The following is a 144,179-nucleotide window of genomic DNA, read 5'->3' as shown; positions in this document are numbered from 1 at the left end:
TGAAAAATTTCTTAGGACTTCCACTTATTTATTGGTGAATCGATTGCAAGCAGCTTATATATTTATAGACTACTGCACAGCTCCACTCCAAGTGGAATAATGGCTGTCTGAAATAGCAATCTGTGCAAGAAACTAATCCACGACTTCAATATTGATTTTGAGCGGTAAGTTGCTTTGAATTATTAGAGCCTGCCAAACGGCCATGTATCAGTCAATTATTATATTCGCTGTTGAGATGTTGAGAGAATGGAGACGTTCACTTGTTATTGTTAATCCGTCGAACAAACATAGTTTCTGAAGATCTGTTACTCCTTACTCATTCAAGTAATGATTGAATAGTATGGGTAAACTTAATACTCTTACATCAATTCTTCATTCAATTAATTTTAATAATGGAAAATATTGGTTTTCCATCTGGAGTTCATTCACTCGAGCTATGATCAGAGGGTGATTCTGGAGTCCGATAACTGGAATAAAAAACGAGCTGAACGGAATTTAAACTGCGGGAAAAGTGAATTATGGAAAGATTCATCGTCGAATGAAGAGGTGATTGTTGTGATGTAGTTTATTTTTTTTTTTGTTTATGTAGTTTGTTTCAACAGTATATGAATACTATTTAATAAATACTACAAGCAGTATTATAGATAGCATAAAAATGTATTATAAAACGGCAACCTCAGCCTAGAAATACCTTAATTCTTTTTAAACATACAGCAGACATCAGATCACTGTCTTAGGCGAGGAATAATGCAACAACTAGAACAAGACTCAATTCTCAAACTTGATTGTGTTCAGTATTTAAGCAATTTGAAGAGTTGGGGACAACCTGGTTCTAATAAAAGGGTCATTTTGTTTTCAACCTCCGATTGGCCATAAATAAAATACGAATAAGTTTTATGCAATAATTTTTCACTAGAAGTTACTCACACGAATACTAAACATAATTGTCGTGAAGGTAGAGGCGATTTTAATTCCAGTGGACCATCCTACCAGAACCCTCTTCACAAAATGCTGCCGCCAAATGAGTTTGAGTGGGCTATGAAGTTGTTTTGAAGCACCTTGTAAGTTTGTAAGCTCTGCCCTCAAAGTCATGTCTTGTGTTTGGGGGAGGAAAGTAAGAGTTACCAGTACAGTATGAGTATGTATATTAGGTTTGTATTGTGCGTGATCGGGATAAGTACCCCACCGATCACAGGGTGGTTGGTAGGGATGACAAGTTGTTCAGCTCTGTGAAAATCACCCCCTTCCACTTGTCTTGTCTCATTATCATGTTGTTTATATATATCTATAAATAGTCTAAATAATGATTAGAACTTATTTTGTGTGATGAAAAAGAGTTCAGAAAGTCTAGTTTGCAAATAATTCTTGACTCAAGAGCTAATAGGTGATCGGTAGTTCAATTCAAATATTCTCCCAGTGAGAGTTTAATCGATTTCCATGGTTTAGCAAATAATATCTGCAGATAAAATTTCCAGATTTTGGAGCACAGAGATTTCAATTTTTGAGCTTAGCAGAGAGAAAATTATTGAACAATCATAGTATAGCTTCCTGTTGTTTTCTTTCTCACTTCAAAGTGGTGAGAGCACTCGAATGATTCATTCAAATTCCAGCATCGTTGAAGTTTATCGACTTGCTGGTAATTGGATTGAAAAGCTGCAGCTGCACTCCGATCAATTATAGATGGAAATTGTGCTCCAATGTAATGGATATCAGTCAGTCGCGTAGTCATTTTTCAAAATACACAACACGCTAATTCAACTGAGTTCACGTGAGCGAGTCGAAAATATTGGAGGGTGCTAGGATCACAATGCTCTCTATGTGGGAAAGCGGGGGAAGTGAGAGCTTGTTACATTCTGAAATTGAGCAACAGATGAAAAAGTAAAAGCGAGAAATATCATGCAGCTCGCATGAATGGTTATTTTATTGATACATACGATATGTAGGTGAGTGGGTTTTCTAGGTCAGAAATCCTAATTTAATGTTTTCATTCACTTCACAGATTTGATACCAAGAATTTGTTACTTGTGTTACAGTCATAACTTCCATGGAACTGTGAACCAAAATGGAGATGTCATTGTCTACATGATACATATGTCAATTTCCTATCGAAAGGAGTGTAACTCCATTTCCAGATTCCAATGGGAGTGACAGTTCATTCTCCATATCAAAATCAACAAGCTTTCAGCACATTGTGCTTAATCGCGTCATCTTAAATGAGCAGAATGAAACGTTCCAGCTTTGGAACTTTGTGAACGATTATTAGTTTAGAACACAAACTGCTATGGAAAATAAAGTTGAAGAATGAAACAGAATAGTCCATCTCATTAAACAATTAGTTGTATAATTTAAACTATTAAAAATTAATTGATAGTTGAAATTCAATGTGCACGTTAAAGTTGGAGGAAGGGACAAAAACAAGTCGCTCTATACCACTTCCAACTGAGTTTCAGGCTATCAAATATGAAAGAGAACGGAATCTAATAAAAGAGGCCTGTCTTTGAGAAAATGATGTAATATCAACTTCTTAATCACATTTATAGGCAGCACCAGTGATGGTCGAAATAGAGTATTCTATATAAAGATTATTCTTATTTCTTAACCGGAATAGTTCAAGAGAGGATGCAGAGTATTGGAATGCTAGCAGCTGTCGAACTAGGAATTTGTCATTTTTGAAGTTATCGAAAGCTTCTTGATCATCAGTAATCGTCACTTCAGAGTTTATGAAATTGTGGATGCTGAAATAGAATGGTTCATAGGAGTCAAGTTCGCAGATCTGTGTAACATTGCATCTCACTCCTTTCAAACTAGATCATACTTCGCCTTCTGTATTATGATCATTAGAGTTGAACTACGTGTTGGAACCATGCCATTAAAACTTTGAATCAGTGGTAGAGACCTGGAAAAGTTGAAGATTCGTAGCGTATCACTACTTGGCATAGAGACCAGTACCGTGCAATTTGGTTAGCTTTGTTCATTTGGCACATACGTAACCTACAGTCTACATTATACATATAGTTATTGTTGATCATTCCAAGTTGGGATATACACGACTTTGCGAAACAGAACTATTCCATTTCTCCATGATTACTAACAAGGTCCAATCCAGGGCCTAAAAGAGCCATGAACAGCGATGATTTCGAGATTGAAATTAAGGTAATCTACTGTGATTACCTGAATTTTAACCACGAAAACATTAAGGTAAGGAAAATAAAGGTAATCACTCTAATTCTCTTTTCTCTCACAGGGAACAACCTAACATCTTGATATACCCTTCTTAATAATCTAATAATAAATTGAATTTCGTAGTCTATAAGGTGAATTTTAGTATGAATAAATCATCAAATTGATGAAACTAACTTCAAATGTTATTTTCAAGATGAGATGTCATTTAAAAGATACACGAGTGTATAATGTTGGGTTTCGGCCACTTACAAATTCAAACTCAGGTCACTGAATGATCGAGAGTGATCATGAAGCGCTTTTAAACGTTTGCTGTGTGCACACAGCAATAGACTGACGTATGCAGGCATACGGAGAAAAAATGCAAAGTCTGCATGCAGACGTTAGCAGACATAAAAATTATGTGAACAAAAGTCTGTGTGCGTTGCAGCATTCGAATACCTATGGAAGATATTTTCTTCCGTCCGTCTGTTGGTGACTATTGCGGTCGCCTTTAGGGCACAAAAAAAAAAACGATCAGTTCAATGTTTAGCTATATCGATACTTGCACTTCCATCATTGCCAGCTAATTAGTGGCGTCGATCGAAACCGAAAGCCAAACAGCGACGATTCGTTCTGGTTGCATCTCTATAAGGAGCTTCAGTTACAAGCTTCATATCGGCTCATTTTTGAAATCTCTCTCTCCATTTCCATTATATGGAAATCTTTTTTCCACATTTCTTCGATTTTCTGGATATATATTCAAGGCAGTCTTTGGGATAAACTTGATTCATGTAACTTCAACTTTGTTTATTTTCTTCTCCAAACTTGGTGAGACCAAACAAATTTTTCTTTTCTCGGAATTCCTATTCAAGAAACGCAAACAAAATAGTTGCCGAACATAATATTTCAAACGGCGTGACTCTTTAATCTATCAAATGAAGACGTCTGAGGCGGAGCCATTAGTTAGGAGTGAGGAGAAGGCTGTCCTGATGACGCCGTAATTGGAGGCTGATAGACTTTCAACTCAGGGCTCTCATTTTCTCAGCGTATCAACAAACTATAGCAGCCTCAGCTTCCCAGCTACAACGTGATTTATTAAAAACTGATTTCTCAAGATTATTCATGGAAGAGTGATGGTTCAATGTCATCTGGAAATTCTCAAGAATTAATCAGCTTCAATATTTTTGAGCAACGTTCACAAATTTTCCTTCGTTAAGGAGTGACGAAGGCTAAGAATAATTCGTTCACGCCTGTAGAGTTTTCATTGCCTACTTCTCAGGAATGTAAATGAGGAGAATGAAAAGGTGATTTTCTCCCAAATGTCTTCTCTAAAACCCATATAGAAGCATATTATATAATATAACCCACTAGCCGTCAGGCTCGCTTCGCACGCCATATCCGTCTAGCCAGGGGGCTCCGCCCCCTGGACCCCCGACTGGATCGTCCAAGAATGAGATCAGCAGGCTCGCTTCGCTCGCCTGCATTTTTCATTTAAGCATTTTTATCATATGTTAGGACAATCCAGTCGGGGGTCCAGACTAAACGTCTGGCTAAACGGATATGGCGAGCGAAGCGAGCCTGACGGCTAGAAATATAATATTCCCAGGATTGAAGTAGCAGTGCCCAATCAATTTTTCCGCGATAAATGCATTTGAATCTTCAATTTGGTGCCAACCTAACAAAGTCAACTCAACTTAATGCCAATCTGACAAAATTATTAATTTAGTTGCCAGTTAACAACTGTTTCGAAGAGGTACTCTATCTAGATTGTAGTTCTATAGTAACATATGATATGGAAATTTCAATTATAATTAAGAGATTTGGAGAAGAAGAATATACATGCTAAAAGACGAACTTCAAACCCTTAAAAACAACCCTTAGAGTTAAAATATTGCCAAAAGATTTCTTAGTGCGCCTCTAAAGGGCCAACTGAACATACCTACCAAATTTGAACGTTTTTGGTCCGGTAGATTTTTAGTTATGCGAGTGAGTGAGTGAGTGAGTGAGTCAGTCAGTCAGTCAGTGAGTGAGTGCCATTTCGCTTTTATCTATATAGATTCTCTCATATCCACGATAAATATACTTCAATGTAAATGGGGAGAATGAAAAGGTGAGTTTCTCCCAAATGTCTTCTCTAAAACCCATATAGAAGCATATTATATAACCCATTCTCCCATATCCACGATAATTATATTTCAATGCAAGAATGTACTTTATGATTAGTGCATGAAGTACATTATCTATGGAACTGAACATGAATTTATACTATAAAGATTGTAACGCCATATTAGGGTGTACATATGCCCAGCTGGCGGTAATCGGTAGAGCAAATTAGATTAAAGAATTTTTACGTTCACTCCTGCTGAAATAAAAATACCACAGTGTTCTTACCAGCTCTTCAAGGAGCTTATATAAAATTTTGCTATCGATCGCTGCAAACTGCTGCCGTTTTATCAATCTGCAGTTCTTACAGCTGCTCTGGATGACTCCGCAATTATAGATGCTGAAGATAAATATAAGGATTCTAAATATTGTGCAAGACAATACAGCATCGACACCAATCCAACTCGCTACCATCTGACAAAGGGGTCAGCAATGTGAGATAATACCGAGTGGGAACAAAGGCGACACTCGATCACAAATCCTTATAAATTCTATTAATTTATAGTACTGCTTGAACTTAATACTATGACCCTGTGTTTCAGTCAATTCAATTTCGGTAATGATGATAAACAATTTAAATATATCTTGAGAACGTAATATTCCTGAAGATTTGATAATCAATGCTGTATACCGCTGATATATCCAACACATTCGGTGAAGAATGTAGTTGTTCGATAATTTCATTAATATGTCAATAATGAAAAAAATGTGCTAATACTAGAGATGGGTCATGCATGAAGATAGGATTAAAAATTATAGGTACACCATTCAACAAATAAAATAATATATTATACAGAGATTCAACGAGCAACAATAAAACATGAAACAGTAAATATAAAAACAATATGAGAATATATGCAAGAAAAATATCACAGTAGTAGCTCACTAAAATTTTATTATGCTTACTAGCATCAAATAATAAATCTTGTATTTTCACTATCAGCATATAATATATATATATGGGCTCAATCTATCAACTTGCTTTCGCTTGTCGAATAAAATTTCTAATTCTATATTCCAACAATATCAAATATTAAATATTCTTAAATTTCAGGGTTTAATTTCGGCTTTCAGTGGAACTTAGATAAAATATATTATCTTTGAAACTTTGATCTTTTTTGTAATTGCTTTTATGTAATACTGATATTAAAAATAATAATATGAGCATATATAACGAATTAAATGTCTATGGATAATAATTCTGTGTCTACTTAAATCTTTAATTCTCATTAGAGTTCTTCAGAGGACTTCCCCTTATCTTTAATTAAATGCGCAAGTAAATATGAACCAAGCTAGATTCTCGAATATAACCTTCGACGAGCTAGCTTCATTATATTCATAAATTCGTAGCACTGAGGGCCCCTAGAAGAAATTTACAACTCACGTGCGAAGATTTTTTCCAAATTTAAAGATGTGGCATGGATTTCGCCTCGTGTGTCCTGTGTCTTATTTCTGGTTGGCTGATGTCGTCTTTTCCAGTACGGGAATAATTAATTTAATAACTCTTGTCATACAACGACTTTACTGAGTTAAGAAATTTACTTTGATTATAGTTCGAAATTTAAACTTTGGTATAATTTACTTCAAAATAAGAAGGGTTCAGTCTGTGGATCTCAATTTTTGTTGTAAGAAGTGAGTGTGTTGAGTAAGGGAGGGAGACTTGAATAACACTATGATTCTTATGAAACAAATTGTTTGATATGAAATTGCTGTATTCCAAGATAAGCTTATTCCAAATATCAGTCTGCGTTCAACAATTATTTCATACATTCACTCAAGTACATGGATCCATAAGTACGGGCCTTTTTCTCCATAAAAAAGTACAGAGATTACAAAGGATATTTCCTATTCCCAATGAGCGTAAATTTTCTACCGGAATAATAAGTTCAAAACAGTCTAACAGTGTGGAAGTCTCCGACAAAATTATTTCCATCATTATCGACTAAAAAAGCTAGTACGGTTCCTTTGATTTAAACGATTCGTGAACTTCTTCATGGAATGATGTAATATACATCAAAGAAGCATTCCAATGTTCGAATCATTGATGTGCCACCTAGCCAGCTGGTTTACCAGGAAAATTACACGCTGAGGTCAGAAACCCACATAAATCACATTTCAATATTGTTTTGGTTGAGAACAGTAACAACAGGAAGCAACTCGTTTACTTCCTGCCCTTGAAATTATTCATTACAAGTCATTTCTCAGCGAGGAATGAATCCAACTCATGTGGTTTAAAGTCGCCAAATGAGAACTTTAATGAGTCGTTTTACACGGTAAACGCCACTCTGTGGACATGCCTCGTTCCTGATAATAGTGATGAGGACAAGCTGTAATGATTGATATTCACATTGATATTCATATTGTCATCAATAATTTGTTTTTTACTATTATATATTGTTCATCTTTTATAATAAGGATACTAAGTTCTCCATGTCCATGGAAGATATTGATAGAATATATCACTATTTTATTGATAATACTCATGTACAGAAATACATTCCCACTATACAAGTATACTGTACTGAGTTGAAATTGAAGCATAAAAAATTACTTTCTAGGATATGTAATTATGTGATGTTCAGGATAAGCGTCCTTTTGTAGGTATTAAAAGGCAAATGAAATCTAATCGAGCGTTAAAATTGAATTTAATTGTAAATTTAATTGAAATGAGAAGATAGTCGCCTGCATTACAGAGGTGCCAAATTGAGGTGGAAATTATTCAGGTGGAATGAGTTATTGTGTACGATTATACTGTTTCCTGTACGATTACTATTCATGCTGTGAATTATAAATAATCATTTCTATTTTATTTCCTTAAATATAATTCATGGAGATGATAGATTGTCATAGAATTGTATCCGCCTTTCAGAGGAAATTCCAATGAAAGAAATATATGAACGGTAAACTTTTACATGAGTTGACACATCAATTTCCGGCCAGACCAAAAAAAAATTATCAGTGGCACAGAATTATTGTGGAATCCGGCCTGAGAGCCGTCAAAAGGTGTTGGCGTAAATGGCACGACACACAATGGACTTGCAGGAAGTAAGATGGCGGAAGAATGAAGGCGCTAACCCTATAAAAGAAAAACTTCGCTGTCTACCGGAATAGAGGTGAACGCATTCTTAATATTTCTCTCTTGATAACTACCATTGGGTGAATTTTTAATGTGGAATGAAAACGAAAAACTACAATATTGAACATAGATTCGAGCCATAGGAGACGTATCCAATTGGATACGAATCCAGATGAATTCAATTAGATACATCTCCTATGGCTTGAATCTATGTTCAATATTCTTGTTTTTCGTTTTAATAATATCACTGCATAGTACAATCTCTCAAAGTACGCATGCCAATGATGAAAAATTTCCAATAAACCCATTAATCTCCTAAAAATAAACTTACAAAGTCATCTAGCAATTTCGAGATGAGATATTATCGAATACCTCTCTTTCTCCGCACAAGCTTCGCTCGCCAGATGCGGTTTTAATGAACGTTTGCAAAGTTTGCTTTATACTCTCCGTGCAGCCACTCGCTGATCAAGACACAATTCAAATTATAGGGAACAGAAGATGGAAGTTTGCTCATCTTGCAGCAAAGCAAAGCTCTTTAACGACTTTCAGAATATTCTCTTCATTATTCGTGATTCGATTGCAAGGCTGATTTTATCACACGAATGTGGTAATTCAAAAAGCTTACAACATTAACTTCCACTTCAAATATCAACAACTACATACGTTTGCACAATAATGTGAATATCAGATTCAATCCATTGGGCCCTATTATAAAATGGCCTCAACTCTCAAGTTGAGACAATGAAGTGACATTTGAACTGGAGATTGGAATTGATAGCTCATGGACCCAAATCACAGCCTTGATAAACAGATTTCACTGTCTTTTTTTGCATTTATAATCTTGTTTGTTTGTTTAACATTCACTCCTAATTTTTTGTTGCTTGTTCTTGCCAACTATAATTTATTGCTTTCCAATTAATTGTAAATCATTATATAAGTTATTATAAAATTGAATTTAACTAATGAATCTATTAAATTATCTAATCAAAATTATAATAGAAATGTTGGGAAGAGACTTCTCACTTGAAAGACAAGGTATTATCCTGATTTCGTTATTGGGTAGAATAGGTACTGCAAGAAGATGTATTGTTCAACCGAGTGATTAATAATCTTGCAGTGAAGGAAATGGATAGGTTTGGAGCTTTAGTGAGTTTTTCTTGTCATGGCTTGTTCAATAGGGAGAATAATGAGAGGAAATGAAATAGAAGTAGAAGAGAAAGAGTGAAAAAGGTGAGATGGATCCCGTAATGACCGAAAAGAAAGAATGTGTGGAAATAGAAGTTGCCAAATGTGGAATGGAAGAACAACAGCCTTTTGTTTGAAGCTTCTGCAAAATTCTCAATCCTTAGTTCAGCACCTGTTCTGCCACTCCATCAAAATTATAAAGCATTGAAACTCTATTCTGTACTTGACCTCACTGTAAATTACATATCTACTATCGTCCAGCTCTTGAACATCTGAAGATACATTACAATAATATTATTATTGAGATAATATGAATCCTTACTATCCTCATGATTCCTCATGATTCTAGCAGCTTTACAAACTAATTCGCATATATTACTTTCAAATAATAGAAAGACAGTTCCATTTCACATCATCAATCATCAGATTAACTGTTTCGACTTTTTTTTCAAAAATTGAGGTAGTATGATTTTTAACATAAAAATTCCTTTCGAGCACTTCTGAGAAAAAATCACTTACCGTTTCCAACACCATGCATTCAAACAAGAGTATTGAGTGAGAGCTCTTCATACCGATTAATGAGGTCAATGTGCATGCGAGTAGTAAATAACTAATTCTATAATTCCAAGTTTTTACCCTACCACTCCTATTATACTAACTCATGGAGTGATGGAGTAATAATTTTTTCAATCCTCATTGTTGAAGCTTGTGTTATGAGCACGATTTATCGATGTATTTTTACAAATTGGTACTGAATTAATCCAATTTGATATTATTATAATGAATTAAATAATTTATTATTCTCAACGAATCCTCAACCCTGCTACGGTGATTGCATTTCAAACTGGCTTAATCGCTTTCAATTTTAATGGCAGTATGCGGTCAATTCATTACACATTCTGATTCCGTCTCTATCAATGTGAAATTGATTGAATCGAGATGGAAAATGAATCATGACATTTAATCCGTGGCATCATAACTCATTAAGCTACAAATCGACTTTGATTCAAGCATGACGTCACTACTTGAATGTTACAAAAGTGGATTGGTTAGTTAATTTTTTTTGTATAACAATGTCAAAAAAAATTTTTTTTTGTTCTGAATCTCTTTCATACTTAGCTCAAATGGAGTGAAATCAGTGAAGAAGTGAAGAAGTTATATTATTGATGCTTCAAAGGTTTTCGCCAAGGAAACTTGATATCAATGAAAAAACAATAGCGATCAATAGAGTGAAGGAGCCAATAACTTTGCAGGACGAAACGCTCAAGAGTTGATAACTTTCAGGGAATAGCTGTCGCTGCCATGCACTATCAACTTTTATTCTGTGAAAACATTATCAAGTTTTGTGCTGTGTCTGTACAATATCAGGCGTGTCAAAAGTTTCATTCTACCTTTACAACTCCACTTCATTCGGATATTCTCAGTTTATCAACTGCATTACATGAAACAAATTGAATTACTAAAGCTAGGTTGAAAAAAAACAAACAAGAAACTTATTGTTCACTATGCCATTGGAAACTACAAAGATAATACGTTCCACAATCGTACAGTATCTTGAGATAATTTTTTTCTTCTACAATGCTCTTCTCTAGAAGTTCATACTTCACACAGCTAGTATGAATCAAGTGTGGTTCCAATATCTAAGTTTAGGTTGAACTATGTTCACTGATCTCCAGACAATATATGAATTTCGGCCTATTTCCCTCATTCAATTCGGTTCATGGTTGGCTATGTCAGGTATTCGTTATTGTTGTCTCCAAAGCTCTAACTACATCAATTCTTCCACAATAGCTTTACATGTAATTGATTCATGTCAAGCTTTACAAATTGATATCTTCAAGTTGATAGAACCTTCCGAAATGATCACGCTAACAAACTTCACTTCTTCAATGCAAGTTCAATGTGAATCAATAATAACCCTATTATAATTCGCAAATGAGTTTCAAGAATTAATATGAATTGCAAGATCAGCCTTTTCCAACTTCTTGATAGAGTTTCCATAGAGAGAAACATAGCGAGGAGCCAAAATTTCTGGTTTGATTGTACCAAGGAGCTAGATTTTAATATTTTTCAAGTGGAATAGATTCCACATTCATGAATGCATTTCTTCGATTGAACTGTGTAAAAAAGTAGTTGAAATAGTTATTCCAGGTTGTATTAATCTCAATACATTCAACACCCAGTAGTTGAAAAGTTGCATATTCTAGCTAGTAGTGATTTGTGATTGTGATGAGTTGAAGAGTGAGTTGGAGTTGGAGGTTTCTTGAGGAAAAACAGCAGAACACCAGGGAATGAATTGTTGAAAGTGATCAAGTACTAGCCGATCCATTGTCCAAGACTGTATCACAGTTTTTCTAATTTATCGCCTGTGAACAACCTGGTCTCCTTGATAATTCATTGGAGTAGAGAACATTGGTTGGACTGTATTCGTTAGCCTGCATCGTACCCATACCAACTGGGCTCTCTCAAAAGCTCCTGTAATCCAATGGACTTGATAACATTCCCATCCAATTTATTTCCTGTCCAATCCTGGCTTTTTCTCTACAAGTATGATCGTGACAAAACACAGTAATGTGCGCACTCACTATCAGATCACTTCCATTTCAATCGATAGAATGTCGATCAATTTCAGTCTATATGAAGAATTTGGAAACAGATGAATTTATTATTGAATGTCATTATGAATGAAGAAGTAGAATGTATTTAAATATATAAGGGATTTGAAAACAGTCCATCATTGTTATTGCCAAATGTAAATGGAGTAGTATCCGATGCTATACAATTACAGTATCTTATACTGTTGATACAGTATAACTGTTTATACTGTTAATCAGATTGTTATCTTTTTCTGAGAGTGGTGTAGTGTGATGAAGAATGTGAGAAGAACATTTTCGTCAGAAATGCAAAGAAATTGAGTCAATCTGCAAATCGTTCAATGTGAGCCAGACCAGAGCTTCCAGGAAGCTCTGTCTATTGTACAAAGGACACATGTGCTCATTTACAGCCTGATGAATGTTCAGTGTGAACAAGAGGATTACCATGTTTTTAGTAAGACAAGTCGTTATCCTTACTGGGAACGAGGTTACAAATCACGCCGGCGATTCCTCAAAACCCCTTTTCCAGGACATACGAAAAAGGTTTTTGGCTGCTCATCAATGAGTAGTCTGTGAAAATGTAAGCAGCTTAGAGAAGTTGATATTCTTTATCTGAACATCCGATGTCAACATTTCTTTTCTTCCAAATAAATTTAACAAGCGGCCACATACTCTCATAGAGTATTATATCTCTTAAAAACAAAGAATGTTACACTCTCATCCAGTAGTATACATTCTACTTTCAATTAATTCATTATTAATATATAATTTTATAACCTCAGGAGGTTCATGAAAATGATAAATCAGGGGGGTTCACTTCCATAAAATATGGAACGATGTTCTTAAACAAGCATTTACATTCATCTTTGAGATAAAATTATGTGGCTCTAGGGAATATGAATCAATCCATCATCAAATTAGTATCATAATTCAGTGAAAAAACCTTCTCACAAATCCTTCATATTTTTTGCTTTTTGCAGAAGCTTTATGCTTTTCAAGAGTTGAGAGCTCGTGGATAAAATATTCTGACTGAATCACTGAATCAGATATCCAACCTGATTACACTTAATATATTTTTAAAATATGGGAAAAATAGTTTTCGCAGTTCTGGAGATGCAAATAATGCAGTTGAGTATTCAGAAGTACAATACAAAGATAGTATACAGTACAATGAAGCTGCACAATTCGCTAAAAGCGTTATTTTCAGGTTTATTCTGTGCCCTATCCTCCCTTTGCCGTGCACTATTTAGCTTAGCACTTAGCTCTTAACAGGATGCGAGTGAGTGCACAATGTGAAGCATAGACAGCGTTTCCCCATAGAAATGCCATTTGCATCTATTTATCTGTGCATCTCATTACACTTGACTGTATTCGAAACATATTCTCACTTTCCATCAATTCCAGTGAATAATCCTGTTCTTGAAATGACCGTTGAGGTTCAGGATTGAACAGATAAGACGGAAAAATTGAACAACTGTAGGTCTAATAGAAAAGTTATTCAACTTTATAGTAACAGAATACCAATCATAAAATTGATTCTCAAATAATCTTTTTCATTGCTGATCTTCTTTGCTGATAAATAATTCTTATTCTACTTCAGTTGAATTAATACTTCAATGGTGTTCTCATTGATATTTTGTTAAGAAAACTTATTCATGAGCTTCTTTCCAGACTCGAGATTGGCTATTTCGACGATTACCACTAGTAGTTCTACGAACAGTGGACCTCGCTCATGAATACAACTTTCAATCTAATGAGAAGGGCCAGTACAGTGAGTATAGTATTTTGTGAAGATTTAGCCATGTCATCAATTATTTTCTCCATTGAAAGTGCTAGAGACACTGTTTGCAGGGACACCGGACTTATCAAAGAGGTACCTTTATATCGTCTCCATATTTACAGTATAAACATATATTACAACTTTTTCAATAATTAATTATGAGACATCGGTCAACTGACGGGAAAATGAAATAATAATTATGCAGTAGGCAATTTAGATGATGAATTGTCTCACAGACGATGGTGAGATGGAAAATGATTCTAAATAAGATGAGGTTGTTGGTGACAATGACATTAGGTTGCTAATGATGTTTTTCATGAAAAGTGGATTCAATGTTATGGCTTGTTATGCCTATGCAGAATGTTAATGCTCACGAATCGGTTTCCGATCTCATACCTAGAGAAAAACAAAAGACTTGACACTGTAGAGCGACACAAAAATGCACAATAAATGCATACAATACAATAATTATTGTACCTGATAACTGAAAATTCACTTAAAAAATAACTAAAATAATAACTGATAGTTGTGAATAAAAGAAAATGGAGATTAAAGAAATGTTTATGATGTTAAATATTGTCTACAACTGGAATAGTTGTTGATTTATTAGTTGATTAATTTTATGATTATAAAAATTGTCCACAACTAAAATAGTTGAGTTATCTGTAACATAGATAATAATAGTTATTTATGTATTGATATTAAAGATTTTTTTGTAATAATTTATCCAATTAATTTGATGAATCAATTTAATTATTTTATATAGTAATAATAATAATTTTATAATGAAATATTATAATCAGAATAAGATAAAACAATATTAGTATCGTCTGCAAGAAAAATCTGGTCGGAACGAGATTTGAACCTGGGACCCACAGTGCACTCAACTACGCTCTAATCGTCTTGGACACCATGCTCTTATAACAGAGGATGCGAAAAAGTAGGAACATGAATTGCTGTATTTTCAAAGTAACTTTTGAGGTTAGTTCATGGTTTTTTAAATATTACAAAAAAAACCGGAGGTCTTACCAAAAATCGTTACACATACGTTTCTGCGCCTTGTTTCAAAGAATTTGCATACCAAATTTCATCCAAATCGGACAATAACTGCGATACAAACAAACAAACAGACAAAAACCGATCGAGTCGAAACTAAGACCTCAGCTTCGCTTCGGTCAATTAGAATGAATACCTCATTCTAATATTTCTGTGCTTGGAAATGCTTTGAAATTCAGCGATCAAGTGAGAAGGAAATATTCACTCAAGACTAACAATTTGAGGTAGAACAATGCCTTTTTCGATTTGAAACTTGAAAGAACATTCAAGATAATATTAATTTTTCAGAGAGTGATTTTTCAGCATATAAAATGTGGAATGATTCATACAGAATGTGTGTTTCAATTTTATGAGGCATGTATATTTTACACTACGGTACTCATTTATAATAAAAGATCTCATTTTCCAATGTTTTCTATTAAATTTTGGGTACCACTTACAGTGGTTCTATTCTCCTTATAGGAAAAGCTATGATGTGAAGAAGATACAATGATGTCAAAGATAATATTAATATGGACTAATAGAGTATAGCTTCTACAGTGGGCACAAAAAAAAATTGAATTATTGTTAAGTGTTAACATTGTGATTCTGAAACTGGCAAAAGTATTGTGACATCTTGTTCTCGTGCAAATCAGTCTAACGATCAATGGAAATGTAACATGCTCTTATTATACAGGAGAATATTTTTTCCCACTCTACTGAAAAACAATAAAACCGACTGTATTTGTGAAACATGACAATACAGAAATTTGTTCGTATTCAAACACATTCACAGAAAGGTGAGACAGATGACCTTATCTTTCCAAACTTATTCATTCGCAGGGGCCTACATATTGTACAGAAACGGTTCAATAGCTTCCAGTCAGCAAAATCCATTCACGTTGTCCTTGGGATTTGATCCAGTCCTACATTTGCAAACTGCTCACTCAAATAATAAATTTCCTTTTGAGCGATGTTAGGATATTACACATTTATGAACTTTCAAGGAAGGAAGTCCATTATAAGGATTTCTATACTAATCACCTATCAAATTTAGCATCCTGAATCCTTATTATGATTTTAAAAGATCTAAAAAATCCACTCTCAGAAATATGCAGTCTAAGAAATTCACCAGAGGAAAGTGGACCCATAATGATGATTGAGATTATGTTACGGTATACAGGTTGATAAGTTACGGGTAGTAAAGTAACAAGTAACGTATACATGTATTCATTTATGGGAATATGGCAGTTGACATTGATATCTTCTCAGTTCATTTCAGAAAAATGGGGAATAAGAGAGCCATGTCACTCTTGGAGGTAAATAAGAATGAAAAGTTTAAGTAATATTCACATATATCTGAAGAATGAAACTGGACAATTCTGTGAAAGATGAAGAGATGTCAGACAAAATACGAGTTTCAATCGTGGAGAGCATGATTGGGCTACTTTAAAATACTCTTTCAGCTATGTGAGTACTCTGTGAGCACTCGAGAAACTTCAGTGTGGAATCAACAGATTAAATTGGTCTACTATTTCACTTATGACAGCCACGTTGCCTGTTCTTGACAGTTAATTAGAAAATAAGTCTCTCTGGAGAAAAGACTCTACGAAACATCACGAAGTTTCGTTTCCTGAGTGGATTTTCGCTATAAAATTACCGCGTTTCCAAAAGGGAACCGTTTATTGATAAGTCACGTGATACGATCATCAATAAATTGCATTATTCTTCTGCATTATGGCAACAGCCGTCGTTATTGTAATAATGTGTATAAGTTGAAACCAGTAACGAAAATTTGCTCATTATTCTGAGGTGAGAGTGCTCATAAAAAGTTCTGATCAAACGTAAAACGTGATCCTGAAAGCTATAAACGTGAATAATGAGAATTCATAAATAATTTATTATCACTTTAGCGTCTGCTATAAGCATCGCGATCCCCCCCCCCCCCCCAACAACAGTGGATGGGTGTGACATTTCCATCAAAAGCACTCTATAAGTTTTGAAAGGCTTGTCTAACAAAAAGACAGCTTTTCTTTTATTCTTATGTGGAGGATGACCACTAAATATTCTCTACCTTTTTGGTTTATCAAGTTGCCTGGACGGAAGCTTGGGATTTTTCCAAAATAAATCTCATTCTTCATGAATTCAATCATATTCAAGTTAACATCTGATATTTATCTTACTATTGCGCATCATTACCATTTTCCAAACAAAAGATTTCAAGAGCTCCTCTCTCATCGTTCTGATAACTCATTGTCAATGACTTTTCATATTACATACAACTCATGTGAATATTTTATATCCAGATGTATCCTCTGCTATGTTTAATCAACGCTATGATGTAGGAATAGAGGGTAAGGCTCAGGTCACACACACATCGATTTTCGGATTTATGAATTTTTGCCGTCCTTATGAATTCTACTAGATTGAATGGAACTATGCAAATACATGATCATTGCCCGAAGCGAAGCTGAGGTGTTAGTTTCGACTCAGTCGGCTTTTGTCTGTTTGTTTGTACCGCAGTTACAGTCGCAGTATTTGGATGAAATTTGGTATGCAAGTTCTTTGAAACAAGTCGCAGAAACGTATGTGTAACGATTTTTGGTAAGACCTCTGTTTTTTCCTTTCCTTGCCCTACTACCATAGGTAAGGAAAGTATTGCTTTCCAAAAAAATTAAGGTACCCCAATTTCAAGTTTTCTATACGTTTCAAGGTCCCCTGAGTCCGAAAACATGATTTTTGGGTGTTGGTGTGTGTGTGTGTGTGTGTGTGTATGTGTGTGTGGGTGTGTGTGTGTGTGTGTGTGTGTGGTGTGTGTGTGTGTGTGTGTGTGTGTGTATGTGTATGTGTGTGAACTCCATTCCTAATTAACCGATTGACTTGAAATTTTAAACTTAAGGTCCTTATACCATGAGGACCCGACAATAAGAAATTCAATAAAATTCGATTCGAGATGGCGGAAAAAATGGCGGATAATTACTAAAAAACCATGTTTTTCACGATTTTCTCAAAAACGACTCTGACGATTCTCTTTAAATTGATACCATGGATAGCTATTTATAAGCCCTATCAACTGACATCAGTCTCATTTCTGGGAAAATTGCAGGAGCTGCGTAATATTCTCGAGAAAAATGGCGGATAATTACTAAAAAATTATGTTTTTCACGGTTTTCTCGAAAACGGCTCTAACGATTTTCTTCAAATTTATACCATGGTTAGCTATTTATAAGCCCTATCAACTGACATGAGTCTCATTTCTGGGAAAATTGCAGGAGCTGCGTAATATTTTCGAGAAAAATGGCGGATAATTACTAAAAAACTATGTTTTTCACGGTTTTCTCGAAAACGGCTTCAACGATTTTCTTCAAATTTATACCATGGATAGCTATTTATAAGCCCTATCAACCGACATGAGTCTCATTTCTAGGAAAATTGCAGGAGCTGAGAAATATTCTCGAGAAAAATGGGGGATAATTACTGAAAAACCGTGTTTTTCACGATTTTCTCAAAAATTACTCGACTGATTTATTTCAAATTCATACTCTGTATAGTTATTTATCAGCTCCATCAACTGGCATGAGTCTCCTTTCTGGGAGACTAATGGGGGGTTCACCCCATCCTTGAGAAATGCTTCTCCTGTTAACTCCTTCTCGTGCATGAGGTAGGTAGGTAGAGCAGTTTATAAAAATAACACATAGTCGAGATACTTCATCTGTAGAACAGCTGTTTTGACGACTTATAAAAAATCATCGGATTTCACAATTTACACAAAGGAAAAACTACTCTGAAAACAATTATATACACACATATACAGTAGTCTGATCGTAGTTTCAAATAATTATGTTGCCGCCAATCGTCATTATGTTATTTCTCTGAATTATTGTCGTTTAAGAATGAGGCTCCCAGTTCAATGAGCAAGGAAAGTTGTGTGAGTGTACCACACCAGATTTTTTTGTAATATTTTAAAAAACCGTAGACTAACCCCAAAAGTTACTTTTTCGTATCTTTGAAGATACAGCAATTCATGTTCCTACTTTTTCGCATCTATTGTTACCAGGCCATGGTGTCCGAGTCGGTTAGAGTGGTGTTCCTCACACTGTGGGACCCAGGCTCAAATCTCGTCCCGACTAGATTTTTTTTGCAGACGATACTAATTGTTTTATCTTATTCTAATAATATATCATTATAAAATTATTATTATTATTATAATTGTATAGAATAATTAAATTCATCTTATTATTATTAAATTGTTCTATCAAATTAATTGGAAAAATTATTTTTAAAAATTCTTTAATATCAATACATAAATAACTATTATTGTCTCTGTTACAGCTGACTCAACTATTTTAGTTGTGGACAATATTCAACATCATAAACATTTCTTCAATCTCCAACTTCTTTTATTCATAACTATCAGTTATTATTTTAGTTATTTTTTAACTGAATTTTCAATTTATCAGGTACAATACTTATTCTATTGTATGCAATTTTTGCGTCGCTCTACAGTGTCAAGTCTTTCGTTTTCATTTTGGTATGAGATTGGAAACCGATTTGAGCATCAACATTCTGCATATGCATAACAAGCCATAACATTGAATCCACTTTCCATGAAAAACATCATTAGCAACCTCCTGTCATTGTCACCAACAAACCCATCTTATTTAGAATTATTTTCCGTCTCACCATCGTCTAAATATTGCCTTCTGCATATTCCATTTTCCGTCAGTTGACCGATTTCTTATTATTAATTATTAGAAAAGTTGTAATATATGTTCATATTGTGAATATGGAGACGATATAAAGGCACCTCCTTGATAAGTCCGGTGTCCCTGTAAACAGAGTCTCTAGCACTTTCAATGGAGAAAATAATAGATGACATGGCTGAATCCTCACAATATACTGTACTTACTGCACTGGCCCTTCTCATTAGATTGAAAGTTGTATTCATGAGCGAGGTCTACTGTTCGCAGAACTACTTGTAATATTATGTTTGTCAAGTTATGTTTAATCAATAACCGTTACACACACATCGATTTTTGAACGTACATTTTTTGCCACCCTTATAAGTTATATCAAATTAAACATAACTTGACAAACAGATGATGTGGTCATGTGTTTGCCAAATTCCGTTTTGGTAGATTTCATGATGCCAGAAAAAAATCGAACGTCCAAAAATCGAAGTGTGTGTAACTGGTGCACATGCGAAGTTTCCTGTCTGAAAGCGGTCAGACTGCTGACAAATTGGCAACTGCGCTTCCACCCATTACTCTATTAATCACTGTAATTGGTTCATCTCCCTCCATTTTAATAGTCATGTGAATTTCATTCAGATTGAGTCTGCTCTCAGAAGTGTACTAGGTGTACTACAAACATGTGAAACCTGTGCTCCGAATGATCAACTTTATTGTTTCAAGATCATCTACTAAATCAAATCACATTAGACTCGACACATTCACGCTGTGCAGAGTGAGTTATCATGGATTGGTTTGTTTAAGCAACTCAGTATTTTCATTGTTTCTCGCGATAATGCCATCTCCTGCTTCAACTAGGTTAGAAGCATCACTTTTATTTGTTCATGACACAATGACGGTGCGCCCTTGAATGAGAATAGTGACTACAGACATTGTGAATTGAAGGCTCGTATAGCTACATTTCCCGAACAAAAGACTTGAAGGATGAATTCCTCGTGAGAGCAGTTTATTTAACGATGCTTGAAATAGTAGTAAACAGTAGTTTATGATCGCGTTCTTCAAGTATTGCTCCGTGCACGAACATCTACTTCCTCTTTTTTGATGTTGGAGCTCAGAAACGGTTATTCAAGAATTCAAACTCCGTGAGAGATATATTAAGATAGGAAATGATGGCAATCGACATCGTGAGATCGATTGGTCAACTATCAATGGAAAATTGTTCAACCCAATCTCGAAATAATAGGAACTTGGCCAAGTGGGCTTTGCAGCCAATTTTGATCGAAAGATGGAAAATTGAGTAAACGAGAAACGATGAGACCCAGTATGTGACCTATTAATGACTCAATCTCTGACCGGAAACTGCAATTTTGAAAGCACGGACGACAGCCTCTTTAAAAGATAACAAGATTATGCCTCATACAGTGGACAGATGGATTATTGCGCCGATTAACCTTTAATAGGGGTGCCTGAGAGAAATCGAGGAAATAAGCTTAATTCTACGATTCAATGACTAAGCTTCTTGTCATGCAAAATGACAGGACGGGCTGAGAGCAAGATTTCAAGCGATTCGTATGCAACTCGGAGGGATATTTTCTACCAAATAGTACTAGTACATATTCCAGCTTATCAGTTTCATGTTCAATCAAGTATTATATGTTCCAGTTTTTATTTGGAGCTTTATTTCAGTAGTATATTATGCTGTGATAATCAATCAAGAGATTTAAGAGAATTAAGCGCTTCTTTAGGTTTTGTTGCAATTATAATAGGCTACTCTTTTCATTCCATCTAATCACTCAACAAATTTCAAAAATACCATAGTATTCTCCAACAAACTATTTAGTCTTCATAGCTGAGTGATGAGGAATCGCGTTGAATCACCTATTATTGTTCTAAAATTTCCAGCCAAATACATCAAGATCGTACATTAATGAAACAATAATTCTGATAATAATTATTGAACTTTAGGTTTTGTGTGAGTCGAAATTTGGAATGGTATTGGGAGAAATCTGTGAAAAATCAAAAGTTATTGACTAATATTGTATGAATCGAACAAGACTAAAGGCACTTAGGCATTCATTTTCGAACAAATCTGAAAAAGTTCTTCAAAGAACAGTATTATTGTTAAATTAAATATATACTATCATTTATTTCAGGACAGACTCCTATAAAAATAGTATTTATGCAGCTCTTGAATAAACTTCACAACATGTTCTGTTACACTGCATTGCAGATGTTTCCAGAACCAATATTATAAAGAATTCAGGATGAAAAGCCAGTTGAATATAATAATATAATAACTTGAAGCAATACTCATATTTTCAATTTCTTTCATAAGATGGATATTACATACAACTTTTTCCATGAAAGCATTGTACTTTTTACTTCCCTTGCCCTACTACCTACCGTAGGTAAGGAAAGTATTGCTTTCCAAAAAAATTAAGGTACCACAATTTCAAGTTTTCTTGACGTTTCAAGGCCCCCTGAGACCAAAAACATGATCTGTGTGTGTGTGTGTGTGTGTGTGTGTGTGTTGTGTGTGTGTGTGTGTGTGTGTGTGTGTTGTGTGTGTGTGTGTGTGTGTGTGTGTGTTGTGTGTGTGTGTGTGGTGTGTGTGTGTGTGTGGTGTGTGTGTGTGTGTGGTGTGTGTGTGTGTTGTGTGTGTGTGTGTGTGTGGTGTGTGTGTGTGTGTGTGTGTGTATGTGTGTATGTCTGTGATAACTCCATTCCTAATAAACCGATTGACTTGAAATTTTAAATTTATGGTCCTTATACCATGAGGACCCGACAATAAGAAATTGAATAAAATTCAATTCAAGATGCGCTCCGTAATATACTTGAGAAAAATGGCGGATAATGACTAAAAAACCATGTTTTTCACGGGTTTCTCGAAAATGGCTACAACGATTTTCTTCAAATTTATACCATGAATAGCTTTATATGTTTCATCTGTAGAACATCTGTTTTGACGACTTTTAAAAAAATCATCGAATTTCACAATTTACTCAAAGGAAAAAGTACTCTGAAAACAATAATTTTATTATATATACACATTATATACAGTAGTCTGATCGTAGTTGCTAATACGTTGCCGCCAATCGTCATTATGTTATTCCCCTAAATTATTCGAGTTCAATAATGAGGCTTACAGTACAATGAGCAAGGAAAGTTGTGTGAGTGTACCACACCAGATTTTTTATACTTCCAATGATAAAAATTAGGATTCATTCTTCCATTTGTTCTAAAGTCATATTCTCTTTTAATGTTGTAGAAAACAAATCAAGTTCTTGGATTGTATAAGAAACTTTAATGATAAGAATTTGTGAAATTCCATTAGAAATGTTAGTTTTATTCTTGCGGCCGACCGGTTGCTTGGTGCTCTATCTGACTTTTCTGTCCATTTCTCAACTAAATTATTGACAATATCGACCAATTCCATCGAATTGTAAATTTATTTCTTAGGTCGACTACAGCATTATTTTGAAGAGATTTGAAGTAACCATTCCAGGTACAATACAATTTCAAGTGAAAATCAGAATACGGCAAGTTTTTGGCAAAAACAGGGAGGAAACCAATGAAATCGAGAAATTGCAATTTCATCAAATTCTACTATCGGAGAATGTGTGGTGCTGATTTTTCCACGAATGACTTGTTTCTTGGAACAAGGAGGGAGGCAGAGCCATCCAATCAAGCGAATGTTTGCTCAAGGCCCTGTAGCTGATGAACGGAAAAACATACGAATCAAACTCCAAGCAAAGCGTATCTGGGGCCACCCTTCCGACTCCAATCTACTTTCTGATGGACAGTATTTTTCCAACTACGATGTGTTATGAAAATTTCCTGATAAACTTCTATGATAACATTCCTTTCAATTACAGGTATCGAACATAACTTGTTCCATACGATCTTCATCATGGTATTTTTCTCATAATTCAAGATTCATTATATTTTTTTGAATCTCAAAATTATACGCAAGTAACTTATATCAACTCGATAGCTAAGCTATCTAAGTCTTCACTGAATAGTTCCAGTGGTGATTATTAACAAAGCACTTGAGCCTGCACCAAGAAAATCTATTTTCAATTGTCACCGAGCGTTCTTCACCAAAGTAATTATAAAGGTGCGTACAGATATACGCGCCGCGAACATGATCAATTCACTTTTAATCAGCTGATTATCTGTATTTCTACAGAAACGGTAAGATACAGATATAAAGAGCTTGGCATCTGCTGATTAAAAGTGAATTGCTCATGTTCGCGGCGCGTAAATCTGTACGCACCTTAATGAGTGAATTAATTTTGATTTTGATTCACTATAATGAGTGAATGAGTGAATTGAGTAACTTGACTCGTAAATATCTTTAACAGTTGAATATATAATATCTGCAACTGGGATGCCTACCTTTTAAGGAATAGCTAACACCTCGCTCCCAAATAAGGCGATATTTTGTAAATATTTGCAATATTTTGTAATCAATTTCTAATCCAGGAATGAACCTCTTCTGTGCATAGTCCTTATTGAAGGTCAACTTTCTTATTTATTATAATACCCCACTTAAAACATACTACTTGGACTGGTGAGCCACTTTGTTTGTTACTAAAGTGTATTGCATACATAGATCATGTAGAATTCTTGTTGTAAAAGTAGAAATTATATTCCAAAACGATTATTTATAATTTGTTCTTTCTAATCATCGATACACTGAGAACAAAACTTGAAATCAAATGAGTTTCTGTTTTCCCATCATCACTGAATAGCTATTTGTTTATTCGTTTTTTATTTGTTGCATAGAACGAATATACAGTGCAATAAATATCAAGATTGTATTATCCTAAATATTAATCAAAATTCATGAGGCATGGCCGTAGCTGTTAACCAATCTCTTTATAAGGTATCAAAATCAAATCAAATCGTTTATTACACAAAAAATATATACAGTACAACGAAAAGGAAATTGACAACTTTGTGCTACACGTCGGCAAAAGAAAACTTGTACGCCGACGTGGAGTCTTAATATATCTTATTCACTTGTACATTAATATTAATATATAAAATAATCATAAAATATTATAATATGAGCTTACAATAATAATTAACATTCAACCAACTTAATATTCCATTCTAAGAAATAACAATAATTAAAGATATACATAAAGCTGAATTTTAAATTCATACAACATTAATCAATATCAAACCAAATCATTAATTGAATAAAAATAATTTTCTTTCACCCAGGTATGGAGTTCTTTTATTTTAGGCTTCTTTATCAACCATCCTCTTGGAACTCTATTATAGAGCTTATTTCTCAAATATGAAATACTTCTACGAGATTGGGTGCTGTCAACTCTTTCAATAATGATTAAGTTTTGAGCGACTTGTCTAGTAACTCATTGAAAATTTTGCATATTTTTTAATTCAATCAATTCGAGCACATGTTTCAGTGTATATGAAATGAAGCTTATCGAATTCCAACTATATACTCCATATCAATCGATTGAATCTTTTCCAGTTGCTCTAAACTCTATGGTGTGTCAGACATGAATATGTTATTTGTTGGGAAAGCTCTTCTCAGTAGAGATATAGCCATGTTGAAATGGAAAAACACTGATTCCATTTTTCTCTTATGCAATAAGTCGAGTGAAGGATGCTGCATTCTGATAAACAGATGCTGGTTTCCCAAAGATGGGGTTCTGTAACATTCAAGCGGCGGCGGAAGAAGATTTAACGCTTTTCGCAACTGAGGAACAGGATTTATGCGTTATAGGGGCTGTACTGGCAACTGTTATAAGGAATTTGTAAGTCCTCAACTCTCCAACACTGAAAAATGTATTGCAGTAGAGCTGCTAGGATTAGATGTCAGGATTAGATGCTCATGTAATCTAATCTATGCAAATCACAAAATCGATCGTGATATTATAAAATTTGAATTAAGTATATCGAACTTTGAGCTTCTGCTCCCCCTTACAGCAAACTTTAAATTGTTCATAATATTTGCAGGATGGTAATCTTTCAAGCCATGGGAATCCATCAATTTCCAATAACTAATCAGAATTCAATTTAATCAAACGAGTACTCTCAAACATATTTGTTAGTCATCTCTAATGTCACTGGTTAATGTATAATGGTTCCGAAGCTACAATGTTCTCCAACTTCCAACTGTCAAAATTATCATCACTCCAGTAAATGGTTTGATAAAGCCAACCCTCACGATTGCAACAATGAATATGCTCATATAAATTAATATCATAATATGATATATTATTCTATTTCAGTCATTTTTGACGACTGGGGATCGCAATTTGTAACATAGCTTCAATTACAGAAACATTTGTTTTAATAAGATAGTTCTGAAAAATATAGAGGAGAAATGTACAGTTCGAGTGCACGACAGCATGATATGTTCTCTGAGTACAAAAATAAGAATTAAAATGTGTATTATTGAAAAATCAATCGAATTTCATTTGGATACTTATCTTGAGTATAAAATAGATTAGAGAATGAATGAATATATTCCTTTGATGGTTGAAGAATATTATCATAGTTACCTTTTTTAAAAAACTTTTCAATATAAAATAGTAAATAAATATCAGTGACATTTGGCAAAACTATGCCTTCTACAATATTATTTTTCAACTAACAAATCAAATGACCCTGAAGAAATATGTTATTAAAAATATTTCTTCGAATACAATCGTTAATAAATATTGTGAAACTCCATAGGTGAAACACGTGACTGAATTTGTTGGCATTCTAAGGGAGAAGCGTCAGATAAAGTTCTTTAAGACACAAAGTAGCAGGAGCAGTAAAGAAAATCTTCACTGTAATCTATTAGAAAAGTTTTCGATTGCATTAAAAGTTGTTGTAACGAGTGAGCGTCTGTTGCGGACGGCTAACTTGAATCTACAGAGTTTAAATTTATTGTTCAAGATTTATGGATTTTCGATATTGGTTGAGCAAGTGATTGACTTTCGAGAAACTCATTTAATAGGAGATGTAAATTCACCATCCTATATTCTAATCCATGATACAGTGACAGTGCTATAATTCGCTTAGTGGTGAAATTCCAAAATTCAGCATTATTTTCTAATCTTCTGGAAACATCAATTTTATGAAATATACTTAGTTGTTTGTCCAACTGATCATTTTGAAACATCCATCAATGTCGATTTCAGGAGAACTAGGATAAGCAGAATACAGGATATCTAGGAAAACTTACAACTATTTTAGAAAAGGATAAGGTAGCATGAATATGTGATTCAAATGAATACGTGTATGTTATGATGATATGTTTTGAGGGAAAGGGAGGTGGATAATGGAAACATTTTATTTATGCCATGATTTCATTCTTTCCAGTCAAAATTTTCACATTGGAATATTTGCTCATCAGGTAGAGCTTATGCATTACGAATAAATGGAGCTTGTCTTCAGATTCCTGCTTTTGTCATTAGCTTTGAATGGTTCACTCTTACATCTCGGGTGACAAAAGATACCCTTGTCATCTAGATGCAATCACATAGATATAAGCTACGTTGAATAATGCATCCCAGCCTGACTACTCTATTATCTTGTTATCACTAGTAATATGGGCAATTTCCCATTTTTAAATATAATTCTTATAGAAATCCTATTTTATTATGAAACTTTATATTACTTATGAAATGTTTTGGCTGCCATATTCAATCATTATACCTATCAATCATATACTACTCTATCTAATTGTAGAATTTCATCAAATTCATGAAAAACAATGTCTATCTTGCTTTTTTGCTCATTTCGCCAGTACCATAATTATTCATGTATATTCGAATGGACAATGACACTTAAAGGATGGTATTATTAATTATTAATGGAAAATTAACACTTATTTTTTACAATGATGACAACCAGATTTATATGAAAGCAAATTCTAAATGCTGCAGTTTATCGACATTAGAGTAGCAGAATTTGATAAGAGAAGCGAGAATTATCTTTCGAAAGAGTGCTTCATTCAAAATCCATCATTATTGTCAATGAACTTTTCCCCTCGTTAGTCGTCCAACACAGTGCAGAGTGATCACAGATTTCTAGTATGAATAATGAGGAGATCAACTGCCTCATCTCCAGCGCTCAAGTTTGTCAATACTTCACACAAATCCACTTTCAAACAAGACTTTGGAGTTCTTACAGAAACAATACATTATTCTCGACTCGGCAAGCAGCATTCCATACATCAAGCGAAGTAAGCAGCTGCAGAGTGGAATATCCTTTTACTTAGTCTGTTGTGACTGAATGATAGAATAGGTCGTAGCTTGCTATGAACTTCGAAAGTTTTCTACAAGTCTACAACTCTCATCAAGGCTTTTGACCCTTTCTCAGCCTTTAAACTTGAATTTATATTTTTGGCAGCATCTAAACTGCTTAAAGAAACTGAGTTGCATAAAAGATAGGATCAGTAATTCTAATCCCAAAGGGATGGCTTAGTATGTACTGATGTAGTAGCATCCTGACTTTTACCATCATGCCTTCTTACTCCTTCTCCTGCTCAAAATTACTTTTTCTTAAACACAAATGAATTTCATTCATTTGAGTTAAATACACACCTTATACTGTAAAAGTGATAATATGAGTCTGATGAATAAATATAAACTTCTCAATAATTGTATTTATCTATTATACAGGGAGTGCGTTTATTAAGGAAGTATAGATTGAATTCTACTGAAATACACAATAATTTGTTTTATAATCTTCAATCTTCTTCTAAAATGGTATATTGATGTCGATTCGATAAATGCTACTGGATTTTGAATGAATCAATCATTTTTTCCAAACATATTATTCCTATACCCAACGGGATAGGCCGATGCTCTGATTCTGATTTTCACCATCATGTAGTTTTTATACTGTAACAATATAATTTGGGTATTCCCCAAAAACTATTATTGAAAGAAATTTATAGGTCTCAGCACAAGAAGCTGGAAATTGTTATCACCAGTTACGGTGTCAATGGTTTAGGGATTAGATAATAACAGCTCTCAAGGCTATGATTATTAACAGCCAAATGAAAATAAAAGTCTGGTTGCAATTATTTAATAATATAATAACTATAATATTTGAGGTTAGGTTCTTTGACATTAGCTAGTCGTTGACCTAAGTAATCGGTCGAGCCGTATATTTGAGAATTAGCCAGACACCTTGCGGCAAATTAATTGCGTCTAAGCAGCATTCACTAAGGCTAGGATCAGAGGGTTTACTAAGCAAAGCATGCCAAATAAATGTAACCAAAAAACGATTAAGAAAGCACAAAAATATTTATTATATCAATGAGCATGAACAAAAATATAAAAAACAAAACAAAAAGATGAAGGAAATGGGATTTAGTTCTATTAAGTGCAATAATACATGTTACAGTCTTGGGATGTACCAATCACAATGCAGTATTTGACCGGAGCTGAAAATGATTTAATTCAAAATATTCACGCGGTATTTATAAAAATCATAAAATTTGTAATTGTTATAGAATGTACAGAAATATGTAATAAATGTAAATAAGAGTTTAAGACTAAAATATTCACTCGATGATGTTTTAATGATGTTTTGTTATGTAATGATGTTTTGTTATGGACTATTTGACAGTACTAAATTGCGTCATTGTGGAGTATTTAAAATCCGCCAATGGGAGAGGATATTGGAGTTTTATGTTAATTGAAAAGACGGAAGTATCATTGAGAAAGAATAGGGGAAGACCCACAGCCCACTTGCTTGCCAGAGGTCACCAGGGACACCCACCAATTATGAGAACACTGAATCCCTTTTTATACATTAAATAATTTTTGTTAAAGTTCAAGTTTGATTCATGTAATTAAAAAAAAAATATCATGAGACTCAGTGATGTTGCAGTATGACACACGTTGTTAAATTTAAATATTCCCAGTGGAGAGGACTACAGCAGCCCACCAGAAAAGGTTAACGACACTGAGACAAATCCAGACCACCATCGATAATTATTGTGAAAAATCGACACATGAGTTCAATAATTATAGAAGAGGGCCCTCAGTGCTACAAATAAATCACAATTGAATAAAGCTAGCTCGTCGAAGGTTTATTAAAAGATCAAACTTAATATTGAAATGTGTGCAAATATTCAAAATGTAAAAGGAGTCTTATCAAGAACAATTTATGAGAATTTGATATTTAAGTATGCACAGATGAAATATTTATTGATTTTTGATATAATATATTATATGCTCACTTTTTTATCTTTTTTATCAGTAATTTATAAGAATTTTTAACAAGATTATGAATCTTCCTGTTCATAAGATAAATTGATTTATCTGAATTCCACCAGAGGTCGAACCCAAGCCCTGAGATATTTTAATATTTTTATTTCTCATATTGTTGGAAGCAAGATTAATAAATTTTATTCGACAAGCAACAGCAAGTCGACAACTGAGCTATAGAAGTAGAAAGAATATTATGCTGATCAAAGAAGCACATGATTTATTAATTGATGCTATTGAGTGAAGTAAAATCTTTTTGTGAGCTATCTGTGATATTTTTTACTATATATATTCTGTCATATTATTTTTATACTTATCATTCTATCTTTCATTATTGCTTGTTGATATTTTGATGTATTTATATATTTTATTTGTTGATTGGTGTATCCTTCGTTTATGATCCTACTTTCATGCATGACCAATCTTGTTATAATCTATCTCATTTCTATTATTGACAAAATATTTAAAATATCAGCCAACTATATTCTTCACTGAATAAGTTGGATAAATCGGTGATATACAGCATTGATTATTAAATCTTTAGAGATATTACATTCTCAAGATTTACTTGAATTATTCAGAATCATCGCATCCGATTTGGAAGAACACAAGGGTCATAGTATTAAGTTGCAGCAGCACTATAAATTAATAGAATATATAAGGTATTCTGATAGAGTATCGCCTTTGATTCCGCTCGGTATCATCTCACACTGCTGACCCCTTTGTCAGATGGTGGCGAGTGGCATTGGTGTCGATACCATATTGTCTAGTACAAAAATCAGAACCCTTATATCTATCTACCTCTTCTGCATATATTTGTGGAGTCGACCAGATCAGCTATGAGAACTGTAAATTGTTAAAGCAGCCGACTTTTGCAGCCGTTGAAAGCAGAGAATTATTTGAGCTCCTTGAAGAGCTGGTAAGAAATCTCCATGTGGTATTTCTCTTTCAGGAGTCATAAAATAATAATATTATTCAAAAATCTTTTGCTCTACCGACTGCTACCTGCAGGGCATATGCGACGCCAAAAATAACGTCACAATACTCACTCGAAATGCTCGAACTTCCTCCTTCCAAAGTACTAACTGAGTCCCATTTATTTAAGTTAAGAGTCTTTCAACCTCTCAGTACAAATTTGATTTGCTTGAATATTCTTCACTTTGTGTTCTGGAAGTCTTCTAGTATTAACTAATTATTATTCCGTATAGTCTGAATATTACTTAATTGTGAGCCTCTAGCTACTAGGTGCGGTACTAAATGATTAACAATCTCAGAGTTAGCAATAAGCCAAGAGTTCACTTGAATATAATAATAATAACAACTTCATCAGAATTTTATTCATGAGCCCACTTGTACGCGTATGTCTTTGGAAAAGAGAATGACAAACAAAATCTTCTATATCTCTCCCTTCTCCCTCCACTTCAAGAGGAAACATCTTCATCGATCATCATAAATTGGCCAACGGAATCATGAATCTTTCAGGAGATTTGCTCGGAAGTGGGCTATAATCTCTGCCAACGGATGCGGATTGTTCTCCAAGAAAATCACAACAACAAAAGAATGGAAAAGTATTTTTTAGGAGACTATGAAGTGAAGGATTCGAGCGTTTCAAAGGGTTTATTGTTGGAGACGACGATCTATTGGATATCATTGCCATAGTTTATTCTATCAGCTTCTGATCTTCTGTAGATGTATACATCTTTCAATATGGTGAGACTCGTGGAAATCTTCAAAGAGTGCACGAATCCCAATAGAATAGTCGAGATCTATCAATATGTGAACTCCATGTTGTAATCTTCATAATAGACACCGTTAAATTATTACACAGAAATTCAAAATCCTCAAGCTGGCTCACTAATATCAAATCAGATACACTTGGTATGTAAATACAGATTGCACTTGAACAGATGAAAATTTGGAGTGATGTAGCTTTTTCAATACTTTCATAATAATGGATTATCGCTCTTGCGTAGAACTAATTCATCTAAAAATCATATTATAATATCCAATCCATTAGAAAACACATTCCAATGTTCTCAACCTGAGAAAGAGAAAAACTGATTACTTACACTTCAATGACTATAAAGAATATTTGTATAAGATCTCCTCATCCCATAAATCCATAGGTTTATCTTTAATCACATAAATCCATCCACAAATCCCCAGAAGAATGATTTATAGGTAATTCTCTTATGAATGGATTGTCATAGCGTATATTGGTTATTGGGTTGTTAATACGCCACAAAGGGAAGGAGAAGGTTATTGTGTTTCTCGAATTCTAGGTTTCAGGTTTGTGAATGTGTAAAGTTTATTTTCTGATAGGATCATCGAGAGTCTCCACAATAAAAGAGTGGTTCACGCAACAAGTCACTCGTTTAATGACTGACAGTGCAGAACTGAAATTTGTCTCAGTCGAAATTTGCCAGACATTTCGATTTACCGTCAATCTCCCCTCTTTATCTGATGAAGTGAACTTTTCCGTCATCACGTCGACTTTATGGCTCGGAATAATACCTTTTCCAATATGCCAAACTTCTAACGATTCTCTCTTATTGGCAGTCTGCGATGAGTACTCCGATTCAACTTGAGCGTGATTTCCATTCTGGCGAATAAATCTGGAGAAGAGAAAATACCATTTGGTATTATAGGTTACGCAGAGGCAGAGGCGATTCACCTAAGTGAATTTGCGAAAACAATGCACACCAACTAATTTCCTGGGATTTTCATGGAAGGATGTGCACACTCACGGTATTCTGTTTCTAAATGTCAATTGTTCGTTTAGAGAATCTCCGCTTATCAATTAATACTCACGTGGATTCAATCATCAGGAGTAGTAATTATTCCAAAATTGGAAAATTGCGAGAGGCAATAATATATTTCTAAAGAACAACAACATTATAACTCAAGTTGATGCCTTTATGTACATTCAAATAATATCTTCCTTACAATTGGCTCTTGAAGATATTAGACCTCAGTCGTAGTTGGCTGGAAGATATAAGGTGCGTACAGACTCAAGTGCTTGGATTCCGCGTTTTTACAACTGATCATATCGGTATCTTACGTTTTCTGCACAAATACAGGTATAATAACTAGGTTTAACTTATTTCGGACTATGTGTTATCTAAATTTGGGAGAGGAATAGCACAAGGTTACCTTATTTTTCCTCTCCCTATCATTTTTTACTTTCCTTGCCCTATTACCATAGGTAAGGAAGTATTGCTTTCCGAAAAAATTGATGTATCCCAATTTCTAAATTTCTATACGATTCAAGGTCCCCTGAGTCCAAAAAAGTGGTTTTTGGGTATTGGTCTGTATGTGTGTGTGTGTGTGTGTGTGTGTGTGTGTGTGTGTGTGTGTGTGTGTGTTGTGTGTGTGTGTGTGTGTGTGTGTGTGTGGTGTGGTGTGTGTGTGTGTGTGTGTGTGGTGTGTGTGTGTGTGTTGTGTGTGTGTGTGTGTGGTGTGTGTGTGTGTGTGTGTGTGTGTGTGTGTGTGTGAGTGTATGAGTGTATGTGCGTCTGTGTACACGATATCTCATCTCCCAATTAACGGAATGACTTGAAATTTGAAACTTAAGGTCCTTACAATATAAGGATCCGACACGAACAATCTCGACCAAATGCAATTCAAGAAGGCGGCTGAAATGGCGAAAATGTTGTCAAAAACAGGGTTTTTCGCGATTTTCTCAAAAACGGCTCCAACGATTCCGATTATATTTATACCAAAAATGGTAATTGATAAGCTCTATCAACTGCCACAAGTCTCATATCTGTAAAAATTTCAGGAGCTCTGCCCCATCTATGCAAAGTTCGATTTTAGATTCCCAATTATCAGGCTTCAGATGAAATTAAAACAAAAAAAAAATTGAGTGGAAAAGATTGAACATGAAAATCTCTACAATTGATAATTAGTAACATTTTCACCTAAAATTGAAAATAAGCACGAAATTCGAGAAAATGTTATTATTTCAATTGCAAACTGTTGACAACTGTTGATTCTATCAAATGATTCACTATGAAGAGATAGCAGACCTCGTATGTCTCCAGCGTTATTATCCTGTCACCAGCTGGCTCAGATCTTTGTTTATAAGACAGTAGACTTGAGATGCGCGTGCACACTAGCGTCAGGTGATCAATTTTCATAACGGCAAGGAAAGTTGTGTGAGTGTGCCACACCAGATTTTTGATAATGTACTCCTTGTATGAATGAATAAAGAATGAATCAATAAATAAGCATGATATCAGCTGATGTAAAGTAAAATGCGCTTGTTCGTGCCACATGAGGCTGTACGGTTTACGTAGGCTAACTATTGCTTCTATATCCTATTATATTAAGGGAGCAATTTCTGTATTTATATATCTGGTTATTTTTATATCTGGCTTTCTGTATATCTGTTATTCATGTTTTACGGATCTCGAAAACGTCTCTAACGATTTTCACGAAATTTGCAACATAGTAGGTTTATGATATAAAGATTCGATTGCACTAGGTCTCATTATTTGGAAAACTCGCTGAACGACATTAAAAGGATAATTCATCCTTGGAAAACAGATGATAATTTCGTCGTCTCTCGATTACAGAAGATGCTTGTGCCTATGTGGGAGAGAGACAGAATTATTTCCAGCTGTGTAAAAATAATCAATCAGCGAGAAATTTTATCTAGCTAGTAGTACGGGCGCAAATGTTATGATGAATAAGTCATTTTTGAGTAACAGCCATGGAAGATCTCTCAATTTCTTAGTCAGGTCTAGCATAATAAGGATCGTGATGATGATAAGTCGAAATCACAGGCAAACACCTCGGAAACAAGATGGCCGCCAAAATTTCCAGGGTTTTGCTATATCGCTTGTATTTCAATGACCGTTCAAGATATTCAACCGTTTTTTCAGAAAATTTTTTTTTTTAAATCTTTCTATACAATTTTTGTTCTATAAAATGTTCCTCTAAAACGCATATTTTATTAGTTATAACCTTTTTTTCTAAATTTGTTCAAATTTCATTCCATTATAACTTTTTTTGTGCGGGATATAGGGAAGAATTTTATGAAAATTAGAGCGTTTTTTCATCTTTGAAACGATATATCTTCTTGCGCTGTACGTCAAAAAATGAGTTCTCCAGCTCCCTCCAAAGAAAACCCTGCATGATTTCTGGTGCGTTTTTCCATATGCATGAGGTAAGAAGCTAGAACTATAAAATCGATATCTCTCACAATAACTGAATAACAAGCAATATAAAAATTTCTGTCAATAATGACCGCCATCTTGTATTTTTCAATGACATATAATATTTTTTTGTTTCCATCATCAATATTCTTATTCGTCTTGTTGTAACGAAGAGATTGAGACCATTTGCAAGTCTCTATCTTAAAGTAGTCATGAAAAAATTGATTTTATAGTTCTAGCTTCCTATAAGAATCGATGCCTATTCAGAAACAAGCATAAAAGACTAAACACTATTCTTCTCTGAAGTTTGGAGAGTAATTCTTTCATTGATTTTTTTCCTTCACTGTGAAGACATTCAGTTTAAGTTTCTTCTTCCACTTCTCTATTTAGTGAGATTTTCTTCGAATGGATAAGCTCTTCATCAAGCATGTTGATCTAGCACACATGTGCTAGCTAAGCATATTTATAACAATATTGATCTATCTATAATGAGTAGGGTATTAGTTATAGTATTCTTAAGACTCGAAGAGTGGGTTAAGATTTCAATAACGAACTTTCAACTCTTTCAAAAAGGTTATTGATAAATAAATTTGTTTTTCCAAATTATTCAAATTAGTAAAGAATCTAGGGTTTACTTTAAATTTTGACAATAACCATAAAGAGCGTTTTATAATGCTATATGAATAAAAATTGTTATTAAGAGCAATATAAAAAGTTTTCGAAGATTAAAAACAGATTCCCCTTCTTCATTCATTGTTTCTCTTTGTACAGATCTTTGAAACGCAATCGACTATGGTGAATGCGTTCTAAAAAGCTTCAGTGCCAATCAAAGGAAACAGATTCTTCCTCTGGAATTCATCTCCCGATATAAATTATTATGAGTTATTAAATTTTCCAATTTGATCAAATTGTATTTTTTTACTTTTTGCTGCGTTATCGATGAGCGATTCCTTTGATGGTAATGTTTTCTGTCAGTTGAAAGATTATCGAATCAATAGCATGATTGGATCAATATTATCTGCTCAAAGAAATGTCATGATTGAAAAGAACTACTTATTGAAAGTGAATGATAACAGAAATCTTCTTTTCCTCATTGTACTAGAACTCCATCAATTTATTAATTAAAGTATGCCTGATTGAATTATTGAGCCTTTTTCAATCTCGATACATTTCCCTTGTGGAAAATGGTGAGAGTCTTTAGAAGCTTTTATCGGGCAAATCTCTTCGTATATCAATTCATTTTTTTCTAATCATCATTCATGATCCATAAAATAAAGTGTGCTGATCCATTAATAATCAATCTGTACGGATGACAGTTTATTGAACGAGCGTTTGCGAGTAACACTTTTGACTCACTCAAGGCCAAAGGCGTTGTCCGTCTGTTTGTATGTTCTACGATAACTTTAGAAAGAACTGATCAATCAGCTTAAAATTTTGAAAACGTATTCTTTGATTGTTCGTATCCAGTGATCATAGATAGCGAATAATGTGAATACGTACCTATAGCTCTTATACCCAAACCCAGTATGAAACTTATTACACTAATACACTAATACATCACTAATATCGATTATTTTCAGTTCCAGTAGTGCCAATGTCCTATCTCAAAGCAATAAAAAGTTATGTAATTAATGCTACCATATTTATTTTCAAACATGGTCTAGCGTTGAACGTAAGACATTCAGTTGTGATTTATCACTATCAGCACATTAGTTTTAGAGTGTAACAAGTTTATTCCTAGTCACAAACTAATTTTATTCAGTGTCTTGCTGTCTGATTGTAGGTGGGCTATGGTTTCCCACATTCTACCTCGGGTATTCTCAGACGTGACAGGAGTCTGCTTCAAAGGAAGCTGAGTGATGTAGGTCTTGATGATTACAAGGAAAGGACAAGAGACGTCTGTAATGACTCATGGCCAGCATGGTGACCGAGGTGGGTGACGTGGCGGAAACATCTGCTGCGAAATTACGCTCAAGTCCCGGATGCTGGGAGTAAAGTAAAGGCCAGAAGGTACAGTCAAGCTGAGTCTCTCAACAATGGAGAAGACCAATAATTGCATTCGCCCTAAACGGTGGCTGATAAATGCCCTAACTGAGTTTTCTCTCCCCGCAAGTCTCCTGAGGAATAGCTTTCTTCGAAAATTCACCGCTTCACTGTACAACTAGTCCGAGCGGAACTTCAACGTTCCACGCTCCTTATTCAGTGAGTCAATATCATAAATTCTCTATTAGATTGTGGTTAATCGATCGTGTTCCATTCTCAACAACAAAAGCTCAAATACCAACAACGTCCATACATACTTAAAAGGAAATCACATGCCATAGGAAAACACGTCATTATATGCATTAAGAAAAATAATATATTACAGACGGCAGTAATTGAATTTTTCATGGAACAGAGAAGTCATAAGTGAAACAATAAAATACTTATTCATCCTGATAGTAAAGCTTCTTCAATGGTTCATGTCTCATTGTTTACTATACAACAAAATATTGAGTGTTTGTGTCTGTATTGAATCCTTGGGAGGATTGAATGAAAGATAGAAATGGGGTCTGTACAACTCGTAGAAGCACCCTGCCATTTTACTGTTAGAATTTCATCAACTACGATTGTTTCATTATCTTGAAAGCAAACTGTTATTGTGAGATTAACAATTGATGGTATCTGTTTATCTTGGACGAATGTTTTACACTGTTGCAATCACAAAGGTCCATAACCTTATTCACAGCTGGCTATGCGTCAGCTTATGAGTTTCGGGGATGAGATATCTTGATTTTCCACAGACGCACTTTTTTATCATCCACAGACGAAGAAAGTCTCAGCTGTTTTTCGAAGGATGAATCAGCCTCCTAATGTCGCTCAGCGAGTTTTCCCAGGGATGAGACCTAGTGCAATCGAATTTTTATATCATAAACCTACTATGTTCCAAATTTAGTGAAAATCGTTAAAGCCGTTCTCGAGATCCGTTGAATATGAATAAACATATAAATATAAATAACAAAATATATACAGAAATACAGAAATTGCTCGCTCAACATAATAGGATAAATATGACTGATACGAGATGGTATGATGAAATTTTTCCTATCATCTAATAAAAAATTTCATCTCCCAAATGTAACTGTCTACCTAGGTAGTCTTAAATGAACCGACAAACTTCAACTTTATCTAGCTCCTCGAATAACCCAGAAACATCAACAAACCCCAAGTTATTGTGGAATAACAGCGTATGATGACAGATATGATACTAACTGAATATAGCGATGAAAGATGACATCTCCAGCGAATTTTCTCTTCCAATGTTGCATCTCTCCTGCGATTCCATACCGGTAATGGGCCATTAGAGCCAAGAAGTTTCAAGTTTTAAGTCGTTACCTTCGAACTTGTGTCACTTTTACAGCTCCGTCCAACGAAAGTAGAAAACATCCTTTGGAGCACGTATTTCATTCGAAGAGGTTATAACTCAATAATTGGTTTAGGCTCCTGATTGGGTTTTATTTTTCGTAGCTAGAGAATTATGTTCTTTCAACTCCATTATCTAGAAATCATAATATAGATGGCAATTGAATTCTCACATCGACCTAATTGATCATTAAAAACAGGCGATGAACGGAATTCTTTCTTGTTTTATACATAATTCTGAATTACTTTTGCTCAGCGTTTTCAATGGCAGACTCTTTATTATTTTTCAAGTGCATGTTTCGATAGTATCATTAATATTATCTCATGAATATGAGATTTAATGGTATTTGAGGCTTTTATTTTGACACTCATTAACATAGATATATGAAGAGCAACTATGAGATCCAGAACCTCTCTCAGTTTTTTCGGAACCCACCTAAAACAATATTCAACATCAATAAATAATTCATTACCCACGTACATAACCCAAGTCTAGTCATCATAATGTTTTATGTCAAAAAATACAACTCTGTTTTTGAGTTAGAGAATCTATTCTCTTTTTCGAGTTATTGGTCAAATATTTCTTTATTCTATGATAGTCTAGTTTCAAAGATAATCTATTTACCTTTTTCAGTAAACGTTGGAGGTTTGATAAGACAAGAAGATTATGACGTTTTAGCGCCAGAAAATAATTCAAAACTGTTAAAACTATAAATCAATTCGTCGAATAGAAAAACGAAGGTTCAATTGTAGCGTCTATTTTAGCAACCGGAATATTATATTGAATGTAGTCAATTATCTTCTCATTACAATTAGCCTGTATATTATGATGACAAATCCAAGACCGTTAGAGACATCTCCTTGAATCTCCAGGCGAAGTAAAAATCATTCATACATTTGGAAAAGGCAATACGTACAAGGCAATATTATAGGCGATAGATTTATATACGACAATAAGTTCCAAGCAATAAGATCTGGACCATGAATAAATTATTCAAGGGATTGAAAATAAGACCTCTGATTATGAAGTATACATATCGAATCTGTTTGCTATTTCTGTTTGGAGACTAAATAATGTAGCATTATTTATAATTTCTTTCTGCAGACCAAATAAAAGCCTAAAAATCGATCATAGACAAAAAGCATTTGATGCAGTTAACAACGGTCTCTGTTCCACCGTAGGGCTTCTCTACTTCAATATTAACTGTCTTGTTGTGCTTTTTTGAACACAGTCCTATAATATCCTCCCTCAGAATATACTTTAGTCACTGTGCGATACAGTACGCTTAGAGAATCAGAGACTTGTGAACTAGTGGTACGGTCATTAATAATTATATTACCTTCGTTTATTTCTATGTCTCATGTAACCTCTATGAATAAGCTTCCTGATTAATCTTCGATCAAATCTTGGGACAATTTATTGTGATAATTGATGTTACGATAAGCTACAGCTCTATCGTTCGATAATTATTCGAAGAGAAATTGTGAAAATAAAATTCTACAACTGTAATGTTACATTCCATCCAGCTCATCATGTATTCATGGTCTCTCTGAGATTATATTGTAATAAAGAATGCAATAGCTATAGTAATATTCCTTTATGCCAACATTGAACAACAATAAGACGAACATCGAACAAGTGGAATACAAGAATATTTTCATTGATGTCGTATACAAAGCTGCTCAATTACTACCTGTAACTTTTACTATTTGATACTTATTCCAGTGGGATGCAAGTCCACTTGGAGAATATCGCATAATGGATCAGGAAGATCATGAAGTATCTGAAAAAATGTTATTGATTCACAGTGTTTTATTTTTGTTTCAACCCAAATTATTGAAGAAACGTCCCCACATCAGTCAATCACCCATAAAAAAATCTGGTGTGGTACACTCACACAACTTTCCTTGCTCATTGAACTGTGAGCCTCATTCTTAAACGAGAATAATTTAGAGGAATAACATAGTGACGATTGGCGACAACATACAGTATTTGAAACTACGATCAGACTACTGTATATGTGTATATATAATTGTTTTCAGAGTACTTTTTCCTTTGTGTAAATTGTGAAATCCGATGATTTTTTTAAAAGTCGTCAAAACAGCTGTTCTACAGATGAAATATCTCGACTATGTGCTCTTTTTATAGACTGCTCTACCTACCTACCTCATGCACGAGAAGGAGGTTACAAAGTCCATTTCTCAAGGATGGGATGGACCCCCATTAGTTTCCCAGGAGTGAGACTCATGCCAGTTGATAGAGCTGATAAATAACTATACAGAGTATGAATTTGAGATAAATCAGTCTAGTCATTTTTAAGAAAATCGTGAAAAACATGGTTTTTTAGTAATTATCCGCCATTTTTCTCAAGAATAAATATTTACGCAGCTCCTGCAATTTTCCCAGAAATGAGACTTATGTCAGTTGATAGGGCTTATAAGTAGCTATCCATGGTATAAATTTGAAGAAAATCGTTAGAGTCGTTTTTGAGAAAACCGTGAAAAACATGGTTTTTTAGTAATTATCCACCATTTTTCCGCCATCTAGGATTGAATGTTATTGAATTTCTTATTGTCGGGTCCTCATGGTATAAGGAGCTCAAGTATAAAATTCCAAGTCAATCGGTTAATTAGGAATGGAGTTATCGTGTTCACAGACTTACACACATACACACATACACACACACAGACCAACATCGAAAAATCATGTTTTTGGACTCAGGGGACCTAGAAACGTATAGAAAACTTGAAATTGGTGTTCCTTAATTTTTTTTGGAAAGCAATACTTTCCTTACCTATGGTAGTAGGGCAAGGAAAGTAAAAATCATGACGAGGGTTTCATCGTGGGATAAATAATTTATTTTATAATAAATTCGCATCGCTCGCCTTATCCATCTAGCCAGGAGGCTCCGCCTGGCTAAATAGACCAATAATTGAACTAGCAGGCTCGCTTCTCTCGCCAGCATTTTTTATTTGAGCTTGCTTTCCTCCGTCAAAAAGTTGAAAGAGATTTTCAGGCTCGATACAATCACCGGCTGATTTGGATATTAAGTAGCGGAGGTTTGTAAAAATCTTTATTTTTATCAGACCGAATTGACATTATAAGTTCAGTATTATACGAGTAATTATTGTACATATACCAGTCCAGTTCTTTGGAATTTGACATAAAAATTATGTACAAACATTGAACTCAAAAAGTATTCATATCTTTTTAAGTTCCAATTCACTTGAGATATCTGGAAAAACGAAATGGAAACTCGATGAAAAACTGCAGAGAAAAAAAAACCTATAATATAACTAGAAAAATAATATAACTTTCCACAGTAAATAGGAAGCCATTCAGTGCAATTGATTTTTTTCCACTCGCAATGTTCCTAGAGTAATCATTTCAATCCCCAAAAGGAAACCAATTCCATTTTTGAACATGTTGAGCTGAATCCCCAGTGCATGCAAACTTGAATTGTTGAACTGGTGATGAAAGATCTGTTACATTCTTTTTGTACCTTTTCACGTTAACCTCTGCCACCCTGATTGACTGCATAGTATGACGAAAATGCAATTTTATTCAAAAATCAATAAAAAATGTATAATTAATATTTCACCAGTAAGCTACTAATGTTTCAAGTGATATATCAGTACTGTAATCAGATCGTCTCCAACCCAAAAGTGTATTTTTCCAAAATAATCTAACTCCATGTTTCAAAATTGATGTATACGGTATGGTTATCCTGACGTTTCTGCACATGTTCCAAGTACCAGCTTTAACGCATAGAACAAAACTCATCTACTAATTCTTTAAGGTGATTTTCTATGACAACTCGCTTTTCCATAGACTTCAAATTGACAGATAACATTTAATACGCATTGTCGCATTCCATATAGCTCTGTACCCTTTGATCACCAATGCTTTATTATAGTATTTCTAGGCAAAATAGGCCAGATATTATTAGTACAATCTTCAAATGCCAATATGTAGCCTCAGATCAATCATGATAAACAATTTGGATTTACCATTCATAGAAGCTCTATAAGAGAGAAAATAATATAGATTAATAATTTCATTTGCTTCATAGGCCTATACGATACATGTATAATCTTCAATTCAAGAGCCCTACATCCATTGACAATTAGAGAATTCAATTTGATCTATTATTGGAATAGATTTCCACTAATTTAATTGCATTATTTTCCATCTTCTCATGCTGTCTAATATGATTTTCCATCTTCTTAAATTCAAAAAAATCTATTATAGGTGAGCATTGCGGAGACTAGTTCCCAGATCAAATGGCCAAAGAATACAGTATACTGGAAATAGTCTATGCAACTGCAGTTGCATTGAGTTTAATCCACTAATGGATTAGGCCAGTATACTTCATCCCAAATGAAAAACTACTTTACATCGTCAACAAGTGGTAACTCATTCAAGAACACTTCAAGTAACAATAACATTATCGACCGGTTCCTCTTTCAAAGAGTTTGTTCTCTTCTACTGAATACTTCCACAACTCTATCTAGAGTTCACTTCATTATGCCGAAGTTAGTATATGATAATAATGTGATTGTTTGATACAATTTTTTTTCTCAAAAAACATGGGATGCTTCTTTCAATAAACTTACAGATGAATACATTATGTAATTGACGAGAGTACTAGAAGATTACTAATCCCTCTTACAGGCGAAAAATTATCCAAGCGGGATGGTCTATTGATTTCACAATATTTTTATCTGTGTAATTTTCATAATTATTATCATGTTAATTAAATTGGATTCGGTTGAATTCAATTCTCCCTTTCAACTTACGAAGTAACAAAATTGGTTCTTAGGATATAAAAATTGAAGATTTAGTACATTTTTAGAGTATAGTTTGTTTGTATAGCTGAAAGCTGGAAAAGTTTCTAGGATAAAAGAATTGAAGATTTAGTACATTTTCAGAGTATCAGTTTATGAGTTTAGCTGAAAACTGGAAAACGCATACAAGTTTGAGAAGTTTTTGGAAGTGAAAGGAAAACTACACGGGTCTCAATTCTATGCAGCATAATGGAGAAAAGCCGTAAAGTAAGCGTCATGCTGGTGAGGAGTGGCACACTGACCTTTTTCGGTGACAGCACGGGATGCACTGAACTGCTGTCCACGACTAGGCGCCACTCGCTGCCAGCGACGCGCGTGCGTCAGTGTGTCGTTGTCACCTAGGTGGAGGCGTCTTGCCTCTTGCCTCTTGCCTCTTGCCTCTTGCCTTACCTTGCGCCTACTCTTGAGCGTCTCAACTTTGCAGGTGGCAACTCCCCCTCTCCACTCTGAGGTAGACTCGCCAATCTCATCTAGCAGCAAGCAGCCGATTATTGAATAGACGGACAAAGGAAATGGGCGCCAATAGTTCACCCTCAACTCGTATAAATTGTGCCACTGAAGAAAAACGAGAGCCAGAGAGCGAACGCCCTTCCATTAGGTGCTCCCAACAAATTACAAGAAATACTTTTTCAATATTGCGGCGATTCTGCACTGAATACAAATGTGTCCCCCTATTATTCTGTGGACTCTTGAAGTTGAAGGAGAAAAGTTTGTAAGTTATCATTTTTTACGCTGCGAACAAAAAATCATCACTTTATCTAGTTTACAATATTGTTCAATAGTTTCAAACTCTTCCAATGAAGAAAAGTCACTTGTATTTTTGTGAAGCATCGTGAAACAAATTTCTTAGCTCTATTTTTGACAAGTGATCAATCTCAGCAAAATAAAGTGATTCATCCCTCTGTGAGATTTAAACAATAATATCATTTTCCCAGGACTATCAACACCAAAAGAGACCTATTTCGATAATTATCTTCCATTTTTTTCCTGATTGTTCGATGTCCAACCACAATAATTCCATGTATTGTTTGACAAAAAATTCGTTGCACTCCGAAAAGTTAATTGAACTTTTAATGTGCTCAACAATGATCTTCTTTAAAAGTAATTTTTTAAGTGATTAATCAATAGATTCATTTTCATGGAAAAAGCATAATTATATTTTTGAATTCTCGATAATAAAATCCGTGAAACAAAGTGACATGACCGAATGTACTGCAGTATACTTAGCTATATTAGAGGAAAATTGTTCGCAAAAGTGTTTTGTTGATGATTGGTGAAAAGTGACAGGGTTTTCTGAAGGGAAGCAATAATTGAATTATAAGATAACAATTTTGCTATCATGGGTAACAATATTATATAATGTTCAATTTTAGAGTATAACCAGGAAGTCAATGATGAACATATTCTTATCCTTGAGTGTAGGATTCACCTCAACCCAATCTCAGTAGTCAAGCTGAGGGTTCTCAAAATGATTTGTGAAGCTCTAATATTACATTAAAAATTTGAAACATCGGAAAAGCAACTTGTTATGCACTTCTTTTTGAGTGGTAAGTGTGTTTATCAAAATATCTTATTGAGAGATTGATTTCCATACATTTTAGTGAAGGCTACAAAACTTTGCATTCCTACATTTTATACAAAGCCTACATGTTTCAAACATGATGGGCGGTGAGCATTCTTTCTTAATTCCAATATTGTACACATGGCAATTCAGATTGAAAAATATACAGGAGAATATTTTTCAAAAATAAAAATTCAATCATGATCGTTCTCAAATAGATGTGCGACATTCAATAAATTCACTTTTCCCTTGAAACAATGTTCATTTGTTTGAAAAAACAATAAGTGAAATCCTATCATTATCATCATGAAAGGCCGTTCTATGCAGATTGTACAAAGAAGAAGTTGGAAATTGTAAGCAATAGTGAATGTGTGTGAAGAACTCGAGAGAGCAGTTACTGAACGTAGAGGCCGAATTCGAGTTTCTGCCATCCAAGGAGATAGCTTAGAAGGCAGAATAGGTGAAGTGTTTTTTCTCCGATTAATAATGCATGCACTGAAAGCTTGTGCTTGTTGAACATTTGAAATGAAGTGTGTTGTCAAGTACGCGATTCCCAGTATAGTAAGAAAATTCATTTACATCTTGAATTGAATCCAAGGTCTATTCAAAATGGCTTATTCGTTCCATCCGCTTAATATACTAAACCTAAAAATGAGAAACTTTAGACAAACTCACGATGAAGCAATAAAATAAAATTTGAGTTTGAATGGATCTCCAGGAGACTCTTGAATGAACTATAAAGTGTTTCACATTCATATAAAGCTGACTATTGCTTTAAGAATATGGCTGCCTGAATTATTGTTTTCTGACGAAGCGATTCTCTTGATCCTGATTATTTTTCAGAAAGCAGACCTCGGACACTATTCATCATTATTATTAGTAGGTTGGATGGATATGACATAAGTTATAAGTTAGGCATTTTACACAATTACCATGTACTTTATATCATAGGAGAGCTCAATCGGGGAACTTTCTATTATGTTGGGGAGAAACATTGAAAAACAACAGCTACGACTGGATATTTCAGAGATTTGTTCGTTTTTTTTAATTCTGAAATAAGTTTATAACAAAATATCATATAGTCAAAGTTTTAGATTCTTATTGACTTAATCAGTTGACGATGCATTATGTATTAAAGTCAATAAATCATTCACTATCTAAATATTCATTCAATATTATGGATGTCATAAATTTGATTCACTTCAGCAAAGCTATTTTGATATTGTTCTGACATACAGAGTTGGTGGAAAGTATGGAAACAGCTTGATATTTAACAAGGATGGTTTGACAATATGTTTCATTGAGGATCCTATTTGAATGGAACATATTATCCTAGTAGCAGAAATATTAAGCTGTTCCCATACTTTTCTCCGACTCTGTATAAGACACGTCCATGGTTAAATCTCAACAGGCGTTTGTACAACCGGGCCTCACTCTATGGAATAATAATTGGACGAGCGTAGTAAATTTTCAATCATGACTAGTGTGAGGTCCACATTAGAAATATGTTAGTGAAGAAAGATGGAAGAACAGAGTTTCCGATTCTCTGCCTTGTCACTGCCGTCCATAGAGGATACCGGTATATCTCATATTCATTTTTGTACAAAATAAAATTACTATATTTCATTTGTCTAGGAAAAAAATTTTTTAATGATTACATAATTTTTTTCTAATCGAGATTGAATATTTTGCCATTAGATTATATTTCTACATTGTTAAGAAATAGAACTGACAACGTTGCAAAACTAAATAAGAATAGTGATATCTGCTTTGCCAAATGATAGACAAAAAGATAGCAACACCAATGTAAATCAAATAATGCCATTATAACGTGGACCTCACTATTTTCATAGCCTTAATTCGTTGCGCATTTGTGGGTTTGTTATGGTGAGTTATCACCTCAGACCATCTATATTTAAGGTTATCAAATAGACTGCCTGTCCTCCAAGCGCTGACACACATGATTTCAGCTGACTGCTGTTTTAAGAGTAATCACACAGGCTGTCTGTTCATTGTCTTTCTGGTTGTATGATAACAACTGTGTTTATATTTCATAACTGTATCTGATTTTCCCCTTGAATATAGATACCTTGATTCATGAAACGCATAACTAATAACCGTTTCCAACTTTAATAGAAAACTCTCCAGATCACTACCTATTTTTAATTCAATCCAACTTTTGTTCACCACTGAAAAGCATTTCCATCATATTGTATAATCATTTTCCACAATCATACTTGATAAGTTCTTAAAAATGAATACTGACATGCAAACCGATTCGTCAATGAATGTTATTATTGACAAGTGTCCTTTACTTTTGTTTCTCATTCAAGTTGATTTGAAACTCAAAGATCTACTCTCTAAAACTAATTGCACCGCTTACAAGGTGAAAAAATTGTATGAAAGAATTACTGAGGAGGTAAGATATTGTTTTCATTTTATCAAGCTATCTTATTGAGATATAAACTTGGAATGAAAAATAATCACATTGCATGTTTTATTTTGTGTAATTCTCAAATACTTTGTACTGTTCGGTTGTTGTGGAGCTTAGTTTGATATGATTCAATTTTTATACTCCACTGAAAGAGAGATAAGTTTGAATGTATTAAATAAAATGTAGTTTCTATCAATATTCAATAATAATTTATGAAATCTTGAAAATAGCAAATGAAAGTAGCTTGGCATTGAAACCTTGGTCTGATACACGGAATAATGTCATTGCATTTGTGAGACCACTCTTAATCGTCGAATGGTATCGCATTAGCCGAATAATTGATTCATGTACAAGTTTTTTTAAATTATTCTCAATTTTTAGCCAAGTATTATTAATCACGTTAAGATTAAGAATACCCTTGAGAAATGAGATCATCAAGCGATATCTATGAACTTCACCATGATTCATTGAGAAATTCGAGTTAACTTAGGATTCATAATTCTAAGGCCAAATTGCACAAAAGCCTGTTAAATTTCAATCATGATCAGATTTCACAAGAACCAAACAAAGAATGTTTTTCTGAGAAGGAGGCTTCTCTGATTGGCTGACATGGTATTTGATCGGGACTAAAAGTTAACAGACTTTTGTGCAGCTGGGTGCACACTTCAAACATCAGATCATTTATTTTGTGCATCGAGTATTATGTGATCAATTCATTTCCATAATTCAGTTGCTGAGATTATTATCGTAAGGGGTGACATATATAATATTTTTGTTTCAGCTCGATGAAATTGATAAATCGTATCTAACTATCCACGAAACAAATGTTATGAGAAACTTGCAGGATTTGAACTCTGTATGTAAAGAGGATACCAAGGATATCGTTAAAGTTATTTCAGGCTACTACTCGAGTATGAGTGAGCAAGCTATGTCAACAATCTCCTGCGCCGGAAATTTGTCTCAGCAAACAAAGTATTTCACAGACTTGTTGACAAGTTTCCTTGCATTGAGCTCCAGCTTTCAGAAGCAGTCCTGGTTCAGTGACGTATTTTTAGAATCAGCTTGGAAATGGGAGCCGATCAGTTTTTGTTCTGAAGGAAGTCAAGGAAGAAATGCGGTAAGCATCAATAAATTTGACAGAGTAGATTATAATTTGAAATGAATAGTTATTTGTTTATCTATAGTGGAAGGTACTGTTTTTTCTCCCTGAGGGAAAAGTTTGAAACCCGAGGCGAAGCCGAGGGCAACAATTTCCTGAGAGAGAAAAAGCATTTTTCACTCGTGATATACACAACATTTTTCCTCCACCTACATTTTTATAAAAACTGCAGATGAAAAAAAATTTTAAAAACGTACTTGACCAAACAATGTGTTACAACATAATCTAAAAAGTAAACAGAAACAGCTGGCTTGTAGTCACAGTAGTTCTCCGCCGACAGCGCTATGCGCTATTGTCGGCAAAAGTTGTAACAACAATAGCCGCCACAACTACAGCTATGTTGAAGTTCCCGTTTCAAATTTGATTAGTTAATGAGGAATATTCGTTGGCTGGTATTTTGAATAACATTGAATAAAAAAATTTATACATTTTTTTAGTATAGTGATATAAAGTTTGTAATAATTTTAGCATACAAACATAAATTTCATAAATTGATCAAATGTCTAGTTGAGGTATTGAATTTAGTTGGTTTGATGACTACTCTATATGCTTCCTCATCTGAGCTTAGACCTTCAAACCTATTTCAAATATACGTTTTCAAAATAGATATGCTTCCCATGTTATTGAATAGAGTTACTTCTCCTCCCTAGGGAGTTTTTCTGTTTTTTAATACCGAGAGCGAAAAAGTGACACTTTAGTATTATTTTCCAGGGAGTAAAGTAAGTACTTTAGACAGTAGGTGAAGGAAAAAAATATTTTGTCATAGTTCGAAAAGGCACATTGATAAATTCTTTCCTTTTGGTGAGATTCAAGATTCAAAGTCTGTAGAAATGAAAGAGTTGCCAATTTTCTTATGCCCTCTATAGTAGACAGCTGTGATTCAAGTAATATTCTGCATGAAATGAGACTTGGTCCTCCATCCGAAGAAATAACAGTATTGCCAAATTGTTTAGAATTGCGACTCTCTCAAGTTTTCTAATTTAACCAAAAATCGTTTAGAATATCATCCACGAAATTGTAGTAGTACTAAGAAAGTTTCAGGGTTGATTTTTTAAATTGAAAACATTGCAAGAATATTTTTTTCTTTTGAGTACCATAATAACTCCTCTCAGTATTATTATAGGATGTCATAATAGGTAAGAATTATATGTAAAATAACGGGTAAAATGTCTAATGCATATTTTGTCTCCGTTCTATTGGTGTCTAGATCATTTTTACTCGATCAATATAGGTACTATTTTATTTTTATGGCGTATTCGTCCACTTTATTCTTTTATTTCTTCTTCCCTGTCTGTTGATGATTAACTCTATATTTTGAATTTTTTCTGACCCAACAGATTTCAACAGAAAGCTATATTACACCGATAAACCAATATGAAAACTACGATGAAAGCAATAGCAGTTGTAGTGCCAGTGACCAAATAGGAACTCATCAAAGAGTCTCCTTGGACTGGTTTGATAGCAGGAACACATTTTCGAGCGAACATATTGCAGAGGTGGATTGGAAGCATCATATTGACAAGTTAAAGAGAACCTCACAGTCATTGGACATCCTTGAAATGAAGTTCTTCGTCTTAAGAAGCAGGGATATACATTTTCTGCAAACACTGTCAGGTTTTGAAGAGAATGATTTGTAAATGGAACATTGTTTGATAAATCTTGTTATGTAATCTTCATATCGATGAAGAAAACGACTGTTTAAGATATATATTTCATATAATTGTCCAGTCACCAGTACTTTTTGCCATTAAAAAAAAAGATCTGAGCACGATGACTTTTTCATGCAATGATTCTAGATTATTGGATAACTTGGATACAAGAAGTTGACCTTTTAGCCCAGGAGCTTTCTCAGACAGAAAATTAAATCATCAGACAGTAATTGTCCCTCGCGTCTTTTTTTGGGATGAAATTAATCAGAGCTCTCTAACTTCATCGAGTGCTGAGTTACAATATTTTAGAAACGTGTCAAGATTTTGTAAAAATAGATGTTCAGAGGAATTAACGTTTCAATCGACAATATATTCTTACGGTTTTTACTTCTAAATAAATATATATATATATATATATATATATATATATATTTATATATAATTTATAATCTATCTGGGCGTTAATTTGTGTTCTAAAACCCTACATCAGACCGTTCTCAAAGTAAGTAGACTCTGTCTACTAACGTTGGACCGTTCTATCTCAGATAGAGATAGATTTTGATCCTAATCACACCCTATAACATTGTTCCTTATGTTTCCAAAAACCTCCCAACTTTCAGACGTAGCCATCATCACTAGCGTAACGAACCCACACTTAACTCCGGTATTTCCTAGTGGGGAAGCGCAAAAGGGCACCTCGAATTTGGGAGGAACTCCAAAGTTTTAGTAAAGAGATTGATAGACTTACTTCTTAGAGTGAATGATTATATATTTGATGTGATACTATAGTTACAGAATACATATCAACATTTTGTTGATAACAAACAAAGTGTTTTAAAACACTTATAGCTTTTGATACAATGATCGGATTTCGTCGTTTTATAGCTAATTCCTTCTCAGCTTGTGAAGGTGGCTCAAAATCATTTATCATGGACAAATTCAGTTGGAGAATGGGAAATTCATTCTTGAGTGTACTCTAAACCATATTTCCATATACCAAAAAATGGTCAATCTTTATAATATTCAAAGCTGTGAATCTGGGTAAGCTGTCTTAAATTGTTAAACAAAATCTCATATTCCATTTCCAGTGAATTATAAATAAATATATTCACAAATTTAGACTCGTTCGTTTCAAAAACTTAAGAAAATGTAAATATTTTCCACATTTTCACGGTCTCGGCATTTTTCGATGAAGTCACCTGAGCTTGTGGAGCATGAAATTCTCTACAATTTGAGAACAAACGTAAGCTACTATAATGTGACAGTCTCTATTTAGAGGCTGTTGAATAACAGTAGAATCATGGAAGAATTGAACAAATTAAATTCGTTTCTCTATTTTTTGACTGCAACTTCTCGAAATTGTAATCTAATAGAAAAGTTTATTGGAGTGAAAAGAAGAGAAAATCCTCTAAAACCTTGAATTCCTCTACAACTAGATTTCGAATTTTTCATATAGAGTGTCATACCCAGAATTAATTCCCCAAACGGCACTTTTCCACTACCTCGTGACTGGACTACAGTGTAGCCTACTCTAAGTTAAAACGGTTTCCTCCAAACGGTTGGAGGTCTGTTTAGCAAATTGCCTACACAGCGCCGTAGAAACATCACTCCAGTTAGTCCACTATTTCAATTATATTGTACTAAAAATAAAATTGAATGAAATTGCTACGGTATTCATTTGTTAACAACAGAATGTTGATATTATTATTCTGTAACTATTGTATTATATCAAAGATCTGATCCTTAGAAAAGAGTAATTGTATAATATATGGACTAATATTCGTTTTATTATGCTAGTTATGATTATTAGTTTACCCAAGCTCAAGCAAATGACTGCAGCGCCTTCCAGTATTTTCATGGTTATTTTATTGCCTTATGGAATGTATTTCAGTGATTTTGGAGAGACATGGAGGTTAGAATAAGATACATAAATACAAATAAGTCATATTATGCTATTAACTCGATCTATTTGGAAAAATGCAACAATTTCAACTGCACTAATGGTGCGAACCTATTACTTTCTTTCATTCTAAAGTATGAATCAGAAACGCAGAAATGAAGAATCAGGTATGTGAGAGTGCTCTCAACAAATTGAAGTAAGAGAAGGCTGCTTTCAGACACTGTAATGATGGAGAAAAACAGGTGTATTAGTTAAATTTCCATCGTTTTATAGTGTGTGTGCATTATGTCGCACACATATAAACATGTCTGTAAGAAGTGGGGTTTTCATATTCGGTATTCGAATACTGCATGTTAGCATCAGTATTAATGTATAAAAGCATAATATGTAAAGTCATTAAATGTGCACAGGTGTTCGATAATGTAAGCAAGCCGTTTTGACAAGAGCGATGGGTGTTCCTTCTTGAACAGTATTATTCCAGCATGTAACGCCTCTAGATTTTATCCTGTTGGGTTATCTCAAGCAGGTAATACTTATTTTGATGTGCGCGACATAATGAACACTCTGTATATAATTTTCCATATACCAATTGAGATTTACAGTAACACCTAATGAAAATATATAGAGGAGAATATTATGTGGAATAAGACTATTAAAAAAATTGTGATACTAAATAGTACTTTTCCAACTACGTATTGAACGTTTGATTATGATTCAAGGTTATGATAATGGAAGCTATTGAAGGGACTTGTTTCTACATCTTGATACATTAATTGTCAAACATCAATTTCATAATTCGCCGGAAATAAGACATTGCCGGCTGGGCTCGTCTAGTAGTAGGGACCGTTACAAACTTAGGTATGCTAGCTCCGCCTGGCTCGTAGGTACAAATCCCGCCGATAGCATGAACATTATAATCATCTCATCAACTCACTAACGCACTTTCCATTACCCAAGCACAAGCGAAACGCTTATAAGGGCATCATCAGCAATAAGAAAAAAATCTATGTATTCGGAATTTAGTTTTTCATTCCGCAGGTATTTGGTATTTTAAATTTATCTATAAATTCATCAATTGAACAGTTGTTAGTAGTGATTGCAGTTTTTCATTATTTGTATTCTTGTTTGATTGATCAAATACATGAATTTTATGAATATTAATTTATGTGTAATAAGGAGCAACAATAGTAGTATATAACTACGCTATACTAGTATATTTAACTTTGCGCTATTTTCAGAACCATCTCATTATCTGTCTTACCGTGATGAAAGAAGCGAGAGTGACTGGGATTATCTTTCCAGCCAGAATCGTGAATGGCTTATTCATTCTCAAGTGGACAATGTTCATTGAGTTCTTGAAAGACTTTGTCTCATTGTACCATTCGCAAAAGTAGACAGATCGATGAAGATCTTGAGTCTAAAACCAATTTTAAAGGTTGCTTTGATGATTTTTCTTAATATAAGTAATTCAATATCAAACATCAAATTTATTAACCAATATTTGATATCAAATTGTGGAAATATTTACAATATTTGATAATGTTTCACCGTAGGCTATAATTATCGTCTGTTTCACGATAAATGTGGGAGTCATTTTCATGTTTTATAGAAAACTGTAACGTCAAGAAGTAACAAGGCATTTCGAATTCATATCAATCACTTAGATACTAGCCTCTTCATTTTCCTAGAAAATGATTCCACCACTCATTATGAAATTTATAACATACACATTCAACCAATTTATGAATATGATACAAACCTTTTTAAATCTCAAAAAATATTCGATATACTGAAGTACATCATAGTTGTTCTGAGTTTCAAGTGGGAAATTCAATTATCCTATAATATTGAGTGAGCAATTTCTGTATATCTGTTTATATTTTTATATCTGGTTATTTTTATATATGGTTACTTATGTTCGACGGATCTCGAAAACGGCTTTAACGATTTTAACGAAATTCTGAACATATAGTAGGTTTATGATATAGAAATTCGATTGCACTAGGTCTCATCCCTGGAAAAACTCGCCGAAGGACATGAAAAGGATAATTCATCCTTGGAGAAACAGATGATAATTTCGTCGTCTGTCGATAACATAAGATGCGTGTGCCTGTATGAGAGATCAGCTGTGTAATGAATTAGCTTACCGTATCTCGCGAAAAATCTTGAAATTTTAATTGACTCTATAGGAATTTAATTTGATGATTCCTATGTTGAAATTGATTAAATGGAACTAAATGAATGATGAATTAATTTTAATGTTGGAATGACAAAATTTAATTTTTGATAAATATGAAAATAAAACTGTTACAAGTGATAAACAAACTATGCTGGTTGAAAACATCACAGGTGGCGGTGGCAATCATATGATCAAAATAATCTGGTTTGTTGACATGAGATGGTATATCATAATATTCAAAGTTAATCTTTTATTTTACAGTTCTAAGTGATTAGCGTGTGTTATTTTGTTATTCAATTTGGTTTGTGAACAGTCTAAATTAGAACTTTTATGTTTTCAAATATTTGAACTGAAAATTTGACCTGAATTCAAGTGTATGAAACATAACCTACTTTTTTGGAATATTTATAGTGTATAAATCAAAATTCGGGGAAGAAACAGTTTTTGGCTGTGCCTGTTAAGCTGCGTTTACAGCGGAGTTAATAACACGAGTTATTAACAAAAAGTTATTAACTTGACTGAATCGTCAAAAATTTATCTTGACAAAAGTTAATAACAACTCATGTTTCTAACAGAAAATTCCTTATTGTTATTAACAAGAGCTTGTTATCAATATAATTGACTTCCATATGATTTCATTTAACGAGACTATTCATATATGATATAACAGCTGGAATAAAAAGCAAAAAATTGTCTTTAAATTTGAATTGAAACATGTGTGTGATCATTAAAATAATGATCTCCATCTGATCTTATGTAAATAAATTATAATGCGTTTACACCAGAGTTTAAACAAATTTTTACTTTCCTCGCCATATTACCATAGGTAAGGAAAGTATTGCTTTCCGAAAAAAATTAAGGTACCCCAATTTCTAAATTTCTATACGTTTCAAGGTCCCCTGAGTCCAAAAAAGTGGTTTTTGGGTATTGGTCTGTATGTGTGTGAGTGTGTGTGTGTATGAGTGTATGTGCGTCTGTGTACACGATATCTCATCTCCCAGTTAACGGAATGACTTGAAATTTGGAACTTAAAGCTGCGTACACATACTCGTGCTTCCAACCCGCACCGAGCACGCTCCTCCCTCGTACCGTCCACGTACCACCATCGCACAGCAATCGCTCCGCCTCCGCTCTCTACTCGCACCGATCATGAACGTTACGGAAGATGGTAGATCTTCTCGCGTTCCCCGGTCGAACCATTGTTCTCGCCGGTCGATCATCAATCGCTCTGCTGGAGTGACGTTCGGTCTTGGAGCGGAACGAAAGTCTGTACGCACCTTAAGGTCCTTACGATATAAGTATCCGACACGAAAAATTTCGATCTGATGCAATTCAAAATTGCGGCTAAAATGGCGAAAATGTTGTCAAAAACAGGGTTTTTTGCAATTTTCACGAAAACGGATCCAACGATTTTGATCAAATTCATACCTAAAATAGTCATCGATAAGCTCTATCAACTGCCACAAGTCCCATATCTCTAAAAATTCCAGGAGCTCGCCCCATCAATGCAGATAGATTCCCAATTATCAGGCTTCAGATACAATTGAAACGAAAAAAATCAAGTGGAGTAGATTGAGCATGAAAATCTCTACAATTAATGTTCAGTAACATTTTCACCTAAAATTGAAAATAAGCTTTAAATTCGAGAAAATGTGATTATTCAATTGCAAATTATTGTTGATTCTATTAAATCATTCACTATGAAGAGATAGCAGACCTCATGTGTGTCTCCAGCGTTATTGCCCTGTCACCAGCTGGCTCAAATCTTTGAATAGTATACTTGAGATGCGCGGGAACACTAGCGTCAGGTGATCAATTTTCATAACGGCAAGGAAAGTTGGGTGAGTGCGCCACACCAGATTTTTAACATAAGTAACATTTTCTTTTGGCTGCTAGTTTTGTTATCAACAAAAGTTAATAGCTTTGTCACGTGTTTTGTCTGCAGCTGTAGTTATTAGGGAACAGCTGTAGTTGTAGGATAGGGATGCTTGGCGAGGGGGTTGCGGGGAAGATAGTAACCTGTTATTAACAAAAGTTACCCACTCTCGATGGATAGCATAAATCTTGTTAATAACAAGGAATTTTCTGTTGAAAACACGAGTTATCAACTTTTTTCAAGAGAATTTTTTGTCGATTCAGTCAAATTAACAACTTTTTATTAATAACTCATGTTATCAACTCCGGTGTAAACGCAACTCAACATGATTTTATTAACTTTTGTTAAAACATCAGTTGATAACAAAAATGTCAAAAACTTTTGTTATTAACTCCGGTGTTAACGCAGCTTTAGTCCTTCCCCAATCATTTCAAAGATTTGAGCTCTGTTTATATAAATAAATAAATAACGAGCAAAGCTCGGTGCCCCGATATTTGTTCTATTCACTGAACATCAACTTTATCAGTCATGTAGGCTCAAATACTTAATATTAAGGACTTGATTTATTTTAGAAATTTATGAATATAATTTTTTATGAATAGTATTGCAGTAATTTCATAACATGAGAAGAACTATGAGTGTGACACGAGATTTCAAAAAGATTTTGAAAGTAATCCTACCTTTGAAACCAAACGTTGTCCAAAAAAGAAGTACACAAATTCGTGAACAATGAGCGCTGCCAACATACAAATATTTTTCATCAGACTAACAAATGATGTGGTTGAGTAGATCTGAAACACGATTTTTGGAATTAAACTACTTTTTGAAAAATCACCAAGAATCAATGATATCTTACCACACAAAAAATTCACACATCATTTCTGCCATACTGTGTTACACAGCTTTTTGATACTCATAGAAGGTTTGAGATACCAATTGACGATGGATTCTCTGAACAGTTTCACTTTAGAATAAGTAGATTACTTGGGAAGCTTCAACAAATTGTTGACAACTTTGAGTGAAAAGTGTTTTTCCAGTCATGAGAAATTCCATTAACAGCAATTCACAATTTTTCAGAAGAAACTTCACCTCAAAAACAGGATTCACTTCCGTGATTGATAATGTTTTTCGAACTGTTTAATTTCATAGAACTCACTCCAGTTCCAAAATATTAATTAAAATCATTACAATCATTCATAGTAGAAATAATATTATCTATTAGTGGTTCTAAACTGTAAACTATGAATATAATTACGTATGTGATATCCTTACCTGATAAATCTGAAAACTGCAAAGACATAACATGAATTCACATGTCACGAACATGTCGAGAACAATGAAACTCAGTATTGATTGAACATCGTTCATTAAGCTGAAAATGGATTTCTATTAGCAGAGAGTTTCTACACAGAAGAGTATTGAGGCAATTACTGTATTTCAATACGCTTTGATGTTGATATATTGATACGGTAATGATAATAACATAACATTCAGCTAAAATGTATGGAAAAATCTTCATTTAATAAACTTCAGTTTTGGAAAAAATCAGATCCTGCAAGGTTCTCGAAGCGGAAAATATTGTGAATCGCTCAAAGACCATACCCTCACCGAGACAATATTCAAAATTACAGTGAGTTACATCTAAATAATCGATCAGCTAATACAAAATTGATGAACTTCGGAACAATCACTAAGCATAGTAGTTGAAAGGCTATCATTAAGAACTCAAGCCGTTATGCTCTCACAGAACTTCCATATTCTTTTTTAATTGCTGTCAATTTCTTTGATACTTTTGACAGTTCAAATAATAAAGTAGTGTGTTCCCAATGGAATCTATAGAGATTTTGTGCTCAAAAAATGCCTCCAATAATGAAAAAAGGAAATCTGCTTAAACCTATTTTTCTATTTCTATTTGATAATTGGGAAACGGTTAACACTCATCCATTGACCGAGTCATAAAATAATATGTAACTTAATACAATTCAAACTTGAAAGATTATAAGAAAAAATGTTGAAGTCAGAAGAGCCATCCTCGAATAATTTGTAGCAATCTCATTTCTAACAAGGGACGGATTTGAATAGATATCAAATATAGTAAGATTTGATCTAGTAAGATTTGATAACAGACATTGAAAAGTAACAAAAAATTCATTATTGAATTGACTCTAAATGTTTGAGAAATATCTCCAGGATTCCAAGAAATAAATTCCAGTGAACTATAATTAATGCGATTCCGCCCTGTAATTTGATTTTTCTGTTGCAATAACTTTTCGAATCTTCTAAGGCAAAAGAAATTTGAAGAATCTATTATCATTTAAAATGAGTTAAGTTCGAGTTTTTTTTTCGAAATTTCAATTACATTTCGAAAACGTAAAATCCTCAACATTTTTTCGAGAGACGATCGAAACAAGACAAACCTTATTATATAAGTATGATGATCAACTACTTTCTTCACAATATTTTTGCTGTACGTATCTCTACACTCCAAGCTGGTTACTAGGCTCCAATCGCTCAGAGAAAATTCGGAATCTTCACTGTTCATTATTTTTTGAGTTATAGAGTCACTCATGTTTTCCATAATGAGACCAAATATATCAATTTCGTAACATAAAATATGAACAAATCCGACAGCTAAAATGATACTTGATATGTTAATCAATCCCTCAATCACGACAACAATCGTTTCGAACGTGAAAGCATAGTAGTAGTAGAGCATTGAAGCTGAGCGAAAAGGAAGGACAATATCGAAATACATTGTTTTCGTCTCTGAGAATGGCAAGTAACACTTTGAACTTATGAAATACGTTACATGAACGGAAAACACAGTGATTGTAACAAGTTTTATAAGAATAAGAGCCACACACTGTGATTCGTATTTCAGGTCACTTTCTACACCATTTATCTCAAGCTCAAAGTTTTTGAATTTGCTTTTAACTGCTGACAATAATCGGTTAATCCTTTTCACAAAATATATCATGGAAAGGTATGCGTTTAAACTATGTATCATTAGAATCAGGTTCATCAGGCTATCAGTCATCGATTGAATGTCTTGAAAATTCTCATTCAAAGCTAGAATCATGCCAATACTTGCAACCAAGAATGAGCCTATGTAGGGAATTATGACGAAATAGTTGAGCCTGTGATCCTCCCAACTTTTCCAAAGACCAGTTACAAGCATTGAAACTCCTGCTATTCTGTAGTACGCACAATATGGTGTTTCTCTGTCACTTTTCCCTCCCAACCCGAAAATTCTTGAAATTATTCCATTCATTGCTCCACTTCAAATAATGGAGACAGACAAAACTGACGTTAGCACAGAAGAATGAGAGTGTCACTACGAGATTGTGATTCTATTGCTCATCCACGTATGAATTGACCAATGTTTGACCAATCAGTTTATTTTTTGCTCCAACTCTTGACACATCAGTTTATTTGATGTTAATATGCTCGATCATAAGTTCAATTGTTTTCAGTTATAGAAGTGATCCTCCTCATTTATTTTCATTATATTCTTCTTATATCCTTATTTATAATCCAGAATAGAATTTGATGACAGTCTTTTTTTCCAAGTTTGTGTCTTTCATTATGATTATATCTTTATGGATGTATTTATTATTCAGCTAACGTGAATCCAAACCAAAGATGGCACTTATTGAAGATGGCGCTCATTGCTGATGAATGGGAGATCAAACGAGGATCAATTTCCCATCATTATTTTTTCAAGTAGATGCGATGATACTCATTTCAATAACATTGATGTGCATTAGGAATGGAAATTAGGTCGTAGAATTGATCGTTTCAATGATGTTGCCTTTGATTATTGCTTTTCCTAGAAAATCTATTTCTTTAGAATGTATCAATCCATTGACATACATTAGTGCGGCCGCTTTTTCTACATCTTCAGAGAAATACCAACATTCAACATTTTGTAATAGATATCCACGTTGATGTTGCCAGATCACGTGATCTTACAGATGTAAGGATCAACCATACTTGAACGAGACGGAATTCATTGAATCAGCTCATAGATCTACAATCGGTTCCTGTTATTAGTTGATAAAAGCAAACAAAGCCTGCATTACCAAAAACGGTCTTAACAATCGTTCATAAATAGGGCCTCAGGTATGTGAGGATACATTGGCACAAAATTAAATAGAACAAAAACGATGGAATAATGTGAAAAAAATATTTGAAAAATGTTCTATAGGACTTAGTCGTTCCAATAAATTAACTATAGACCTGGGAATAAGGTTGAAGTATAGTAATGGATATCAGACTTCTTTGCAAATATTGAAAGCTTATCTCAAATAAAAACTTTTTTCATTAGAAACAAGAATGATGTTTGAGATGCTCTTGTTTGAGATGATGTTGTGATCTGATCAATCATCGTTTTTCAATGAGGAGCAGGACTCAAATTACAACGCAAGATTGAGAATTTATATCTTGATAGACTTGAATATTAGAAAAAGAAGAGTTCAAGAAAAAATATTTTTTTAAATTCAACACTTTACTGATAGATATTACTACCAATTGATTGAGAAGAATATGTTTTCGGAATTGTAAATTATGCATGACTAAACACATAGGAAGTCCGTAAAAAAATACAAAAATACGCCCAGAGGGATTTTGAATTATACATCTAAATGGTAACAATCCGAAGGTATTGTTGATCAAAAACTAAAATGCATCAAAATTGATTTTTTTCTTCAAATTTCACTCATTTTTGAGAAATCATAACTTAGTACTCATTGAAGATAGAGAGTTCCGATTGATCTCATTTTATCAGAATTTCATATTCTAGAAAAAGGCAAAGAGCAAATTTTTCTTTCCGATCACGAGATTTGGCAGAAATAGCTGAAAACTGGAAAATGAGCCGAAAATACGAGGTTTTTGGGCCACCCTGTATCTAGCACAAGGAAATTTTGCATGAAGAAATTGGTTCTGGACTTCTCTCAAGTACCCAAAGAATATATATTTAAAAAATCAGAACTACAATATAAATTGCATGCACCAATGTATATAGTGACAGGACTAATATAAAAAGCTGGTGTGGCGCACTCACACAACTTTCCTTGCCGTTATGAAAATTGATCAACTGACGCTAGTGTTCACGCGCATCTCAAGTCTACTATTTTAAGATCTGAGCCAGCTTGTGACAAGACAATAGCGCTGCAGACACACGAAGTCTGCTATCTCTTCATAGTGAATGATTCAATAGAATCAACAGTTGCCAACAGTTGGCAATTGAATTATCTTATTTTCTCGAATCTCGAGCTTATTTTCAATTTTAGGTGGAAATGTTACTAAACATTAATAATTGTAGAGATTTCTATGCTTCTCCACTTGAAAATTTTGGTTTTTAATCGTATCTGAAGCCTGATAATTCAAAATCTGAATCTAAAATCAAACTTTGCATAGATGGGGCGGGCGGTGCTCCTGAATTTTTTGCAGATATGGGACTTGTGGCAGTTGATAGAGCTTATCAATGACTTGTTCAAGTAGTATGAATTTGATCAAAATCGTTGGGGCGGTTTTCGAGAAAATCGATAAAAACCCTGTTTTTGACAAGATTTTCTTCATTTTAGCCGCCATCTTGAATTGCATTTGATCGATATTGTTCGTGTCGGATCCTTATAGTGTAAGGACATCAAGTTCCAAATTTCAAGTCATTCCGTCAATTGAGAGATGAGATATCGTAAATAAATTGGGGCCCCATCTACGATTCATAAGCGATATAAATTCTAGAGAAAATTAATGGTCATGACCAGATTGCAATCAGGGAAAATTCAACGTTAATTTGCATCATAATAATCATAATTACATTAAATTAATTTATAATCTGTTTATCGATCAAGCTATTCCAAAGCAGAACTCACAACCCTGTAATTATCATTTTATCATAATATTATTTTCTTTTGATTTATAAATATTTATTAAATTGTGAATGGTACATGTCTGGTATTGTTAAACCAGAACACGTTATACTGATCACCACTATTCACTTGAAAATCATAATTTACTATCTGCTTATCTTGAAAATTGTCGCAAATCCTGTGTTTTCATAATATATTGAAATAACTGAGCATATCTTCCAGTTCGTTTCCTTTCTAAAAACCTTAATATCGTCTTTGACACGTTATAATTGGTATTTTAGTAGACCTCATAAATGGTCTGTGAAACAAGTCAAGAAATTAATTGAGTGGAAGGTTGTAGATGGTTGCTGATGTATCAGTTGATTGCTGCGAAATTAATTAATATAGTTTTTTCTTACATTCACTCTTACATTGGTTGCTGTCGGTAGCCTAGCTCATAATTTCCAGACTAAATTAAACAGTGTATGCGGCATTTTGCAGGATTTAAGTCAATGTAACCCAACACTGATAGGATTAGATTCTGTACTCGAACCTCTTTTCAGAAATTATATTTAATTAATAAAATACTCATTATTAATTCTGATAGCGGTGAGAGACACAATCATACATGGATTTGTGATCTATATCTTTGTTCAGGTTGCATTGGCTCTTTATCAGAACAATAAACAGGTAATAGTTTTAAGATTGCTTTATTTAAGCTCATTACATTTGGAATATTCCAATCCCAAATCTGGGATAACCTACAAATTTCTCGGTCCATATAAATAAATTCTCAGTTCTGATATCACACAGAGGGGCATATATTTATGTACCCATAAAAGTGAGAACTTTCATACATTTATCCATTTTTTGTGTGGTCCATGCCCTCCTTGGATCATATATATATATATATATATATATATAACAGAAGACACTTTAAAGTTTTTAATATAAATTAAATTGAATGCAGTCTAAATTAAATTACTGCAGTCTTCTCGGTTGAGAAAGGAGACACAGTCTCCGAAAATCTCCCCATTTCCAATGTAAGTTTTTAAGTGATTTCAATCTATTTATATCGTGTCTCCTGTTTTAATTATATATATATATATATATATATATAATATATATATATATATATTATATATATATATATATATATATATATAATATGAAATTTATTATATTCTGCCTCAAAAAATCTATCTATTTCACTGTTATCCTAATAATCATGTAAATCTGAAAATCAGATTCATAGGAATGAGCATGAGCAGTAGTGAAAAACTGAAATTTGTATTTTTAATAAAGTGAGGTAAGAAATGGAGTAGCATGTAACTGAAGTAGTGATAATGAGCAAGAAAGTCGTAAGGTCGAGAGACTGGAGAAGGTATCCCAGCACTCAAAAATCATTTTGTGGACTTTATTTATATATATATATATATAGATTATTATTACTATTTATTTCAAAAAATTTATATATATATATATATATATATATATATATAAATTAAAACAGGAGACACGATATAAATAGATTGAAAACACTTAAAAACTTTGCTATCATAAAAATTCTTTGAAATAAATAGTAATAATAATCTATATATATATATATAGATTATTATTACTATTTTTTTCAAAAAAATTTTATGATAGCAAAGTTTTTAAGTGTTTTCAATCTATTTATATCGTGTCTACTGTTTTAATTTATATATATATAAAATTTTTTTGAAATAAATAGTAATAATAATCTATATATATATATATTATATATATATATATATATATATATATATATATAAAGTCCACAAAATGATTTTTGAGTGCTGGGATACCTTCTCCAGTCTCTCGACCTTACGACTTTCTTGCTCATTATCACTACTTCAGTTACATGCTACTCCATTTCTTACCTCACTTTATTAAAAATACAAATTTCAGATTTTCACTACTGCGCATGCTCATTCCTATGAATCTGATTTTCAGATTTACATGATTATTAGGATAACAGTGAAATAGATAGATTTTTTGAGGCAGAATATAATAAATTTCATGAATTACTTCAAATAGATCTTACTCCACTATTGTTTATTGTATCTAACTTACAATAATTCATATTCTACAAGAAATCCTTAGATTCTCCTCATTGAAACTATAGGTACATGACTTCCAACAATAGAAAATTGAAGAAAAGTAGAACTACCAGGCATGTTAGACGATTCCAATCTCAACTAATCACTGCTAAACTAGTTCATCTAGTTAGGATTAATTATTAGTTTTTCCAACTCAATAGAACAAACTGTCAAAAGTCACACTCATTCACGTAAAGCTTGTTTAGTGTGACCATTTATGGTAACTTCAAGATTAAATGAGTTGATAATGATAATAATTTGAGTTGATAGATGATAATTTCCATTATTACCTGATTAGATAGCGATGTTGGTTGACAATTTTACTGATTACTTGCTTTTCCTCATAGGATACCTCATCGATTTCCAGCTTGTCTCCTCCCAATTCACTCGAATGACGATTTTCACTGACATTTGGCTTTTCAAAGTAAGAAATATTCTCAAGAGTGATACCAAATATTTCAATTTCTACGCACAAAATATTAAGAAAGCCAACGTTTAGGGTTATACTGGACAGATTCACACAGCCTTCCACAATGTAAATCAAAATCTCAAAGATAAATGCATAATAGTAGTAAAATTCTGAATCCAACGGACGATAAGGTAGAACTACATCGAAGAATAGCGATTTATTTGGTGAATTTGGTAGATAACTCTTGGAACTGATGAAGTGACTGACATGAACCGAGCATACTACTCCAATAACAACTTTCATGAAAAATATTGTGCTTGTTTGGCAAGAAGCTCTCATGTGGTCTACTGGCCGCTTCAAATTTCTTTCAAACATAAGAAATTTTTCTTCAACAGCCGTCAAATTTCTATTAATCTTATTCAAGTTATAGACCATTGTTAAGTAGGCATTTAGAGTGTGAATCAATAGAATGAGATAAAGCATTGTTTCTGAGCTTCGAGTGAAATTGGTTCTTGTTTCATAGATTGCGCACAGTATGCCAACGTTGCCAGCTACCATTAGTAATATGAAGGGCACTACAATAAAGTAGTTCAACTCACGTTTGGTACCACTCTTCCAAAGTCCTATTATTTGCATTGTCATCGTTGCTATCTTGAAATAAGTCTCATAGGGATTTTCTATTTCACCTTTTTTCCTCAAACCAAAACAGCGCAACATGGGGCCAAACATTTCTTTCTTAATATGGTATATCACACGATAACGAGTAGGTAGCCTACAACCTCCACTCACATCAACTAAGCTCAAACAAAGTCACATCACTATCACATCAAATTCTAGTTCTGTAATAATTACAACATTCATGCACAACTTTGAGATCTTATGATGATGACGTGATTTATCAGTAATTACAACCAAATTACTGTAATTTCCCCTTTTAATTACACTATCTGCTCTATGCTAATGACATGCAGTTATGAATAAATTACATTGAACTTTTCTTGATTGTCTCTTTAAGCGAATCTTCCATTCAATGCAAGTTTAAAATGTACAGTGATTATTATGAAAATCATTGAGTTGCTTCTTCAGCAGTTAACCCTTGAATCTGTGTATTTAAAATAACCAGAATCTTCGAGTAGAAGTTTGAGAATAAATGAGTGGGGGCTTCTCAATTACGGATAAGAACAAAATAGTGTATGAAGAGGTGTGTATCTTACTGATAATGCAAACACATGACATATCCAACTTATAAATCCCATTTCTTCTACAATTTTTTTTCAATGTTTTCACCTGCATCACCTCTGTTCATATTCACCAGCTTTGTTTCATTTTAATTGTGAATCAAACAATTTTTCTATTTAAATTATTCAATATTTTGACTCCTAAAGATGAGCAATCATGAAAAAAAGATTAACCAATGACAAAAACCATCAAGAACCTGAGGGTTGAGGTCAGCGGAAGTTCAATAATATTTCATTTAACCTTCTGCTCAAGTAATGCTGGTGAGCTGTGATACTGGTAGTCTCTTCTCTGCAATATATATTTTGCCTGAATGAAGCTAATCTGAAAAATAGTTATTTTACCACTCCAGAATCAGCCTTATTTGTGATTTCTTTTAATTACTGAATTTGGTGGGAATTATAAGGACCTCCTATATACTACCTATATAGGAAGTATATAAGAAGTCCTGGCATTATCAATGAATGTTATATTCTAGGTATAAATAAAAAATATAAACCTCAGTACCCTTTTAAATTAGATTGTCACAGCATGTTGCAGACATTAGAGCCATTTTAAATTTATAGGCTATTTATATTAAAAGTAGCCCTAAAGAAAAAAGACAATATTCTAGGTACTTTTGGTATTTTTATATTATTCGCCATATGAATCGGAATACGAATCGGATGAACACGTTGAGTCGTCGGTCCCGGCTGCCTAAAAAGCAGTTGTTAGGTGATTTCAGAGGTCAACGTTTAGGTAGTTCTTCAGATCTTCCCGTGACAATGCTGCTCTGCCAAAGTGTTGCCATCTGAACTCGACAAGTATGGGACATTTTCCAATGAAATGCGTGACATCCTCCTCCTCCTTCCTATTGCACAATGAGCAGAGTCTGTTCCCGTTGAATGAATACTTATTGAGTCGGATCAATTCATTTCTTGCTTTGAAGAACCACTTGATGAATTGAAAGCTGGAATTTTGAGAAATGTAATCATTCCAGTGATTGAGCTCTCGGCGAATGGTGTACCGCTGGCTCATGGCGACCCGCTGCATCTGTTGATCTCGCAGCTCAATCGTCTGGTCGATGTTCAAACTACCTGCTGCTATCCCCTCCCATGGAATGCCAAATAAGTCATCCAGCATCCTCCAGTCATCATACAGAAATAGCCTTCTTCGAATCATCAATTTCAATAGCATACATGGATATCTTCCTTCATGCAGATTCAAACATCGCTTTACAAACTGACGGTGTAGCCTTATTGTATGCAGGAAGATTGGACAGACTCCGGTCTCCAGAAGCAAAGCCTGATTCGGGGTGTATGATGGGAGACAAAATACCTTCTTAAGGAAGAAACGCTGGATACTTTCAACCACATCATAGATTCTTCCTCCCCACACCTGTGCTGCGTAAGAAATTACAGACCTTCCCACTGCATCGAAAATTTGTAGCTTTGATTTGAATGGTATCCCATCATTAAGGAGGATATCATTGAAGTGATTCATAGCCATCTTTGCTGAGAGTGATTTTTCTCTAAAATGCTCTGTTAATGATAGCTTTGTGGACAATCTTACTCCCAGATACTTATACGAGTTAACAACCTATATTGGCCTCTCCTCAAAACACCACTTTTCAAGCCTCCCCTGCCTTCCACCGTTTCTGAAGATGACGATTTTGGACTTATCCAGGTTAATCAGCAAGTTCCACTTTCTACAATAATCCTCCAGTACTCTAATCATTCTGGTCATACTCAGTTTATCGGATGCCAACAAGACAACATCATCAGCATAGGCAAGAATTTTAATGCACACGTTATTCAGTCTTATTCCCCCTTCCATATCGTCCTCTATGTCATTGAGGAAGAGGGAGAACAGAATTGGGCTGAGTAAACAGCCTTGCTTGACACCTGTCTTTGTGAAGAATCTATCAGACAGACCTTCAGAGCTCCATACCCTGGCTGATGTGTTGCTGTATATCTTCTGGATAATCTTTAACATCTTTGTTGATAAACCTATTTCTGATAGTTTGGAAAATAGCGCATGCCTGTCCACTCTATCAAATGCAGCCGAAAAATCGACAAAAAAGGCATAGACTTTCTGCCTTTTAACTGCTAGGTGCATTTTAATAATGGCCATCAAACTGAAGATATTGTCCACCGTTGAGTAGTTCTGTCTGAAACCTGCCTGGAACTCGTTGAGGATGTTGTGATGATGGATCCACGTCTTCAGCCTCTCCAAGATGAGACCAGTAAACAGTTTTGCTCAAGTATTACCAAACGATATTCCTCTATAATTGGAAGCATCCTCTGGATCACCTTTCTTGAAGATTGGAAACACAATCGAAGTATGAAAGTCCTGTGGAACGACATGAGAAACGTTGTAGATGCTATTGAAGACCTCCAACAATCTGTTCATGAATACTGTTGGAGCATTCTTGTAAAATTCGTACGGAATTCTGTCTTCGCCTGGGGCTTTGCCATCCTTTACGTGAAGAATCACCTTATCTAGTTCCTCCTTTCGAAACGGTGCATCTAGAAAGTCATCACGCACATAGGGTTCAGGATACAACACTCTATCAGCCAGTACTATTGGATTCAACAAAACCTTGAAATGCTGCACCCAGTCTTTCAAAGAAATACTTGCTCCTGCCATATGTTGCTTCTTCTTCAGTTGCCTAACCAGTTTCCAAAAATCTCTGGAGTCTCTCACCGTCTGAAAACTATCTGCACATTTCTTCCAGTAAGCCTTTTTCTTTTCTCCACAGAGTCTTTTTTATTCCGAGTTCGCGTGAATGTACTGCCTCTCTATAGCATCTGAATCAGTTTTTCTGTACTCATTGACTAATTTGAAGGTTCCTTCTCTTTTTCTATGGCATTCTTTGTCGAACCACTCAGCTTGCATCCTTGAATTTCCTTGAACATTTCCCCGGCGCCACCCATGCAAGTGATGACTTTTATTAATAGCTTCAATAAGATAGCTCCAGTCATCTTCCAAGTCAATATTCCAGATATCTTTCCTGTTAATCACTTCCTCTAGCCGCCTCCGGTATTCAGCTCTTTTTGATGAGACCCATTTCAGCTTCGGTCTAATTGGCAATATGTTTTTGGATTGTCTTCCTGCTCCTGCAATTTTTATAGTTGCTTGTATAGGTTGATGGTCAGAAAATATAGCTGGGATGACTGAGAAATCCGATAGACAGCTCAGCAGTTCCAAAGATACAGCACATACGTCAATCACAGAAGATCCTTGATGACCCAAGAATGTGAATTCACCATGTTTATCGCCCACCGAGCGTCCATTCAAAATAATCAGACCAAAGTTCTCAAACAATTCAAGCAGCATTTTCTCATTTCGGTTTAGGAGTAAATCCTTGGAATTTCTATGGAAGGTCTGCAGACAATGGGTACCTATAATCAGCTCCTCATCTAGTGTTTGCTCATTGCCTATCCTCCCATTTACATCACCTAAAAGCATAATATTCTGTCCTTCCAGTTGCTCAAATACCTCCTGGATTATGTTAAAATCACGCATCCAGCGATTACAATTCAAATAAACTGGCAATATATTAATCATAATACAAGATTCAATTTTGATTCTCACAATATAATTATTTTCGACTTTAACAAACTTGGGATGAATCGAACAATTATTTCCTCTTTTTATTCCATAAATTTCTCCTCCACTTGCTCTACCGTAGCATGTAGCTCTAATTGCAGGAATCCAAATCATTTCATATTGGGGAAACTTTTTTTCAACTAGGAGAAAGCTATTTTCATCTTCGATAAACGTCTCAAAGAGGAGGAAAATATCGTAATTTTGAAGGAAATTTGAGAAATCTGCATCATTCAATTTATTCTGTATTCCAGCCACATTAAATGCAACTACATTCAGAGTTAGCTTGTCGTTCAGATTGATTTGTTCTGAACAACAGTTTTGTTGATAGGCTTTACTAATTATTTCTTTTGTCGCCCCCTGAGGAACGAAAAAACGAGCTGATATCTGATACTTTCCCTTGCCTCAATTTCCCTTTTCCTGCGTTTTGCCCTTCAGCCTCTCTTTTCCTCCCGATCCTGCCTCTCCACGCCCTCGTGGTCTTCATCATCTCTTGACTGTTTCTTTTCTATATATTCACTCTCAACTTCTTTATACGTAATAAATCTTCCATCAATTTCTAGCCCTCCCCTCCCCACTCTCACATTCTTCTTTGAATCCCTAAGCTCACCTCCTACCTCCCTCAATATCTTCTGTCTCTGGCGAGACTGCCAATCCAAATCATGTGTCAGAAATATCTTGGAGCCTTTCAACTTTCTACATTCCTGCATAATACTATTTTTCTTGATTACAGATACTAGGGATAACATAACCGGACGCGCACCCTTATCTTTTTTCCTGCCATTCCTCCTCACCAAATTAATGTCACCCGCTTTTAGTTCAACCTTCAGAACTTTATTACAAATATCCAAAGTTTTCTCCATCAATTGTGTAGGTTTTTCACCATCTGCCTCATCAACACCAAAGAATATAAGATTATTTTCTCTTCTCATATTCTCAATCAACGCACTCTGCTTTTGTAGCTCTCGTTTCAATTCTTCATTTTCTTTGCCCAGTTTCTCAATTTTACTATTGTTTTTCTGCTCAGCCATGATTGAAGGGATATTGAGCGCACTTATTTCTTTCTTGATAATGTTCTCCGTACTAGTGTTGATTTCTGTTTTGAATTTTTCAAACATAGCTTCCATAGTTTCAATATCAACAGCCATTTTAACGTGGATGTTATGGTGATGCTATAAGTAAGCAAAACAATCTTTCAGTGTAATCCGACAAAAGATTTCCTTTATCAAATCCTATAGCATACTAGCTTCGTTCATTGAGAGCAACGTTGTTCAGTTAAGAAAGAATATAGGTATATACAATATTTACTGAACAGATAAGCCACGATGAGAAGACAGAAGAATAGCAGAGAAAGCGTTCACAGATGCATTTAGAATTACTGATAACGATGGGAAGAGAGAAGCGAGAGAGAATTGATAAAGATGAAGGAAAAGAACTTTCTGACTCCGCTAGCTGGGAAACTCGAAAGAAATGATTGTCTAACTTCGATGAGATAAGCAGATCCGATTTGAATGAGGATAGGTCTTCTATTATAAAAGAATACTTGGATACGCTCTATTCCATGGGATTTGTTAGAGGTATTTGGAGTAATACAAGAGAGGTTTTCCTGCAGGGAGTACCGGTTAGATCTTGTTTAGATCATTATTTTGTTCGATGGATGAAGTATAATGAACCAATCTATACTGGTGTAGTAAAAAGTAGAAAATGTGATCATTTTTCTGTTTTATGTTCATGTCCAATAGATCAAAATCTTAGTGTGAATTCAACGATTGGGAGTGATTATAAATATATCTACTTAAAAAATAGAATGAATCGTTACCTCGGCGATCTTGATGTTAATAGCATTTTAAGTTTGAATAGCTGTGATGAGCTCTATAATGAGTTCATGACTCATTATATGGGATATGAAAAATCAAAAATCAAAGTTGAAAACAAATCTCAAGTTAAACTTGAAAAGAATTGGATGACTCTAGAGTTGCATAGGAGATTGAAAGAAAGGGATAATTTGTATAGACACTCTGGTACACCAGAGGGCTTGGAAGCATATAAGAAATATCGTAAAAAATCAAATAAATATATTAAAAAGACAAAGTGTAATTTTCTAAAAAATGAATTTGAGACAAACATTAATAGCATAAAAAATACTTGGTCATTAATCAACGTTGCCATGGGTAGACAAGAAAAGTTGTCAGTTGATGATAATATAATGAAACACATAGTGGTTGGTGATAGGCAGGTTGAGGAGGTTGTGGACCATTTCTGCAGTGAATTCACAGAAGGTGTTAGAGCTGCCAAACATGAGTGTAATATTACTACTTATTTAGAGAATGATAATGATACCAATGTTAATGTCCCTAGCTTTGACTCACCTGATGCAGATGAATTAAAAATAGGTGATATCATCAAAAGTATGAGTTCAAATAAATCTCCAGGGATTGATAATATTTTGATGTCTGATATAAAAAATCACAGTATCAAGTTCATACCGATTATCACAAGATTAATCAATTTATCATTAGAGGAAGGTAAAGTTCCAAATAAATTGAAAACTTCCATAATAAGACCGATTTTCAAAAATGGATCCAGATCAGAAATTTCTAACTATCGGCCTATTTCAATATTTTCTTCACCTGATAAGATAGTTGAAAAGTATATTTGTAATGAATTGGTTACGCATTTGAAAAATCACAATTTAATCCCTTCAGCTAAATTTGTATTCCAACGCGACAAATCAACCGGTCAGAAAACATGGACAATACTTATCAAAAACTTATAAGGTTAAGGGATATAGGTGTGTTATATGTTCAATCTTTGATTTGATATTGACATTGAATTGCATGTGTAATAGTGTGCAATATACTAGAACATATTCAAAACAAAAGGACCTATAATATTAATTTACACTGTATCCAATATTAATTCACTAAAAATTGGAATGATAAACTCATAAATTCCACATATAAAACAATCTGTTTCGAACTCCAACAAATAATAAGTGATCAAAAGCAATAAAATGAGAAGTAAATAAGGAGCACACCATTCCACAAGCAATAATATTCCATCTGGTTATGATCTCAACATAATACTAGGCCTACTTCAGTCGAACTGACAGAAACATTCAATAAATTGAACAGAAGGTCCATGGAGATAAGCACTATCTATCATTATCATAACAGATAACGCAGACTTAATAAATCACAACAGAATGGAAAGACGGTATCACACTTTTACTTTTCAATTATTAGTCTATTGAAATCGAAAATTGGAAAAATAAATAGAATGATGTACTTCATAACCTGAAACTCACGAATAATTTAATTATAAATTTAAAAATATTAGATTGAAAATATTTTACTCACATCAGCACACACAAAAGCCCATAATCAAAACTAATTTCTATAAACCAAAATTCAAATTAGATTATAACATAAACCTGCATACATCATACATCCTCTTACAACCCACATTGACTAGAATACTCAAAGCTTGTTCAGCTCATCAATAAAGATGGAACAGTTTGATATCGAACAAATACACACAAAAACCTACAATTCTATTCAATACTTCAAAAACACAATACCCGATACAAAATCATTTGAATGTATTATGCTGAATATTAGAAGTATTAAGAAGCACTGGAATACTCTAATGGCAACCTTGAGCGGAGTATTGGATAGAATAAAAATACTTCTACCAATTGAAACAAACACAAAAGTAGATGAAATAGAGTCCTTTAATATCCCCGATTTTGACTATCTCAATTATAGTAGAGAGACGAGAGCGGGTGGTGGTATATTAGTCTATTACAGAAAAGAGTTGAGCATCAATTCCATACCTCATAGCTTTACAGTTAGTGATTCCATATTATTTGAAATTACAATGAATGAAAAACAATATTTGATTGCCGTATTCTATAGACCACCATCTAATAGTGTATCCCAATTTAACACAGAACTAGAAGAATGGCTAAACAATCAACATAAAGATAAAAAAATCTTCTTATCCTGGGAGATATGAATATTGATATACAGGAACAAAATATCACTGTACAAGCACAAAACTTGTACAAAGCTTGTATCCAAGCATACTGTATACAGCAGAAATACAAACTGGAATAAACAATCCAACCAGAGAAGAACTATATGGTGATCACATAACATCAACATGCATAGATCATATCAATACCAGAATGCGCCCAACTGAAATAGAAACTATAGTCATTAAATCAAAGATAGCAGATCATTACATGGTGGGATTTAACATTCAAAATAATAAAGAAGAGGTAAGAATAGATGGGAAAAAAAATTTCTGACCGAATAGTATGAAGCATAATACAGACTGGAAAGACCACTTAACATCAAACAACCCAACAAAAATATATGAGTCTATAGTCAACAAATTCAATAGTATTTATGAAAAAGCAACAATAACAGTCAACAGAAAAAGTAATAAACACAAACAGACATGGATTACAGAGATAATAAAAAACCATATCAACTTGAAAGACAAATTATGGAGCAAATTGAAAAGACAACCTAATAATAATGATCTGAAAGACGAATACAGAAGACATAGAAATAAGCTAACCGATATGATAAGGAAAGAGAAAAGAAAATATTATTACAATAAAATAAACAACTACATAGGAGATGCTAAAAAGATATGGAATACTCTTAATGAAATTCTAAATGTAAAGCAGAAATCAATACAGTCAACAATAGTCGGGAACTTTAACGTCAGAGAAGGAGAAGAACTTGAAAAATTATGTGAAGACTTTCAATTTTCAATTTCAATTCAATTTATTTATCCTTTTTACAACATAGTTATAGTACAAAGTAGTTACGAAATAAATAACTTGAAACTAAAACAAAATAACTTAAAATAGCAGGTTAACAAAAACACGGAAGGTCCCTGCAAAGGCAAAGCCTGTGCGCAGGGGCCGAGTGTTACAAAAAACTACAGAACCAAAGTGAAAGCATAAAACAAAAATATAAATTGTAAGTATGAAATTTGTATAATAAAAAATCTCGAGAATACAGACAATTAACAAGAAATAATGAACTTATTTAAGAGAAAAAAAAGAGTTGAAAGGTGAAAAGTTACAAGAAATCGAACAAATCAGTAGAGCTATGCGATGTGATCCATTGACTTATTTCGTTAGAAAGATTTTTGGTCAAATTGTTAGAGATAAAATGATCAGGTATTACGTTAACAAGTTTATGGAGAATGTAATTGAACTGTCTTCTACAAATGGATAAAACTATATGATGAGATTCGAAAGTGATGGATGAGGGACGAAGATTGTACGGTGATAAACGGAGATTGAAAAGATTACTATGCTTATTCATGTAGATTATCAAGTTTTTCGTGTGAAGCTGCCTGACAGTCAGCACATTCAGTTCCCTGAAAAGATTGTCACTAGGGAAACGTCTGGGCTTTCCAAGAATTGCCTTTAATAAGGTCTTCTGAATAACAATTATCTTATTTAAATGATTCATGTAGGCAGCGCCCGAAACGATAATCCCATATTGAAGAAAAGACTGGATGTAAGCACAATAAACCAATCTAGAAACGGCTATGTTACTCAATTTACTGATAGTGTAGAATTTGTTGATCCAGTGTTTAAGCTTATTACAAGTGACATTGATGTGGACATCCCACCGAAGATGTTGATCAACAGTGACACCCAGATACTTGAAGAATTTTTCTCTACCTTATTTTGGACAACTACAATCTGATGAATCTGAAAGGTTACAATCAGGACTATGAATATGAATATGAGTGAGATCAAGCGGCAAACCAACAACGTTCGGTGAAAAGGCTAAAAATACACTTTTCTTTGCATTGAGGGTAAGAGTATGCTCATCTAACCAGGCTTTAACAGTTCTTAATCCAGATTCAGCCCTATTTTCAACCTCTTCCTATGAATTACCAGTAAATATTAAGGCGGTGTCATCTGCAAAAGCAAGTGTCACACAGTTCTCAATATCAAGTTTGATTAAATCATTAATTTAAATGAGAAAAAGGATAGGAGATAACACCGTGCCCTGTGGGAGACCAAAATCACTCAAAAGTCTAGAACTAGTTTTATTTTCTAAGGTAAGCTTTTGATGTCTATCACTCAGGTAACTGGTGAATAATCTAAGGGGTACACCACGAATTCCTAATTTCTCCATCTTGTTCAGTAATTTTGAATGAGGAATGGTGTCAAAGGCCTTAGCTAAATCCAGGAAAATGACTATTGTTTTCTTATTATTAGTGAAGTTATTGGCAATTGTTTGAGTTAAGAGAGTTGTAGAATCAATTGTATTTTTGTTAGTCTGAAAGTCATACTGCTGTTCATGAATGACCTCGTGTTTGACTAAGTAACCAATTAATCTAGACTTGATTACTTTTTCCATTATTTTTGAGAAACCACTTAACAGGCTGATTGGGCGGTAATTGGTTGGGTCCTTAGGATCCCCCATCTTATGAAGCAGTATCATATTCGCTAACTTTAAACTAACAGGGAAGAGCCCTTCTAAAAAACAACGGTTTATTATTACTGTTAATGGTTTAACAATGTGTGGAAGTATAATTTTCAATGTTCTATTGCTTATTTTGTCAATTCCCGGAGCAGAGTTATTGTTGAGAGAGTTAATAATAGCTGATATTTCACTTTCGTTTGTGGGTGATAGGAAAAAGGAGCCATGACCATTTACAGAAGAGTTCATGAACAGATTACCATGAGATGCATTGGGATTATTACTTATCAGCTTTTCAGCGAAAGTTTTACCTACTTCAACAAAATGACGATTTAAGATGTCTGCATCAATTTTAGGAACAACCTTTTTACGGCTCTTACCCAATAATTCATTCAACGAGTCCCAAACTCTCCTAATATTGTTTTTATTCTGATCAATCTTGTTTTTATAATAATCGCATTTACACTGTTTTAATAATTTATTAAGCATATTTCTGTAAGAGATGTTACGGCTTTTAATATTACATTAGAAGGCTGTTTAGAGAGCTTTTTAAAAAGTTTATCGCGTTTAGCAATTGCCACAATTAAAGTACAATATGTACTTTAACTGTAGCCTGTTCTACATGCGATGAAATCTTATCAGTCAAAAAAAGCATTTGATCATCCAAGTGTAAATTAGGGCTTAACACCTCACTCCAATTTTCTTTTTGAATAGAAGATAATAATTTATCATAATCAACTTTATTGTAATAATTAATAGGTTTGTCAGACCCATCAATATCAGCCGCAAGATCAACGTGAACACTAGTACAAAAATGATCAGTTATATTAGTTTTCATAATAGAGCTGATAACATTATCAGAATGAACGAAGAGTTCTTGAAAAAAATGTGATCGATACATGATTCAGTATTGTTATAAATTCTTGTAGGTTTATTTATGTAGGATTTCAAACCATTTAACGATAATATTTCAAAATATTCACTGGCTAAATTAGTATTTCTATTCAAATGAATATTCATGTCACCAGCGAATATTACGTTAGATTTATTCCTTAGATTTAACAAACAGTCATTCAAGCTGTTCAGAAAAATATCAACATTGGATGAAGGCGATCTATAAACAGTGATAAACAGTTATCTTTTCGCTAACTCCTGGCACTTGTATATCCAAACAAATAGAGTTGGTTTCATTAATCTCACAATTCAGCTCATCCACAATCAAGTTACTTTTAAAAAATATACAGATTCCGTTACATTTATTGATTTTCCCTATTCTATTAATTACTGAATAACCATTTAGGTTAAAATTGAACTCATTATCATCGACCACCCAAGTTTCACTAAGAATTATAATATGAAAGTCAATTGAACAATTACTAATTACGTAAGAGAACTGATTGAAGTTTTTTTTCAATCTTCTAATATTTAAGTGGATGACATTAAAAAAAGAGTTGCATTCTCTATTACCAAACAACTCAGTTCGACACTGGAAAATATTCTCAATTTCAATTGTATTGTAACATTCGAGGGAAATATGTTCGTCAACGTCATTGACAAGAACCATACTTAAAAAAAAGTAAGAAAGAAGAAAGAAAGAAAGAAGAAAACGGAAAGTTAAGAAGAAGATATGTAAAAGCTTAGAAGAAGCCAACATATGCACGTTGAGTCTCCACTATCTTATCGTAATGATTCATAATTATTAGAGAGAGAAAAAAGATGACCATATCTGATGCAAATAAAATCAATTATAAAATAACGAAACTACCGTAGTTACCTCGGCAAAATATATAAACTAAACTTAGAAATCCTAATCTCCAACCAGACACTCACACATCAAGAAATCCTGATTACTGATAATAAAAAGATGTTTTATAATAAAAATAATAGATGCTTTATAATAAAACTAATAGAAAATACTTCTTGAGTAGTTGCGAATGTGACACTGTGGCAGCCATCCACACTAAATTGAAAGACACGACGCTGCCAAAACACAGATTTGATTCCGTGGCTCAACAACACCGCGTCCCCCCACTCAATAATAAATAATAAATGTTCATAAATTTTTTTTTGAAAATTCGTAACAGAAAAATCAAGACACCCACTAGTTGAAGAGAGAATAATAAAGAATTTTAAATACTAGAGAAAAAATAATAATAATGAATTAAACAAAATTGGCTATAGATATAGATACCTTAATCATGTAGTAGACTAGGGCACAAACACTCACTCACTTTCATTCATACGAATGCGAGCTTTGGAGAACTGAGAGACCGTTTTCCCATTCTTTTTCCAAAATACAACACCATCTCGACTCCACACATTTTTAAATCCAATCTTGATACACAAATCTTTGAAAAACGTACGTCTTTTCATGGTAAGGTCCTCATGAATGGAGAATCCCATACCCTTCAAATCTCGTCTGCCCGTGATGACTAAGTTTCGCTTTTGGTAGCTGACAAATTTGATGAGAATTTGTCTGTGAACCACACGAGTAGAAGATGAGTCATCAGCAGCAGGAGGGTGGAGGGGGGTCGGGCGACCGACACGGTGGCATCTGTCGATGTCGTCCGGGCAGATTCCCACATTCAGCTTCTCATTCTGGAGACTAACGACGGTGGCGGTCACATTCTCACCTTGATCCTCCGGAATACCCGAGACACGAATATTATTTCTTCTCGAGAACTGAGCTAGCTCGTCTAGACGAGAATCGGAATCCTTCTCCAGCCTTGCGATGTTACTTTTGAGGGTGTCCACCTCACTCGCGAGCTTCCTAGTCTCGTCAGCCATAGCCTCGAGTCGCCCGTCAAGTTCGGCAAGCACCTTAGCGCTAACCTCGGCAGATAGTCGCTCGCACAAACGCTCCTCCAGGCGGGCAGCAATCTTGTCAATGAAGGCTTCGTTTGACAGCAGTTTTTCGAGGGCGGCTGCTATCTGGTTCTCCGTTGTCATAGCAACCGGGACGCCGTCTGCAGAATGCGGCCGGGCCTGGCACTTCTGCTGCTTCTTGTGTTGCTGCTGTTGTTGCTGCTGCTTCTGCTTAGCCGGTGACGGAGCGATAGCCAGGTTCTTATCTTGGTTGGAGTTGGCACTGGCAGCGGAACGAGTTAAAGCCGGAGATTGAGATTTCATGTCGAATATCAGTATATGCTATTTAACTGCGTAGGAATCAGATGTGAATGGAAAATGATAAGGTAGATCTGTGACAAATGTAATAATCAACAGATATGCCAAATTTCAATGGAAAATACGGTTAAAAATCCACTCTACAAGCACTAGAACTGGGAGCTCAACTACAAACACGTCAGCCTTCAACCATTTCTTATCTCACACTGAGATAAGAGTGTGACTTTAATGAACACTCTAAAAATAAAATAGAAGGAATGAATAAAAACATATCAACAGATATCCTTGATGTATCAATTTCAGAAACTGATGAAAACCATACAACTGAGCCATACACAGCAATAGTCAAAACAATAAACATGGATAAATTACAAAGAATAGTAAAAAAACTGAATACAACAGCATCACCCGGCATAGACAATATTAAACCAAAAAATATAAAAAATCACTTTGAAAACTTGAAAGAAATCCTATTACACTTATACAACACCATAATGAAAACAGGAAAAATTCCACCAAAAATGAAGACAACGATCCTCAAACCTATCTATAAAAATGGACAGAAAAAAATATACAAAACTATAGACCCATAGGTGCGATCTCCATTATAATGAAAATACTGGAGTTTATTATGCACGAAGACCTACTCAACTATTCAACACAAAACAATCTGCTGAATGAAAACCAATATGGCTTTGTACCCGGCAAATCTACAACACAACTGCTAGAAAAAGTATCATACAAAATAAATAAGAATATAGATAAAAGAGTAACAACCCTCGCAGTACTACTGGATCTGAGCAATGCATTTGATAGTATCCAGCATGAAATACTGATGGAGAAGTTGAGCAAGATGGGAGTATTGGGAATGGATCTAGAGTTATTGAAGAATTATTTCAGTAACAGAGAAACAACGGTGAAAATTGGAAACAATATTAGTAAACCAAAATCCCAAACATTTGGAGTCATTCAGGGTTCCCCTCTATCACCACTACTCTTCAACTTATATATAAGTTATCTTAAAAACTGCAACTTCAAGGGAGAAGTATACAACTATGCGGATGATACCATTATGCTATTTGCAAGTAAAAGTTCAACAACTGCAGCTGAAAATTTACAAAAAGATTTGAACACAATAACAAAAATACTTCCACAACAACTATATACATATAAACAGTACAAAGACAAAAACAATAGTATTTAAAAACCCAAAAATGAGTATAAACATTCTTGACCCAAACAATAGAGTTAAAAGTCATAACTATAAATGCTTCACCACTTTCAATCCATGCAACTGTAAGAAAATTAAACACTCAGATACAGTGAAATATCTTGGACTGAATTTTGACTCAAACATGAAGTGGCACACCCATTCCCAGATGCTAGCAAAAAAACTGAGGTACATAGCACATAGGTGTTACCAAATGAGAGAATTACTGCCTCTGAAAGCAAAACGAACAGTCTACTTCAGCTTGGTTGAATCTCAAATACGATATGGTATAACTGTCTATGGACATGCACCCAATTATATATTGAACCCAGTAAGTCAGCTGATCAACAGAATCAAAAGAATATTTTTCCAAGGAGTGGATACAAACACTTTAAAACTGCTCTCATTCAGAAACCTGTACAATTATATAATACTGCTGAAATACTATTTTGAAAATGCTTATTGACGTACCAATGAAAACAGATACAACACCAGACACACACAATATAGAACAACAGAATACTTTACTGAAATAGGAAAAGCTGTATTAGAATATTTTGTACCATCCATTCTCAATAGTCTACCGAATCATCTACAACATCTAGACACTTACAGACAAGTGAAAATAGAAATTAAAAATTACTACTCCACAATTCAATAGATAAAAATATCACTCTCACATTATTACCACGAAATAAACACATCTACAAATTTGTATTTCCTAGAAACATTTCCATCCATAAATTCAAATCTTGCAAAAATATCTCTGAGTATGTACAATGCCTCAATATAAGCTAAAATTAGCTTCATGGGGCAGCCACAAAAATATAGTGAGAAAATTTTAATAGATTCTCACTTCATGTAATTCCGTGCTACCAATTTATCCTGAATAGGTTGGATAGCATTTCTCAACTATTAACCTAAAGGAAGTTATCGGCTCCAAAATGGTAGATTCTTGATAAATTATGAATGGATCTATTGCTTATGAATAAGAAATCCAGTTTTCAGAGCAAATCAACTTATAATCTTCATAAGAATTTTGGCAATATACAACACAAATCCACAAAACAATACCTTACACACTTAAACATCTAGCATCATTACAAGCTAAAATACTCATCCATTTACACAGCTGAAAACAATGGCTACAGGCTTGTAGACACACAAATCAAATTATACAAACTTAGAACACCATAAACTGTTCAAAACTCAAATTAAAACATTATAAATTTCAATCAAACAGAAAAATATTCAGAGAGCACAAAACACTTTTCCATAGCCAGCCACCATTTTTTAGAGAAAAGCTAACAAGTACAGAGCAAAGCCACACCTCAAACCAGTGATGACATTATGAACACATCATGGATATTAAATTCCAAAAAAATTATAAATTACAAGTTTAGAATTTACATTTTACATTTGTTCTCAATAAAACTTCATTTCAAAACTGTTATTTTAAATTTACATATCCTCTATATTTATAATGATCTGTTAATTCTGTTAACTCTGTTTCGGTGATACCATGGAAAGTGCAACACAATTATTTACGATAAATTCTCAGTTAAAAGTTGTCCGCATATCGATTACTCTTATATTTACTATCAAGTATTATAGATCTCGAATTGTATATATATTATATATTTATGTATATATATGTATATATATATTATATATGTTATATATTTCTAAACAATATTTCAAAATATAGAATATCAAAATTACATTTGATTTAGCTTTATAATTTAAGGAAAATATCTCAATGGAAAGTTTAATATATATAAAGAATAGTTTTTAAAATTGCACATAAATTTAATAGATAGGAAAATTCAATTTTTTATTGCATGAAAATTTAGTATGTTGAACAAAAAAAAAATTTTTTTTCAATGAATTGATGAATTGTTACATTTAATTTTCACATAAAAATTTCAATAAATCAAAAAATGTTCTTTTCTTTCACTATTGACACGGTTGATTTTATCGATGCAAATTTTGGAAAACAGTCTGTTAAGGCACTCAGTATGAATTTCAGTTAAGTGTGACTCCAGTGTGATGACATCAATGTTGGGCTGATCCGAATACTTCTAGTGTTGGGCTGATACTTGTAGTCGACTGATGCATACCAAACTCGATACAGGTGACATCTCAGTTAGCATTGCCTCATGCTTGTAGTAGATGGCTGCATACCAAACTCAATACAGGTGACATCTCAGTTAGCATTGCCTCATGCTTGTAGTAGACGGCTGCATACCAAACTCGATACAGTGTCACATAAATTTTGTATCATATAATTATACAATGTACATTTCAGGCTTGAAATGACAATGTAAATTTTTTTTGGAAAAGAGATAGATGCTGCATACAGGATTAACTTAGGTGAGGAGTAATTTAGGTAAGGTTTGGTTTCTTGATATTTTCAGCTTTCAAGGTTTAGAGTTCTGCATACAGGAATAATTTAGGAGAGGATTTTTTTTTAATCAATTTCTTTCATGATACTGTGACTGTTATTCTGAATTCAAAGTTGCAAACGTGAACATGAATGGCAATTACCTCCAGGTAATGTGGTAGTGTTGAAGTTTGAGTTACATGGTCAGCAATAAGCGTTGGCATTGTCATTGGTGTATGCATTGGTGTCGGTATTGGCGTTGGCATTGTCATAGGCATTGGCATCAACATTGGCGCAGGCATTGGCATCGGCATTGTTGTAGGCATTGGCTTCGACATTGGCGCAGACATTGATGTAGACATCAGTGTAGATATCGGCGTAGTTATTGGTGTAGATATTGGCATAGATATTGGCGTTGGCATTGGTGTAGGCATCAGCATACAGATTCGCAGCTTTGGCATAGATATTCAATTAATGAGTCACACTAGTTCGAAAATCCAAATGTTCTTAACACTCTTCATGGCGTTCACTCTTGTTGTTGATTTCGAGATTCACGTGATAATTATTTTGATGTTAATGTCCATGCTGTACTTGTTATTTTAAAATGCTTATAAACTAAAAAGAAAATTTTGATTAGGCTACCAATACAAACTAATACACATGAAAATTATTTCTAAGTATATAATCAATATAAAAATAAAATTTGTTAACATCTTATTATACAGTCAGCAATACATAAATTGTGAAATTTCCTCAAACTCTATAGAGATATCAATTACAAAATTTTAATAAAAAAAATAATTTCATTTCCATTTATTCACTGTTTAAATATTTTATAAAAAGCAAATTATTCAATATTATTAATCATCGTTTGTTGGATACTATAGTTTATTTCGACTTTCCAATGTTCTAAACACAAACTACATTTCATGACAAAACTTTACTATCAATCATTAAACAAGAAATCATTCAAAACATCAATAATATTTCGCTTCAAAGGCAATCAATATTCATCATCTGCATCTATGGCAATCAACATAAGTAATCTGCATCTATGGCAATCAACATAAGTAATCTGCATCTATGGCAATCAACACAAAAAATATTATCTCATTACTGCCTCTCTAAGTCATAACCTCTGTTATTCCTCCTTTAGGCAATAATGGGTTTCCATCTCGAGAAACAATCACATATACCAGCAAAATTCTAATCAACAAACCCCACTAAAAATTCTACATACACTCCAGCATCCATTTCAAACGATAATCAATCATATCAAAATTTATAGAACAAACAGTATTTTAAATTTAGAAAAAGACATCAATTACAAAAACTTTAGAGAAATTTTAACCTTTAACTTATTTCAATTAATAATATATGACAATACGTTTTTATTTAATGAAAACATTATTCAAGTTAACTTTCATTTATATTGAACATCTCATATAAATATATGGCGACACAATTCATTGATACTTTCAAATTTTGAAGTTTTATTATTATAACAAAAGAATTTATACATAAGATTAATTTTCAGCATGTTCTAAATTGAACCATTTATTTTTTAAATAATTTCAGAATTTGAAGACTGTATAATAAGTACAAACCATTTCAAGATTTCAATACAAAGACGATCAAGATGGATAATGGGTAATTAAGTTCCCTAAAAAATACAAATATGAGAAAAAGGAAATTGGGTAAATAAATTTCCCAAATAATACAAGGAAGAGAAAGATTAATTAGAGCCTATCCTACATTTCAGTACTAAACTTTCATAAGGAAGTATATTTAATAAAATTTACTACTATGGAATTTTGTTGATTCCAAGTATGACTCTAATTTGTTATAACTGTGAGCTATCACTCCCACAAAAACAACTGGTGAAGGAAAAAATATTTTGACTATTGTGACTGGGTGGAGAGTTCCTAGATGTCTGTAAGGCAATGTGATAGCAGAGGAGTTGATCACATTGTCTGGCATTTCCTTTGTAGAGTAGTATTATGTCATCAACAAATATTTTCCAATAAATGATTTTTTTGCATGTTTATTTTTGAATATTTTTGTTTCTTCCATGTGTTGCAGGAAAATTTCAGCTAGTATACAGGAGATTGGGCTTCCCATTGGAAGGCCCTCTTTTTGACTGAAGTATTTTTGATCATGAGTGAAGTAATTTTGTGATGATATGATTTTTAATATTTCTATTAGCTCTCTGGTGTGTTCTGGTGAATTGTTCTTGTTGTTCAGGATTTTTTCATAAATAGCTATGGTTTCTTTTACTGGGATGTTGGTGTAGAGATTCTTGATATCAAATGATGCTAGAGTGGAATTATATGGAATGTGAATGTCTTTAATTTTATTTACAAGGTCCAAGCTGTTTTTTAAATATGCAGGATGCTGGTCTACTGGTATCAGTTTCCTTAGTTCTAAATCCATTCGTTTAGCTAATTTGTATGCTGGAGCTTTTTTGTAGTCTATGATAGGTCTTACTGGTGTGTTCTCTTTGTGGAGTTTGGGAAGTGCTTACAAAAGAAGATTACCAGACAGAATTGAACACTATAAAATATCTGGCACAAAACAATGGCTACTCATCCAATGTAATGGACAAAATACTTCACAAAATGAAAAACAAGAAACAGAAACCCCCAAATATGTCACACTAACATATTTCAATCAAAAATCACAATCCATAGCAAACATATTCAAAAAATCCGGCTTCAAAACAGCATTTAGAACCAACAACAACTTGAAAACCCAACTAAAAACACGAAAAATAGGCAGCTCACAATTTGAAAAGACAGAAATTTATAAACTAGAATGTAATACATGCCCAAAATTCCATATTGGACAGACCGGCCGTAACTTTAAAATAAGATACAATGAGCACATAAAAGCAGTAAATTCAAATTCAGAATCTACATATGCAGAACACTTAATAGCCACAGGACACAATCACAAAAACATACGACAGACATCTAAATCCTACACATTCTTAAATAAAGCCAGAGAATCTACACACTAGAACAATACACAATTTTTAAACACCTCCACTATGATAAATCCAACTTATTAAATGATCACCTTAACTTCAAATCGAATGTAATATTTTCCCACATTTTGGCCACACAGTCCAACCCATAAAAGCAAGCACCCCTGGTGTCAGGCTGATGAAGCTCCTCTTCAGGAGTGAAATGCATTCCTCAATACTCCAACAAAAGTAAGTGTTTTTTTTCAAATATTTACAAGTAAGACAGTGTCAGAACTTCAACAAAGTTATTATTATTATTATTATTATTATTATTATTATTATTATAAATGTATTCAGTGAACAAACACCAATATTATTGGCACAGTGTTGTAGAATATTTCTAAATCTTCAAAATTAGATCTAGTTGAAGGCTGTAAGTCAATCTTCTACGGCTGGAGCGTCATTGGAAAAAGAGAAAAAGAACTGTTTGCAGTGGAAAACACTCTTTTCCCACCATGACAAACCTGAACAATTAGAAAACTATGTAACTAACTCATGACCCCTTGAAGGTATACAGACTTGAAAATGGTATCAATAACTTCGTGAAGATATGTGGAAATAGATTATCCATTATGGTATTCTCAAAAATGTTTGTCATAATAGAAAAATCCAAGATGGCGGCCGAAAATCCGATTTCAAGAGTTTGAAGTTATATTTGCCATAGCAAAAGTTGTTAGAATTGGATAAATATTTTGGATATTGTAGTATGATTATTTTTGTGCTTCCAGATGGCTGAATTGATCCTATATCCTGGACATTATTAAAATTACAGACGATTTCTTGAAAATTGACATATTTTTGCCGCCATCTTGTTTTTTCATGATGACAAACACTTTTGAGATTTCCATCTTGGATATCCTCTTTCTACACATCATTATAAAGAGATTGATACCATTCCCAAGTCTGCACCTTCAAGGAGTCATGAGTTACACGGTTCTCTAATTGTTGGGATTGGCATTTGGTGGAAAAAGAGTGTTTTCCACTGCAAACAGTACTTTTTACCGATGACGCTCCAGCCGTAAAATATGGACTTACAGCTTCCAACCAGATGTCATTTTGAAGCTTTGGAAATATTCTACAACACTGTGCCAATAATACTATAGTGTCTGTCTACTGCGAATACATATACAGAGTGGAAAGTAAAATATTGTCCCCGAAAAATGTATGTTTCAAATTTTTGAAGTTGAATAAATAATGGAAAGAGTGGTCGAAATGAAATGATTCTTTCGAAAATCACTGTTCGGTTTATTCTGAACACTTGGTGGTAAAACCAATCCGATATCTCTCATAACTGAATAACAAGCGATATAAAAATTTCTGTCAATAATGACCGCCATCTTGTATTTTTCAATGATGTCGAATATTTTTGTTGTTTCCATCATCAATATTCTTATTCGGCTTGTTGTAACGAAGAGATTGAGACCATTTGCAAGTCTCTATCTTAAAATAGTCAAGAAAAAATCGATTTTATAGTTCTAGCTTGTACCTCATGCGTATGGAAATACGCACCAGAAATCATATGTAGCGTTTTCTTTGGAGGGCGCTGGAGAACTCATTTTTAGACGTACAGCGCATGAAGATATATCGTTCCAAAGTTGAAAAAACGCTCTAAATTTCATAAATTTGAAATTTCTCTGTATCTCTTGCACAAAAAAGTTATAATAGAATGAAATTTGAACAAATTTAGAAAAAAGTTTTTTTAGGCTTTTGAAGGTTGTAACTAAACAAATATGCGTTTTAGAGGAAAATTATATAAATCAAAAATTTTACAAATATTTTCGTCTAAAAAACGGTTGAATATCTTCAACGGTTATTGAAAATTTGAAGCGATATAGCAAAACCCTGAAAATATTGGCGGCCATCTTGTTTCCGAGGTGTTTGCCTGTGATTTCGACTTATCATCATCACGATCCTTATTATGCTAGACCTAACGGAGAAATTGAGACATCTTCCACGGCTGTTACTCAAAAATGACCACGGAATGACATTTGCGCCCGGACTATACAAAGAACATCCCATTTCTTCCTTCAATCAATAATAGAATATGATTACATACATTAAAATTTATTGAATAATCGTACTATTATATTATTTTATTTACAGTGTCGGTTCTACAAAAGCCGGAAGTTTTAACCATGGTTAATTCCACGAGAACCAATAAGAAAAGCAGTCTTTTCAAAAAGGCCTTCTCTGATTGGTTCTCGTGAAATTAATCACGGTTAAAATTTAACCGGCTTTTGTACAACCGGCCCATATTCTTTGCCAGACTATCATGAGTATTATGAGCGTCCTGATGAATCACAGTGAAAAATCATCGCCTTCTAAATATCGTTCAAAGTTTTCAATATTGATAAAATTTAATACATTTTTGTAGATCTATCCATTTTTTTATTTTATGAATTTGTATTACTAGTATTTTTCAGTAATGTCCATCCATTTTGTTAATTTATATTATTTTTCTAATTTTAACTATTCAATAATTTCAATATTACTATTTTTTCATATAATTCTTACAAATAATTACTGGTCTGTATGAGAGTTTGCAACTCTGGTTTTCCTGTAGACTCTTTGATCATATTAAACACGTGGCATTTCTATGATTGTTGTGCAGTGAGCGTGCTAAAAGCTTGAACACATGTTTTAATTTGTAAAGTTATTATAATTTCTACCAAGTATTGAAAATAAACACAGAAGAAAAATAAGTTTTTAGATATGGCTTCCAAAAGAAGATTGCAGAAAGAAGTAATGGATATTAAATCTTCAAATACAAAACAGTTTCAGGACATTCAAATGGACGAGATGAATATGTCTTCACTGCAAGGTCTGTTGATTCCGGCCACTCATCCATTCAACTTAGGAGCTTTTCGGATTGAGATAACGTTTCCAGCTGAGTATCCTTTTAAGCCTCCGCAATTAATTTTCAAGACGAAAATCTATCACCCAAATGTCGATGAGAATGGCAACGTGTGTTTGTCGATTATAAGGCCTGACAACTGGAAGCCAGCCACCAGATTGTCGCAGATCATCGACTCACTCGTCGCTCTTATTGACAACCCTGATGCAGAGCACCCTGTCAGAGAGGATATAGCCAAAGACTACATCAAAGACCGCAACAAGTTCTTGAAGGATGCCGAACAATTCACCAAAAATCACAGTGAAAAATTGCCGTCGAATTAAGAAGTTTGGTTTAGTTTCTAGTTTATGTAAGTGCTGAATCAAACATACCGTTCTTGATAATGACCGTTTTTGTCCATCAAAAGCCTAACTTATAAAGTATCCAAGAGATGTTTCAGTGTTAACAGAATACTTTATCAAGAGCTAAAATACGTAATCTACAAAGAATTGATAAATATATTTGTCCTGATAAGCTAAGTAGCCTATTGTGTTTTGTATTTGAAAAAATAATAGCCTACCGCAACTAAGTTTTTTATTATTGTTAAAAAATCAGTTTCTATAAATTATTTTATAGTGTTTGTTTCAAGTTATATTTGTGAATAGTCTAGAAAATAACATTGTGAAGCTAATCTTCTATAAAATAATTATAACAGATTAAAAAGAAAACTTTATGAGAGTTTTGCTTTGTAGATTAAGGGAATAGGCTAATTCTATGGTTTCTTGTGCATGAATAAGGAAATCCATCATTTTGATAGAGAAAAGCAACTGATATTACCTTTATAAGATTTTCTTTTAAAAATAGCACACCCGCTAACCAATCTTATCAATTGAAATTATAGAAAACCCTTTAAATTAAACAATAAATAAGACTAACCTAAATGAAAAATGATTTTTTTTTTTAATATGATACAATTTTGGGCTTTGCCATCAGTTTTTTAAAAGTGCTTGGTGAGTACCTACCTATTAGGTCTGTAGCAGAATTTTATACCATAGATTTTTACTTTCCGTGCCCTATTACCATAGGTAAGGAAAGTATTGCTTTCCGAAAAAAATTAAGGTATCCCAATTTCTAAATTTCTATACGTTTCAAGGTCCCCTGAGTCAAAGAAAGTGGTTTTTGGGTATTGGTCTGTATGTGTGTGTGTATGAGTGTATGTGCGTCTGTGTTCACGATATCTCATCTCCCAATTAACAGAATGACTTGAAATTTGGAACTTAAGGTCCTTCCCCTATAAGGATCAAACACGAACATTTTCGATCAAATGCAATTCAAGATGGCGGCTAAAATGACGAAAATGTTGTCAAAAACAGGGTTTGTCGCGAAAAACGGCTCCAACGATTTTTATCAAATTTATACCTAGAAAAGTCATTAGTAAGCTCTTTCAACTGCCACAAGTCTCATATCTGTAAAAATTTCAGGAGCACTGCACCATCTATGCAAAGTTTGTTTTTAGATTCCCAATTATTAGGCTTCAGATACAATTTGAACAAAAAAATTCAAGTGGAAAAGATTGAGCATAAAAATCTCTACAATTGATGTTCAGTAACATTTTCACCTAAAAGTGGAAAAGATTGAGCATAAAAATCTCTACAATTGATGTTCAGTAACATTTTCACCTAAAATTAAAAATAAGCTCGAAATTCGAGAAAATAAAATTATTCAATTGCAAACTGTTGGCAACTGTTGATTCTATTCACTAACTGTTGAATCATCCACTATGAAGAGATAGCAGACTTCGTGTGTCTGCAGCGCTATTGTCCTGTCACCAGCTGGCTCAGATCTTAGAAAAGTATACTTGAGATGCGCGTAACACTAGCGTCAGTTGATAAATTTTCATAACGGCAAGGAAAGTTGTGTGAGTGCACACCAGATTTTTTGACTTACGATTTTTTACGGTCTTTATAAATTCTATTATATTGAACTATACCGTACTTAATTTAATGTCTATAATAATTTGAATGAGACTATACTAGCCACGAAGCTAGTATAGGTATTTCTAGTTGATAAACATTTGTTTATTTATTTATTTTACATAAATACATACATGGAGACAACAGGTTAAACCCTTATATGTCTCCTTGAAACATTACAACATTCTTCATTCAAAAAATTAGATTTAAAATAAACATCAAGCTGAGAATAAAACAAGAGTAAAATAAAATAAGAACAAAATAAATTATATAACAAAAAAAAAGCATCTTAACAAGAGAAATATGTGTTATTTATTAAAAAAAATCCTATCTTATAGCTAGGATTCCCATCTATCCTGAATCTATCTTATCCTATCTATTGCCGAAACTACTTTCCAAGATAAAATATGGGAGGTGGGAAAATATGCACTTAAAATATCTTACATGGGTACAAACCATGCAATACAGAAATAACAAAGAATCATGTGGGCACTGAGAAGAAAAAAGAGTCATAAAAAAAGAGAGAAAGAAAAATGTCATACGGAAACCTGGCTACAAATATCTATCCTAAATTAAGCCCATCAGAGTGCTGCGGAATCTGCCACGAGAGCACCCAAAGACGTCTAGGCGCCCAGAAAAGAGATTGAAAAGCCTTTGGATTCTATTAATTGGAGAGTTATAATGACTCTCTGTTCTGGAGCGTGTTACAAGAAAAGAAAATGAATAACGACGAGCTATGGATGATATGTAGATATTAAGTTTAGAAAGTAAATAAGCAGAATCTATTTCATTGTTAAGTAAGTTGTAAAGGAAAATAAGGGATCTGACATCCCTCCTTGATTTTAATGTTTCAATTCCAAATATACACCTCAGCGTATCAGTTGGGATATCAAATGGACAGTAGACAGTAAACTTCTTGTAATACATATATCTCAAAAATTTGTTTTGTAAACGCTCCAGAATGAGAATTTGGCCATTGCAATATGGATTCCAGATCTCAGAGGCATATTCTAGGAGATTTCTAACTAGTGACTTGTATAAGAATAAGAGAGGGGCAACATCACTAAATGGTGAGCATGTCCTTAAGATGAAACCCATCTGCTGATTAGCCCTACTGCATATGAGGTCCACATGACAATTAAAAGTAAAATCACTGGTAAACACCACACCGAGATCTTTGAAAGTTTTCATCTCTTCCAAAGGGGTGCCACCAATATTATATATATTTTCAAAAGGAGCCAACTGTCGAGTGAAACTAATAACTTTGCACTTGGCCACATTTATTTTCAGTTTATTAGTTTCACACCAGACTAATAAACTATCAACATCCCTCTGAAGGTTAATGCAATCATTGACATTCTTTATTTCTCTGAATAGTTTAACATCGTCAGCGTACATGAGGCAAGAAGAATTTTTAACAAATGAAGGAAGATCGTTAATGAATAATAGAAAAAGTAGTGGCCCAAGATTAGAGCCCTGTGGCACGCCAGATGAACAATAAAAGGAATCAGATTTATGATTATGTATCATAACATACTGCAATCTCAAATGTAAGTAACTCTCCAGAAGTTTGACTAAGTTATCACAGAAACCCATTACTCTGAGTTTCTTAACTAACAATCTGTGATTTATTGTATCAAATGCCTTAGAAAGATCTGTATATATGGCATCAACCCTTCCCCCACCGTCTAACACTGTGGACACTTCATTGCTGAATACCATTAGATTAGTTACAGTGGAGCGCCCTGGTAAGAAACCATGCTGCTCCTCTGCAATAACTCTCTTGACCTGTCCAAGTATAATTGCATGTAGTACTTTTTCAAAAATTTTGGAAAAACAGTTCAAAATAGAAATAGGTCTGTAATTCCTTATGTCTGTTCTTTTCCCCGACTTAAAAACCGGGGTTATTCGAGCAATCTTCCATTTTTCAGGGAATTTAGAAGTTTTTATAGATAGATTGAAAATAAACTTTAAAGGTTCAAGAAGAACTGCTGCACAACCCTTAACAATAAATGTGGGAACAAAATCAGGGCCTTCAGAGCAACCAGATTTTAATCCCGCTATAGCAGATAGGATCTCATCAGAAGAAACATGACCAATGCCTACACTCAATCCCAGGCCGCCAGACATCCCCGGACCACCCCCGCATTCATCAGATGCAACAGGTGTATCAGCCTCATAAACTGACTCGAAGTAACGTGCAAATCCATCCACAATATGAGGACCAATGTAGGACTCCCCACTCAGCGTCATAGTCGACTCCACAAAGGATGTCTTTCTCTTGCAATTTACGTATCTCCAAAAGTTTCTCACATTACCACACAGACCAGATTGAATGGAATGTATATAGTTATTATATGCTAAAGTAATTCTAGTCTTCAAGGAGGTTCTCAAAGTTTTAAAAAGATTGTCGTGATGAGGTGAAACTTTCCTCTTCCTTGCACATTTATTCTTCATCTTTAGATCAGATACTATATCTGCAGAGAACCAAGGAGGATATTTAGGATTGTGCTCTTTCACTTTAATTTTCGGAATACAATCATCCAAGTGTGAGTACAGTATTTTGTAAAATTCATCCACAGCCGAGTCGACATCAACACAACCGAATAAAGAGTCCCAGCAGCGGTCTCTCAATCCACAGTAGAGTTTAAGATAGTCTCCCTTAGGATAATTATAACGAAATTCCTGGGTATCGGTTGAAGCATTATCAGTCCCAGAATCTGAATATGAGGCCTCAACAAATAATGCAGGATGATAGCCGTCTTCAGGGAGGAAGGAATCATCACTCCTGACAACTTCAACGTGGAAGTTACTTAATACAAGATCCAGAGTCCTACCCAAATTATTCACAACTGAGTTATACAAATTTAAATCATAAAAATTCAAAAAATTATTTAGAATCCTAGCTCTAGATGTTCCCAAAGAAAGATCATAAGTGCAGGAGGTTATTTCTGGTAAATTAAAATCTCCAATAATCATTAAATTACCATTAAGTAAATCGTGAAGAGATTCAATATATTCTAAGTATTGGAGATAGGTGTTCGACTGAATTGATGGAGGTAAATAGACTGCATTTATGTGATAATATGTTGCATTTAACTTCAATTTAACTCCTACCGACTCATAATCATTATTAGCTACGGAAAGCTCATCACATAAATCAGCATGCAGTGATCTTTTAACTGCAATAAGTACCCCCCCTCCCCTCAGACGACCATCACCATCACCCCTATCACTCCGATAAACACTATAGCGTTCATCAAAAAATTCGGAGCTGGCAATACCATCATGCAACCAGGTTTCCGTCAACACAATAATATCGTGATCAGTGCTTAGTAAGGATCTATAAAAATTGGAAGATTTTGTGCGAAGTCCTCTTACATTCTGATAATAGATAGACAAGTTGGAAAATAACATAATTGACTAAGACAAGAACAATGAAAGTTGAATAATAGTAATAAAAATGAGTATAATGTATAATAATAAATATTAATATTTAGTATACGGTAATAATAATAAGTATGTGATTTAAGCCGTGATGCAAAACATAGGCTACAACACTCAATCAGGTTTAACTCATCAGGTTTTAGATTCGGCTCTCAAGCTTGAAATAGAAACGGTTCTCAACGAAGAATATTAGAACGAGAGAGAGAGATAAAATATCAAAAGAGATTAGGTTAAAGTTGCACTATACAGAAGTCGGTCAAGATTATCAGTAAGAACACTGGCATTTCAGATATCGCACTTTAATGATTGTAATGGAGCGAGAATGGAGAACGAATGTTTATATATTCCATTCAAATAACACTTTGGAGCAGAAAAGTTGAGAGAATAATGATTCTTTATATGTAGAAGAAATAAAATGGACTCTACAATAAATAAAGATAATAATAAAAATAAAATTGAACGGTGAAGGAGAGAGAAATAGAGAGAGCTAAGTGAAAAGAAAAATCTAGTCAAAAATTTCAGTGCCTACATAAATAAGAACGTTAGAGAGTGAATTAATGATAAGAGATCAAGTAGATTCGAAGAGCGGAATGGTCACCACCCCAAAATCCCGAGGAATCAAGCCGTATAATACAATTGAAAGAAATGAACAAATAAATAACCAATAATATTTAAATATAGAAAAATAAATAAATAGATGAAAAGAAATAGAGGAACGTTTAGAAAAAAAAACCTCGAGACTTAAACTTGTTATACACCATATGAAGGAAATTCTAACCGGAAAAATTCAATTAATAGATACAACTATATGAATCCAGAAGTATGGAGTTAGTGACCCCGCCCACACCACTAATGACCAATTACCAGAAATAGAACCGGAAAAATTACAGTATAGTATCATGAAGAATAATAAATTACAATTTAAGATACTGAAGAGAAATTTATGCATAATAGAGTTTATATTCAGGCATAATATTCATTCACCATTCTTATAGCTCATATCCAAATATCATAGTTCATTAAATTAATACAGGACGGTATTCAGAATACATAATAGTCCATTTCAAGTATTAGACGAATTAACTAGACAGGATTCGATCACCCTCACGCCAGAGGATCCTACCATCAACACTCCACACATTCCTGATTCCCACCCTGCTCGCCGTTTCAAGTAGAAACTGATGTCTTCGCCGAGTGAGATCTTCTCCAATAGTGACAGCCGAGTCCTTGAGCCGCCTCCTCGCCGTCAGGATCATTCGTCGGGTTTGGTAGCTCACGAATTTGACCAGTATAGCCCGAGGTCTAGGCCGAGTATCGCCAGGCTTCGATGTGAGACGACCCACACGGTGACATCGATCAATCAGCGATGAAGCGATCTCAATCTTCAGCTTGTCGCGACATAGATTTGTCACAAGCTCCATGACGTTTTCTTCCTTTTGCTCCGGTATACCAAATATTCGTATATTGTTCCGACGCTGATATTGTTCGAGAGCGTCCAGCCTACCCTCGTACGCCGCATTGCTCGCTGCCAGCTGGTCGTGCAACTTGGTGATCGCAGCCGACATCGAGTCCTCCCTCTGTTCCACGGCCGTGAAGCGTGACTCACACTCATCCAGAACACGGGCAGTAATCTTTTCCTCGAGTCTATCGTTGATCTTATCAGCAACACGATCAACCAGGGTGTCGAGAAACAAGTCATCTGATAGCAGTTCAGTGATGAGCTCCTTAATCAGGCGTTTATCAACAATCAACCCCTCGCCTTTGGAACTAGATGAGGAAGAGGAGGGGCGACGCTCGGACGATGACGAACTACTCTTATCGCCAGCAGCCCTGTCCTTACCGGCTCCAACCTTGCCACTGCTCCTCGTTGCAATAGGTGTATTCACCATTTTAAACAAAAACACTAATAACTTTCAAACGAGTTATTATCAATACGTATATTTTCATCTACATAATAGGTAAATGAAATATAATATTCATTGAAAATAAATCAAAATCTGGTTTCAACTTAATTTCATTGATAAATTATATGTATATAAATTATATACATCAATTATAATACTTGATGTCGTCGTTCTTTACTGGGAATATTAACACTATGAGAAAAATAAAAATAAACTTTAAAAATTGCAATCAATCAAACTTTTAGTTTGACCAAGTCAAGAAAATTTAAAATAACTTATTGCAGTTTTCCCACAAATTGGTTAATAATACTGTACCAATAAGATAATTTACATTATTAGGTACCTGATCAGATAGCGATAATGGCTGACAATTTTACTGATTACCGTACTTGTTTTTCCTCATAGGATGACCCATTGATTTCCAGCTTGTCTCCTGCTAATTCATTCAAGTGACGTTTGGCTTTTCAAAGTAAGAAACATTCTCAAGAGAAATACCAAATATTTCGATTTCTAAACACAAAATATTAAGAAAGCCAACGTTTAGGGTTATACACTGGATAGATTCACACAGCCTTTCACAATGTAAATCAAAATCACAAAGATAAATGCATAATATTATTAAAATTCTGAATCCAACGGACGATAGGGTAGAATTACATTGAATAATAGCGATTTATTTGGTGAATTTGAACTCTTTGAACTGATGACGTGACTGACATGAACTGAGCATACTACTCCAGTAATAACTTTCATGAAAAATATTGTGCGGGTCTAGCAAGAAGCTCTCATGTGGTCTACTGGTCGCTTCAAATTTCTTTCAAACGTTAGAAATTTTTCTTCAACAGCGGTAAAATTTCTATTAATCTTATTCAAGCTATAGTTCATTTTTTTAAGGTAGATGTGAAATTCTAAGAGAGAAAAAGAGACATGATTCAATGAGTGAGGACTGGAAAGAAGAGACGTCATAGAATACCTAAAAGGGAAGGACTTATGATAGAGTATGTGAGGGCTGCTCTGAGGTATAAAAAGCAAATCATACGAATTCAAGTATTATTGCTTTTTCTTTAATCGGTGGTTATTTTCTCTGTTATAAATGGATTATCTTATAAGTAGAAATCTTTGGTCGTGTATACTACTACCGAGCATCTATCACAGTATTTTTTCAATGTTTTGACATTTGAAATCTGTGCATGATATTGATTTCTATTCTTTTGAAGACAGTCTCTTCAATAATGAAACGCAAACCAAGCCAATTTTATTTTGTATATACAATATTCAATATAAATCTCAGTACCCTTTTGAATTGTTTTGTCACAAAATGTTTTGGATATTAATGCCATTTTCAAGACTTGAAACCTCCTGAGCAATGAAGTAAACAAATGACGTAATAAGTGAGACTGACTACTTGTCAATTTTTCACACCATTGAACCGTCTTAACTGGATTCTACTTGACTTTACTTTTCAAGACTTGAAAATGGAATTAATGTCCAAAACATGTTATGAAAAAACAATTTAAAAGGGTACTGAGATTTATATTTTTATTTATATTAAAAGTAGCCCTAAATAAAAAAGACAAAGAAGACAATGGTATCGAATAGGGAAGAAATAGGAACGAACATAGATAGGGGTGTTTTCCACTGCATATAGGAAAATTACAATAGTTTCCTTTTTTAATCTTCTAAATAGGCTATCACTTTCCATTAGCCTATAGAAAATGTATTTTGGAATATACTTCTCAAATAAAGTAGCCAATTATTTATTAATAAGAATTACCTTATCAGCAGAACATGTTGCTGAACGTTGCGACGAAGCTGGTCGTAGGATTTTGTCTGCTTGCAAGCCTCTCCCAGGATGTCGACTTCTCCACTCAGTATGTTGATAGACATTACACTGAAAGTCACGTCTAGTGTTCCCAGGGCAGAACCAAAAGCACAAGTCGCAAACTGATTGAAAAACACAAAGTAATAGTAGGCCTACACATTTCCACTTTCTCCCAAATTCCATGGTGTTCGAAAAGGAATCATGTACCTTTTCTCAGTTGAGTTTGGCAAGTAGAATCTGGTTGCTATAGCGTAAAATAATTGCAGAATACAAAACATCCAGATCAGTGATTTGAAAAATAGTAAATTCCAACTATCACATTTCGCTTTCAGACCAGTCTTACAAGCAATGGATTTCTCTTCAAAATCTCCATAATTGTTTTCAGCAGCTTCTATCAACCGATTCATGCTGGAAATCCTCAGAAGCAACAAGTAATTTAAAATTACTCTGCCAAATAATATGAAAATAAGAGTGCCTCTGTCATTGCTTGAATATCAACACTGACTATTGAATGATGGAGTGCAAATAATATGCAAATGCAAGAGCTTGTTAAATTTGCCATGATTGCTAAAACTATTTTGTGATTAATTTCTCTCAAATCTGAACTTTTCCATAGGCCAAGCATAAAAACTGGATTTTCATTATATTGATGTAACATTCATACTTCTCTGTACTTGACGATTTGAGAGAATTTATCAAACGAGTTAGTTGCATTGTCAGCCTTCAGGACAGGACAGGCCTCCTTACTTGCAGCAATTATTAATCGATTGGATGGGTTTTTGTAAATTTGTAGGTTCAATAAATTTGATTCATTAATCCTGAATTCCTCAATGATTTTTGCTTCTTCTAATCTTCAATTAAGAAGTATATGTGCATTGATACCACCTAAAGCAATGGGTGCAAACTACAATCTGGTTGCTGAGATAAATCGTTTCAAAACAGCCTACTGGATTGTGGATTCCCAAAATAGCATCAAGGCTGAAGAAAGTATGGTAGAAGGCGTATGATGATAATATTAATTATTTATATTATATATTACTATAGTATGAGAATATTGAATTCTAGGTCTTAATAATTTACTAAACTTTCTCTTTTGAACAACCATTACTGCTTGCAAGATGGTTATGTAGTACGGGTAATTTCTTACACATTTTGTGATAGAATGCATATTTCATGTTATATTGAACTTTCGTAACTAAAAAAAAATTAGTTCTCAGATCTGTAATAAAGTTTGATGAACAACCAAAGCCTTCAGAATCAATTTATATTATACTTGAAAAAAACATTAAATTTTGTTAATGTGAATTGTTTCATAATTTGATAAATTTATTCTAATTTTACAAAATATTTTTCACTTTTTGTACAATTTTTAAAAGCTCTGTGAAATTTGAATTGAATGAATGAATAGTCGTGTTGAATAAGCTTCGACTTTACTGTTATCTATTAATAAATAATTCATACCTTCCAAATTCTCAAGTTTTGTTCAGGAGTGGAAACTATGTTTTTAGATCATTTTATTAATAAATCATCGTCATGGAAAATGATTGTAACATAATGGCATAAAAATCATTAAATCATTCGATATTATACTTCCATTCCATTAATCGAAGAATTTCTTATATTTTATGTATTATTTATAGGCCTATATACAGCTATAGCCTATCATTCCTCTATTTTATGTATTATAATATACAGGCCTACATAATTATATATCCTATAGTTCCGCTGACAGATAATACGTTTTATTGGAGATATTCTTGAATCTTGCTTGAATGATTTATAGAAAACTTTCTCCCAAAACTTTCATAGCTCTCTGGTTCTCAGCGTATCATTCAAGAAACAAACTTTCCAAAAGCAATTTAGTAATTCATTCAAATAGTCAGTATGGAATAGTTAGTGAAATTTTTGCTTCCAAATTATCTGAGCTACTATTAATTGATTCTGTTCTATGAGTATAAATGTAACTCAATAACAAGATCTGCTAAAAATCTATTTGAAAGTGAAACAAAATATTTTTACATACAGTAATGTTTACATCGAAAGTAACGCTGAATCTTTATAACAGCTATGGTAAGTAGAGAGGAGGTGATTTGATACATTTCAAAATCACCAGGAAAGTGTTTATTTCAATTACAACTCCAAGGTATTCAAGGTTTACAGTGAATTCGCTAAATGCTTTGAATATTAGAGTGTAAATTTACAGTGCTAGTGATTACCGCAAGGAACGTATCATAAATAATAGAGTGTATCGCAAAAATATTGAAAACCATCCATAGAACTCTGAAAGAGAGGAAGCCTCATCACAGCTCGAATTAATACATATAGAATAATATTTATTTCAGTTAGAGCAGTATGAGATTCACAAGAAATAATAAACAAGAAATTCATGTCAAGAAAACTGAAAAATAAGTATTCAAATTCAGGCTTCCTTCAAGAATGGTTGAAGAATAAATACTTTAACCACATTATAAATCACAGACAAAATAACATAACACAATGAAATTAGTACCGTATTCAACTATATCATGTCCTACTAATCTTAAATATAATGAATCTTATGACTATTTTCTTAATACTTCATTTCTACTATCTTATCCAATATTTTTTGAAAACTCACGAATTTATTGAATCTAATATTATGCTCACATAAATTAATTTGATATAATGATTATTATAAGTCAAGGTATTATAATATTAGCTATTACTGTATTCATAGGTTGTTGAATATTGCAGTAAAATTTTTGATTGAATGAATTTTATTTAGATGCAGTAGGTAGGCCTTCATCGAATTACTAAAAACAGTTCCTATCATGAAACCAGAACCAGATAATTATAGGAAATGGTGAATGCCTATCAATAATAAAAACTAATATCATGATCACAAACTCATTTCTTAAAATTTCACAGAGTAGCAATACACTGCAAACCTATTTAATAGGTAATACCTTATTGGTAGGTATTCCAATGGAATAATAACCTACTTAATAGAAGATTCCATATGAAACAAATAATAGAAAAATCGTTTGAAACATTATTAAATAGGTCATATCATTTAAAAATAAAGTAAAAATAATCAATACTCTTTTTTGGAATAATTTATATATTCAATAGACCATTTATTCCAGCAACATAAATCATTCTATTCGCAAGTAAAAAGCATTATCTTTTACAACCATCAGTCTGATCTCTTATAAAAACTCATAATATAAAATAATAAATAAAAGCAGCAATGTAATATAACATTCATGAAATTATTGCTAAAATACTCGTACAATTGGGCACGCTATGTTTGACAAGTCGAGACCACCAATTAAGAAAATAATTTTACAATAATTGAATGATTAATTTTAAAATTACAAGCTTTTTCGTATATTGCTTTCTCCAAGTATTTAATAATACAGTATATTATCTTATACAAATAGGCCTAAATTTGATTGTCAGTTTACTGAGTGTAACAATTTTAGATCCATTTAAAAATAATAATTTCATTATTAATTCCATGTAAATTTTTGAAATTCATAAATTCAAGTTATTGGATAAAGTTCACTGAGTGTAAATGAATATCATTCAAAAATATCCATTATATTCAGATCCATTTAAAAATAATTCCATTGTTAATTGTATGTAGAATTCTGAAATTCATAACTCATAAATTCAAGTTATTGGATAATATTTGTTAAACACATAATATGTGTTTAAGACTGATATGTGTATAAGACTGGTAAAATATATTTATCACATTTAATATATTATTATATTAAGACTAGGAAAATACATTAAAATAAATATAGGCGTAATTATTGTTGATTTAATAACTAGCAAATGGAATAGGAACTTGGATAAAGGATAACCATTTTTTATACCTGCTCACCAAATCTCATTTTGATAAATAAATGATCCGGCGCATTAGGAACTTCTTGGATCAATTCAATCTGTCTTTCATAACACAGTTCTGAAAAAAACGTAGAGAAACATAAATTATAATAAAAATTCTCAAAAACTATATTTCTTTTCAAGCATCCTGTTATATCCTCGAAAAAAAAGGATATTTTGCTGGCCAACAAACGTGATCTGAAGAATGGGTCCAAGAATATGTGTTCAATATTTGAAGTCGATTGGTCAAAAATAGGGTTATTCTGTAGCATATGAAAATAAATCAAGTCTAAGCTGGAATTTCCTTCTCTCATTCAGAAAATGATCTAGTTTCGGATCTAGTCTGAAGGATTGAATAACTTCTACAGGTTGTAGGAAAAGTAAGAACCTGGTTCCCCATTTTTTCGATTAATAAATTATTGAAAATGTAGTTTTGATATAAATTCAAAAATGGGTTTGTTATTTTATATTATGTTTGTTTGGGAAACAAATAAATTCATTGGAATGATCTATGAGCTCAGTTGCCTTAAATAAATTATATAAATTGAATTACTGATTATCAACGAAAAACTGCCGAGATTGTGAAAATGAGGAAAACATTGTAAATTTCTTGATTTTTTTTAAATGAACAAATCTAACTTCACAAATACATTTTTACAAAATCATTTACGAGTACTTTACATGAAAGAGAAGATTCTGTTCTGCAATTGAAGACGTACCATTTTTTATCACATCGTGTTACCGAGATACACAGCTTAGAATATAGAAAGAAACATTTGTGTATGGAAATATTCACTCAAGATTGAATTCAACTTCCACTTATGATACATGATTTTAAAAATAAAATGCAGGTTTGTATCATTCTGAGGCTGTAATTAGTATCGCGTTCTTTGATTTAATGAAATAAAGAATTCTTAGAATTCAAATGTTGACGCAACTCAAGTTTATATCAACTATGTACAAATTATTTGAAATAAATGAATTTAGCTTTTGTACTTGAACACCAGAAAACCATGTGTAATGCATATTTTCAAGTCAAACATAATCTGTAACCGAGCTTACCTAAAAGTATTGCAAAGACGCCAGCTGCTCTATCACGGCGTGTTATTTCAGTAGGGCAAATTTGAACAAAACTTATCAAATTTCCATGCTTCATCTGCAGCTCTCTCAATTCTGCAATAATGTCGTCTTTCCTGAAAATTCAGAAATACTTATTAAATGGAGTAAGTAGTTGAGATATAAAATTGAGAGACACATCACTTCAATACTACTGAAAAATACCTTAAATTAAAAGAAGTGGATGGTTATAGTACAAGTGACTATTTTAAATTTCAATTGACTCAAGTTTAAGAAGATTTTTTATAAGCTCGATTCTTAAACTTTTTAAACGTTGTAATTTCAAATAATTTCTCATGGATGTTGATTATTTTACAACTTGAATGACTGAAGTTGATAAAGGTATGAACTGACCTGTTTTCCAGGGTGTGGAACAACGGTTCTCCGTCTTGTTGATCATGTTCTGGCAAAGGCATCACACCCAAATCATCAAAATGAGCATCAGCTGGTGGGTGGGGAGCATCAAGGGGCACATCAGCTGGTGGGTGGGGTGCATCAAGGGGCACATCAGCTGGTGGGTGGGGTGCATCAAGGGGCACATCAGCTGGTGAGTGGGGTGCATCAAGGGGTGCATCAGCCGGTGGGTGGGGTGCATCAAGGGGCACATCAGCTGGCGCATCTTTTCTTGGTTGACTTCTCTTCTTTTGTTTCCTTCTCCTTCTTGGAGGCTCAGAAGGACTGACTATAAAATAAAAAATAGAATAATGAAAATGGGAATAAATTTAAAACAATTTCTATCACATTGAAATTTTTGGTAATAGGTTTCAAGTTCCTCTTATTTTTAGTCTAGCAGTTGATTCAGATTTTGTAATAACCAGGATTTTTTGTCCATCACGTGCTGTATTGTTGATCAACGACTTACAAACTATTATTAATATTATTAGCGAATGGATTTCAATGGTGGGGAGACCCAGGAGTAAATTCACCTCGCCGTATATAGTCCAAAGTTCCCTAATGGGAAACCGGACACTAAGGTTATAGTGAGCACAATACTTATTACAAACTATAATTTATGTGATAAATATGAGACTCAATGACAGATACATACTTCTAGATCGCTAGGGATCCAACCATTTTGGCAACCTATTCTCCACTTAAATTACAGTCTGCAAATCGTCAGTAGTGCTAACACTCATTAAAATGACTTGGATAGGGGAAGTATGAGTTGTCACTTCGACTGATGCCACAGTCTTAAGGTGCATACAAACTTATGCGCCACGAACACACGCTTCACGCCCTTCATCAGCTCATTATTTGTACAGATACTTCGCTATTAAAGATTTAAAAGATACGATTATTAAAAGATAAAATTATTTTTGTGAAACATAATTATTAACTTTGAAAATTATGATATACTTTAATTTAGAATGATATACCATGTCATGTCAACAAATTAGATCATTTTGATAAAGTCTATTAAAATTTCTAGATTCAACAGCTGGACATAACTCTATCTATCTCCCTTACATAAGAGAAATTGAGGACTTGAAGGAGTTGAAAAAAACACTCAGGGAATTCCTTATTATATTGTGTCCTTACAGATTAGCAGACTTTCTTGTTGATTAATGTTCAGATATGTTATTTGAGATCTGTTGGGTTCCCTAACTGCTGTGTTGAAAGATGAAGGATGGTAGTAATATAAATAGACTAGCAGGGCACCCGTGCTGGACATAATTCTATCTATCTCCCACACATGCACTCGCATCTTCTGTTATCGACAGACGACGAAATTATCATCTGTTTTTCCAAGGATGAATAATTATTATCCTTTTCATGTCCTTCAGCGAGTTTTCTCAGGGATGAGAACTAGTGCAATAAAATTTTTATATCATAAACCTACTATGTTCCAATTTCGTGAAAATCATTGGAACAGTTTTCTAGATCCGTTGGACATACATTACCATATAACCATATACAGAAATTGCTCGCTTAATATAATAGGATTTGCAACTTTATTAGTTACTTGTGATCTATCGATATCAATAGGTTTGTCTTGTGTCATGTAATGACATAATGAAAGGAAATAGGAGCAGCTGATGGAATATTGTTTTTTTTTTCGATTTAGTTTTTAGCTGATATTGAAACATGAAAATATCAGGCCCAGTAGCACAAAAGCCTGTTCAATTTCAATCAGGATTGAATTTCATGAGAATTAATCAGAGCAGGGTTTTTTTTAATAAAAGGCTTCTCTCATTGGTTCTCGTGGTATTTAGTCCGGATTATGAATTGTCAAACATGATTGAAATTGAAACAGTAGCGATTATCAACATTATTATCTTTATCTGATCTAAAGTAATCAAATTATAGTAAGTTTCAAATCAATGTGTCAGCATTTTTTAAATGGGGAGCATCTCCAATATTTTTATCGAAAGCTATCTTCTATTTTCTTTGGTAAAACAAACAATGTTTGTGAATAATTGATTCATGGGAAAAGCGCCTTACTTCTATTGCAGGTATTTTTACATTAGGAAAAGTAACAACAGCTATTTGGCCGTTCTAATAAATAGCCCCTTTCTTTCGCCCAAGTTAAATTTTGGCCGAATTTCCTCATTCTTTGCAAACAGATTCCACAACCGACACTTCTGAAGTTTTAAAAATACCTTTCATACATCATACAGTCATGAATGTTTGTTTTATGAAAAATAAAAATTATCTATACTCCAAGGTATAGCTCTGATTGAAGCAGCAGTGCCCAATCAATTCGTTCTTGATAAATGCATTTTAATTAGTTCTTCAACTTGGTGCCAACCTTATGAAGTCATCTCAACTTAATGCCAACTCGACAAAATTATTGACCGAGCGAAGTGTGTGTGTGTGTGTGTGTGTGTGTGTATGAGTGTATGTGCGTCTGTGTACACGATATCTCATCTCCCAATTAACGGAATGACTTGAAATTTGGAACTCAAGGTCCTTACAATATAAGGATTCGACACGAACAATTTCGATCAAATGCAATTCAAGATAGCGGCTAAAATGTCGAAAATGTTGTCAAAAACAGGGTTTTTCGCGATTTGCTCAAAAACGGCTCCAACGATTTTGATTCAATTTATACCTAGAATAGTTATTGATAAGCTCTGTCAACTGCCACAAGTCCAATATCTGTGAAAATTTCAGGAGCTCCGCCCCGTCTTTGCAAAGTTTGATTTTAGATTCCCAATTATCAGGCTTCAGATACAATTTAAACGAAAAATTTTGAGTGGAAAAGATTGAGCATGAAAATCTCTCCAATTAATGTTCAGTCACATTTTCACCTAAAATTTAAAATAAGCACGAAATTCGAGAAAATGTTATTATTTCAATTGCAAACTGTTGGCAACTGTTGATTCTATTAAATCATTCACTATGAAGAGATAGCAAACTTTGTGTATCTCCAGCGTTATAGTCCTGTCACCAGCTGGCTTAGATCCTTGAATAGTAGACTTGAGATGCGCGGGCACACTAGCGTCAGGTGATAAATTTTCATAACGGCAAGGAAAGTTGTGTGAGTGCGCCACACCAGATTTTTACTCAAATATTGGCGTATGAAGGAGGCTCCTTTTTCCTTTTATATTATCCTTGAAATTCAAAATTTCCAAAAACCTTGTATATACGTCGACGCGCAATTAAAAAAGGAACATACCTGTCAAATTTCATGAAAATCAATTACCGCGTTTCGCCCTAAATGCGCAACATATAAACATTTAAACATTCGAACATTTAAACATTCAAACATTTAAACATTTAAACATTTAAACATTTAAACATTAAACATTTAAACATTTAAACATTTAAACATTAAACATTTAAACATTTAAACATTTAAACATTTAACATTTAAACATTAACATTTAAACATTTAAACATTAACATTTAAACATTTAAACATTTAAACATTTAAACATTTAAACATTTAAACATTTAAACATTTGAACATTTGAACATTTAAACATTTAAACATTCGAACATTTAAACATTTAAACATTTAAACATTCAAACATTTGAACATTTAAACATTTAAACATTCAAACATTAAGAGAAATGCCAAACCATCGACTTGAATCTTAGACCTCACTTCGCTCGGTCAACTACGGTAGCGTTTCATATGACAAACAAGTAAAGTAAAGTAAAGAATCAGCTGATGAAAAGCAAATACGCGCGCTCGTGGCACACGATTCTCTACGCACCTTTGGAAAAATGGATAATATTCAAAAATTATTGAATGCATTTTTTCAGGTTTACGTCTTGATGACTCCAGGAGAGATGAAATGAAATGCTAGAACTCAGAACCTAACCCAGCCAGACAAAAGCTTGTTCAATAATGCCCATACTTTGAAAACTAACCACTAATGACTTACTAAACTCTAACTAATCCGCACAAAAACAAAACAAAACAAAGAAAACCTACTCTAGAACATGGTACGCCATAGTGGAGTAGGTCAATTTCCACACAGAAAACACTAAACATGTAGAGGACACATTAAAAGAAATTTTTAGTAACTAACTATTGTATGTAATTGTAATTTATCCATTTTTTTCTGTAACTGATGCAGTAGTTTTAGTTTTTTTGGGAAATAAACATTTATTTATTTATCTGTTCATGAGCCACTGAAAACGAACTATGTTCTATGTGAAATTGCAGTCACAAGTTTAATATTTTAGTGCAATCTGCAGATTGCAGTTTCAGCATCCTGGGCAAAAGCGGACGTTTCTTTAATATCACATATATATAACAGGAATAATTTTATAATATTATTTATTACAATAATAGTTATTGTATTGTCTATTTATAAAGGCCTACTCTGGAAATCTTATTGTACAATTTTTTTAGGAGAATAGAATTCAATTTGAATCAGTTAGAAACGAAACGTAAAAGCTTGATATGAGACTTACTCGGATAATCTTCAAATGCCAATCTCCTCCTCCGCCTTGGTCTCAATCTTGTAGCGATGTTGTCTGCGGGTGGCTGCACCACCCTTGCACCCTCTGCTTCCATCAACTGCACAACAAGTACCATTCTCAACATCAACTTGCACATTTCAACAACAGAATAGTATTTCAAAAAAGTTAAAATAATGAAGGATATTGACAAAAAAGTTTTTTTTTATTTTCAGCTGTCTGTATTTCGCCGAGAATTCAGAATGAACAATTTCGTCAACGGATTTGTAGTTAATTTTCAATAGATTAGCAGATGTTTACATAAATGACCAAATTTGAAAATTGCATTCGATTTCCATTAGCCGAAAAAAAAGAAACTGGTTTCTCTTCCAAATGATCTTTGTTAGGCTAGCTTCACATGCATTCGGTTTCATTCGGTTCAGTTCGTTTTCGGTTCGATTCGTTGCCGAAAACGAATGAGGCTTTCATACATAATCAGTTTTTAATTCGTACGGTTCTAATTAGGTATTTTCTTCTCAAACACAGCTGTGTTTGGATTGTTTCAGTTCATGCTGGTAATAAAATATAAAAGCATCTTTCAAATAGTAAGATGTGATTTCTTGAACAACAAAATTTTCAAATTAATTCAAGATTGTGATCTATTTGAATAGTTTATTTTTGATTATATTAATTTTGGACGTTCAGAGTGATTATTTTTTTGAATTGAATTTTTTTTTTCAATTATGACACATGGTACATAACGTTCATCTCTTTTCTCCATTAATAAAATCATGCAATTTTCATGGAAAAATAAAAGAAATAAAAATTTTCCCCGTGTTTTAATTTATCTTCATATTTTTTTAGCAAACTATTCATTGAGAAAAAAATGCTGTAGAGAAATAACAGAAATGAATTGACCATATGATTTTGACATTTTTAAACAGATAATCATGATATCATGTTGAAATAAAAACAAAAAAAGCGAGCGTGTGTAAAAGACTTTGTTTTTATTTCCGGTTTCCTAGCAACGAATTCGAATATGATGAAACCTATTCGTGTCGAGGGGGCGTTCGGTGCTATGCGGTTGCTTTTCAGAGCCGCTTTCATTGCTTTGCTTTGCTTTGCTAATGCTTTCATTCACAATGAATCACGTACTGTGATTATACAGTTTAGTCTATGACAAAAATGTTAGGTGGTTACTGTGAATCGGTCTTGCTGCTCCACTCTCACATGTGCATGTTTGTTTATATTGTATCTCGGCTACCAGAACATGATAAATTATTAGATGCAAATAGCCAAGCAAGATTTTGAGACTCACCTCATGAGTGGGCAGTGCGTGTACAAAGGAAATATTACCAACAGTGACGGACACCTGAAAATAGAAAATGCAATAATTAGATAAACACATCATTGCAGTACTTTTATCAAATTAAACATTATTAATATCGTATTGAAAATAAATCAAACAAAAACAGAGTAAAAATGGCATTGAGGAACAATGATAATCAATATTTATAATGAGAAAATATGTGAAATTTCATACTCTGCTAATATCAAAGAATGTCATGATGGATAATCTAACGGTGAAATTATACAACGAAAATGATGGCGTAATTTGTTCATTCATTTATAGACAATACATTTAATAAGCGTAGATACAGCATTCGCCCAATAATGGGTCAAACACTAATTTAAAATAAGCAGTCGAGAATTTCCGTTGAGTTAATGTTTCTATTTTAGTCTGGTATATTGAAGTAATAATATTTAATAATGTTTTCAACTCACTGTCACAGCTGCATTCTCCGGTTCTTGGAAAACATTCGGCATCCTTTCGACATTATCCTGGACAATAAAAAGTTACATTATTCTGATTAATTAGTCTATATGATAGACCAATCTTATACATGCTGCTCAGTTTTAAGTAATATTGAGAATATATTCGTTCGCCATACACAATTTCAGGGAAATTCTCTAATTAAGATCCATGGATCCATGTATTCAATATGCATGTGTATCAATAAGATCCAATAGGAACTTTCAACTACAAGTCTAGTTCATGTTACGGAAATAACTTTGATGTAGGTTTCAAACTGCTTTATGTAGGTTTTGAATATTTTCATGCCGATGGAAATGAATGAAAATGCAGTAATGGTGTAAGTATAATAATATACTTAAATAGATAAATAAAACAAGTGGGAATAGATGAATTTAAATGGATTCAAGTTATTAATGCTGAAGAAAATTACCAAATACTTCTGTAACTTACCGTATAATAATTACACCCCCAGTCATTTATAAATTGAAAATGTTATTTTTTTCCATTTATCTATAATCTCATCTCACGCCCAATTTGATTTTCAAAAGAATTGAATTAAGAAAATAATATATAGTACGAAATATATGTTGCATTGAACTTTGCTTAAAACTTTAGCTGTCTACTAATCGTAAGTTACCCATTAACCTTAGGCCGGGGACACACGAACGGCTTCTTGCCGGCCCGGTTCTTTTTTGCCGGGTGAAGTGCAAAAGACACAGGAAGGCATGGAGAAGGACACACTTCGCCGGGCCGGCTAAAAACCGGACCCGGCGAGAAAATCAGCTATTACGGCTGTTTCACCGTCCGGCAGGTAGGAGGTCATTGTACATTATGGAGATGAAAACACGGTTCGGCAAAACAGCCGGCCGGCCCTGCCCCTACATCTACCACTTGTAGTTAAATTACATTAGCCTCTCTTATTTATTTATTGTAAGATCTCAAAAATTGGGTGTTACAATTATTATACAGGTTGGGTGAAAAGTCCGAGAACGGCTTAATATCTCATACACAAAGGTAATTTGATGGTGGGTGTAATTGGGGATCCTACTCAAATTGGAAATACTACTTTACTATGACTACAAAAATCCAGTCCGCCATCTTGGATCCTCCATATTGAATGCAACTTTATTTTTTTAAATAGGAAGGTGGTCATGCGATACATGATTTCGATACGAAATTTTAAGAAAAAAAGAATGTGCGAAAACCGCACATCGATATCTCAAACCTTTCAGAAGATATTCATATTATTAATCAATACCACTTATGTATTTCATTTCTGATATGCTTGATATTGATTAATAATGTGAATATCTTCTGAACGGTATGAGATATCGATATGCGGTTTACGCCATTCATTTTTTCTTGAAATTTCGTATCGAAATCATGTATCGCATGACCACCTTCCTATTTAAAAAAATAAAGTTGCATTCAATATGGCGGATCCAAGATGGTGGACCAGATTTTTGAAGTCATAGTAGAGTAGTATTTTCAATTTGAGTGGGATCCCCCAATCACACCCACCGTCAAATAACCTTTGTGTATGAAATATTAAGCCGTTCTCGGACTTTTCACCCATCCTGTATGTTTATGTATGTTATGTTCATTATACAGGGTGTTTACAAATTCCCTACCAATGTTATTGGGCATTGTTCCTGGGTAACAAACATATCTAAATATCATATTTTAATTGTCCATAAGTCTTCAGTTTGTTTTAAGAATTTGAAAAATTATCATAATTTTTTGGTAGCTTTGTCTAGTTGTTATAAATGATAGTGCAAAGTTTCAATTTCGTATATTCGACCATTATTTAGAAAAATATAATTAGTGAAAAAAGCAAAAATACCGCTGTATGAGTAGCTGAAGACTTCCAGACCATTTAAATATGATATTTAGATATGTTTCTTACCCAGGAACAATGCCCTAGAGCCTAGAGCATTGGTAGAGAGTTCGTAACACCCTGTATTATCTGTAACATTCAACATATCATTGCATTTTATTGTAAAATGTGATTGTTTTGTGAAATTTGTCTTCTCAAGTTTCCAAATAGCCGCCATTTTGAAAATTTATATAAAAAATCCGCCAAAGTTTAATCATTTCCTCTTTCTCGTGTGGTGGAGCAAACATAGAACAGCCAATTTCTGAGCTCTTGACAGTACCATTGCATAAATGCGACTGAGAACCTCCAAGTACATTGGAAATATTCTGTTATTATTGCTGCCGTGTCCGGCGACCGTCGAACGGCAGTTGCAGTGTGTTCTGGTATTCAACTGGCGCCGGACCCGGCGAAAAAGCCGGCCCGGCAGTTTTGCCATGTCGTGTGTCCCTGGCCTTACTGAATCTACTTGGGTTCTACAGTAGGCTATCAATTTCAAAACCTTCATATGCTCTATGCATGCAATACTCCAGTATTCACAATTGTCTACAATGATTGTAATGTATTAATAAGCTCACATGAAGTATACATTGTCTATGGTATTATGTATGATTCAAAATAAATTCGGAGCTCTTCTATCAGATAAAATTACATAAATATTCCAGGAATCTATAAGAATTTTCTACTCTCAACTTGAATTAACTTGATTCTAGTAGGCTACTCTATTGCCATCAGCAAACAGTAGCATTCTACTCAATATTTGATAATGTCATCTATACTTATAAAATTCTTATCTCACTGACTCACTGATTACGATTTCTGGAAAACTACTGGATGGATTGCAACAAAACTTAGAATATATAGCTTCCTTATACGTCCTAGGTGCTCACTAAGATATTTTTTGGCGATATTTCAACTCTAAAGCTGCGTTTACACTGTGTAACTTTGTTATATGTAACAGGTTATATGTAACTTTTTTTAGAAAAATTAGTTATAAAACTTTTGTTATACAACAAAAGTTTGATTGACAAGAAGGAATTTTTAACATGTTATAAAACAAAAGCAAGTTTGTGAGTCTCTACAGTAACTATATTACTCAAAGTATGGCCATTATATGGTACAAATGGTTAAATGTGGTACAAATCCGCCATTATAAAATTATAAACAAACTTTATAGTCCTATCTTATTTATTTAAAATTATTTGGAAATATATTGGAAATTTAAAACTTATCACTTCTTTTACCGATTGGAAACGTATTTAGAACTTCCGATGAGTTTGGTATGAAATTTTCGAAGGGAAACTGATTATAATTTGATATAGATCAATAAAGTTTATTTAAATAACATTAATAACGCTTAAAACATCAATTTTTCTTGAACTTTAGAATTTAATTTGAATTTTTTCCTACCAGTTTTAGTTGCTGCACACGGAAGAATATAATCGTAATGTGAGATTCGATCGTAAAAAATCAAGAAATCGAAGATACTTTTCACATAAATTAACGGTCTAGGCAGTGCTATATGATAGGGAACAGTGATTCAAGATTAATTTTAGGCAATTATGAGCTCGTAGAGGATAAATTGTCTACAATTTGGAATCAATCATGAGTTTCTATGATGTATCAGACTCTTAATTAACAGAAAAATCGCGAAAAAATGAAAAACTGGAATCGCCCTTTTTAAAATCTGTTGTAACTGACTAATAATACTGGAATCGAGAGTATTCTTTATTTTAGTGGAAAGAGGAAATACTTTTCCACATTTTGGAATTTTATCCGAAGTATTTCACAATATATGCAGCTTTAAATAAGGAAATAAGTCACTTTTTTGTGAAATGAAATACTGTTTAAAGTACACTCAAGGATGAATTTCTCTATTTTTTGGTCGAATTTCACATATAATGCGTGATTTGGAACCGCCTTGAGATGCTGAGAAGAATGAGCTGTGGTACCAATGAGATCTGATCATTGTGTCAAAGTCAAAAGTTATAAGTGTTTGAAATTTTGATTCCTGAGGTGTCCTTATACGCGCCTCTCCACTAAATTAAGAGCATATAATGGGTGATTCTCATAGAACATGATCTAAAAAACTTATATTATGGTGCGAAATCTGAATGTGATGACAATGGAGTTGCTGATGATGAATGAAGCTAAAACTCAGGTGTTTTCCAAAATACAAGGATCATTGTTGTCAGGTTTACCTAGATAGAGCCTGTAGAGCACAAAACTACGCTCAGAGGAATCTTGAATTATACATTTAAATGGTGACAATCGGAAGATATTGTAGTTCGAGAACTAAAATTCATAAAAATGTTTTTTTTCTAATTCTACTTATTTTTGAAAAATTGTAAGTCAGTAATCATTGAGGATAGAAAGTTCCGAATAATCTCATTTTATTAGTAATTTAAGAATCTAAATAAAAGGCGGGAGCAAATTTTTCTGATCGATTACAGAATTTGGCGGAAAAAACATAAAAAAGACTGGAAAATGAACCAAAAATACAAGGTTTTTGGGCCACTCTGTATCTAGCACAAGGAAATTTATGTACCCAAACAATATATTGAAAATCAGAACTACAATATAAAATGCAAGAATAAATGTATATTTAAAGTACTGTAGTTCAGAAATAAGTATCATGACTTTATCATTTAAATGAACAAGTTCAAAAATCCAATCAATTTCAACAAATAAAGCTCTCAAATGCTGTTTTCGACTAAAAACCTTAACAATTTTCAGGTGGGTGGTCCCCTGGACGCCCCCCCCCACAGGTCATGGTCCTGGATCCGCGCCTGTAAGCAGCTGATGATTCAGCTACTTCCCCCACCACCTATTTCAACCCCATTCTATAACTTGAAACTTGTTATAAGTAGTCAAACATTCTTATAACACATGTAACATGTAACAAAAAGTTATAATTTTTCTTTGATCTTTACCGACGTCGTGCGGGAAAGGAAAAACTTGTAGTTACAACTAAAATAAAACTATAAGTTAAATGAATTCATAACATTTTTGTTAAAGTTGTTATATAACCAATGTTTTATAACAAAGTTACACAGTGTAAACGCAGCTTAAGGGTGGTTTTTAAGGGTTTAAAGTTTGTCTTTTAGCATGTATATTCTTCTTCTCCCAATCTCTTAATTATAATTGAAATGTCCATATCATATTTTACTATAGAACTATAATCTAGAGAGAGTACCTATTCGAAACAGTTGATAACTGGTGACCAATTAATAATTTTGTCAGGTTGGCATTAAGTTGAGATTATTTCATTAGGTTGGCACCAAGTTGAAGAATAAATTAAAATGCATTTATCGAGAACAAATTGATTGGGCACTGCTGCTCCAATCAGAGCTATTTCTGGAAGTATAGATGATTTTTATTTTTCATAAAACAAACTTTTATGACGGGAGTTGCTTCTATCAATTGATCCTATTCTATCAAGACTAATTTTGTTTGTATATCCGACAGATCGCGAAAACTACTTAAACAATTTCGATGAAATTTTAATAATTCAGTATGATATATGGAGGGTATTTTTAAAACTTCAGAAGTGTCCGTTGTGGAATCTGTTTGCAAAGAATGAGGAAATTCAGCCAAAATTTAACTTGGCGAAAGAAAGGGGCTATTTATTAAAGCGGCCAAATAGCTGTTGCTGCTTTTCCTAATGTAAACATATTTTCCATAGAAGTAAGGCGCTTTTCCCATGAATCAATTATTCCCAAACATTGATTGTTTAACCAAAGAAAATAGAAGGTAGCTTTCGATAAAAATATTGCAGAATATGTATAACAGTTCGTTGACTGTCAGTATTCCTCATTAATATCATCAATGCTCCCCTTTCAAACAATGCTGACACATTGATGTGAATCTTACCATAATCTGGTTACTTTAGATCAGATGAAGAAAATAATGTTGATGATCGCTACTGTTTCAATTTCAATCATGTTTGACATTTCTGCTTTTGATGTCAGCTGTTGTTATTATGTGAAATAAGCTCTCATTGAATGAAATCATAATCATTGAAATCAATAATTATACCAAGAAAGCGATTTGTTTGAATATGTGTGTTTGTGGATATATGTATCTATGTCGGACGGATCTCAAAAACGGCTCTAACGATTTTGATTGAATCGGGAATATATTGTGCTTGCAACAAAAAACATTATTTTGGAACAGGTCTCAACTCTGGGAAAATTCGCTGAAGTTCTTTGAGAAAGGATTATTGGTCCCTCAAGTAGCAGCTGATCAGAAAAAAGTTTTCCATAGTCTGTTGAAAACGTAAGAGAGTGTGAGCAAATGAGAAAGATTACAATAGCTGTAGTTGAGTAACCAAATTTGGCGACCTTATTTTAAAACATTGCAGTATTCATGGAACATCTGGAAGAATATGTTCAGAAAGTGACCGGATGATAGCAAAAGAAATTTAAAATCGATCTCTCCAAACATATGGTAGTTGAATGCAATGTTCATTGTGAGGTGATAGAAATACAACTAATTTCTTCAGCTTCTGTTGTATTGGATCCTCTGTTGCTCTATGTTTGTACGCAGCCATGGCCTTGAGAAAGCCAGTTGCACTGTCTGTCAATTCATTATCCGGACTAAATACCACGAGAACCAATCAGAGAAGCCTTCTATCAAAAAAAAAACCCTGCTCTGATTAATTCTCATGAAATTTAATTCTGATTTGAATTGAACATGCTTTTGTGCTATTGGGCCTGATATTTTCATATTTCAAAATCAGCTGAAAACTAAATCGAGAAAACACAATATTCCATCAGCAGCTCCTATTTCCTTTCATGATGTTATTACGACACAAGACAAACCTATTGATATTGATAGATCATAAGTAAATTCTAAAGTTGTCAATTTAGATAGAAATTAAATTGAGTTACATGTTAGTTTAAATCCAAATTGTCATCCCTAAGCTTTTGGTTTCAAGCTAAGATCAAAGAAAGAGTGTAATGGTAGTCAATAATCAAAGCGATTGAATAAACTCTATTCAGATTTATGCAAATTCACATTAAAATGATCCCACTTTAATATTTATGATTGAAGAGTTTAGGACATGTTGAATCAGCCACAATAAATGTTATACTATTATGAATGGACTCTTATGTATGAATGGACTTCCATGGAAGAAAGAATCAGTGGATTGGCTGCTTTTACACTTTTGGATGAGTGAAACGAAAAGTAAGCGACAGGCTATGCCAAAAATTCCAGAATAAGCAAGAGATCCATGGATACCAGAGTCATCAAATTCCGAATCAACCTAATTTGGAATTTAATCTTCAATTTCCAAAGCAAAAATAACATGATCACTGCTAATTTGATAACTGTCAACGGGAAATATTAATTGCCAATGAATAAAGCCGAGGGCGACTCTTAAACCCCGCCCCATATCCTACAAAATTCGCTGCAATTAGACTACTCTTCTACAGAGAACTTCCAACACATCAATTAATTATTTGAATGATTTGACACAATAATTCTCATGCCAAGTTGTGGCCTAATCTCAAAAACGATTATAACAATTTTAGTAGGATTTAGATTATAAATGTTTCACAAAAATAATGTTATCTTTTAATTCCCATAGCGAAGTACGGGTGCCCTGCTAGTTAATGTATATAAGGAATAAGATGGGCCCAAGAGTTCTTCCTTGAAAAACCCCAATATCGATAATTCGAACCTCATTATTGACACAATTAATATTGCTATTACTTATATTGTTATTATCTTCATTATTAGTACCATTGTGATCATAACTGAATGTACTATTTGTTTGGGACCAGACTTCCGATCCAATCATGAGAAGCGCAAAATATCCCAATATTTTCATTTTCAAGTAATATTGTGCGATCAATAGAATCAAAAGCCTTTGCCAGTTCAACAAAAATCAAAAGAATACATTTATCATTATTAATGCCTTTACTAAAAAAATTACCAAGTATATAAAAGCAATGTGACGAGTTGCAGTCGTTCCTGAATCCAAATTGGCAATCAGACATTAATTTTTCCATTGTTAAATAGTGAGAAGTTGAATCTTGTACCATTTCTCAATAACTTTTAAAAATACACACAGTATAGATATTGGACGGTAATTCAAAGTCTCTGGTTTCTTTGCTTGATCTCCTCAGCTAGTCTGGCTCCAACATTAGAAAAGTAATCGTTGAATTAATTTGCTATATCCAACAAAGACTTGGGATTGTTTATGTTATTGTTAATTTTTGTGAAATCATGAATCGGAAAAAGTTGTTTTATTGTTAGACCTAGCAATTAACAATTATCTAGTTAATTGTTTTCCATAATTGTGAAGGAATATTTTACCTCTTCTTCTCTCATCGTCACATCAGCTCTGGGAGCACTTTCAGGTTGATTGGCTGGAGGAGCTTCTTGAGGTGTGTCTCCTACCTTCAAATACAGCAAAGTAATTATTTTGATTTCGAACAATCTATAAATCAGTATCGAGTGACAGAAAAGATGAAAAAATTAATTGTCAGAAAGAAGCTTTGGAATAATAGTTTAAGAGTACACTGAAATAACTTAAGAAGTAACTTAAATAATTAATCATATGAAAATGTTATGTTGTTAGTTTTTTATCACTATCCATCAGTTCCAAAGTATTTTATAAAAATACTTTATTAAAACTTTGAACAAACTATATTGATGCTCCTAAAACACTTGGAATTTTAAAACAGTGAACAATAGTTGAAAGGAACCAAGGCAAGCAAATAAAAATGAGCGTAACAATTATTCAGCACAAAATTCAATTTGAAATCTCAAGTTTTGATTTCTAGACAAACATGAATAATAAATTATTTACCTGCTGTGGTTCGTCTCTCATGAATGGCAGCATCTCTACGTCTGTGGGTGGCAACATCTGGAACAATGATGACCATAAATGGTGATAATTTTCAAACCAATAATAATTATTGATTTTTTTTTAAATTTCATGTTAGGGTGCGTTCATTTTGGAGCTAAAAAGCGATACTAGTAGAGAGTGGCGCTCTGCCAGTGGCGGCTCGTCCACTAAGACTCTTGGTCCATCACTAAATTCTTCTTTGAAATTATTTTCAGTGTTTGAAAGGATAGAATTGAATTACTATTAGTATTGTAAATTTTATGAATTTCAAAGGTGCTTGTAAACTTATGATCAGGTTAGAATCATCTGGAATTATCACAATAGTCTTCTTGAATGTTAAGTTTGTTGGATTTCAATGAGTAATTTGTAAGATTCTTGTGATATTGATGATTACGAATTTCAAATAAAAATGTCCGGTAGTGTAATTTGTCCTGTCCCTTCTACTAATACCGGTACGACTGAAGGAGATAAAATGCCACACGAAGTAAGTGAAATTATTAAAGTAGGAGTTAAAAACTTGGAGCAAAGAATCGAACTGAAGAGTTTAGGGCCTCCAAGACCTCGTATGATTGTTAGTCAAGTACAAAAATAGTGTAAGAATAGAAACGGCTACAAGCGTAAGTTTAGTAATAATTCACATAACTAAAATAACTGTGGAGATTGATTATACGGTAGTGAAAAAACTAATAAGTGTTATTAGTGTGATGAATGAAACCTTGTTTCTTAATGGAATAGAATTTTCTACATGATTATGTAAACATGACTTGCTAGAGATTTGCAATGAAATAGAAAAGAAAATATAATAAGCTTACAAATTACCTGTATTATCTGATGAAAAGCGTAAGAACGTGTTCGAGAAACGTAAGGCTGTGCACAGCCTTACTTTATTTTTCAACAGCTTTAAATCTGTTTTGTAACAGTTTTAAAAGAAGAGCTCTTTCTTGCTCTCGCTATTAGGATAGAAAAGTCACAATGTTAACTGGTGGAGAAAGAATGTGAAGCTTTGCTAGCGCTATTCATCAGCTCTGTGGAACTTCTTGGCATTCATCTTGGAAAAATTACATGTAAACGACAAGACTCTAGCGCCCCAGAGCTTGAAGTAACAGAACTTTTTAGTCAACTGATATGAATTAATAGCCAAATCCGCCCTATCCCATGAGAAATCAACTAGCCTAAGCTGTTAGTAATCACACATAGTGTCTTTTTATGAAGTATAAGGATTTTTCTAAAATGTACTGAAATGTAAAATGTAATGAAATCAAATCAATATTTTATACTAAATGGCAATTTTATTGCATCACTAAGCAATTGATGCTCAAGAGCCCTACACTTTTTCAAGTATATGAATGATTATTGGCAGCTTTTTATCACTTCAACGATATAAAGTTTCCACGATAGCTATATATAAACTTATTTATTTATAAATACATACATTTGAGCGTGTTATAGACAAGCTAGAGTGCACTTATGCTACAAATTCAATGAAGCAATTGAATAATTGGAAATTCTACGATGCCAAAATCAATATCGGTAGACAAGCTGCCAACATTTCACATCTCGTATTTATGGCAAAAACAAATCTGATATCGAAAGAAGCAATAGAAGTAAAGCATTCTGTCTTACTCATAAAAACGCACCGATCAAAATACGATAATGAGGAAAGTAGAATGAACTTACGTGCTCAATGAACGTTGCTTCCATATCAGGTTGTGGCGCCACAACAGGTGTTAAAAGTTGCTGCTCTTCCGCTCCAACAACAACTGGAGTCTAAAAAGATTACAATGAAAAATTAATTTTGTAATCTTCTTAGAGATAGGCCTACTTATTAGAGGAAGAATTTCCAAGATAAGGAATTAATTGACAATGTAATGTAATGATGAGTTAAAATTAATAAATTCACAGATGAAAAAGCGTAGGTAATTTGACATTTTAAAAATATTTTATTGAATAACTCACTGAAAATCTAGATTCGGATGATGCTTCTCTAATAAATTTATATTCTCATAACACAACATTTGTACGTATTCATTCTGATAATAATGATTGAAAATTTCCAACAATTTATTTATCTCAAATAAGATTTATTGAATCATCTCGAAGTAGACCTACAATTTCAGCATTGAATCTCAAGATAACATTCCGATCTTTGCTGTCAATGCTCCACAAAATCACATTATATTGAAATGGATGTTCCAGACTCATACAGCTCGTTCAAACAACTGTGACTTGTTCAAACAGCATGTGTGCTACAATAGCAGTCTGGCAAAGGAAAGGAAGTGCTGAGCTGCAGGCGGTGGGGATGTGACATCGATGATTTGCTTCAACCTAGAGTGCTCATACATAGAAGTGAGTTATCTCACTTACAAAAATCATCTAGCACCTCTAATAATTGTGCTACAAAAAGCCATAGTACGGTGTATCGAGGGTGTGAGAAGGATAGAACACTCTTTTCCCATTTTCCAATATTTCAATTGTTTGCCATTTATTTATTTAATAACTTTTAAAAGAAAGCACTGACCGGGAAAGAAAAACTAAGGATAGTCCTTGTAATATTTCTCTCCCAAATTTAGATAGGCCTACCATTTTTAATGGGGTTATGATTTCACTTTGCGTTATCAATATGTTTTCAAGGTCTTATCATATTCTTACATTTTATCAGGCAATCGAGTTCTGCAAATTTTTGAGATTGATCATGTGTACAGAACTAAAAGTGTAGTTGACAATTCAGCAAGAAACCCCAGGGCGTTTAACACTTTTCAACTATACCTGATCATGTAATAAATATTGAAAATAAAAATACTTACTACAGAAACAAATATTTGAATGGCTTATTGGATGTCTGCTTGAAACTATTGAGTTATTTTTTCTGTGATAATTATCTGAATTCCATTCTATTGTAATACTTTTATCACCTTTTTTCAAATGAAGTTTTGAAAGAAAAATATGTGTGAGTGTGTGGGTGAGTGTAGGATCAAATAATTTTCTTTCACTGACTTTCTACTTGCATACAAATTAAGATTAATTTAGCAAGTAGATTTTTGTTTAGACAGGAACTAACTATGTAGAAGTTTTTATCTTTATTTCACTGAGCTAGTGATAGTAAAATATTTGAATTATTGTATTGCTTTTTTTTGCCTAAATAAAAATGATTTGATCTTTTTCTTTTTTTAGTCTCCGTTCAGTCTATATCATTTCTAATAGAAAATCAGTGGCTAGTCGGTGACGGTGACGGACCAATGTAGAGCAGTGCAATGGAAATAAATCGCACGAAACTCTACATTACAGAATTGTATTGCAAGTTGCAACCAGCCAGGATCAACGGTCTTGAGTCAGTTAATCATATGAATTCTTAGCTTTGTGCAGATACCGGATAAACATTGATATCAACCCAAGAATGATAGATAAAGTCTATATAACTTGGATGCAACCTAGCATAAGCAGAATATAGAATAATTTGATTTGAGAAACATAGCATAATTTGGAGGAAAAGTTAGTAAATATAAGATGATAAATAATAAAATTTTACCGGAGGCAAATTGGCGACTCCCACAGATTGATTCGAAGTCAACGTTATATCCGATACTCCTGTAAAATATAAAAGTTCCAGTCAATGAACTATTCAAAATTGCATATTTCTAGAGCTCTATTTTTAAAGCTATATTCTAGACAGATATGAACATTGAACCTAAGAACGTGAGACTAAGTGAGGATATGAATGAGTAGATAGTAAATTGATTACTACAATGTATAACTATCGTACTTCAAAAGGAAATCCAAAGTTGTTTCCAATATTCTACAAAGTTTGAAGACACATACCTAGGAGATGTTGATCGGCGATTAGTTCAGATCGTCGTGAAGTTCGGTTCCTGTTTCTGGAAATGGCAAAAATACCATTATTACAAGCAGAATCAGTATATTTTTATGCACATTTTATTAATAAGAGTATTGCATGAGCAGAATTCAAAAATCGAAGGGAAAATGTAGCTTGTAGAAAAAATTGAAGGAAAATGTTGAAATTCGTTTTTTTTTACTAAGATGCCGAGTAGTCACTAATGAATTCTAGCCTACGTAAATTCAGTAGAATCATCTCTTTCAGCATTATAGCTATGCTATTTTTATGTTTTACAAAACAGTCCTCTAAATAAACAGGTTCGTTGGTCCACTACTCAAAAAAGGTAGTTTCAGATGGTTTAAGCGTGAAAATTATGCTGATTATTTCTTTAAAAATCTTTATAATAAAGCGACCTTGATTATGTTCATTTTTTTGAAGGGACGGATTCAAAGATCCATAGCTTCAAAGAGCCTCACATGTCAACCGAAGCTTATTGTGTGTCCCAAGTATGTTAGTTGCGCAAACCAATTCCTGTGTCCTTTACAAGGTCCATGAGTTTTTTATCCCTATACTAACATCCCATTCATCACCTGGTTGCTTGCAGCCAAAAAGAGCCCTTCTTCTAGCCCCTAGTCTTCCACAATCCAGTATAATATGATTGGCAGTCTCTTCAGACTGATTACAAAGCCTACACATCTGACTTTCATTTCTGAGTCCAATTGTGTGGAGATGTTTCCTGAAGTGGCCATATCCAGTTATCAGGGCAATGAACTGCTTGACCTGACCTCTACCCAGACTCACCAGCCAGCTAGTGAAGCAAGGGCTTGCGTCTGCCAGCAGCCTTTTGCCAAGTGCTTGACCAGGGTGACCTTGCCATTGCGATGATGTAAGTCCCTGGACCATTTACTTATTGTATGGAAGGCAGTTGTTTCGCTTATGCCACAGCTTGGCTCTGGACCAAAGAATGGCATACTGGAACCCCGCTTAGCAAGCTCATATGCACGCCCATTACCTCCTATGCCTACATGACAGGTACCCAACCAAGATGAACAAAGTTGTGTGTTTCAAGCCTGCTGAGTGTTTTGTGGCACTCCCACACCATTTTAGACTTGATTTCATTGGAGTCAAGAGCCTTGAGGGCAGCCTGACAATCTGACAGGATTACTATGTACTTGTCGCAATAGCGTCTGGCAATGCCTATGTTGACACAAGCCTTGATGCCCAAAATCTCAGCCAGAGAGATAGTACAGTGTTGTCCCAGACTTGCACAAAGTTGTGTGCTGGGTGAATCACTGTACACCTCGCAGCCAGAAATCTTGATTACATTTATTGTACTTGAAGCTATACTACAGAGTGATTTTTTAGTCTTGTTATTCAGTTTTCAATGTAATTTAAACAATAATTCAATTGTAATAGAAATGAATAGTTGAAATTGAAATATATTTCATTACTCATTTCTTATTTACTAAAGATCACTAAAGAATATGTTCAAAATGTACACCCATTGAAGTTATACACGCTTTAATTCTTTTCACCATGATATTAATGTTCCATGGCAAAGGACGACCGGAATCCTCCCAGAATGTTACACTGATCAATGATAAAAACTCGCACTGCCATGTATACACCGATTGCGTAGGGCTACCAACTTCGTGCAACAAAATAAAATCTTCCTTTATTGGAAATGAATTAGCACACATTTAGAATACGGTAAGAGGACTAAAAAAATCCCTCTGTAGTTGGCAAGAACAAGGCCTGTTTCAGAAAACACTGACATTTAATGTGGAGAAGCAAACATGATCTCGTGGAAGTAATTGAGAGATGAGTGGGAGGAAATGGGAATAGTGCTTCACATTTACATTGTATGAAATACAATTCACAGGGAAGCTGATGCCACATGATATGTTGAAGCTGTTGATGATCCATACTTACCAGGGGAATCTACAGGTAAAAGCTTGATTGAAATGAGAGCAAGAGTCAAACATGTAGAGAATAAAAGATAGCATGCTATTAGAAATTTTAAAAGCAGAAAATGAATAGAGACAAACGCGTTGGTAAAAATTTTAAATAAAGCTGAGAATGCCATTTAGTTTAAGCTTTGATTTGAACTTACATTTTGGCAATCAAATCTTGAATTTCTTCAAGACTAAATGGGCACGGACGCTGAAAATGAGAAAAAATATATTAGGCTATTCCGAATACAAACTAGCTAGTAGTTTTACGAACAGTAGACCTCGCTCATGAATACAACTATCAAACTAATGAGAAGGGCCAGTACAGTAAGTACAGTATATTGTGGAGATTTAGCCATGTAATAAATTATTTTCTCCATTGAAAGTGCTAGAGACACTGTTTCCAGGGATACCGGACTCATCAAGGAGGTACCTTTATATCTTCTCCATATTTACAATATTAACATATATTACAACTTTTCTAATAATTAATTATAAGAAATCGGTCAACTGGCGGAGAAACGGAATATGCAGTAGGCAATTTAGACGATGAATCGTCTCACAGACGATTGTGAGACGGAAAATTATTCTAAATAAGATGGGTTTGTTGGTGACAATGACAGGAGGCTGCTAATGATTATTTTCATAAAAAGTGGATTCAATGTTTGAAACACACAAACACAAAAAATGCACATTTTTAAAAGTACTTCATCCGCTCTTTCATGAGCTGTCTCATGGTCTCATAGATACAGCGCGAATTCGAGCGAGACTACTACACCTCAGAATTTTGCATTCATTCATTCCGCATTCATAAACTGATGCAATAATGTGTTTATAGGGCATTCTCATGCTCTCTCTCTCTCTCTTGAATAAATGAGTCTTTCACAATTTGAGTAGGCTAATTATAAAATTGCACCTGATAACATGAAAATTAAGTTAAAAAATAACTAAAATAATAACTGATAGTTATGAATGAAAGAAGTTTGAGAATAAAGAAATGTTTATGATGTTAAATATTGTCTACAACTGAAATAGTTGTTGATTTATTGGTTGATTAATTTTTATGACGATAAAAATTGTCCACAACTAAAATAGTTGAGTTATTCGTAACATAGACAATAATAATTATTCATGTATAAAGAGCGTAAATAAAACTCGACTTTATTGCTCAAATTACATACCATTTTTTTCTACAACTGCAGTATTGGAATCCAATACAATAAAGAGTTTTTTTTTAAAATAATTAATTCAATTAATTTGATAAATTAATTTAATAATAATAAGATGATTCAATTTAATTATTCTATCTAATCATAATAATTTATTTTCTAATGATATATTATTAGAATAAGATAAAACAATTAGTATCATCTGCAAAAAGAATCTGGTAGGAACAAGATTCGAACCTGGGTCCCACAGTGTGAGAGCCAACGCTCCAGGTCTCTCCGCTACCATGAGCTGGTGACATCAGCTCAAAAGTAGGAATCAAAGGCGAAAAAGTAGGAATATGAATTACTGTATCTTCAAAGATAACGGCCCTAATAGCTATTTATGTATTAAGAGCGTAATGCGTGACTTTATCGCTTGCGCAAAACAGTTATCATGCGACACGAAGCGGAGCGTGATAATTTTGCAAGAGTGATAAAGAAGCATTACGCGCGAATTTCATACAAAATTTTTTCTACAACTGCACAAGCCTGTTAAATTACTTCTATATGGCAGAGTTAATAATAATTCGACACTGATATCCATTATCCATCATGGCTGCAGAGCCGGTACACCTACAATTACCAACTTTTTACGTTAAGATCTGACCTACTTTTGGCGAGCTGCTCATCATCAGCTGATTAGCGAGCAAAAAGAAACTCTTCTGCGCATGCGCGAATGATTAGCGAGCGTAAAGAAAATCTACTGCGCATACGCAGATGGTTAGCGAGCGAAAAAGTAGATTCTCCTCAGAAATAAGCTGTTTTATGAGGAGAATTGAGTATGTAAATTCATTTTTTATGCACAGTTGTAGAAAAAGTAAATTTCTGGATTGAGTTTGATCTGCGGTTTTTTAAATTACAAAAAACCAGAGGTCTTATCAAAAATCGTTACACAGACGTTTCTGCGCCTTGTTTCAAAGAACTTGCATACCAAATTTCATCCAAATCGGACAATAACTGCGACTGTAACTGCGGTACAAACAAAAAAAAAACACACAGACAAAAGCCGATCAAGTCGAAACTAAGACCTCAACTTCGCTTCGGTCAACTAAATTCTAATAGCTTCTTAAAATAGCTTTTTAATCTTGTGATGAAATAATGTACACTAAAATTTTGGCAATGTAAATGAAATTATTTATAGAAAATATAATAAATAAATACAATGTAATAGTGAATAATTAAGTGGGTAGTATTGTAGTTGTTTTTGTGTATCTTATATTCTTTTGCAGGTTATTGAACTGAAATGAAATTTTATTCTAACTTTTTTAATGTGGGGATTGACAAGGTTTTTATCGAAATTGCTAACGTGTTGCTTAGTTGTCATAATTAAAGCAATTTTCGTTCATTTTTCAAAAACCGTTTCAATTTCATGTTAAAAAAGCTACTGTATTTGGGAATTGTGCGAGCATTGACCTTTTTGCAGCTTTGGCTTTTCCACTGGAAGTTATGCTCTATGCTCGTGGAGGGGAAATAATGTTCAGTAAAAGGGCCGGAATTCGAATTGAGACGTGAACGGGAGAGCATGTAGCGGTGTGCAAGCCTCGGTCCTCTGAATGGATCCCATTCAGAGGGACAAATTGTTAATTTTCCGTTATTAGTAATTTGTTTAGTTGGAATAAGAAACAACATTTTATAGAATTTATTAGAAGTAAAATTAGGAGATTAATTGTGTGTTTGTTCGAAGTAAAGTGTAATGATGTAAATTTCAGAAGTTGCTTGATAGTTTAAATTGTGGAAATGGTAAGTGCCAAACTGTTGTTTTTATTTAGCTCAAAAATTTAGTAACATAGAATGACCGAGACCCGAATTTAGTTGCAGCAAGTTAGCAAGTTCTCAAGTGTAGAAATTGAAAATTTAATATACAATTCTGTCCTAACTCTATTGCTGAATAACTTTGTTTAAAATAATAACGTGACTATAATTAATTCGTTAGATTTAGCTTTCAATAAATCTGAGGTTAAATTTTTAAAAGTCTTTTTCATTGAAGTTCCTGGCTCGTAGTTATACTAGTTGCTAAAATAGATGACAATCAAATAATGATGATAATCTGTCCATTTGAATGAATGAATCCACTAAGATCCCAACCAATCAATGATTCAAATAGATGTTTAATATTAGTATAATTTTAGTAATATTATAGAAGAGTAGAAACTCCCCTCCGTTTACAAAGAAATCCGTAAATTGTTTACTTGCTCATCTGTGGACTAGAATGTTGAAAATAAATGTGATACATCCGTTTCAAGGCTTCATTATTAAAAAAATTGAGAAGATAATTATTTATTCTCTGTATAAATTTATTCACATTTTATGTGAGTAATACCACTGATATTACCAATGACCAATGACTTTACAACTTTGAAAGCACACGAATATTTATTGAAATTACTTATAGAATTGAGAAAGGTGTCATTTTGTTATAAAAACACTTCACGTTTAAGATGTGGGTGTTATTTTGGTTCGATGTGACAGCCGTTGATAATGCGACATACATCCCACCAGTAATCGATTTCTTGTCACACTCGTACCAGCATATCAGGTGTAAGTTGTGCAACTGCAGCGATATCAATGTGATCCGATTTCAGAGATAATAAAGATTGTCTGGTAGAGGCGGAACATAAACCTTGTCTTGTCCTCAATGAAACCCCACAGGAAGAAATCCATCGGTGTTAAATCCGGTGAGCGAGGTGGCCATGAAATTAGGGCTCTGCATGGTAAAATGACACTTGTCCATCTTGTTCAGCATGACGGTGGGTGCACCACCTCATTTCCACGGAGAATTTTGGGATTTTCTAGAAAATCGCTTTCAACTTCGCTGGATTGGCCATGCAGGGCCAATTGCATGGCCACCTCGCTCACCGGATTTGATACCGATGGATTTCTTCCTGTGGGGTTTCATTAACGATGTGGTTTATGTTCCGCCTCTACCAGACAATATTAATGATCTCTGAAATATACTTAATATTATGTTTTATAAATATTATTCATTTATTAATCATATCATTCAATCTGTAATCAATATAGAGAGAGCTTCAACTGAACTGTTCTGCTAAGCTGTTCTGGCTACACTGGATAACTTTACAAAAAACTAATTGTTATAAGGTATATCTTTGTAACTCACTTGTTTTTTTTTAAATAAATAAAATATTCTAATCATTCAATCAGTCATTCTTTCATGACAACTATCATATTTTATGAGACTAATATCATACTGAAATGCAATCATGCAGCCTTGAAATTGGTATGAGTTGAATCAGAAATAGAAAGCACCTTATCAGCAGGTATGTCTTCTGGTTCTTCATTAGTATCTCCCCGTATATCCTGAAGCATCTTTAGATTATCTTTGTATTCCAAATGTCGTTGACGGTTACGTTTCTGGAAATAAAGATACAAAGACAGAAATATTAGACAGTGTGATTTTAATGAACATGGTATAGTAAGGAAGCAGATGCGCAACAGTATAATGCAATAATAAGTCACTATAGAAGATACATCAATGATTGAAATCTACCAAGAAATATCAGTGTCAGGTGTGGCTTTGCAGATTCTCCTCTCTGTGAGTGTAGGGAGGTTCAGACGATGAGCCACATCCTAGAGTCATGCCACTACCTCCGTAAACGGAGACTAACTAGACTCTAACATGCCACTAACTAGATTCTATGAAGGGCTGCAACAATTAAATTTGGCTCTTGACGATGCCATACTCCGGCTTGATAATCTGCTTTGCCAAACGTAGTAGGTACAAAGTATCTATTATTAGTATACTACTATTTCAGCTTACTGATTTTTTTTTCTATTTGTATTGTATATAGATAGTCTATCCTTGTATTTTGCTGCTCGCACCATACGCATATATGTCTAGTGTCTTACTTTGTTTTTGTTCGTCCATTGAAGCCTGAAGCTTCACCACATGCCTCGTAACCCTCTACATAAGGGAATGAGGTCGAGAATGGAAAAGTACAAGTTCCAATAAAACAGGTATACCTCTATTGGCTATACTTCATTGGCTCTTGGTTCAAACTCGATTTTGTCCCTTGTATAGGTTTAAGTTAATACGCCCAATGAGTTATAAAAATGGAACTATGATTTGCTATCTATCACGATAAATAGGAGAGATACTACTTCTAAATACAATGCTATCAATAAACTACTATCTATGTAACGAGTGACCACGAGAAACATTTACAATTGAGAAAAAAACACAAACAATATTAATTTTGCAAGATACTATTTATTCAACTTGAGTAAAATAGTTGTGAGTGAATGCCATTCACTTTTCATAGAGGATATTATGGCAGGAAGGTGACGTCCTTCCCTGAGGCAATTTTTTATTCTGTTCAGGAAGCTCTTCCACACTCGTTCCTGTGTATCCTCAGTGATCTATCTGAATTAAGAATCCTTATGCTAAAATTGATCAGTTCAGTAGTTCTGACGCGATAATGATGTGTCAAACATATATTTCGAATCCCTTACATTATAAGCTTATTATCTTCTCTATTTATAGTATAGATATATAGGAGAAGATATAGACGCCACCTTATTAAGTAATGCTGCTTTCAATTCATCTAAAGTGATTTATTTGTGAGGACATTTTTTTGAACGACATAATTGTTTATCGACATAAATCCCATACTTTGAATGACTTGAAAGCGGCGATACGTACTGAGGTGGTGTGCATCACTGAGGATACACTGGAACGAGTGTGAAAGGGCTTCCCGAACAGAATAGAAAATTTCCTCAGGGAAGAAAAAAGTCACCTTCCTGACATACTTTTCTCTACATGAAGTAAATGACTTATACTATTTTACTCAAGTTGAATAAATAGTAGGCCTATGCCTATCTTTAAAAATTAATATTGTTTTTATCCAAAATGTAAATGTTTCTCGTGATCACTCTGTGATCATTTTTTATTCAAAATGTCTATAAATGATCTTACCCTGACAACGATTTTGAGGAATTGATCTAGGTGATTGAGTCTGGAGACGCGGTTCAAAGTATCATCAGCTGCTTCAGCCAGTCTGGGCCGGGGACGGGGTCGAGGTTGAGGTCTCGGCCTCGGAGGCACGGGTTGCGGTTGCGGTTGGGGTTGGGGTTGCGGTTGTCTCCTCCCGCCAACGTCAACCTGAAAAAGCAGCCACAATCGCACTCCATTAGAAACTTTATTGAAACATTCGCTCGACTATTCAACAATGCTCTGATAATTAATAGATCATGTGAATAAATACAGGTATGTCATTAACCTACTGGTAGACTACATTATGAATACAAATTATCAAAAACCTTATGACAGTTATCATCAAACTGTACATGGATTACAGGATTAGGCTAGGCACACACCAGTGAGTCAAGACAAGACAAGACACGTTTAGTCACAATACTTCACATTGTTGCAACACACACCGATTAGTCATTGTAATTAGAAATGTCTTCATAAGCAACTATGTGAATTATTGTGACTAATCGTGACGAGTCTTGTCTTGACTAACTGGTGTGTGCCCACCCTTACATAGACAAGACTACGACACGATTGCCAAGATTACATAGCAATGAGTGTCATTCATATGTGCAATTTCTCAAATATGCGAGTATTTCTACTTTTCATTACGGTATTTTTGTTTATTATCAAATATTATCAGAAGATTTCAAATAATATTAACATAATGTCATTTAAAAGTGTAAACCTAACCTCCCATTTAACCTTTAACTGATTGAACAGAGCCTTTTAGGTTTTGGTGTCTAGAACATTTGAAATCTCGCAGATCTGACGCACTCTCATAGAAATGTTTATTGCTGTATTATTTTTGTGTAGCAGATTACTGAGACCTGTCACACTAGTAACTTAGCATGATATATTTTACATGGAAGTTCTACCTAACGATGGAGTTAAAGTCATTTACAGTGATTAGACTTCTGCGTGTAGTCTAAAGGACTACTAGCCACCTACTCAGCAATTTGTCATCTCCTAGCGAGTCAACCACGCATGAGCCTGGAGCTCATGGTCCTCAGCAACAAATATAGTAATTGAGGCAAAAATTGTCTGCGGACCGTATGCCAGTTGGCGGCCGCAAGGATGGTTGGTGAGAAAGTCAGCTCATGGCCACCTACTTCATGAGAAAGCGCGTTGCACCCTTCTTTCACCCTTGCGGCCACAGACGGACTCTCCACAAGTCTTAACGTTTACATCTTATGAACTACCGCATCTTTATAATATGGAAATATTTTCTAATTGCACTACCGAGTATAATATTCTATCGTATAGAATAGAATCTATCGAGTAGTATTCATCGTATTATTCATCGTAGTATTCATTTTACGTAATATTCAATTATAAAAAGTCATCATATTGTGATACAATTTTGAGTAAAGAATAGCATCAACCAAATGCAAAAAGGATACACTCAATAAATTGATGAAGCCAAAGAAAGTTAGTATGTAAAAAGTATTTCAAGAGTTACACAATTACAAAAAATTGAGAATAAAAAAAATATTATATCGAAAGTTTACACAATTACAAAAAAGTAGTAACATGATTAATTGGGGAGTAAAAAATTGCTTAATGCTCGAAATTGGAATAAGAACTATAAAATTCTTATGTATACCTGATAAAACGAAACAGTTTCAAAATATAGCACATCAAATATGAATATTGAATAATTTCTTATTTGAGAAAGTGAGTTGACAATAGTAGCAGAACAGTATTGACTCGTATAGTACAATAACGAAAGCTGATGGCGTTATCAAGTATGAATGAGCATTTTTCTAGTATTAATTATAAGCATAATGCAATAATAAACCAATAATAGAATCACCGAAAAGCTCAGTGCAACTTCATAGAATATGAGTCAGGAATTTCTCTTGTTCACAAACTGGATGACTTATTACATGAGGTTTCAAATTTGAAATTATTCCAAGAAGAATAGATTTATACTACAAACGTAATAACAAAAAAACAATGAACCCTTGACCGTTAGTTTTCGTTAATCATGCATTATACTGTATATCTTAAGATAAATAAATTCTAACAAACTGAACACAATATGTGTTATCGTTTTCTTTCGCAAACTATAAATTACATACATGAAAGTTGGAAATCAAAAACTTTTATAGAATAATATGAGTAATTTTGTGTGAATTCCATTGAATGCTTTATATAGAGAAAAAACATTCCATCACCAAAAATAGATTTTAGTTGAGTCATTTTTTTGTAAATGGAATAAATTTCTCAAGAATTGATATTGTCGGAAAGTTTTCGTTTCATTCAATCAACAATACCATGAAAAATGTATCCTAAACATTACACGAATTTAAAATGATCTGTCCCAAATCTTTGAACGTCTCTGAGACGCTCATATCTCAGAAAGTAAAGATCGATTTTTTTCCTGAGACAACTTTTTTATTTAGATAGCATACAAATCAAAAAACGTTAAGGCTGTCAGGACACGCAGTGTTCCTTCTTTTAACATCATTTTCCGTATCTTGTTTTTGAAACTTAAAAGTTGTTTGGTGAGCCTATAAACTCATACTTGAGTGTCGTTTCATCAACTTATAATACTTTATTGTTCTCATCAAATTTAAATTCTATTTGGAAGCCTTTTACAAATGATGAACGATTCATCTTCCAGGATTATCGCCAATCAGACATGGAATTGACTCTAATGATGCACTCATTACAAAATGTGATTCATACATTCAACACATCAATACAATACAACAATGCAAGAAGAATATGCACAGAGAATACAAGTGTATAGCCATTACTTTTCTGCAACCACATTATGCGTAAATCGATACCAGTACATACAGTGTCGCATCCACATGATATACTCACATACATTACATTAGGATAAATGTATTCACATACAATTCCATCATGCCGCTTGTACAAGGTCAGTAAAAATCATACAAATTATCATCCCACAGTCAGAACTGAAAACGTCTCGATTCTAATTTTGAGAAAATTCTATGGTGACAGAATCTCAATACGATGAACCAACACCTCCGTTACGCACAAGAGTTTGAAAAATCAAAATTTTCCCTCATAGTTAATATTATATTCATTTTTTCATCTAAGCTGTTGTATCTCTTCCTTTCTAGAGGTGATCAAATCGGCCATGCCGTACTTAGTATTCATATAGCAAAATATAAATATACACGAGAAAATCCAACATAGATATAATTATCTATTAAATAATACATCTATTTATTCATTCATGCTTATCGAATATGATTGGAACTTTTCAAATCAAATCAATTAATGATGATTAACAAATCAAAAACAAACATAATATTGGTTGAGTAGTGTATTATCATGCTAACAGCAAGGTGCTGTGTTTAGTATTCTACATTCTATTATTTTTGTGTTAAATAACTGGAAAATACATACAGATAATTTAGATATCATAAGATTGTGGACACTTGACCCAAAAATGCGTGAGGTGTGAAATTTTCAAGATGCACACTACCAGACAGAGTTCTACTTTACTATTTTACTCACCAACTGCCCTCAGGCATTTTTCAACATTTGAGATACTGCCAGTTGAGCAGAATACATTTTTCTGGAAACGAATGCAGTAATTGATTTAAATACAACAGTGCCGTATATAGTAAATAATACCATACTCAAAAATCGCTTTTTGATTCAGTTAAACTATTTATAGAAAGTGAAAAAATGTGGAAGAGCTACGTTACTCTCGAACGTTTCCAGGACATATAAACTTGAATACAATTTTTTCCTGACTTTACTCGCAGTAACAGTGATTCAACAATGAGATCACTATTTTTCAATTAGTTCTGCGTTGCAAATCTAATGTTATGTGATTTATCAATCAACATAATCTCAATGAATTATTCTCACATAAAGAAAGAGCATACAATAATTCAAATAATATTTTTAAACATGAGTGGAGCTCTTCTATAAACTTTATAAAGCTAAGGAACATCGTCTTTGATGTTCCCGATCCTAACACAAATCGTATGACTGGAGATTAGTATCATTTCTCGACATTCATCAATACAAATATTATTGATCATTATTGAGTACTCGTCATTAAAGATAACAAGAGTTTTCATCAATAAATTGGAAAATATTTAAGTATATATTATAATAATAATATATTTCTTCCCTTCTTTGTGAAAAGTAATAATCTTTTAACAGGAATTACAAATCTCCTTGCAGTCTTATATGAATGAATTATATAAATCTTCATTTACGAAGAGCTTACATTTTTCATACCCCGAACACAATAAAAATCGAGTTCAAAATATCTCAATCAATTTCATTATTGATAAGTATAGTGAATTGGCATTTTTAGCAACTGGAATATCAAAAAATACTCAATTTGGAAACAATTATAAGAGAGTGAAAATATTCTTAAGATGTTGTTCTGTAACTTATTATAAATAGTTCGATTTATTTAATAAATTCTTTTGAATATGGCTGATACATAAAGGTATCTATAATTAATTATGAAAAAGGAAAGTTGAATTGAAATTACTTAGTGAATTGGTAGAGTTCAAAGCGTACAAATAAAAAGCTATAACTAAACCCAAGATCGGAAAAAAGAAAGTCGGAGACAAATTTATGGAAAAGTTTACGTAACTTATAATAACTCAAGGTTAAGGAATGTAATATAATTCAATGGAGTCAATTATATAAATATTATTGATATTTATTTAATTTATGATTCTCAGAAATCAATAATATAGGTTAACGTGTTTTGCACTCCGAAAAGTCTCATATAATGATGCATTTTTGACTTCAGTGTTGCAATTGATCCAATGTTGGAAAATGCTGATTGTATTAATATTGGAAATATCAATAAAATATTTATTTTGTAGAAGAACTCAATACGAAATGGAAGTTGAAGTAAATAATCAACATACCTGCTCAGTTTCATCTGGTCTACCTTGCTCTCGTTGAAATAATGAAGCCGGTCTCAAATCTTCAGGAAGCCTGAAAATGATATAAACCTAACATTATAAAGGAATTACATCTACCTGGAATTTATTCTTAGAAGTAACACTTTCAATAATACTTCTTATTGAGTCTTATTGGAGAAACTAAATCAATGGAATCAAGTGTATAGCTCAGGAGGGAGCTTATGTGGATTTGTATACAGCAAAAAATGTTATTGGAATAAATAAATTGTACCAAGTTAAAGAAGGAATCGCCTTCCATGACTCCACTTGACCCTGCAGACTTCAAAGCATTAATTAGCTAAAACCTCATAATATAAAAATCAAACATCAAGAATTTAAAGTTTAGAACACATGTTTGTAGATTTATCAAAGGCTATAAAATATTCGTGGGATCTCAAGTTGAGTACATCAGAAATACCAGTTTGGTTGAAAAATTTGTTGCTTGTTAATGAATGACAATCAATTTAATTTAGCACTATTTTCGAATCGCAGCAATAGCTAATGAATGGGAATAGATATTTTGTAATATGCTTTCAACTCACCAATTGATGATTGCATCGGTATCCCATACAATTTCAGCAGGCATTCCCTGAAAAATAAGAATTTCTGATAGTAACATTTTCTCATAACAGTTCATCAATTAACTTGATCACAATAATGTAGAAACGGTTCAAACGGTGCAAATCGAATTACTTACTTGACATACAAAAAAGTGAAAACATCAAGAATCAATTATTAAAAGATAAATTTTGTTTCAATATGACGTATATTGAACTTAAAACGTACAGAGAAGTGAAATTAAAGTATAACATTTCAAAAAATACTATAACTAGAAGTATGGATTGTTATCTGGAATTCATTAGTTCGTTAGTAAATATTGGATTCTTACGGTACTTATTTTCAGAATAAGAAAGCATAATCAACCAATCCAATCATAATATACTCCGAATTTCATATGAATTTATGACAACCATAATTTATTTAAAGTACTTAATATTGTCTTTTTTCGTTAGGGCTAATATAAATAAAAATAGAAATCTAGTACCCTTTTTAAACTGTTTACTCACAGTCATTAGTATCATTATAATTGACATCATCATCTTGACTTGATAATGGCATCATGTAGCCGAAACATGTTGTGAGTAAACAATTTTAAAAGGGTACTAGATTTATATTTTTATTTATACTTGATATTCTATTCTGCTCGTTCAATAATTCAATTGCATCATTAAGATAGTGTAGAGCTGTAGAGTGTTTAGTAAAAACGAACTAGGGAAAATTATCAAGGATAATAAAATAAGAGTATGAGATAAATTGAAAGTGAAATAGTTAGTACAATACTCACAAAGTTGGGTGCTTCTACTATTTCAACTGGTCTGATCTGTTAACAAAGCAAAACAAACAAAAAATTAGATTCAATTGTTAGATAATTAAAGTTTGAATGAATTGCTTGTAGTAAAAATTGGAATGAGAAAATTAAAGAACAGGTTGAAAAATCAGAACTATTGAAATATTTCTTAGGAAGATAATGATATTGATCATTTATATTATTCAAGTTAACATTACATTTAAGAAAGATTACATTTTGCCTGAGTGATTTTTTTTTCAATTCAATTTTTTGTTGAAAGCTAGTTCAAAATCTTCTAGCGGAGAGAATGAAGGAGAATATTTAAGAGAAACACCTTTTCATCTATTTTCTGAACACGAATTCTGAACAATTGTTATCAGTGATGAGAAAAAGAATTTTTCTGGAACTGGAAAATAAATATTGCACGGCAGAGAGAATTTAACACAGTTTCAGATTATTTCCATAGACATATAGAAATTGTTGTTGATTATAATCAATAAAGAAGTGAATACTTGAAATGCACTCACAGGTTCAACATCCGGAAGTAAATGTTGTGACGAAGCTGTAACAAAAGGTATAATCTCAAATTAAATAAGCAAATACATCCTTTCTTGAAATGATATTTCAAGTTCATATTGTAGCACATTTTCTCTCTTATCAATTTTTTATTATAGCTTTAGCTCTGTTATTTTGTAGCATGTCTATGTTCTCGCATAACTCTGTATGTGATTTTATTGTGTGGGGATGTTGGAAATCGAAAGTTTAATGGAAAAGCTTGCTCAATCAATGTAAAGATCCATTCCTGGGGAAATTGAAGCGGTTCCAGGCGAAATATTGAAGAGTTTGATCAAAGTTTGTGTGTCAAGCACGAACGACATCTTCTCCAAATAATTATTTTTTCAGCTATATAATCAAATTATGACAAAAATTGAAAACTATAACATTTAAAGCAGCTAGTGCTACTTAAATTCAAAGTGCTATTCATTCGATATTTGAAAACATAATCAATGCTCTATGCATTATGGAGCATTTGTCTTCTACGCTCCATAATGTACATTGTATTCAGCATCTTGTTTATAATTTCTGCCTGCTGCGAACATGCTTTTTTCAACTTCTTTTAATGATCTTAATTAATTATTATACAGTTTCTAATGTTGAATAAAATCAAATATAAAATATGTTTTATTTCCTTTAGACATAGATTCAAAGAAAGTTTTACATTCAAAATTACAGATGGTATCTCTTATGCATATTCCTAGGCATAAGCCTGAGTTGAAGGGAATCACTGCCAATTTCAATGTATTTTGGTATTTATAGTAACTTTTAAAATGTAAAATTGGTGATTTAATTTCAGTTACCTTCGCAAGTGAAAATGTTGATACATGAACTAAATAGGCTAGATAATGATAAACAAAATTCTCTTTCAATTATAAAAATTGAATTTTGGGAATGAATATTCTCTGGACTAGCACCTGTTTCCTCAGTCCATCAGTATAATGCTTGCTTTAATAAATGAGTAATTTCAAACCAATCTGTTTGTTTGAGATTGATAATATTGTTACAAAGAAACATGACTAACCTTTTATAAGGCTGTATTATAAGAGAATGATGATATTCACATCTTTCTTTACACAAAATGTGAAATTTTCAAATCAATTTTAATATTTTATTAGAACTTTGGAATTGTTTTGTTTTCACTGGCTTTATCATCAAAATTGATCATTGATTTCTCCCGGATTATTCTTATAGTGGAAAAACCTTTGGCATGAACAGAAACCTGAACTTTGGACTATATTTTTCAAAATTGTGTAAGAAATAGTAAGAGCTATGCATGTTTTTCTCCCACTACGAATTTCTGAAATTGGATGAAATAAATAAATCTTAATGTCTGTGAAATTGGAATGAGTAAGCTCACCACCACTCCTTTCAAGCATGTCAAGAAGGTAGAGTCCCGGATCCTGGTCTGTTATTCTCTCCAGTGGTTCGATCGGCAATTGCTCATCAATGCAGAACAATGGCGGCCAAGATTCATCTTCGTCACTGCTCAAAAATAATCGTTCCTCATTTTAATTTTAAAATCACTTTGTTCTATAGATTAACGTCAACATTTCGTTGATATATGTTAAATTGGGGTTTGCTACGGTTATACTATGAAATCATCCGTGTAGAAATTTTTATTGATTAATTAATGTGATATTAATTTTTCAAACCTCCTATTTGAAGAAACAACGAATTGAATAAATTTACATATTTGTTGTAATAATACCTATAAGAGTTGATTTCATTTTACAAAAAATTATTACACTATATATTCGCGTCGGTGAGCGCCTGGTAAGTGAGGTCATATGTTATAATGGCGGTTCAGAAAGATAAGAGGAAGGCGTTGCCGATTCTCTGCCTTTCTACTACCTTTTAAATAAAGTATAGCTGATACCGGAATATTAACTGTTCATTCTTGTAGAAAATGATCAATTATATTTTATTGGTCAAGAATATATTTTTTACGATTTCTCATAATTGAGATTTAATATTTTATTAATTAAAATTTTTTAATTGTTGAAAAACTATCTGGCAACGTTGCAGAGGTAGAAAAGGATCGTGCTATCTGATTTGTCGAATGTTAGACAAGGATAACAACACCAATGTTAATCAAATACTGTCATTATAACGTGACCTCGCTTTAGTGGTTATTTTCAGACTATAATAATTCCAGAAAAATTGAGAATTCCATTGTTTCTACAAGCAAGATCATAAGAAGCTATATTTTCTCCATAATTAATTTATCTATCTGATAATTTTATCATTATTATTTAATAGAAATATTCATCTAATATGGCTTGACATGATACATTGAAATAACAATCACCATTTTACAAGATTATTTGCGTTGGTTTGGAAGCACTGAGACGCAATGAATAATGCAAACGTTCTCTAGTGAACTTAATACAATTTGAGAGTCGGTCTTTGATTAATAAAATGCAGTACATATATCATGCATTTGAAGAAAAGTATATGAGTCTTAAAAGTAGCAACATACCTAAAATCCAAGTTCAACAATTGATCATATCTTCTTCTTGATCGTAAAGACCCCTTCATGAAAGTGATATCACCTAGAAAAAGTGAATCAAATTGATAAAATAAAGTGAAGTTACAAGAAGATACTGGAAAACCGAAACCTGCCAAAACAGGTTAACAATTTAGCCTGCGGTACTTTTCTGTAAGTTGTGTAATTCTGAATATTGAATAAATAGATATATGAAAATGAGGATTCATTTATTCAATGATACACAAAACACAAAACATTGAAATGATTGGGGAAGGACCAACAGGCACTATACAAAATGACAATCAAAATCACCTGCGATCTCATAAGCCAATCAATAGAACAGCAATAAAATCTGTAGAAGCAGATTTCAGCTTAACTAGGGCCTAGTAAAAAGAGTGGTCAGTAATCAGAACAATGACTTTCTATTCATTACTCAAAAAACACCAGGTTCCAATTTACCACGTAAAACATGGTCAGCATATCTGGGGGAAGGGGAAAAGGCTGGTTCACCTTTTTGTGAGTGTGAAGCAGTTGAAACTGTGATGTACATTGTGGGGGAATGGCCTAGAACAGGCTATGTGAAGATTTCCTGCTGGCTATACCAGAATCAATATAGCTCACTTAAATTCACTGGAAGCGCGCTTATAACAAAGTGATTTTCATTACAAAGTGAAAATGAACATTTGAACATGTTTAATGCAAAGACTGAGATATATTTTATTCCTTCTTTATGTTTTCCTATAGAATGTACGAGTATATATGTACGTATTTGTGTTGTGTATACGCTTAATAAACATGAACGATTCAAGTAACTTACAGCCACCAATTATTGTAATTGGGATGAGCGCATGTTTGAATAATAAAATAAGAGAATATCAATATGAACCGAGAGAAAGAGTTTTGGGTTGAGCCGGTTGTTCTTCTCCTAATCTTGGGTACTTTTGCTCTTTTTCAGCTCTTTCTTTCCATTTGAGTACTTTATCTTGATTATGCACTCTCCAACAAATGATGACAAAAACAGCAAGGAAGTGCAATAGTCTGTAGGTTGCACTCTATCATTCTAGATATATAATTATGTCAACTTACTATATATATTATTTTGCTTATTACTATTTCACTTTTTATTTACTTTCATTTTGTTATTAGAACTCTCCCCCATTCACAGACGTATAGTCTTCTTGGGGGATTCCATTTTTCAATGCTGTTATAATTTTAAAACAAAATAGTAATGTAATTTATCATTATATTTATTATAACTGGATTATATTGTACAAACTTGTAATTTCTTGTAGAAATAAATTGAATTGAAATCATCGTCATGATCTGTGCTTGTATGAATATAACATATATACAAGCAAAGAAAAGACACCAGATAATTTTGGAAAATAATTCACGTTTATCAGATCATATTACTTACAAGGAATAAGGATTGAATATCACATTATACGAAATAAATGTGGTCAGTTTCTATACAAAATTCTGCAAAATTACAAGGTTCCAAGACAAAAATTATTTAAAAGTACTTCAATTTCGACCAAACATTAGTATAAAATCGTGAAGGAGCATTTTTGATCCCGCAATGTTCAAATTATTGAAGCAAATTCAGATAGCCGTAAGTCAACGTATAACTACTATATCACAGAGAAAACTGTCATCAATAATTTTCATGTTGTTTTTAGACAAGTAGGGGTTTATTTTTTGCAAAAAAATGATAAAAATGACACAATCATTGAACTTACATAGGAGTTTTTCCGATCTGACCAGCAGCATAACAGCCATGTTGTAACAGAACCTGATATGAAGATGTAGCAGGCTTCTTCTAGCAAAAAATGCAAGCTCTGCACGTCCAAATGCAAGACGATCGACAGTAATTTCATAACTAAACACTTCAAATGAATCCCTGAAACATAATATTACAGTCGATGGAATAAAATTGAGTACACTACTTATTGAAAATGTGAACAATTTTCTAACACTAAGATTCATTATAGAATAAGTAGAAATATAGAAGCCTATCATTTATTAGATGGAACAGAATGACACCTCCATAAAAAAACTTTGACACTACACAAATGAAGCAATACGAGCTAAGTAATCTATAATATAATAAAGGAAAGAATTTTGGCTTATACACGTACGGGATAGGAAATTCACGAATGACGCATCATCTGAACTGTTGGACTGATTAACTTGATATTTTGTATATAGATTCTTAATTTAACGAGGATGGTTATAGGCCTAATTCAAATTCTTTAAGATTTCAGTACGTCAAGTTCTCAGTTTGTCAAGTTTTTAATTAAACCCTTGCGGAGCACGGGTTACATGCTAGTTCAATAGTAACTTGATTAACTTATATAGATCTTTTTAGAAATAATTACTGGTGATAATCCTACAGTTGTTTTGAAAGGATTTTTTTTATTTCCATTGTATCTCTAAACAATCCCACTTGGAAAAGTCCATTTATCAAAAATGCTTTATTGTTAATGATAAGGCAAGATTTACAAACAAGAAACAGCTATGAATAACATGCTATAAGCATTTTTATTACGAACACAACCAACTATAACTTGGAAATTGATTTCAAATACTCACATAATTTGACTGATATTGATATCTGCCAGTCCTGGACCTTTGCAAACGGCTATTACATTATTTTGTTTAGCATTCAACATCACGAACGAGCCAATGAGTTTACCACAAATCATCTTCACGATTTGTTCCAAACAATTTTTGGGCTGGGCCAAAATGATTTCATCCACCCTTTCTTGCTGAAATTCAAATACAAATAAATAAATAATAAATAAATCACAATAAATGAATTGATATATAAATAAATAGATCACAATCTAAACTTCTAACAAAATAGTTGGACATAAACTTCAAACAGAAATTATCTCTTAATGAGAAATTGCAAGCTGAAATTAATCTCAAGTATAAAAAAGATTATATGTATATTATAGTGGTATACTAAACACTTTGAATTAAATCAAGCTTGAAATATTATTCTAGGTAAAAGTTGATTTGGAGAAAATCTTCGCGTGATGAGCAAATGTTCATACAGTAAATGTGGGACGATTGTTCTAATCATGATTAACGTCACACATAATATTCATACATTATATATTTTTTATTTTCATGATTATTCAAGTTTTATTTTCAAGTTATCATGATTCAAGTTAAATGTAGACTAGTCTATTTCAGTTTGTGATTTATTGGCAAATAAATAAAAAAATTCAAAATAAATTTTGATTATGAAAACATAAAAATTTTAAGTTAAATTTTGATTCACTCATGAAAAACAAAATAATCCTTCAGCTTTATCTGAGCCAACTCTAACCATTTTGATCCACTTATGAAAATCAAAATAATCCTTCAGCTTTATCTAAGCAAACTTTTACCATTTTGATTCACTTATGAAGAACAAAATAATCCTCCAGCTTTATCTAAGCCAACTCTAACCATTTTGATTCACTTATGAAAAACAAAATAATCCTTCAGCTTTATCTAAGCCAACTCTAACCATGTTGATTTACTTATGGAAAACAAAATAATCCTTCAGCTTTATGTAAGCCAATTCTAACCAAATCCAAACCCTAGTTCTTTAAGGCATCTTAGTACATGGCTTAAATCAACGGAAGCATCAACAGTACAGTACCTAAATAGAATATTTCTATAGCTAGATTCACGTTACAAAGTCAGTGGAAAGTGGAATAGATAGGACGGTAAATGAACAGTAGAAAATCATGATATCTTACCATGGGAGGTTGAGAGGCCCTCCACGGTTCTTCCTCCATTATTTAATAGAAATCTGAAAGATAAAGGGAATAATATCAACTTTAATTTATAAGAACGACCAATGGCTGATTCTGGAACGATTTTTGTTGTAGAGATTCGATTCCAGACGGGCCCAGATGACATCGGCCGATGTCATTGAAGCCATTCATACTTATGGCAATCACACACCGTCTTTTGAAAGACGTAGCCGACGTATCACCTGATGTTAATAAATCTGTACATTACAAACCAGCGTAGCATAGATTTAACATTAGGAGATAAGACGGCTAAGTCTTCAGAAGATATAGTTCTTGAAAGAATATGGCGGGGTGAGCTGATCTTTACTGACAACGACACGATTTCTGTAATCTTAGCACACAGCAGGGCTTTCACTATTATCATTAGGTTACTATCAAGGGCAAAAAAGTCAAAATTGTTCTCCATATACATTCTACTTCTTACTTGAAGCTTTCAACTTGCTACTGGAACAAAAATTTCACTGTAGGGTACTACTCAATTTAAAACTTACAAAATCATACTCAAAATTATTGATGCAAGAGTTTTCAATTCGTTATAATTTTTCAATTTACTAACATACGGTTTCGCTACTAACTCTCGCTAAGTAGTATTTCACCCATGCAATGTTATTTCAATAGTTTTACCTTACAGTAAAATTAGTGAGGTCCACTTCATTGGTTGTGTACCATACTGGAAAAGAACTTGAAGAGTTCCTGAGTCGATTGGATGACTGTCCTGCTTATATAGCAAATTTTAGCATGCAGATTATTGTGGGTGGTGATTTTAATATTCATTTCAATCATAGTCTACCAGCGCAGTAAAGACTTGAAAATTTGCTCCGGAGTTTCAACCTATATTTTTGCAATAGACTCCCAACTAGAGGTCCAAATTGCATCGACAATGTTGCAACTAATTTAAGCAGTGGTGCTTTTGAAGTCAGTGTGGTAAATCCCCAGGTTGCGGATCATCTTGCCATTGTTGTGAAACTGCTTGTTGGTACTCAGGTCGAGAAAGTCACTGATTGGCATGCTGATTATGAGTTCTGTTACAGAAAAATCAATCTTGGAGTTGTTCATCATTTCATTCAGATTTTTAAAAATGAGATTGTGCCCATTTTACATGATGACCAGGTGTCCACTGTAAAAATTGATAAACTTTTCTGTGAAATTATCAGTGTTTTTGATTCTATTTTTCCAG

The 144,179-nt window shown here is 33.4% G+C and overlaps 4 protein-coding genes across 6 annotated transcripts; 2 read left to right on the top strand and 2 right to left on the bottom strand.

The window, feature by feature from the left end:
* Nucleotides 1-46,920: 46,920 nt before the first annotated feature.
* Nucleotides 46,921-50,268, top strand: LOC111064308. The gene is made up of 3 exons (XM_022352018.2): nt 46,921-47,328; nt 48,125-48,460; nt 49,840-50,268. The coding sequence occupies exons 1-3, from the start codon at nt 47,164-47,166 to the stop codon at nt 50,137-50,139; spliced, it is 801 nt and encodes a 266-aa protein (XP_022207710.1). The 5' UTR covers nt 46,921-47,163; the 3' UTR covers nt 50,140-50,268.
* A 1,834-nt stretch (nt 50,269-52,102) lies between these two features.
* LOC120350787 (odorant receptor 23a-like) lies at nt 52,103-98,594 on the bottom strand. 2 transcript variants are annotated; one of them, XM_039425616.1, is made up of 5 exons: nt 97,451-98,594; nt 57,379-57,478; nt 56,787-56,897; nt 53,313-53,468; nt 52,103-52,271 (listed from the first exon to the last, which is right to left on the bottom strand). In XM_039425616.1, the coding sequence occupies exons 1-5, from the start codon at nt 97,561-97,563 to the stop codon at nt 52,215-52,217; spliced, it is 537 nt and encodes a 178-aa protein (XP_039281550.1). In that variant the 5' UTR covers nt 97,564-98,594; the 3' UTR covers nt 52,103-52,214. The 2 variants fall into 2 exon arrangements, with proteins under 2 accessions (XP_039281550.1, XP_039281545.1); XM_039425611.1 differs by lacking the exon at nt 97,451-98,594 and adding an exon at nt 64,372-65,216 and having other exon boundaries at nt 52,108-52,271.
* On the top strand, nt 88,113-89,265 carry LOC111053340 (ubiquitin-conjugating enzyme E2 L3-like). The gene has a single exon (XM_039425642.1). It carries the CDS (start codon nt 88,232-88,234, stop codon nt 88,694-88,696), a length of 465 nt encoding a protein of 154 aa, XP_039281576.1. The 5' UTR covers nt 88,113-88,231; the 3' UTR covers nt 88,697-89,265.
* A 1,010-nt stretch (nt 98,595-99,604) lies between the features above and the next one.
* LOC111053339 (BRD4-interacting chromatin-remodeling complex-associated protein-like) lies at nt 99,605-136,177 on the bottom strand. Of its 2 annotated transcripts, XM_039425629.1 has the most exons (18): nt 136,142-136,177; nt 135,339-135,385; nt 134,761-134,830; nt 133,373-133,433; nt 129,815-130,000; nt 128,149-128,253; nt 123,835-123,884; nt 121,706-121,761; nt 121,416-121,474; nt 119,567-119,656; nt 117,851-117,907; nt 117,355-117,438; nt 109,127-109,183; nt 108,660-108,713; nt 107,357-107,462; nt 102,842-103,169; nt 102,434-102,564; nt 99,605-101,450 (listed from the first exon to the last, which is right to left on the bottom strand). In XM_039425629.1, exons 6-18 carry the CDS (start codon nt 128,206-128,208, stop codon nt 101,356-101,358), a joined length of 1,227 nt encoding a protein of 408 aa, XP_039281563.1. In that variant the 5' UTR covers nt 128,209-128,253; nt 129,815-130,000; nt 133,373-133,433; nt 134,761-134,830; nt 135,339-135,385; nt 136,142-136,177; the 3' UTR covers nt 99,605-101,355. The 2 variants fall into 2 exon arrangements, with proteins under 2 accessions (XP_039281563.1, XP_039281568.1); XM_039425634.1 differs by lacking the exons at nt 123,835-123,884; nt 134,761-134,830; nt 135,339-135,385; nt 136,142-136,177 and having other exon boundaries at nt 133,373-134,754.
* Between the last annotated feature and the right edge of the window lie 8,002 nt (nt 136,178-144,179).

Source organism: Nilaparvata lugens, chromosome 1 (assembly GCF_014356525.2).
Source record: "Nilaparvata lugens isolate BPH chromosome 1, ASM1435652v1, whole genome shotgun sequence".
NCBI classification, from domain to species: Eukaryota; Metazoa; Arthropoda; class Insecta; order Hemiptera; family Delphacidae; genus Nilaparvata; species Nilaparvata lugens.
Note: the sequence above shows the minus strand (reverse complement) of the source record. Positions and strands in the feature narration are given on the sequence as shown.

Excerpts from the sequence above, each read along its gene's own strand:
- LOC111064308 (XM_022352018.2), top strand. The coding sequence starts at position 47,164 with ATGAATACTGACATGCAAACCGATTCGTCAATGAATGTTATTATTGAC. Across the intron at positions 47,329-48,124 it reads ATGAAAGAATTACTGAGGAG|CTCGATGAAATTGATAAATC; the intron begins GTAAGATATTGT and ends TTTTTGTTTCAG. Across the intron at positions 48,461-49,839 it reads GAAGTCAAGGAAGAAATGCG|ATTTCAACAGAAAGCTATAT; the intron begins GTAAGCATCAAT and ends CTGACCCAACAG.
- LOC120350787 (XM_039425611.1), bottom strand. The coding sequence starts at position 65,207 with ATGTTGCGCTGTTTTGGTTTGAGGAAAAAAGGTGAAATAGAAAATCCC. Across the intron at positions 57,479-64,371 it reads CAACATCGCTATCTAATCAG|CTTAATGAACGATGTTCAAT; the intron begins GTAATAATGGAA and ends ATCCATTTTCAG. Across the intron at positions 52,272-53,312 it reads CTCTCGCTTCTTTCATCACG|TGTCTGAAAGCAGCCTTCTC; the intron begins GTAAGACAGATA and ends CCATCATTACAG.
- LOC111053340 (XM_039425642.1), top strand. The coding sequence starts at position 88,232 with ATGGCTTCCAAAAGAAGATTGCAGAAAGAAGTAATGGATATTAAATCT.
- LOC111053339 (XM_039425629.1), bottom strand. The coding sequence starts at position 128,208 with ATGCTTCAGGATATACGGGGAGATACTAATGAAGAACCAGAAGACATA. Across the intron at positions 123,885-128,148 it reads AAGACATACCTGCTGATAAG|CGTCCGTGCCCATTTAGTCT; the intron begins GTGCTTTCTATT and ends TCTCATTTTCAG. Across the intron at positions 117,908-119,566 it reads AAGCAACGTTCATTGAGCAC|ATGTTGCCACCCACAGACGT; the intron begins GTAAGTTCATTC and ends TCATTGTTCCAG.